This window comes from Oncorhynchus kisutch, linkage group LG2 (genome assembly GCF_002021735.2).
Source record: "Oncorhynchus kisutch isolate 150728-3 linkage group LG2, Okis_V2, whole genome shotgun sequence".
Classification (NCBI taxonomy): Eukaryota; Metazoa; Chordata; class Actinopteri; order Salmoniformes; family Salmonidae; genus Oncorhynchus; species Oncorhynchus kisutch.
In genome coordinates this window covers 47,931,872-48,053,767 of record NC_034175.2, presented here as the reverse complement: position 1 = coordinate 48,053,767, position 121,896 = coordinate 47,931,872, and the positions used below count along the sequence as shown (strand labels likewise).

Below are 121,896 nucleotides of genomic sequence, written 5' to 3'. Positions count from 1 at the left end.
AATGAACTAAGAAGACCAGACCCAGTTGCTAATGCATTGGTGCATATGGGAGAGCCACCCCTTAAGCAGACCGGATCTGTTAACAATTGTTCATTTACCCACTATCTTTGTCCATCAAGACATGTAGGTAGAGGGAAAGGGGCGTTGCTACCCCATATAGCCAACATTCGCCTCTTCCTCTCTATTTCTTTTATCGCCTGTAAACTAATTAAAATGAGCCTACTAATAAATAATAAAAAAAAATGCGCACTAAGCTACACATTAAAACAGAATCGTGAAGTTCACACTCCAGAAAGAATGGTGGCGATGATGCACTATCAGTTGGTTTGGCTGTGTCAAAAAAAGCTATCGAAGAAAAACTATTGTGGTTGCCGCGCATGCGTCCGTTCGGTCCTTGGTGTGCTGTGTGAAAGCTGGAGAGCTATGGCGGCGTGCCGGGGATCCTCTTCAAAATGGTTTTTCACCCGGGAGCAAATCGAAGCCACGCCGTCCCGCCGTTCGGGAGTGGATCCGGACAAGGAGCTATCTTACCGACAGCAGGCGGCTAACCTCATTCAAGATATGGGCCAGAGACTCAACGTGTATCCTTTATAAACAAGCTTGTAGTCATCAGATGTCGAAGGAAGGAGGATTTACATAGCGCTCTTTGTAGGCCCGGGTCTGGGGCACGCGCTAGAGGCAGGTTATGTTCGGCATTATTTTGTCATAGAACATTTCAAATGTGCCAGTGTGGTGTAGGTTATTATCCATCCAAGTTTAACTAGCAATCATCACCCAACATGAAGGGCATCTGTCTGGCGATAGTTAACAAACTAGCCATGCGAGCAGCTAACTAGGGCATCTCTCTGGCGATAGTTAGCAAACTAGCAGCTAACTAGCCCACTACTTGTTAGTTACCATAACTGAAATGTTACTTAGCTAACGCTGATGTTCAATGATGAATCATAGTTCCTTCGCTTAGACAAGTGATAACTGCCCAGCATGCCAACACTAGTCAGCTAGCATTGAACGGTCCTGTCAAGCTAGCTTGTTCGTTGTGATTAAGTTGCTTAGCTAGTTAGCTCGAGCAAGTTCACTCAGGTAAAGCAGGACGTGCATTGTTGAATTTCAATTTAATTTGCTCGGTTGCCATGTTAGTACGTTGCTTACTGGATCAAATTTATCTAGCTACTGTACCTTAATTAATAGTTCGCTAGTATCTATCCGGCATTGGCAACAACGTGGATGAAATGATTAGAAGTTGCCACATCTCATTGACTTGATTTAATTAAGTAACTAATGGCTTACTCCGTGGATAACAATGGCTGCGTTTATACAGGCAACCCAATTGTGATTGGTCAAAAGATAAATCAGTGGGGGAAAATGATCACGTCAGATTTTAAAGCTTATCTGATTGGTCAAAGGACCAATTGGTGAAAAAAAAAGATCACAATTGGACTGATTGTAAACGCAACTGTGATCTGTGGACTAAAATACATAATTTTAGTTAGTTGATGAAACATCGTAAGTTAATATATATTTGAATTCCTTAACCCATTTTCTCCAGCTCACAACTTACAATAAATACAGCAATTGTTTACATGCATAGATTTTATATGTTCCACTCTTTCACCAAATTCCACAGAAATGTAAGTATTTTCTTTTCTTCATTATGTATAGTCAGCCTGACTGTCTGTTTTCTACAGACAATTTGCAACATGTTTACTTACTAATATATTCAAATCCATTTATTTTGTTACAGATAATTTCTCCAACCACCTTATTCCTAGCTGCGAAAGTTGAAGAGCAACCTCGGAAACTTGAGCATGTTATTAAAGTTGCCCATGCTTGTCTAAACCCTCAAGAGACCCCGCTTGATACAAAGAGTAATGTAAGTATGGGTATTGTAGGTTTTATTTTCCCTTCCCACCTCCCTGCTTGTCCCATTTTGTCAATGGCTTGAACACTTTCTTTTGTGTGATTGTATTGAGGTTTGAGTGTAAAGGTTTATACAAAGTGTTAGTATACACTGAGTATTCAAAACATTAAGAATATCTGCTCTTTCCGTGAGACTGACTGACCAAGTGAATCCAGGTGAAAGCTATGGTCCCTTATTGATGTCAGCTCAATATTAGGTAGGTGTTCCTAATGTTGGGTATACTCAGTGTATATTCTCCTTTGTCACCAGAGGGCGAGTCTAGATTGACAATATTCAGGCTTTGTCAGACTGATGTCTCAGTCCAGTCTCAGCAAGATCTTCGTGCTCATATTATTCCTAGTAGCGAGACTGAGTTTAAATCACTGACACTAAGAAAACAATACTGTTATAGTTTGGAATTGGGCTTTGAAATAGAGGTATGGATAGACACATTACAAATGTCATGTAATGATTGTCTATTGAACTTCAGGCATACCTCCAGCAAGCTCAAGAGCTGGTGATACTTGAAACCATAGTGCTGCAGACTTTAGGTAAGTGAAGTCTGACTGAGTGAGCATTTAGTGAGAGCTTGATCTTGTCTACAAAGTGTTTGAATATTATGTTTGACTATTTTGTTGGTCCATTGCTGCCAGGCATTGGTGAATTTCCATTTTTCAGACTGTTTAAATTGTTTGTCATGGTAACATGTTGATCATTCCTCAATGCCATAATTCTATTGTAGGTCAAAATGTTCTTCTGTTATGATGAATTTCAGATCTTGGCAAACAGCAGTCCCAAGCATGTTCCAATCTGTGGTCTCTATGACTACGATATACTCTGTGTCCACCATCTGTGGCCATTTTGATTATACAACACCAATATACTCACTCTTATTTGGATGGAAAGAAATGAGAACTCCCTTTCATAGTCCACATGTTATCCTAACTGTGCTCTTGTGATAAAGAATAGAGGGGAAGAACTATAGAACATTACTTTAATACATTTCATCTACAAACTGTTACTGTTGAAACTCACCTGTCATGTATTTTGTTCCAGGATTTGAAATAACTATTGAACATCCACACACTGATGTGGTGAAATGTTCCCAGCTAGTGAGAGGTAGAGGCTTCTTTCTTTGCTTTTTCATGCCCTCTAGTCCACCCAACCTCTAACGTGGGTGGGAGGGAAGATAATGCTGACATAATGATTGTGCAACAAGTCATTGTTGACCTTAGAGTTCACAAAACATGATGTACAATTTGTGAACTTCTAATGATAACCCTTACCGGAGCTTACTGGTTGGCAAAGACTTACCCTCTTTTTCTTTCACTTGCAGCAAGCAAGGATCTGGCACAGACTTCCTATTTCATGGCTACCAACAGGTTGTTATCCTGACCCTCCTTTGTTGCACTGTGACTACTGCACACTATAGCTTCCTTTAATGCAGGGTACCCTTTCAGTGTCCAACGGCCCTCTATGCGCCGGTGGCTACTGGGACGCCAGCCCCCTCCTTGCCCCCCCCCCGGGTTGGGGGCATTTGGCGGTACCGGCCCCGGTTGCAGTGCGGTGTATTGTACAAGGGACCAGAGTTGGCACAGTGGGGTTGAATGCACAATGTGAAGTGTAGTGGTGCGCTAGAACCTCACGTTTGCTCGGTTACAAAAGTGCATATGTCTAAAAAGACACTTTGGTAGCCTGAATAGCAGCTAAAGATTACACAGATGTAAACATAACGTAGAAGTCATCCCGGTAAGTACCAATACCCTATTTTCTTTTTATTTGTATTTTTCCAATTTCACAAAATAGTTTAAAAGTATTTTCTTAAGTTTACATTTTTTAAGTCAGTTAACCAAATACTTTTTCGTGGAATGATATCATATACAGTGCATTCGGAATGTATGAAGACCCCTTGACTTTTCCCACATTTTGTTACGTTACAGCCTTATTCTAAAGTGGATGAAAAAAAAATGTCCTCATCAATCTACACAATACTCTATAATGATAAAAGCTATAAAAAAAAAGTTATTTAGACATGTTTGCAAACGTGTATATATATTTTTTTATCACATTTACGTAAGTAATCAGACCCTTTACTCAGGACTTTGTTGAAGCACCTTTGGCAGCGATTACAGCCGAGTCTTGGGTATGATACTACAAGCTTGGCACACCTGTATTTGGGGAGTTTCTCCAATTGTTCTCCGCAGATCCTCCCAAGCTATGTCTGGTTGGATGGGGAGCGTCGCTGCACATCTATTTTCATGTCTCCAGAGATGTTTGATCAGGTTCAAGTCTGGGCTATGGCTGGGCCACTCAAGGACATTCAGAGATTTTTCCCGAAGCCATGCCTGCGTTGTCTTGGCTGTGTGCTTAGGGTTGTTGTCCTGTTGGAAGGTGAACCTTCGCCCCCAGTCTGAATTCCTGAGCGCTCTGACGCAGGTTTTCAACAAGAATCTCTCTGTACTCCATTAATCTTTCCCTCGATCCTGACTAGTCTCCCTGCCGCTGAAAAACACCCCCACATCATGATGCTGCCCCCACCGTGCTTCACTGTAGGAATGGTGCCAGGTTCCCTCCAGATGTGACGCTTGGCGTTCAGGCCTTTTACTTGGTGGGGTGCTGCAGAGATGGTTGTCCTTCTGGAAGGTTCTCCCATCACCACAGAGGAACTCTGTAGCTCTGTCAGAGTGACCATCGGGTTGTTGGTCACCACCTTGACCAAGGCCCTTCTTCCCCAATTGCTCTGTTTGGCTGGGCGGCCAGCTCTCGGACGAGTCTTGGTGGTTCCATACTAATTCAATTTTTTAAGAATGATTGAGGCCACTTTGTTCTTGGGGACCTTCAATGATGCAGTAATTGTTTTGGAAACCCTTTCCCAGATCTGTGCCTCGGCACAATCCGATCTCTGAGCTCTTCGGACAATTCCTTCAACCTCATGGCTTGGTTTTTTCTCAGACATGCACTGTCAGCTGTGGGACCTTTTATATAGACAGGTGTGTGCCTTTATTATGTCCAATCAAATCAAATCAAATGTATTTATATAGCCCTTCGTACATCAGCTGATATCTCAAAGTGCTGTACAGAAACCCAGCCTAAAACCCCAAACAGCAAGCAATGCAGGTGTAGAAGCACGGTGGCTAGGAAAAACTCCCTAGAAAGGCCAATACCTAGGAAGAAACCTAGAGAGGAACCAGGCTATGTGGGGTGGCCAGTCCTCTTCTGGCTGTGCCGGGTGGAGATTATAACAGAACATGGCCAAGATGTTCAAATGTTCATAAATGACCAGCATGGTCGAATAATAATAATAAGGCAGAACAGTTGAAACTGGAGCAGCAGCACAGTCAGGTGGAAGTTGAAACTGGAACAGCAGCATGGCCAGGTGGACTGGGGACAGCAAGGAGTCATCATGTCAGGTAGTCATGGGGCATGGTCCTAGGGCTCAGGTCAGTTGAAACTGGAACAGCAGCATGGCCAGGTGGACTGGGGACAGCAAGGAGTCATCATGTCAGGTAGTCCTGGGGCATGGTCCTAGGGCTCAGGTCCTCCGAGAGAGAGAAATAAAGAGAGAAGGAGAGAATTAGAGAACGCACACTTAGATTCACACAGGACACCGAATAGGACAGGAGAAGTACTCCAGATATAACAAACTGACCCCAGCCCCCCGACACATAAACTACTGCAGCATAAATACTGGAGGCTGAGACAGGAGGGGTCAGGAGACACTGTGGCCCCATCCGAGGACACCCCCGGACAGGGCCAAACAGGAAGGATATAACCCCACCCACTTTGCCAAAGCACAGTCCCCACACCACTAGAGGGATATCTTCAACCACCAACTTACCATCCTGAGACAAGGCTGAGTATAGCCCACAAAGATCTCCGCCACGGCACAACCCAAGGGGGGGGCGCCAACCCAGACAGGATGACCACAACAGTGAATCAACCCACTCAGGTGACGCACCCCCTCCAGGGACGGCATGAGAGAGCCCCAGCAAGCCAGTGACTCAGCCCCTGTAATAGGGTTAGAGGCAGAGAATCCCAGTGGAAAGAGGGGAACCGGCCAGGCAGAGACAGCAAGGGCGGTTCGTTGCTCCAGAGCCTTTCCGTTCACCTTCCCACTCCTGGGCCAGACTACACTCAATCATATGACCCACTGAAGAGATGAGTCTTCAGTAAAGACTTAAAGGTTGAGACCGAGTTTGCGTCTCTGACATGGGTAGGCAGACCGTTCCATAAAAATGGAGCTCTATAGGAGAAAGCCCTGCCTCCAGCTGTTTGCTTAGAAATTCTAGGGACAATTAGGAGGCCTGCGTCTTGTGACCGTAGCGTACGTGTAGGTATGTACGGCAGGACCAAATCAGAGAGATAGGTAGGAGCAAGCCCATGTAATGCTTTGTAGGTTAGCAGTAAAACCTTGAAATCAGCCCTTGCTTTGACAGGAAGCCAGTGTAGAGAGGCTAGCACTGGAGTAATATGATCAAATTTTTGGGTTCTAGTCAGGATTCTAGCAGCCGTATTTAGCACTAACTGAAGTTTATTTAGTGCTTTATCCGGGTAGCCGGAAAATAGAGCATTGCAGTAGTCTAACCTAGAAGTGACAAAAGCATGGATTAATTTTTCTGCTTCATTTTTGGACAGAACGTTTCTGATTTTTGCAATGTTACGTAGATGGAAAAAAGCTGTCCTCGAAATGGTCTTGATATGTTCTTCAAAAGAGAGATCAGGGTCCAGAGTAACGCCGAGGTCCTTCACAGTTTTATTTGAGACGACTGTACAACCATTAAGATTAATTGTCAGATTCAACAGAAGATCTCTTTGTTTCTTGGGACCTAGAACAAGCATCTCTGTTTTGTCCGAGTTTAATAGTAGAAAGTTTGCAGCCATCCACTTCCTTATGTCTGAAACACATGCTTCTAGCGAGGGCAATTTTGGGGCTTCACCATGTTTCATTGAAATGTACAGCTGTGTGTCATCCGCATAGCAGTGAAAGTTTACATTGTGTTTTCGAATAACATCCCCAAGAGGTAAAATATATAGTGAAAACAATAGTGGTCCTAAAACGGAACCTTGAGGAACACCGAAATTTACAATTCAATTTAATCAATTGAATTGACCCCGGGTGGTATCCAATCAAGTTGTAGAAACATCTCAAGGATGATCAATGGAAACAGGATGCACCTGAGCTCAATTTCACGTCTCAGGGTCTGAATACTTATGTAAATGAGGTATTTCTGTTTTAAATGAATGAATTTGCATTCATTTCTAAACCCATTTTCACTTTGTCTTTGTGATATTGTGTGTAGATAGACGGAAAACAACATGATTTAATCCATTTTAGGAAAAGTCTAACTTAACAATGTGGAAAGGGTCAAGTGGTCTGAATTCTTCCCGAATGCGCTGTTTTGTATATAAAACGGAAATGGAAGTGCCAATTTTACATTTCTGATGTTAACCCATTAAGGACCTGCTCAAATGGCAAGTTTTTATTTGCTTTGAAGAGAAGAATTCATGTTTTCATGCACCACTGCATTGTAAAATACTGATTTGGTGCCACATCTGCCCATTAACATACGTATTATTCTTGGTTTCTGGCTTTCCGCGTACAAACAACCTTTCACAGTTCATGGTCTGCAAATTCTCGTAGAACTAGGTCCTTAAAGGGTTACTTTTAACATGACATGTTGGGTTGGGATTTAAATATAGCCTTTTTGTTTCCAACTGTTGAATGCCCTCAAAACAAACTACAGTGTCTGGATGCAGATTTTGATAGTCACTTTTCTGTAAAGTGCTGTAATTCAGCAATCGTATGGATATATGTTTTTTTTATAGAAACAAATATCAAAGAACCAGAGACAACATTGTGTTCCAAAATTAGCCTGTTCAGGCTGGGTTTTAGACGTTTGAACTGGAGAGGCTTATAGACAGTGAACAAGGAGAATAAGAGGTTGCCGCTGTGCCTGAGACATCACTCTAATTCGAGGATAAATGGCTTCTTAATGGCTTAACCGAATCCAATGACCAGCCACAGCAAGTAGGAGCATAGAAATATAATTGACTTGAATGGGAATGTCTGTTTCAGAATCCAAACCATGGAAATACTAGTCACCATGGTGAATTCTGGAACTTCTGATCTGTGTGTTTTTCAGGATTGTATGCGCACTAGTCTCAGGCTGCGCGGTCATACAGGAGATGGATATTTAAAAAAAAAAAAAAATCCATAATATGCGTTATGTCTAGCGTCCAGACATTGTACTTGTTGTGACACAAGGTTACCATCCAGCTTTTACCACGGTCTTTCAAATGGTAGGATATCTAGCTCTCTGTGCTAGAAAATATTGTAAGGTTCAGTATTGTAGCTCGATCTAGTTCTCTATTACTCTGGTTCTTTTAGAACTCAAACCAACTTGGACTAGAGTTGACCAGAAGAAGGCATTTCTATGCATGTCTCACCATAACCAGTTAGTCATGAGTGATGAATGCAGAATGAATGTCTGTTTGAATTAACTTGAGTTTACTTTGCCATAAAATGTTCACCTTGTGTGTTATTTATTGGTGGTTGATGTTTCAATAAAGGGTGAAATTCGGTCACTTTCCCCACACAAAAAACCATAACCATATTAAGTTATTGCTGTATCTGCAGCTCCTTGTGGTAAACACTAGGATGGTAGCCACAATGTGAAACTGACTCATGATCTATTCTGCATGTCAGTTGTTGTTTATTTTGGTAAGTGTGCAACTGTGTCAATCTGGGTCTAACATTTCTGTTATAATGATTCTTATTCTTCTCTAATATGTTTTACCTCAGCCCTAAGCACCTGTTACTAACGTTGAGTTCCCCCCCTCCCCTCTTTGTTTTTTTCTTCCCTCTCGTCCATGTGACCCGTTGTGCTCCGGCCTCTCTTCACGCAGCCTCCACCTCACAACCTTCTGCCTGCAACACAAGCCCACAGTAATCGCCTGCGTCTGCATCCACCTGGCCTGTAAATGGTCCAACTGGGAGATCCCTGTCTCCACTGACGGGAAACACTGGTGGGAGTACGTGGACAACTCTGTCACACTGGAGCTTCTCGATGGTGAGGCTTTGATTTGATTTTGGTTTATGCTCATAGTCGAAAAGCCACAGTTACAATGTGGTTTAGTTTAGAAGAATAGTTTGTTTTCGTCAATGAGAAATGTTTGCGATATGTCACTGCTATGAATTAGGTGTTGGTTTTAACCAAGTGTGATCTTTCCTTGCCTTCAGAACTGACGCACGAGTTCCTTCAGATTCTGGAGAAGACACCGAGCAGGTTGAAGAGGATACGAAATTGGAGGGTAAGCTTCTGTTTTTCACCAGTGAATCATTAAGACCTCTTACTCACGTTAAACACTGTAGAGCGTCTTCTCTGCTGATTTTAATTCAGTGTAGTTTTATTGCTGTACAGTTTTATATAATGCCCTTTGCAAAATCGCCTCCTCACGCCATCTTTCTCTCTTCTCCCACTCGCCAGACCACGCAAGCTGCCAAGAAGACCAAGGGGGATGGCTCTCAGGCAAACGACCCCTACCCAGGACCCTCCCTGATCCACGAACATTCCCTGGGAGATGCCATCCCTGGGGTCTCCAACTCAGCCTTCTCCAAAGCCGCTTCATCGTTCCCTGTCCCTCTGCCAGGGCACGCCAGTGGGCCCCTCTCCCTGGACTCTATCGCGTCCATGCAGGGCAGCTCCTACACCTTCACAGCCCCCAGTGACTGGCCCCAGGATACAGGGGGTCGCTTGGAGGGAGGAAGCTATTCCCTCAAAACAGATGCACTTGGCCTACAGCAGGGTGCTCCAATGAACCCGAACAGACCCGATAAGACAGGAGAGTTCAACCCTACTAAACATGAACACAAGGTCGGGTCAGGGGGGGGTGTGGGGAAGCAACAGCAGCCAATTTTCCCTCCACCGCCCCCGCCGGCTCAGAAAATGTCCCTGGACAAGTATAGAGAGAAGCACGCTGCTGAGCTGGCGGTGCAGCATAAACGCAGGGCAGAGCAGCAGAGTTTCGAGCCTGAGGGCAGGGACTCATATATACCCTCTGTCCAATCAGACCACAGGAAACACATGCAGCTCCACCCTAACCCTGGGAGCAGTAGCACCACTGCCTCCCCTCTTAAAATGAAGCTCGCCACGCCAGGCCAGGACAAGGTCCCCTCTGACAAACGGGACAAGGGGGGCTCACTCAAACTCCGCCTTCCAGTTCCTTCTCAGGGGGGCTTGGCCAGCAAAGAGGAGCTGAAGATGAAAATCAAGGTGTCCTCGGAGCGCCACAGCTCTTCTGATGAGGGCGGGGCCAAGAGCAAACATTCCAGCCCGCTAGTGAGCAAGGAGAAGCACCGAGAACACTCAACCCACCGCCACCACCACAAGCAGCACGGCCACTCTCACCTTCATGCAGCACAGCACAGTGGCAACGGCCGAGGGGTCCCCGAGGGGCCAACGGGGGCCGGGCCAGCCGTCCTCCGGAGACCCCTAGGGCTGGGGGGTGTTGAGGGGGTGGCGGGCATGGCCCCTAGCTCTGGTTCCAGCTCATCCCGCAAGAGGGGGCACCCACACGTCGCAAGCCACAACCACCACTCCTCCAAAACGAGCAAAAGCTCCAAGGGCGGCGCAGGTAGTTCCTCCTCCTCTCATTGTTCCTCTGTTCAGCTGCAGTCACAGTGTGTGTCGTCTCAGTCACAGCTCTGGTTTTAACCTCTCTCCCCCCCCCCCCCCCCCCCCCTCCTCCCCCTGTCACATACCAGGTGGGCTACGAACATCTCAACGCCCAAGTGAAACTGGACAAGAAGCCAGTGGAGAGCCGCAGTCTTGAGGGAGCCGGCCGGGCGTTTGCTACCAACGGGCAGACTACAAACACTTCTGACATGCTCGATTCTCTCAAGTGCCCAAGGAATTAACTCATGAACCCTTTGTAGCAAAGCATAGGAAGGTAAAGTAAACAATATAACGGAAAGTGTAGGACATCTCAACGTTTGAGGCAAAAAGAGAGAAATGAATGCTTCCTGATCATCTGATCTTTTGGCAGTGCTGGTATAGTCCTGCCCCTTTCAATGTGTAATTGCTGCTTTGTCCTCTATATTCTCAGGATGGGTCATGGAATGCGGACGTGTGTGAGTGTTAGGGGTCATCCGAGTTTAAATCTCCATGTTCGGAGGGGGAAAAAGTATAAATACTGAAAAGGCACGAAAGGTGCAATTTCTAACAGTCTCTTTTAAATAATAATTTAAACAGCATTGCCATAGCTGTTATCCATTCTGGTGAGAAAACATGTCAAGTAGCCCTCCGTTGTGGCAGGAGGGGGCTTAGCTCAGACAGAAGTAAAGGCAGGCCAAACATGGCTGCCAATGGAAGTTGGATTTTTAGTTGTTTATTTCTCTTGAATGATTTTTTCCTTTTTATGCTGAATACTGTATGTAGGATCTGCATGCAATCATCAAAGGGATAATGCAGAAAGCTGACCGCTGTTTACAGAAAGTAAAGATAAATGTACATACATTTTTGTATGTTTAAAAAGCTATACCATAAATACTCAGGTTTGGAGCTGCTTGTAACTATAACAAGATATATATATTGGGAAAAAATACTATTGTAACTTGATGTAGGAGTCCTATCATCGGTGATTCTGACTGACGCATTCCTGTGTTGTGCTTAGAGCCTGTACTACACATGGCTGGCTGCCAGGAGATGGCACTTGAACTTCGACCTTTCCAACTCAGCCAATCCAGACCCTACAAACAGTAACAACCACCTGGCATGTTGTCAGAGGCCATGCAATTTGTACACTTCTTCTTTTTTTTTTGACTTCCAAGATTACCTTAAGCTGGATGCCAAAGGCTTTGCCTCACACAAACAAACTAAAGACAAACATGAGAAGAGGACAATAATAATAGTGCTATAACGTTTACATGCCTAACCTTTGCTGTGAAGAGCATTTACACAAAATTGTTACTTGGCTTGACGCTGTAGCCCATAGATACAAAGCTGTAGGTAAGTAATGTAGTATTGTTTATGTCTGGTGAAAGAAAACAACAGCATAAAAGTAGCCTGGGTGCCAGTCTTTCTGCTCTCTTGCCAACTCCTTATGTAATTGATATGGCTTGACAATGGAGTAGGCAAGAGCACCAACTGATCTGGGACCAGGCTAGCAGTTAAGGCTTTCAGTGTTGATACAGTACGGTGGCTTGTATGCTGTTCTCCAACGGGTCAGTTTCCTAATATATATGGAGTATATCGTTCTCAATTCTGGACACACAATAGTAACTGTTCTTTGACTGGTTAGTCCTTTATTTCAGTGTGCAGAGAGTTTGTATTGAGGCCAAGATGGTATATTTCCCCAGTACTGATAGTGATTATACTCTTGGGCACAGACATTATTACAGTGGTTTGGTCTCAACAAGAAGGCAAATGCAAACCTTGACATCCATTTTTGGGTTTTTTTGTTCTACAAATAAATCTTACGGTTACCACTACCTTAAAACATTACCTATGTTGTATGATTGGTATTTGCTGTATGCTATATGAAAAGTATGGATGCAATATGTTTGACAAATGCTCGTTGTATCAAAGGTGCCCCAAATATTCAAGGAATTATTTGTGTAATAGCCTAGGGAAAGTATCTAAGTTTTAAGCAATACATCTGAAAGGGCATTTAAAAATACAATTTGGACATGTTATATAAATGATTGATAGGTGTTCCTGATTGGCACATCTGCCGTTATTTCCTAACAGCTTTGAGCGTAGGTCCTAAACTAAGATCACATTGTTAGGAATGAAAGGGTGGTCCAATAGTTGTTCTGCAGACGGGCGCTGTTTCTGGTCACTGCAAAGAGGACAGATTAATATGTTATTCAACTTGGATGCCCTTTTATTATCATAATTTACTGACTGTTGGTGAGTTGTCACATTTATCTTTGATTTAGTAATTGGTAATCTAATTAAGTTACTGAAATGTTAATCCACACTGTTTTACTTTAGTCTTCGTAGCATTCTATATAAACCCAGAGTAGATCCCAATCCTCATATTCGGAGACCAGGTTCAAGGTAAGGAAACATCCAGTCATTTAGTTGAACTATGCCTTTAAAAATATTATATGTAGGACATAATTGTAAATCAACTCACTTGGTCAGACAGACGTGAACAAAATCCCTGGCGTCCTCTGAGAACCTGTCAGGCAGCGCGGGCATTAGGCCTCGCCTCGCCCCAATGTAGAACAGCGCTGCCATCTTGTCCATGTGTGACAGCGGTGGCTTCCCCGTGGCCATTTCAAACACTGTGCACCCCACACTCCAGATGTCCGACTTCCTGCCGTGACCCGTCTCGTTGATTACCTCTGGCGCCATCCAATAGGGCGTGCCGTGCACCGATTTCAGGAGGTCACTATGACTGTATGTGTGAGTGAGGCATCTCAAACGGCGGGCGCAGCCGAAGTCTATCAACTTGACTACTCCCGTAGGCATCAACATCACATTGTTCCCCTTCAGGTCCCTGTGGATGACCCTGTTGAGGTGCAGGTAGGACACCCCCTCCAGGATCTGGCGGGTGTACAGGGCCAGGACGCGCTCTGGAAGGGGACCAAAGCGGTGGAGCACGCTGGCGATGGAGCCTCCGGGGACATACTCCATGAAGATGCTGACCATGTGGTCCCGCAGAGAGGTGCCCAGAAATCCCACAATGTTTCCGTGATGGAGGTTCTTTAAGAGGTCTACTTCCTCCTGTAGACGGTTGTACTCCTTGTCTGCGGTTTCGAGGTCTGAGGCGTCCAGGGCCACCTGTTTTACGGCTATCAGCTGGCCTTGGTTGGTCAGTCCACAGAACACCTAAAAACAGCGTAAATATTAAGTTTTAAAATTCCTATTACAGACAGGCTCAGGTGCTAATTTGAGACCCTAGAGATTAGCTTGCCTGTTTCAGGTGAATATCTATATAATGAAGGTAGCCTTGTTTTGATATGGGATTATACAACTATAGCAAGGTTTGGGTGTTGGCATGATTGGTTCTCTTTACTGTGATGTGACTTTTCCTTTTCTACGAGGCAATTGAGAAGCAAACATATATTCACAGTTCCATAAGCTCCTCTGCCCAGCACTTCTCCTTTCCTCCAGGTGATGGCATCATCTACTACCAAGCCAGATCCACTGAACACTTCTCCAGGTGTGGTAAAATCCTAATGGACAACCGCACAGGGTGGGAAGTTACACACACAACCACACGTATGTGTGTGTATATATGATTAGCTGTAATTGGTGTAGGTAGTCCTCTAGTGCCAACTTACCCCCAGTAATGACTTCTCACATCTCAGCTCAGAATTGTTTCTGAATTCCCTCTGGTCTGAGTCACAGTTGTTTTCTGGACATACACCATCTCTCTCATCCAGTGATATCAGCTCTTCTGCCAGACAACGGAGCAGGTCATCGGTCAGTGGTCCCTCCCCCACATCATCCATAAACTTCTGGAACACAGGGGACACTGTCCTGCTGTCACAGCTACCTGAGGTCCAGGTGTTGATCTTAGGCTGCACAGGGCAATCGGATGGGGTGAATGAATGGTCTAAATGATTTGCCTTGTTTTTCTCATTTTCTGACATGTTGTTCCCCATGGGTCCCCTATTGTGCAGCACATGGAGGTGATCATCATCTGGGTCAGAATGAGATGTGAGTTTAGTCTTTGTCTGACTGGGGGAGGTTTCGTCTCTCGGCCGGTGGTGAGAGATTAGTGGGTTTGGCGCATGGCTGGACATAGACAGCACTTCTTCGATCACTGACATTGACAACATATGGTCCCCCTCCTGAACCTCTGGTGTGCTGGGAGAGACTGTCTCTTCTCCATCTTTACCGAGGACCAGCTCAGTCTTAGTCTGGATGTGGATTTGCCAGTCAAGCCCAGAAATAACCACCACGTGGTCTTTGTCATGCGTGCTGGCGATAGGCGTCAGATGCGACTTTCCCCTGGATATAGGCCTAATAGCCCTGTTCTTCCTCCGCTTGGCCTTGTCCACAGGGCTTCGCCTCACTCTTCTGCTCTCCAGTGGTTTAGGGCATTTGCGTTTGGTCTTGTGAGTTTGGGTCTTCCTAGACGGGGCAGACAGGACCTGCCTCGTCCTCTCACATGAACTGGAAACTCTTATGTTGTCAAACACCGGGCCGGCAAACATCTCATAGATGACTGGTCCCTCCTCATCCCCGGTGTTGATTTCCTGGAAGATATCACTATACGTGATGTAGTCCACGGCTGACTTGGCCCTCAGGGTCCCCAGTTGTGACCCAGTCTTGGCTTCTCTGGCACTTTTTGGTTCCCTCTGCTGAATATGTTTCTGACCAGGTACTTTTATTTTAAGTGCCTTTTTGTCGGTGTTCAGCTTTTTGCAGCTTGGATGTACGGGCTCTGTAACCCTCGTTCTGACAGGGGTTGAGTCTGTGCTTTTCTGACCAGTCTTTGTAGAGATTATCCCATTGACGATGAGATCAGGAGGTTTTCTGACTTTGCCTTTGACTTGTGAAGGAATGGGTGAAGTCCTCAGGTTGCTTTTGGACTTGCTGTTCCCCCGAATGTGATCTTTGTGTGCCAAGACGTTGAAAGACTGATTGGTTTGGACGCTAGTGCTGCCTCTACTCTCTTTGTTCTTGGCAGGCTTGATAGGTTTGATCTTTTTCTCTGTAGGAGGGTTTAATTCAGGTAGTGTGACATTCACAGTAGAAGAAATACATTGATACTTGATGTCATCCACAACACTAGTCTTTGTATTGTCATCAACTTGAATCTCTTTGTTTCCATTTCTTTTAGATGCAAAGGGACATGTGGCAGTTGGCTCAGTACTTGTAGTCTCTTTTGAGAGACCCCCTGAGCACATCACCTTCGTCCATTCCACTGCCACAACCTCACCCTCACAGTCCCTCTCAAAGCATGAAGTGCTGTTAACATCTTTGAAATTCGTCAAATCGGGGTTAAGTTGGTGACTCAACTCAATTATTGCTTTGTACCCTCTCCCTCCAGGGTCAGATTTGATAGATACTCCTTCCTTGTTATCCCTAGGAAAGGCACCCTGATGTCTTGTCGACTCCCTATTCCTATGGTCTGCATTATCCTGACTGTAGTCTCCAACATTAAACTTTCCAGATGAGTCTAGATCCAACTGCAACCTTCCCTCAAAAGTCTCTCCAGCGTGTTGTTTTGCTGTAGTCTCTCTTAGGTCTCTTAAGTCTCTCTTATTGTCATCCACCTCTACCTCCAAGTCGATGGAGGATTGGCTACTGAAGCTGCTCTCCTCGCTGCCCCCTCTGGTGCCTGGGGACCCTCTGGGGCTCACCCTGGTCCTGGCCAGCCTCTCCCTCCTCAGCCTGGAGGTTATGGAGGACATGGAGGTCAGGGGCATCAGGGGCACAAGGCTGATGGGCTTTAGGGGAGAAGGGTGCTTCAGGCCGGGCAGCACTCCTCCGTTTCTATGCCTCCCCTCCAGAGGGGCTAACAGCTTGGGGGTCCTGATGGGGCCTGGAAGTAGGGTAGGGAAGGAGCCCTGGACAGAGATGATTGGAAAAGGCAACGGTGAATAAATAGCAGATTACAGGTGGTTTCTACAAACTAAGGAAGCTGTATGAAAATGTGATGTACGAATAAAACACGATTTATTTGCGTTGACCTACCTTTCGACCACTGCTTTTTTTCTCCGTTTCACCACATCCAAGCCCTGCAAGACAAGAACATGCCAAGCTTTACAAACACAAAATTATGCAACTTTTTCCTCAACAAAGAGTACTTCTCTAAACACATTCATGAGCGTGACCTTTACCTAAACAAATGAATCAACAACATGCTGACCTTTATACTGTCCTCTAAGCCTTTAGCAGATAGTAACTATTATATTACTAACTGTTCTGGATGTGAACTCGGGCCTGGACCAGAGAGTCCAGGAGAGGCTCCAATAGACCGGGGGCAGATTGGCTCAGCTGGGCTGGGTGAGGGGCCACCGGGCTGGGGGCCACAGCCTCACATCTGAGCCTGAGGGGAACAGGCAGGCAGGATGAGCTTCCTGTGGTCTTCCATAGCCCCGGTGTAGGATCCAGTTTGTCTAAGTGTTTGGCTCTGGACCACAGACTGGGTAGGGATGAACCTTGACTGGAGAGAGAACAAAGTAGATTTGAGAATAAATCCTTTGCACCTCACAATGCTCTTCACAGATAATCTTGGTAAAATAATTTGGTTCATTAAAATCATCTATAATTCACAAAACCTGGAGCTGAAACGTAGGTTAATCTTATATAATTTCCTAATAATGAACACAGTGCAATTGAAAGGGATGGACATTCTCTGTTCTGTGTGGATGCAGGACAGAGGGCACAGCAGAAGGACGCTGGCCAGGGGCTGATGCTGTAAAGTGAGAACTTTTCAAAGGGGTTTATTCTCCCAGGATCCCTTTGGACCTCTTTCAGCAGTAAGAGCCCTACAGACAATGATCTGTTTCAGAAAGCAAAGTAGACTCTCCCTCTGTTTCTCCCTCCCTCCTTCTGTTTCTCTCGGTCTCCCTCTGTTCTCTGTTTGGGAAGATTGGCATGCCCTTGACATGATGACTGCAGGCCTGACTGTGTAACTGGACACTTCTTATTCTGTATTTATGTAAGTGAGGGAGGTGTGGGGGTGAAGTACACACAAGGAGGAGGGACTAGCATACGGTGGATTTGTTTGTGTGTGAGAGTGCTTGTTAATAGCAAGGATGTGTGCATAAGTGTTTGTGTGTGTCTGTATGAACAGGTGTTGGTGTTTGGGTGTGTTCCTGACTCAATTTGCCCTGTGGTTACTGTATTGTTGTATTAATTTATAGTCGTTCTAATTAACATGGAGCGTGTGTGCGTGCCCACCTGCTACCCTTCCCCAGATCTTGGTAGGCTTGCCTCATGTCCATCAGCGTATCCATGGCGCTCTGGAAGGAGAGGGAGAGCCCCTTATCTACAGGACCCAACACAGCCTGAGGTCAGTAGGGGTTGATGTACCTTTCACACACAGCAGGGACATTACTGCTACTGTGTGTCAACAGCAAAAGTCCCAAGCCAACAGTGAATGGTTCCTCTGTTACACGTAGGATAGCATTCGGTATCAAAACAGTCCACTGACAAATCCGGTTATTTTTTCTCTCCAGTTAACCTTTATTTAACTAGGCAAGTCAGTTCAGAACAAATTCTTATTTACAATGACGGCCAAACGGGGACGACGCTGGGCCAATTGTGCTCCGCCCTATGGGACTCCCAATCACAGCCGGATGTGATACAGCCTGGATTTGAACCAGGGACTGTAGTGACGCCTCTTGCACTGAGATGCAGTGCATTAGACCGCTGCGCCACTCGGGAGTCCAGATGCTCCACCATGACACTGTTTATGTTCAGTAGAATTTCACCAAGATCCAACTGAACCAATAATAGAATTTATTATCACTGCATAATACCAAACATTTTACACTAATTACATGTTGTTTTTACACACAACTATTTCTATACACAGCCTATGTGCAGAAAACTACAAATGACATTTAGCATTTACAGTACTTTCCAAACAAAGTGGTTGGAGAACAACATAAGAAACAATAGACATTACCTGTTTCAGAGCCAGTTAGTCCAATCTACCCTCATCTCAACCTACTCAGATTATATGACAGAATGAGATTGAGAGGGGCTGTACACCTCTCGTTCGCTCGCTCTCGTTTTCGCTCTCTGAGCAACTCTGTTCTGTTGTGTGTGTGTCTGACAGGAGTCAGGAAGGTTTCCAGCTGGGAGTCTGTATTGTGTCTCCTTGAGGGGAGTGATTTAGCACACTGACCCAATCAGCTTGGGCCATGGCAGGGCTGGCCTTTGTGGCTGTCTCTTTGTGGGATAGGCCCAGTGTGTGAAGAGAGGGGAAGGGTGTGTTTGGGAGGAGGGGGTGGTCTTGTGTAGAGCCAACAGGGCACACAGACCAGGGACACAAGGAGTCAATGTCCAAGACCCTACCTACTGTAGGTGACAGTACACAATAAGGAAATACAGCTTACCTTGATTGATGGCTTTATGATGGTCGGATAAAGGAACACACTCTGGAGACTCCAGCAAATCCTACAATGGGAAAATAAGAATGGTCATAAGTAGCCTTAAACCCTGTGGCATTTGTCATGAATCCACAAAAATATCTATGATATCACTGTCCTAAGTGCAGTTAGGAGACGATGGTGACTGTTGTTGTAGCTAGTGGTTGTTATGTTCAACTGACATTTATTTCAGAGCCTATAACGAATTAGATTGGTAAACATCTGATTAACAACTCCACCCCATTTAATTTCCCTGGGGGGGCCCTAAAATATTATATAGCTTCACGTTAGTGCCCAGTCTGCTATGTTTGTGTGCCCCTGGGATAGCCTCTTTCAACCATCTGCCCTTCCGCTATTCAATAAGTGGGCTGGGTCATTAGACACCAGACAGTAGCCAGCTGCGCTCCCTGGCCTTGTCTCACCTGTTAAGGCCACTTCAAAGCAAAGTCAGGATAAACCTAAGAGTCATCTAGTCAGAACACAAACTCCCCACCAGCCAATTACACTGATGTAACTCAGGTCTCTGGTGAATTGGGCCCCATTGCTTTAGGGGAAGAGCCACTAAGGATTAAGCCTTTTAATTTATTAAGGATATTTGGGCAAGTAATAAATAATGCATTTGAGACAGAAGCTATGTTGTAGTACATTTATTTTGATGCAATACAACTAACTTGTCTTGTAATATATTTGATGATCTTAAAATGTGTTAACACATAGTGAACAAAATCACATTATGAAGTAGGTCTCCACAAAATTACAGACTTGTACACTTCTTACATAACTGTACAACCGGAGGATCACTTACCTCTGTGCTGGCAGCAGTCTGAATGAGGACATTTTGGGTCAGATAGGGAGAGGAGCTTGGGGAGTTTGTTGCTCTCAGCTCATCGGTTAGAGAGGGAGAGGGGCTGGGGGAGTTTACTCTCAGCTCATCAGGGTGGAAGCACTGCAGGTCCAGGGGCGTGGGCGCTGTTTGTTGACCAGGGCAGAATGAGACGGAGGTGTGGAGTTAGTGGAGTCAGTGAGCACAAGAGGAAACAAGGCCCTCTCACACACTCAGCCCCTCAGGAATTCACCAGGATTTCCCATATGAGTGCTGGCTTTGACCCCTCCTCCAAGCTCAGGAAAACATTTGATTACGCAAGTACACACTGCACGGATCGACTAAATCAATACTACTCACCACAGGAGGTTTGTGGCACCTTAATTGGGCAGAAGGGGCTCATGATAATGGCTGGAGCGGAATACGTGGGATGGTATCAGAGACATGGTTTCCATGTGTTTAATGGCATTCCATTTGTGCTGTTTCTGCCATTATTATGAGCAGTTCTCCCCTCAGCAGCCTCCTGTGCTATACACTAAGCTAATAGATAAGTAAAATCTGTATTGCATTTCTGTCAGGATCGATTTGAAAACTTTAAAGGCATCATGTTGTACATGACCTGAGTGCTGTGATGTCATATGAACGAAATGCCACAAACAAGCAGATTTGGTGTGGTACTAGTATGTGTATAACCAACAGATCACATGGTTTGTACTTGGATAGAGAAGTATTTCACCTGGAATATCCTCAAAAGTAAACAGAATATATCAAACCATACCAAACATCTGAGTTGTGTTATGTTGGATTTGTCTGAACATCATGGTTGAAAGTCATGTCACGTAATTACACAGCAATAACTGTAGTAACAACATTGTCTGACCATCTTGGTTGGAAGTCATGTTATACCTGGCTGTCTGAGGGACTCAACCATCATGTGGATGAGTTCGTCTTTCAGGGGGCTCTCTATCTGTGCAGCATAGTGAAGAGCAGAACAGCCGTTGACATCACACACCCCCAGGTCACTGTTTGAAAGAGGGAGAATAATTAACATAATTTATAGAGCGGAAGGCGGCGTATAGACCAATGAAAATGCAGGGGCATTGTGAAAAAGTATTTGTGAGTGCTGTTATGGAACAAGGAAGTTGTTAGCTTGGGAGGTGGAATATATTATTATGTTGTAAGATTGTAATAAAATTGTATTGCAGTAATAATAAGGTCATTTTGCAATAAGGTTCTGTAATAATGTAATGTTTTAGGCTGTTGTAATAACAAAACCAAAGTGATATTGTCATTGCTGCAGGTTTCCTTACGCTGAGAGAGCCAGCAGTTCCCTGACCACCTCCACAGGTCTGTATTCCCATGGCAACCGGACGTCCAGCTCCTCAAACAAGTCGACGTCCCTCACAGCCAGCATTAGAGGGGTCAGCCCGTCGCGGTTCTGAGTGTTCACGTCTACTAGGTCAGTCTGGGCCTGCAACACAGACATAGAGATATAGGCTCAGCACTGGTGCCTGAGAGTTACACATTACGAACAAAGAAAGGTCAAATGAGAAATGTCCTGGAGATGATTACAGATGGAATGCTCATAGCTGCTTCGGCTGCATCCATACAATGCTGTCCTTTGTGCTAATCTAAACTCTAGCCTACCCTGTTGTTAGACAAGCACCTGATGCTGTGTGTCACATTTCCAGTTACACAATGTAAAGGGCGTTGGGAGTGATATCGGTGGCAGTGACTGTGTGCGCGATTGGTGTGTGCTTGTGCGCGTGTGTGTGTGGTCTATGGTGGGGCGTTGTAAAGGAGTTTTGGGGGGAGGCGGACTTACCAGAAGGTGCTGCAGGGAGTGGAGGTCTCCCTGCCAAGCAGCCTGGAGGAGCTGGGTCTGGTGGGGCAGAGCCCTGAACATGGCTGATAACAGCACCCCCTGGAGGACTGGAAGACTCACATGCAGTGGTGTCTGGTTGCTATGGTTGCACAGAGTCACATCGGCTCCTCTTTTCAGAAGGAAGTGTACAACCTGACAACAAAATTTACATTAAAATACCCCCCCCCCTCCTCCTATGTTTTATTGGTAGGGTAGGGTTAATGACATGCTTTGGTCCCCTATTTCAAAATGGCAAAGGTCAAGTAAATGACAGCCAGCATAATAGTATGGGGTTTATTGCATGTTTTCTCAGTGTACATAGTACGATGCCATGTTTTGCTTTGGCAACAGTGAAATCTGTTAAATCATACAGAGTCAAAACAAAAGCCAGAAAGACCCAACTCCTGGGACACATGCAAACAATTGTTTCCCTGTGGCCTTAGACACACTACTAACAAATTAATGTGGTTGTTTTGATAGTGTATCTCCAGAGAATGATCATGGGTCTTCACCCCCCCCCCCCCCCCCCCCCCCTCAATGTCACATGACACCATGTTATTGTTATTGGGAAGAAAAATAAATAGTCTCTAATTTTTCAGCGGTCAACACCTGTGTTTAAATGGATTGTTCACATCCTCACAGTATGTTAAACTGTTTTTGATTTAAATATTCCTTCATTCACATAGTGATGCTTTTGTTGAATATAGATTACAATGTGCAAGACTAATAGACATGCAACCACATAAACAGAACAAAGTCTGTATAAAGCATATCAGCCATGCTGTGTTTCCATTCAAATATATAGGCTTATTCACTAACAATAAGAATACTAATCACATCAGTTCAGTCAAAGGGTCACTGAAGCAGACTAACATACCAGACAGACCTCCCCCTAAACCAAATTCCCCTCCCCCAATGGTGCTTACCTCAGTCAAGCCCCTCTGGCAGGCAGTGATAAGGGGAGTACAGCCCCCCTCCATGCGGGGAACATCCACCTCCTCCCAGGGACAATCTCCCAGCTCCTCCAGCCCCAGGCCTACCACCTCCAGCTCTCCCCTCAGCACCTCAATACCAGCCCCCAGAACCCTTCTCTCACTACTCTCCATCACCCACAAGGGTCCTATTGACAAGTTGGCGAGAATAGAAGCCAGAAGGATGAATGTAAGAGATAACAGTGAAGGTTGTTTTGTTGCTCTGTAGCTTGCTGCCTTTCAGCTTGGTTTGTTTGCTGTGGACACTTGATTCATGGTTACTCTCCTCTTTCAAGATCTGGTCCCTCCACGTATGGTGTGGGGCTTCAGCATGTTTGTGTTGACTGTTGATGCAAGCCTCTAGGGCTCTCCATCCCTGTTCCTTCAGAGCTACCGTTCAGTAGGTTTTCACTCCAACCCTAATCTAGCGCACCTGCTTAAAATAATTACTATAATAACATAAGCTCCAGTAGGAGAGGTGGAGTGGAGGACATTTCCTCTCGTTACTGTATCATGTGTATCAGAGAATGACTGCCTCTCACATGGTATCCTATATCCCCTATACTAGCGGTATTAAACGCTTACCCTACAAGGTCTAGAGCCTCCTGGTTTTCTGTTCTACCTGATAATTAATTGCACACACCTAGAAACCCCTCTAAATTAGAGGGGAACAATGGAGAAAAAGCAGTGGAACTGGCTTTGATGTCCAGAGTTGTGTTTGAGGGCCCTATACAGTGTAATGCTTTTGATGCAGGGCCCCTGGTCAAAAGTAATGCACTACGGTGCCTACACATAATACCCCATAGTGTTGAATTATGTTGTTAGACATGTTTACAAAAAAATGAAAAGCTGAAATGTCTATCTGCCTCACAAAGAAGGGCACCTATTGATAAAAAAAATAAAAAGCAATAATTGAATATCCATCTGAGCATGGTGAAGTTATTAATTACACTTTGGATGGTGTATCAATACACCCAGTCACTACATAAATACAGGCGTCTGTCTTAACAGTTGCCAGAGAGGAAGGAAACTTCTCAGGGATTTCACCATGAGGCCAATGGTGACTTTAAAACAGTTACAGAGTTGAATGGCTGTGATTGGAGAAAACTGAGGATGGATCAACATTTTTGTTACTCCATAATACTAACCTAAATGACAGAGTAAAAATAAAGAAGTCTGTACAGAATACAAATATTCCAAAACAGGCATTGTTTGCAATAAACCACTGAAGTAAAAATGCAATAAATGTGGCAAAGAAATGTACTTTATGTCCTGAATACAAAGTGTTATGTTTGGGTCAAATCCAAAACAACACATTACTGAATACCACTCTACATATGTTCAAGAGGTGGCTGCATCATGTTACGGGTATGCTTGTAATCGTTAAGGACTGGGGAGTTTTTCACAATAAAAATGTTTACGGAATAGAGCTAAGCACAGGCAAAATCCCAGAGAAAAACCTGGTTGTCTGCTTTCCACCAGACACTGGGAGATTAATTCATCTTTTAGCAGGACAATAACTTAAAACACAAGGCCAAATATACACTGGAGTCGCTTACAAAGAGGACAGTGCATGTTCCTGAGTGGCTGAGTTACAGTTTTGACTTAAATCTGCATGAAAATCTTAGGCAAGACCTGAAAATGGTCTTTCAATGATCAACAACCAATTTGACAGAGATTAAAGAATTTTGAAAAGAATAATGAGCAAATGTTGCCCAATCCAGATGTGCAACGCTCTTGCCTTGTTCACACTACAGGCCTTAATGCTCAAATCAGTTCTGTTTTTCAAATCCGTTTTGGAATAATTACTGTCCAAACAGCAAGTTACAAGCAACCAAATTGGATTTGTGTGTGTTCAGAGTTCAGACAATAGTAATTTGGTGACATGGCTCAAATTTGACTTGTGTCACTTCAACCTGCTAATGTGAATAAGGCTTTAGAAACTTTCCCAGAAAGACTGACAGCTGTAATTGTTGGCAAAGGTGATTCTAACATGTATTTACTCAGGGGTGTGAATACTTATGTAAATAAGATATTTCTGTATTTCATTTCCAATAAATGTTCTAACATTTCTAAAATCATGTTTTAACATTCATTATTTGGAATAGTGGGTTGATGGTTGGGAAAAAAACATTGGAATTCAGGCTATAACACAACAAAATGTGGAATAAGTCAAGGGGTATGAATACTGTCTGAAGGCACTATATATAGTACCCTCAACAGTACACATTTTGTTGTATCCCCAGACAAGCACACCTGATTCAACTTGTCAACTAATCATCAAGCCATGAATGAGTTGAATTGGGTGAGTTTGTCCGGGGCAACAACAAAAATGTGTACTGTTGAGAATACTGGAGGACTGGAGTTGAGAAACACAGATGTAGGGGATAGGGTGCCATTAGGGACACAAACACCGACTCATGATGTGACTTAGACAATGACAACGAGTTAATGAGAGCTAATACAAACCACAGGCCTGACTGGCATCATAATAACAACAACTACTCATCCCTGGAACATTAACCAGCATCCTAGTAGATTCATGATTGACTAGTCATTTAAACCATTTTGGGAGTTCTTTACAGATTAGCATTCTAGAACCAATTAATGGAATAGTACTAAAAGTGTCAGTCAGAATGGACATAGTTAAAGCAAGAAGTCTTGAAAAAGAAAAGCAGTAGTTGAGTGAAATGAACAACTTTACTCACCTTCAGTATTCTTGGTCTCAAACTTTGAAATATCTTACTCAATCCTTTGCCCAATTTTCATGCTTCACATTTACTCCAATGTTCTTTGACAAACAAATATAGTGTTCTGCATTTTAATAGCAGCTGTTTTATAAGTAAACTTCCTCCTAGTTTAAATAGCTTCTTCAGTGTATGTCTGCTCTCGTTCCCTGTGCAGTGTGCATGCCTCCCCTCCTAAGTAGCTTGAATGTTTACATTCTGTTACCAAGGAGATAGTCAGCCAGGCAGGCCAACAGTAGATTAATTGCCAGTCTGAATGGGCCTCTCAAACAAATAAAGGCAACACTGAGTGCATGTCTACAATTAGAAGTGAGATCTGTCAAATGTTCCTTTTTCCTGTATGAATTAGCAGTTGTGGAAAAGTACCCATTAGTCATACTTGAGTAAAAGTAAAGATATCTTAAAATAAAATGACTCAAGTAAAAGTGGAAGTTACCTAGTAAAATAATACTTGAGTAAAAATATTTGGCTTTAAATGTACTTACGTATCAAAAGTAAATGTAATCGCTAAAATATACTTAAGTATCAAAAGTGAAAGTATAAATCATTTGAAATTCCTTATTCTGGTTATAGCAAACCAGATGGCACTATTATCTTGATTTTTTTTAAATTAATGGATAGCCAGGGGTACACTTCAACACTCAGACGTCATTTACAAATTAAACGTTTGTGTTTAGTGAGTGCCAAATCAGAAGCAGTAGGGATGACCGGGATTTTCTCTTGATAAGTGTGTGAATTAGATAATTTTCCTGTCCTGCTAAGAATTCAAAATGTAACTCGTACTTTTGGGTGTCAGGGAAAATGTAAGGAGTAAAAAGTACATTATTTTGTTTAGGAACATAGTGGAGTAAAAGTAGTCAAATATAAATAGTAAAGTAAAGTAGATACCCCCCCAAAAACTACTTAAGTAGTACTTTAAAGTATTTTTTACTTAAGTACTTTATACCACTGTGAATTAGTAATCATAAATTACACCAAAAATATGTTGATTCAGTCACAACAAGCTGTTCTGACACTCAGCTCTGTAGTTAATCAGTATTACGCTCATATTTCACGTGACATGCATGGGGTATAGCTTTGTCTTCAAAATAAAGCCTGTTACGCAGACCACCCCATGTACATGCTTTGGTCCATATGCCTGTCAGCATTTAAGTACCCTTTAATCTATTTCTTTACGTTCCCCTTAAACTAGAGGTTAGAGCGTTGGATTTGTAACCCAAAGGTTGCAAGTTCAAATCACTGAGCTGACAAGGTACAAATCTGTCGTTCTGCCCCTGAACAGGCAGTTAACCCACTGTTCCTAGGACATCATTGTAAATAAGAATTTGTTCTTAACTGACTTGCCTAGTTAAATAAAGGTAAAATAAATTAAAAAACGTAAGAGAGCTGAGGCCTTATACAAATCATGTTTATTGTTTACAAAAACACATAACAGCAAAGGAACTTTGAGTTTCCCCCATGGTTGTTTGAAAACTGGTTTTACACATTTTATTTTGCAATATAGAATCATCTGTATTGGAAAATACAGTCCATTGTACAAAATATACAGTACCTTCAAGCTTACATGGAAACACAAACCTGTTTTATTTATGAATATAGAGTCAGTGTATAACTAACAAACTGCAGAAAGCTCCTATATGGAGGTATGCAGTTTATAGTTGACCTATTACCTACCATAGCCATAGTCCATATTTTGTGAAAAATGCCATCACATTATGTATAATGACTTAACACTTTTCTAGACCACTCAGTCATAACCCCAACACAGTCATAATAGTATTATGAAGACTTTAGAAACGGAAGGTTCATGCCTAATCCAATGTTTTCTGTGATGATTAGTAGACAGTTTAAGAAACATCCTAGTTCATCTTGTTGAAGGCCATGTTGTCAGGTCAGAGGTCACAGAGCTTGGATGTGATGTCACAACGTCCTCCTATCCTATCTGAGAAGTCACCGGTAAAACCTGAAGATTGTGGGGAATATCTTCTTATGAAGGTATTGTACCCGTTCCTCTTGTGTTCTTAATTTCTCAAATTCAAAGTAAGGGATCTGGTGGGGAACATACAGACAAAGACCAATGTCAGATAGGTCTTCATGAGAAAAGAAATACGCCTAGACAAATGTAACTCAGTCACAGAACGACACAGAAAATTACACATTACATTGATTATAGAGATGAATTCAAAGCACAGAGTACTAACACACATTCCCCACACCTCACATTGTGTGTCTATTCTAGCCTGTAACCAGGAGCGGAGTTCCCCTACCTGAACCACTTCGTAGCCCATTCTGCAGAGGTGGCGTCTCTTTGTGGCCTCCTTTCCCAGAAGGTGATGGGTGTTGCTGCAGAAGCGGTCCTGAGCATCCAGGCACAAGGCAATCCTACATAGAGGAAAACAATTAACCTGTTATCTGACTGGCCATTTTATTCAATGGGTGATAAGTCGTGAAATGCAATAAGTATCATTCTCTGTGTCCGAGGATCTGCCTGAACAAGGTGCTGTGAAGATTTGCTCATTGGAATAAATTGTTGTATTTCAATTGAATTTAATCTTTGGAAGTAAGGACCACTTATTGGGCACTTTGGAAAACAGGGTGATTGGTAGATCAGGGAATGAGTCTGTGCAGCGCCCTGTCAGACTGATCCTCTAACAAAGTTCCAATGGCTCTAACCTCCTATGAGTGTGGTCCCACTGTGAGAGAGGCAGGACAAACCCATCCTCATCCAGACAGATCTCCACGTCTATGGTGTATCCAGGCTGCGTGAAGACCCTGGTAGAGTAGTAGGTCTTTCCCTCTAGCAGCTTGTTAAGAGGGCCCTTCACCTGGTTGTACAGGTAGCTCTCTACAGGGCTCTCAAAGGAGTGGTCCATGGAGGAAAACTTCTTCACATGGAGATGGTAAGGTAATCTCGGGCCCTGTACGGAACACAGTATAATATACAGTATATACATCAGAATGAACTTAGTGTTCAATCCAACTACTTCAAAATAATATTTTTCATTCAGTGTGACACGTGAAGGCCCATTGTAAGAGTCAGAGGACTTTAATTTGACAGACAATTTTGATTAATTATTGTATGATTTATTTGTATATTTACAATGTTATTAGGGAGGTACTCACCCGGTAGTAGCGGCACTCTAGTGAGATAGAGAGGTTGAGTTGGGTTAGCTGGCCTAAGGCATGCTTGTCCAGGGGCTCCCCTTGTGCTGGGAAAGAATAGCAGCCTTCATCAGACGCATACATAACATGACTCTGGCTAATCTCAGCGGTGGACAGTGACAGAACTGTGCTGCTAGTATGATGTAACTTAAACCATAGAGTATTTCTGACCATCATCTGGAGGAATTTAATTTGCAACTGAATGGAAAGGACAAAACTGACCCTGTTACATAGACATATACACACCTGACATGAAATTGTGCACACATACTCACATGTAGCCTGTTTACTTTTGCTCTCACTTTTCTTTTACACACACACACACACACACACACACACACACACACACTGACTAGCCTACCTTGCAACCTCTGTAGGAAGTAGGGGCTGAAGACTTTGGACACAAAGTTGAGTGGAAACCTCTCCAGGTGAATACAGGAGTGGAGCACCTCAATCAGAGCCCTGGGCTGGAACTGGGAGAAGCGAGAGGACAGCACACTCTCCAGCTTCTTAAACATCTGACTGGAGCACTGGGGCAGGTAGCTCAGTCTCCCCATGGCAATGATCTGCCGGGCTATCTGGGGTGTGGTATACTTCTCTGAGTTGCAAATAAAGCTCTCAGCCACAGCTTCGAATATGGGCTCTGAGCGACACCTCATCTGAAGGCAAAACTCCATCACCACGCTTGTGAGTTCGGGGTCTGCGTCTACTATTTTCACTGGCAGGTGCTTTTCCATGGCTGTTATGAAGTCTTCATCATGCTGACCGAAATGCATTAAGGCACCTAGAACTTTGATGAGCTCTTCATCTTGGAACGATCTGAATACCCTAGAGGCCCGTCTGCTCAGCTTCACAATCAGTGCAATGGCCTGCCTCTGTTGTAATGCCACCAGGGAGTGGAAGATGTCACTGATGTTGATGGCTTGTAGTCTGTGTATCAATTTCTCTGTGTGTCTGTGTAGTCTTGACATGAGATCTTGGCAATGGTGTGGGTCCTCGAGTAGTGCAAGGAAGGAGTACACACGAGCGGTTTCATTTTGGGTGAGAGCATCAATGCTGATGCTCACGGAGTCGAGAACCTGCTCAACAATCTCTGACCTCTTCCCCTCCAGATTATAGGCTACTTCTCCAAGATGGCACAGGTGAATGACCCCAATGTCTGTTTTGGAGAGGTGTGTCCTCCACTCCTCTTTCAATCTAGAGACAATTGAACTTTGATAGTCCACACCAAACTCAACACATACTCCCAGTAAGGTTGCCAGACCCTCAGTTTTCTCATTGCTGGGAGCTTCTTTCAAACGTGTTAACAACTCAGGTAAAACCTCAACCTCGAAAAGGGATTTGACAGAAAGTGTCTCCACTTTTACGTGCCCTAGTTTTGTTGGTGAAGCACTGGTTCCTAATTGGGTGTCAATGGAAGGCTGTCCAGCTGTTTTGGGCAAAAGGTGTTTCTCCGGGTGAACCCTTAATTCGTAGTCTTTCTCTTCTGCAAATGGGAGGTTACTTAACTGTTGCGCCACCGCCCCCATCTCACGTGTGTTATGGAAGCAGCCTAAACTACTTTTTACACATGGTTGTGCCATTCTGGCTTTAAAAGAAACGTCCGATTTCAATATTCTTCCAGATGAATCTGAGTGACGAATTAATCCCCGACTACAAGTCATGAAATAGTTGGGAGAGTACTGACACACAGCCCTAACTGAGGAAGAAATGCTGACAACTGACTTCATGATTGAAATGATGTAATCCTCCCCTGAATTACAGTGGAACCTAGAATAATAAGAACATGAAATTGTGTTATTATGCATGCAGAAACATTATTATACTTAATTAATGGCATTGCAGTCCAGTTTGTTTAGCAGCAAATTCCATGCACCAAAAACACAGCACTCTTTCACTTTTGGTAAAATGCCGAATGAAAATTCCAGTAAAAGACATTGCCTACTTTACATCAGCATTAGCTTTGGAGCACCGTTAATATTTTTTTCTTTAAGTGTGTAGATTGCTTACCTCCTCGGTTCGAATAAATTGGAAGAACTGACGAGTCACGGGCACTTACGGAACTGGCATTGTGTGTTCGGTAAATACCTTGTGTAATGTCACATGTGTCACTATTTGCTGCCCTCTGCTGGCAACATGTGTCCATGAAGGCATTTCATGTCTCCAATATGGCTTATTATATGAAGGCATTTCACGTCTCCAATAAGGCTTACTATTATGCCATCACATCACCTTTAATAACAAATATATTACAATATGTATCAAAGCAATAATTGTATCTGCAAAAACTGGTTAAGTAACTGCATTGTTGGTTAAGGGCTTGTAAGTAAGCATTTCTCTGTAAGGGCTACACTTGTTGTATTCTGCGCATGTGATAAATAACATTTGATTTTATCTGATTTGAGTGTTTGACAATATGCATACTGATATTAATTCCAAGACTAAGTTGTAAAAGTAAGATGTATTTTCTACTACTCTTACTACTAGATGAACAAATGAAACTGCATTAAATAAAGGAATTTAAAACAAAGTATTCGAATGAAGGTAAATTGTCCATTTTCATTACGAGTGGTTCAAAGCACGAGCCTTGTGTCAAAAGTTTTGTTCGGTGTAAAATGTGTCAAATTCGGTGACGTCATTGCTTAATTGCGGAAGAGACTCCATCGACAAGAATCCCATAATGCAACGGACAGCAAAATTCATAAACAGGAATTCATGATGGCGGCTGACAGTGACGTGAGTACAGTACTGGTGTACAGTTTATAAAGTAAACATTGCATCATATTTAAAATGTTTAGAAAATATTGGATGTTAACGTTATTTCCTTTACAGCCGGAGTCGGAGGTCTTCGAGATCACGGATTTTACCACCGCGTCTGAGTGGGAGAGGTAGGTGGATACTGGAGATCTCTGGCTAGCTAAATTAGCTTTAGCTAATAACAACAACAACAGTAACGTTAGTTGTGAATCATCATCAGACTAGATAGAATAATTGGATTAGAAGCTATTCATGGCTGGCCAAATATAGTTCGCCTGTTCCATATAGCTAGCATAATATGCTGAGTATATGACAGACAACGTTCTCGTCTCCTGTCTTGTGCTGTCAATCACATTGCTCAATCAGCTAGCTATGCTGGTTTGCATTGCATTCCTTCACGAATAAATATTGCAGTACAACTGCAGTTACAGTGCAGCTATTCTGCAATTACTGCGTACAAAATACAACAGTCGACTGCAGTTACTTCACTTTTACTGCAGTTTCAAAACGGCAATCTTTTTTTGATAGTGGTTTACCCATAGGTTAGCTAACTGTCCTGTCACATCAGAATTGCAAAAGAAAGCAACTGTTCTTACAGCTCAGCAGAGCCCTACATACACTACATGGCCAAAGGTGTGTGGACACACTTGAAATTAGTGGATTCTGTTATTTCAGCCACACCCTTTGCTGACAGGTGTATAACATTGAGCCCTACACCATGCAATCTCCAGAGACAAACATTGGCAGTAGAATGGCCCATACTGAAGAGCTCAGGAACTTTCCATTATAGGATGCCACCTTTCCAACAAGTCAGTTCATCAAATTTCTGCCCTGCTAGAGCTGTCCCGGTCAACTGTAAGTGTTGTTATTGTGAAGTGGAAATGTCTACAATTGTTCAGCCACAAAGTGGTAGGCCACACCATCTCACAGAACGGGAACGCTGAAGCGCGTAGCTCGTAAAAATCGGATATCCTCGGTTGCAACACTAAACTGCCTCTGGAAGCAACGTCAGCACAAGAACTGTTAGTCGGGAGCTTCCTGAATTGAGTTTCCATGGCCAAGCAACCGCACACAAGCCTAAGATCACCATCCTCAATGCCAAGCGTTGGCTGAAGTGGTGTAAAGCTCGCTACCATTGGACTCTGGAGCAGTGGAAACCTGTTCTCAGGAGTGATGAATCACACTTCACCATCTGTCGGTCCGACGGATGTATCTAGGTTTGGCGGATACCAGGAGAATGCTACCTGCTCCAATGCGTAGTGCCAACTGTGAAGTTTGGTGGAGGGGGAATAATGGTCTGGGGCTGTTTTTCATGATTCGGGCTAGGCCCCTTCCAGTGAATGGAAACATTAATGCTACAGCATACAATGACATTCTAAATGGTTCTGTGCTTCCAACTTTGTGGCAACAGTTTGGGGAAGGCACTTTCCTGTTTCAGCATGACAATGCCCCTGTGCATAAAACGAGGTCCATACAGAAATGGGTTGTCGAGATCGGTGTGGAAGAACTTGACTGGCAGATTCCTGACCTCAACCCATTGAACACCTTTGGGATTAATTGGAACGCTGACTGCGAGCCAGGCCTAATTGCCCAACATCAGTGCCTGACCTCACTAATGCTCTTGTGGCTGAATGGAAGCAAGTTCCTGCAGTAATGTTCCAACATAAAGTTGGAAAGCCTTCATAGAATAGTGGAGGCTGTTATAGCAGCAAAGTGGGACCAACTCCATATTAATGCCCATTATTTTGGAATGAGATGGGCAGGTGTCCACATACTTTTGACATTGTAGTGTAGCTTGTCCTTCCTTATCAACAGTATTTCCCAGAGCCATTTATTTCGAGATTGTGTGCGTGTGTGTGCGTGCACGCCTGCTTGTGTGATCACTGCTCTCTGACTTCTGCTGGTATATGTTATGATCACCATGTTGTTTGCTAGGTTTGTGTCCAGAGTAGAAGAGGTTCTGAATGACTGGAAGTTGATTGGGAACAATTCAAGCAAACCACCAGAGAAGGTAACAATAAACCCTCATTCAATCAGACCTTAATGTTATGTAAGAAGCACCACGCATTAATAAGCAGCGATCTGGTAAGCTTGTTGAATTTATTCATGGATGCCCTGATTGTCGTCTTGATCCAGGGTGAATACACCAGTGGTACCTGGGAGGAGAAGACCCAGGATATCAATTTTGCTGATTTTAAATTCTCCGTAACGCACCACTGCCTGAAGCAGGAGTCTGAGGAGGGCGAGGGAAAGGAGGAACCTGAGGAGGGTACATTGCTGCTGCGGCTTTTATTTATAATCCCTGTTATCATATCTGTCTCATAGGAATTGTCACTCAGTGTTTCCCCTAGGATTTATTTCAGCAGTGGTAGCGAACTTAGTGTAGTGGGTGTGACCAATGAGGTCTCCAACCCAAAATTTTAGAGGTCCCTTTCTTGGCTGCAGATAATTTCACTTTTAAAAGTAATTATTCTGTAAACTCATACCCAAATAATGATGGTGACTTGTCCTATACATGTATTTATGGCCAAATCATAAACTGGACAAAAACACTTCAAAAACCCCACCTCAAATTTGTATCTCAAACAGACCATTTAAAAATTCTTGCTATTTCCTCAGAGTATGGTATTCCCACACCATTCTGTTAGGGTATTCCCACACCATTCTGTTAGGGTATTCCCACACCATTCGGTTAGGGTATTCCCACACCATTCGGTTAGGGTATTCCCACACCATTCGGTTAGGGTATTCCCACACCATTCGGTTAGGGTATTCCCACACCATTCCAACACAGAAACTATATGATGAGACTATATGGATGAACTCCACAGTTTTTTCTGGACCACTGCTCTGCTCTCCAGCAACAGAGAATCGTAGTGGATGTTAAAATATAAATGAAGATTCCCACTCTGCTCTCTCTCCAGATGCCTTCCCCACAGCCATGCAGGACCTGCTCTGCATGAACAATGACTTCCCTCCCAGGGCCCACTGCCTCGTCAGATGGTGAGTACAGTACTCCAGGTCTCCTAACCTCCGACCTCTAACCTTTACCTCTTACATTTATTTTAAGATGGGAATTAAAATGACTGAAGATAGACATTCACAACTGCTATTGATATTTGTTAACACTAAATCCAGCTGATGTCTGATCTTTTTGAGAAATATATTACAGAGTTTGGTTTGAATGAGACTTGATGGATAGATAGATGGTAGCTGTCTGCTCTCTTTAAAGTATTCCGTCTGTGTTTGCAGGTATGGCATGCGTGAGTTTGTGGTCATCTCCCCCGGGGCCAACTGTGAGGCAGTCATCAGTGAGTCCAAGTGCAACCTGCTACTTAGCTCCATCTCCATCTCTCTGGCCAACACAGGCTGGTAGGTGACAGTAACTCAGAGCAACAGTGAATAATATATTAACTAATACTCTTTGGGAACAGTATAATTGTTATAATTCAGTTACATTAGTATGCCACAACATCACTTTATGTTCTTATGGAAAATCAAGTTAATATTGGTAACAGAATTTGCTTTGACAAAGAAAAGGGCTGATACTGCCAATGTATTCTATTCATATTCATGAATCTACGCTAAGGGAAAACAGTGTTAGTTCTTACACATTCACACATCTAGTGGCAACCTGCCCTTTGTGTGTGTTTCTGTTTGATGACACAAGCATGTTTTAAAATAGCAACACTGTGGGTGGTGAGTACAGCTCTCTATGGCATCGTATTGCGGTAGATCAGCTGGTATCCATGGCAACACCGGGCTAAATGGGAGATGGTACCATTGTAGATGCTCCGAGTGCTGTGGCTCTGCTCTGTGGTAGCAGCAAGGTCACCTGGCCTCCCACGGTGTCTCTGGGAGTTTACTGTGAGGCAGAGTGACACTAATAACGCGGTTATAAGAGAAGGAAGCATGTAGCAGACCATCAGAACATACAGTACCTTCAGAAACTATTCAGACCCCTTGACTTTTTCCACATTTTGTTACGTTACAGCCTTATTCTAAAATTGATTCAATTGTATTTTTTCAATCTACATACAATAACCCATAATGACAAAGCAAAAACAGGTATTTAGAAATGTTTGCTAATTTATTAAAAATTAAAAACGAAAATATCACTTAAATAAGTATTCAGACCCTTTACTCAATACTTTGTTGAAGCAACTTTGGCAGCGATTACAGCCTCAAGTCTTATTGTGTATGACGCTAGAAGCTTGGCACACCTGTATTAGGGGAATTTCTCCCATTCTTTTCTGCAGATCCCCTCAAGCTCTGTCAGGTCTTTTCAGGTCTTTCCAGAGATGTTCGATCGGGTTCAAGCCTGGGCTCTGGCTGGGCCACTCAAGGACAATCAGAGACAAGTCTCGAAGCCACTGCTGCATTGTCTTGGCTCTATGCTTAGGGTCCTTGTCCTGTTGGAAGGTGAACCTTCGCCCCAGTCTGAGGTCCTGAGAGCTCTGGAGCAGGTTTTCATCAAGGATCTCTCTGTCTTTGCTCCGTACATCTTTGCCTCGATCCTGATTAGTCTCCCAGTAACTGAAGCTGAAAAACACCCCACAGCATGATGCTGCCACCACCATGCTTCACCAAAGGGATGGTGCCAGGTTTCTTCCAGATGTGACTGTTGGCATTCAGGCCAAAGAATTCAGTCTTGGTTTCATCACACCAGAGGATCTTGTGTCTTGTGGTCTGAGAGTCTTTAGGTGCCTTTTGGCAAACTCCAAGCGGGCTGGCACGTGCCTTTTACTGAGGAGTTGCTTCTGTCTGGCCACTCTACCATTAAGGCCTGATTGGTGGAGTGCTGCGGAGATAGTAATCCTTCTGGAAGAATCTCCCATCTCCACAGAGGAACTTTAGACAATTCCTTCGACCTCATGGCTTGGTTTTTGCTCAGACATGCACTGTCAACTGTGGGATCTTATAAGACAGGTGTGTGCCTTTTCAAATCACGTCCAATTTTTATTTTATTTAATCAAATTTTAGAATAGGGCTGTAACGTAACAAAATGTGGAAAAAGGGGTCTGAATACTTTCCGAAGGCACTGTATAGCTTCAAGTTATTTTCTTGCACGAGCACTTGTTCTATTACTAATGCATAGAGCATTTACTGCATTTTGTTTTGTGACTGGAAAAAAAAATGAAAAGAAAAAAAAATGAATCCATAGATATAACAAGGCTTATTATTTCAATTCCATACTTGTTCAATCCACTAGGTGGTGTATGTTTTGATTGTAATTTCTCTATTGTGCACCAGGTGCTGCTGTGTAGCTGTGGTATATCAGGGATGCTGAGGTAGTTACAGGATTTCAGTGTGTGCTTGCTCTTCCACATTGATACCAGAGATGCCTTGCATGTCTCTCAAAATCAAAGTTTTTCAAACATCACAATTTGTCTGTTGTGCAGCTCCAACTGAATGCCTCGATCCCAAACGAATGGGAAAGATGAGCAACATCTAAAATGATTCGACTAGATGGTGTTTATATTTCTCATTAATTTGGTGAATGATGCGCATAGATATGTCTTCACAACTGATGGCATAGGACATTACCCCATCTTGACACAAGAACAGGTGTAGTTAGAGTAGCAACAGGATTTCAATGTGTGGCTACCTTCCCACAAAACATCTGAATGAATTTGAAGTGACCTATCCCCATTAACGTCCTCTATCCCTGTGGATGCCATGCAGCCAGGTACCCATGTTTGTGCAGATCCAGCAGAAGTGGAGGAGGATGTACCATGGGGAGTGCCAGGGCCTGGGGGTGCGTACCGACTTTGAGATGGTCCACCTTCGCAAAGTGCCCAGCCAATACAACCATCTCTCAGGCCTACTGGACATCTTCAAGTCCAAAATAGTGAGTATGGAAGGACCAGGGCTTACTTATTGCCTTACATGGGCTTTTATGAGTAGTGCCTTTCACATGGGTCACCCATAAGTAATTGTAAGACTGGTTTCCCAGTTTCCCAGGAATGAGAGTAAGCATAGTGGACTAGGATGTACTTTCAATGGTGAATCTCCATTGAGCATGCTTGTTCATCCATGACTAGGGTTAATCTGGGTCCGGGCACTCAGTCCCTACAATTAAATTCTATGATACAGTTGAACTCTAAAGTTTACATACACTTAGGTTGGAGTCATTAAAATTCATTTTTCAACCACTCCACCAATTTCTTGTTAACAAACTATAGTTTTGGCAAGTCGGTTAGGACATCTACTTTGTGCATGACACAAGTAATTATTCCAACAATTGTTTACAGACAGATTATTTCACTAATAATTCACTGTATCACAATTCCAGAGGGCCAGAAGTTTACATGCACTAAGTTGACTGTGCCATTAAACAGCTTTGAAACTTCCAGAAAATTATGCAATGGCTTTAGAAGCTTCTGATAGGCTAATTGACATCATTTGAGTCAATTGGAGGTGTACCTGTGGATGTATTTTCAAGGCCTTTCAAGGTTCATCCTTGGGAGCAATTTACAAGCGCCTGAAGGTACCACGTTCATCTGTAAAAACAATAGTACGTAAGTATAAAAACCACGCAGCCGTCATACCGCTCAGGAAGGAGACACTTTCTGTCATCTAGAGATGAACGTACTTTGGTGTGAAAAGTGCAAATCAATCCCAGAACAACAGCAAAGGACCTTGTGAAGATGCTGGAGGAAACAGGTACAAAAGTATCTATATCCACAGTAAAACGAGTCCTATATTGCCATAACCTGAAAGGCCGCTCAGCAAGGAAGAAGCCACTGCTCCAAAAACGTCATAAAAAAGCCAGACTACGGTTTGCAACTGCACATGGGGACAAAGATCATACTTTTTGGAGAAATGTCCTCTGGTCTGATGAAACAAAAATAGAACTGTTTGGCCAAAATGACCATCGTTACGTTTGGAGGAAAAAGGGGGAGGCTTGCAAGCTAAGGAACACCATCCCAACCGTGAAGCACAGGGTTGGCAGCATCATGTTGTGGGGGTGCTTTGCTGCAGGAGGGACTGGTGCATTTCATAAAATTGATGGCATCACGAGGAAGGAAAATTATGTGGATATATTCAAGCAACATCTCAAGACATCAGTCAGGAAGTTAAAAGCTTGGTTGCAAATTGTTCTTTCAAATGGACAATTTATTTTACCTTTTATTTAACTAGGCAAGTCAGTTAAGAACAAATTCTTCTTTTCAATGACTGCCTAGGAACGGTATTAGTTAATATATTATTAACTGCCTTGTTCAGGGGCAGAACAACAGATTTGTACCTTGTCAACTCGGGGATTCGATCTTCCAACCTTGCGGTTACTAGTCCAACGCTCTAACCACTAGGCTACGCTGCCACCCCAAATAACCCCTAGTTTACTTCCAAAGTTGTGGCAAAATGGCTTAAGGACAACAAAGTCAAGGTATTGGAGTGGCCATCACAATGTGTGGACAGAACTGAAAAGGAATCGGCCATAATTCACCCAACTTATTGTGGGAAGCTTGTGGAAGGCTGCCAAATACCAAATGCAATGCTACCAAATACTAATTGAGTGTATGTAAACTTCTGACCCACTGGAAATGTGATGAAAGAAATAAATCTGAAATAGATCATTCTCTCTACTATTATTCTGACATTTCACATTCTTAAATGTACATATGATGGATGGACCAAGATAATACATAATCTTGACTCTTTCTGTTTCTGCCCTTTTCCCTTTTTCTCTTCTCTGTCTTGTGTTGTTCTCCAGGGTTGTCCCCTGACTCCTCTTCCTCCCATCAACATCGCTATCCGCTTCACGTATGTCCTGCAAGACTGGCAGCAGTACTCCTGGCCTCAGCAGCCCCCTGGTCAGTACCACCAACAACACAACCACACAGCCTACTAAACTGGAAGAAATGTATCTGGTTATTATGACCCCTTGACTTTTCCCACATTTTGTTACGTTACAGCCTTATTTGAAAATGGATTAAATAAATAAATATGTCCTCGGCAATCTACACACTACCCCACGATGACAAAGCGAAAACAGTTCATTTGTAATTTTTTGCAAATGTATTAAAAATAAACTGATACCTTATTTAACTAAGTTTTCAGACCTTTTCCTATGAGACTTGAAATTGAGTTCAGGTGCTTGACTTGGAGTCCAACTGTGGTATATTCAATTGATTGGACGTGATTTGGAAAGGCACACGCCTGTCTATATAAGGTCCCACAGTTGACAGTGCCTGTCCGAGCAAAAACCAAGCCATGAGGTTGAAGGAATTTTCCGTAGAGCTCAAAGACTGAATTGTGTCGAGGCATTGTGGATTGTGTCGATCTGGGGAAGGGCACCCAAAAATGTCTGCAGCATTGAAGGTCCACAAGAACACAGTGGCTTTAATCAGTCTTAAATGGAAGAAGTTTAGAACCACCAATACTCTTCCTAGACCTGGCAGCCTGGCCAAGCTGAGCAATCGGGGGAGAAGGGTCTTGGTCAGGGAGGTGACCAGGAACCCGATGGTCACTCTGACAGAGCTATAGAGTTCCTCTGTGGCGATGGGAGAACCTTCCTGAACGACAACCATCTCTGTAGCACTCCACCGATCGGGCCTTTATGGCCGAATGACCAGACGGAAGCCACTCCTCAGTAAAAGGCACATGACAACCTGCTTGGAGTTTGCCCAACGGCACCTAAAGACTCTCAGACAATGAGAGGCAAGATTCTCTGGTCTGATGAAACCAAGATGGAACTTTTTGGCTTGAATGCCAAGTGTCACATCTGGAGTAAACCTGGCACCATCCCTACTGTGAAGCATGGTGGTGGCAGCATCATCCTGTGGGATGTTTTTCAGCGGCAGGAACTGGGAGACCAGTCAGGATTGAGGGAAAGATGAACGGAGCGAAGTCCAGAGAGATCCTTGATGAAAACCTGCTCAGGACTTCAGACTGGGGCGATGCTTCACCTTCCAACAGGACAATGACCCTAAGCATACAGCCAAGACAACGCAGGAGTGACTTTGGGACAAGTCTCTGAATGTCCTTGAGTGGCCCAGCCAGAGCCCCGACTTAAACCCGATCAGACATCTCTGGAGAGACCTGAAAATAAATGTGCAGCAACGCTCCCCATCAAACCTGACAGAGCTTGAGGGGATCTGCAGAAAAGAATGGGAGACAATCCTCAAATACAGGTGTGCCAAGCTTGAAGTGTCATACCCAAGAGGACTCGAGGCTGTAATCGTTGCCAAATGTTCTTCAACAAAGTACTGAGTAAAGGGTCTGAATACTTACATACTTATTTAAATGTAATATTTCAGTTTATAATAAATTTGCAATTTTTTTTTAAATGTTTTTGCCATTATGGGTAATTGTGTGTAGATTGATGAGGGGGAGAAAAACAACAGAATTTAGAATACGGCATTAACCTAACAAAATGTGGAAAAAAGTCAAGGGGTCGGCATACTTTCCGGAAGGCACCGTGTATTCCAGAGTCGATATGGGTTCGAATTCAGCCCACTGCCGTTCTAACTTGCACAGTCGCACTTCTCCTACCTTACCTGGCTGATCTTATAAAACCACATCCTATCCGTTCAGTAAAACCACAAAATATGAAACGGGAAGGAGCTACAGTGTCTTCAAAGTATTCACACCCCTTGATTTTTTCTAAATGTTGTGTTACAAGGTGAGATTAAAATTGATTTAATTGTTTTTTTGTTTGTTGATGATATACATGAGACACTCAGTCCCTAAGAGCATTGCACACCTGGATGGTACAATATCTGCACATTATTCTTTAAGAAATTCTTCAAGGTTTGTCAAGGTGGTTGTTGACCTTTGCTAGACAGCCATTTTCAAGTCTTGCCATAGAGTTTCAAGACAATTTAAGTCAAAACTGTAACTAGGTTACGAAGGGGAACATTCAATGTCATCTTGGTAAGCAACTCCAGTGTGTATGTGGCCTTGTGCTTTAGGTTCTTGTCCTGCTGAAGGGTGACTTCGTCACCCAGTGTCTGTTAGAAAGCAGGCTGAACCAGGTCTTCCTCTAGGATTTTGCCTGTACTTAGTTCTATTCCGTTTATTTTTACCTCCCAAAAAAACCTTGCTGATTACGAGCATACCTATAATATGATGCAGCCACCACCATGATTTATAATATGAAGAGTGGAACTCTGTGATCTGTTGTTGGATTTTCCTCAAACATTTTTCCTCAGCATTTTCTATTCAGGACATAAAGTTAGTTTCTTAGCCAAATGTTTTGTTGTTTTATTTAGACCCTTATTGCAAACAGGTTGCATGTTTTGGAATATGTTTTGTCTGTACAGTCTTCCTTCTTTTCACTGTGTCCTTTAGGTTAGTATTGTGGAGTAACTACAATGTTGTTGATCCATCCTCAGAGTTTAATGGCTATGATAGGAGAAACCTAACTGTTTTAAAGCCACCATTGGCCTCATGTTGAAATCGCTGAGCGGTTTCCTTCCAACTGAGTTAGGGAGGACGCCTGTGTCTTTTGGAGTGAGTGAGTGTACCACCCAAAGTGTAATGAATAACTTCACCATGCTCAAAGGGATATTCAAAGTCAGCCTTTTATTTATTTATACCCATCTACCAATAGGTTCTCTTCTTTGCGAGGCATTGGAAAACCTCCCTGGTCTTTGTGGTTGAATCTGTTGGAAATCACTGCCCGACTGAAGAACCTTACAGATGATAATTGTATGTGTGGGGTACAGAGATGAGTTAGTCATTCAAAAATCATATTCAACACTATTATTGAACACAGTGAGTCCATGAAATGTATGTGACTTATTATATTTTTACTCCTGAACTTGGTGCTAGGCCTATGTAGGTTAGCCCATAGTGTATTGGAACCGGTCTTTCAACGCCTCCACATGCATTGCCAACTTTTTTTAGGAAACTGATATAATCCACTCGATCTCTATGCTCCAAATTCAATAGTGGATTATTCTTCCCACGGTCATGTTAAGTGCTGCTCTCCGGGGTACATTTTAGTGCTGCAAAGAGATGCTCAACTCTTTGAGTGGTGCAGGGAAGGCGATAAAAGGTAAGAGCTCTGAGAGATTTTTAAACGGCTTACAAACAGTCACTATTTCTGCTCCTCTTGAATGGGGCTAGTGAGCTCTAGTTTGAGAGACCAGAGTATATTTGGACCTTTAGTTTTTATGGGATGAATTTGCCTGCCTTCAAGGCATTGAAGATGATAAAGTGTTTACAGTTTGGGTTCTTCTTGCTACTTCTAAGTGGAAGTATTGTGTGCTGAATCAAAGTCATGTTTGAACAATGAAGGTAAGTGTTTTTTTGGTGTGTTTTTTTTTTGCTGCCTCCAGACTTCGACGCTCTCCTCGGCGGTGAGGTGGGAGGGGTGGAGTTCGGGAAGCTACCATTTGGAGCGTGTGAGGATCCAATCAGGTAGGATCGATGGTACTGTAGCCATGACGATAAAACAATTCATGCTTAATTTAGCAATTTACATCATTGGTCATGTGTATTATTTGTGTCTTTTAATAAGAGCCTTTAATTAATAGTTTTATGTCATTAATTAATCTCATAATGTGAAGTTGATTATGCGAAACAAACATCTGTATTTAATTGTTGTTTAGTGAGCTTCACCTAGCGACCACCTGGCCCCACCTGACAGAAGGCATCGTGGTGGATAACGATGTGTACTCGTATGTATCCACCACCACCCCCCCTCTCTCTTCTGCCCTGCTGGTTGACACACACTGAAAAAACATCTCAACAACCTGAGCTATGATCTATCAGCAACATTGTTTGTCCCCCCACAGAATGACAGGTATTTAGACAGGGAAGATGGAGGTGTCGTCTTCAATAAATAGAATCAGTAGCCAGCTTAAACTCATCAAGTAAGTGAGCATTGAGATAGAGAGGGAACCTCCAGGTAGGTGATGCCAACAATGAAAGAAGTTCTCTTTGAAACATTGGGAAAGGTTGTTGCCCATAATAATTTCCTGTGTGCCAGACAGTGTAGGTGTTGAGGATGGATCTGGAGGAGTTGTGTGGGAGTTGATATAACAAGTACTTCAGCCCTAGCATCACCACTCGCTTGTTCAACTGCATTAAAGCTGAATGACTTTACGCTTTTCAGTTTAGTGATAAAGTGGTGCTCAGTGAGCCAGCGCATCTTATTAACAGTGTTTGTGTTTTTCTTCGAGGCCCTTCATCCTAAATGTTTATGACATTCACTGTATAAAGACATCGAGACTAATCTCAGCCCTCTGAAGAGAATCGAAGACCGAGATTAGCCCAGCCTAAGATGGTCCTCCTCCAAATATGTTTTGGGTTTTATTTTGATGGTTGTATTTATTGTTGAATCCCCTTAGGGCATTCTGGGATAGAAATGTTAAACATGGTGTTTTGGCGTTTAAAAAAAAAAAAAGATATGAGTTGAAATGTAAATTCTACCTTCCCTGCCTGACTGAATGGGTAATATACCTGGGTAAGAACCCCTTTTTTCCCTCAGAACTGGCTCAATTTGTCAGGGCATGGACTCTTAAGGTGTTCCACGGGGATTCTGGCCCATGTTGACTCCAATGAGTCCCACAGTTGTATCTAGATGGCTGGATGTCCTTTGGGTGGAGGACCAGTCTTGATACACACAGTAAACTGTTGTGTGTGAAAAACCCAGCAGCGTTGCAGTTCTAGACACAAACCGGTGAGCCTGGCATGTACTCCCATACCCCGTTCAAGGACACTTAAATATTTATTTTGCCCATTCACCCTCTGAATGGCACACATACACAATCCATGTCTCAAGGCTTAAAAATCCTTTAACCTGTTTCCTCCCCTTCATCTACACTGATTTGAAGTGGATTTATCAAGTGACATCATAGCTTTCACCTGGTCACTCTGTGTCATGGAAAGAGCAGGTGTTCTTAATGTTTTGTACACTCAGTGTAGATTATATGGCAAGTGATGTTTATTGGTCCTTATTTCAAGGATCTCAAATTAACCAAAAGGTCAATAGATGATTATCATGTAATTACTCTTTCCACTATATAATCCCTATACTAACACCAGGACGTTCCAGGCTGTAAAATAAACCACACTAACAAGGAACCTTTCCTCCTTTCAGAGCACCATGTTTTAATAGCCATTGTTTAGTCCTAACCTTGACTATAATGGTAAATGTGAACCACTGCAACGATCCAGGGCCAGTTTACCTTCCTCCCCTGTGTTGTCTGACTGTGTTCTCTGTGTGACCTTACAGTGATCTGGACCCGCTCCAGGCCCCTCATTGGTCAGTCCGAGTCAGGAAAGCAGACAGCCCCACCTGTTTGCTCGGTAAGACCTTCACAAAAAGACTTACTGACCTTAAAGAAACATTATAAAATCCCATGTAGAGCAGTGTGCATTTCCGTTGTCCTTCAGCTACCAGATATGTGTATAGTGGGGGTTTTGGGAACTACATGCAAAACACGTCTTTTGTAAGATTTGTTGGACAATAAAGTAGGGTTAGGTCGATGGTGACTAAATCATGTGACAGATGATGGTTTTAGCCTATTTGAAAAAAGACTGAGTGTCACAGGGCAGCACACAGGTGACATTCTGAGTAATTTGCCTATTCCTATTTGTTATGGCCTATTTTATATCGGACACTGATTTAACTATCTTGTGTCGAGCTGTTTAAAAAAAAATTGTCCTATATTCCTTTCTCTCTCCATTCAATAGGCTATGAATATGATTGGCTTGTCTCCGATCAAGCAATGGACGTAACAGAGTTCCTTCTCAAAGTTATTTGAATAGTCTAAAAACTTAAGGTAGCCAGAGTATTAATAATTAGAGAGAACAAACAATATCAATAGGAAAATAGAATGTCAAGTTAAATCAAGTTTAAGCTTTTAAGAAAGAAATGACTCGTGCTGGCCGGGAAAATCCTTCCATGCGAGGTTGAAAACCAAATGGCCAATAACTGATCCTCCTACTAGGCCTATCATAAAAGCTTTAAGACTAGTTTAAAGTTATGAACCGTAGCTTATTTCCCAAATATAGTAGCCTACGAAGGTGTTGCTCTAAAGTTGTTGTGGCTTTCAAAAATAACCAGAATGGAAGTCTATGGTCTAGGCATAGGCTATTCTCAGTCACAGCTTTATGAGAAAAATAAATAATATTGTTTGTTATATGATTTTATGATGCAAATACCGCTATTATTGGCCAGTTTTGAAGATTCTATCCAGCCCGTGATGTAGGCCTATAACCTAGTTCACTACAGGAAGAAAGCCCGTTCCTCATCAGACAATTACTGCTCCAACATGTACGTTCCACACACACAGACAAACACACACACACACACACACACACACAAACCAGTTCTGCTCCTCCACCGGAATGTAAAATGAGAAAATATTTGCCATTGCCGGCACTTTGCCTCTTCCCAGGCTTTCAACAACATTTATCTTTTGTCATGGTTCTTCCAGTTGCATTCAATTTCGCACTATAGCGCAACTGTTTTAGCTCATTAAATGTTTTGGTGGCCAATAGAGAGAGCATCGTATATCACAATGTTTTATGGGTACCTAAGCACGATACGACAAATGTTGCCATTGCCCAACCCTACAATAAAGCTTTTTGACTTTGAATTGATTGTAATAAAACCTCATGTTGCCCATCCCAGGTGATTTCCTGACGGAGTTCTTCAAGCTGTGCTCTAAGAAAGAGTCAACAGAGGAGATCCTGGGACGGGGTCCAGTTGAGGACGAAGGCAAAGGTAATAGGGCTCCCTCTATTAGTGTGTGCTATGGCTACTGGGGTGTGTCTCAATAGTCTAACATCACTCACTCCCTCTCATTTTCCAATATGTTGTATGCCCAAAGGGGATTTGTGCAGAGCTCAGTGCTGATGGAGAAAAGGAAGAGTAGAAAATGAAGCCACTTTGGACTATTGAGATGCACCCTTGGCTTGTGTCTTTCCATTTTTGTTTGTTTGCTGGTGCATGTGAAGGGAGCATATGCTCTCTCTGTCAGAGCCCACCCTCATTCCCTCCCTGTGTATAATTTCTCTCCCTCCCCTGTCGTTACAGATGACATCAGCCATGCCCTGTCTAAGTTGACAGAGCCCACGGCCGTGCCCATCCCCAAGCTGTCTGTCTCTAACATGGTGCACAGCGCCCGCAAACGCATCCGCCGCCACCGCCGCGTCGACGAATCACCGCTCAGCAACGATGTGCTCAACTCCATACTGCTGGTGAGAGGGGCAATAGACACACACACACAGTGAAACCCCATGTAAACAATGCATCAGCTCTGATGGGTACACTAGGCCATGTGTTTGGCATGCTCGGATGTCTACTGCAGCCCTCTGAAGGATTTATGGGGATTTAGTCTTTCTGACATAGTACACAAGTGGCTCTGCCTCAGTGGCTGTGAGAGTGAGAGAGCTCCAGACATTCACTGAGAGGAGAGAAAGGGAGCTGAGTCTGCAGCCAGGCTCCACTGGCATTGCTGTGTGGAACAGTTTCTTAATCAGCCGTGAAGACACTTGGAGTCTCAATTGGCAAGCCCCTAAGGGCCTTTATGGGTCCTGGTCAAAAGTATTGGACTGAATAGTGAATAGGGTGCCATTTTGGGATACACACACTGCATTGGCCTAGAGGCTCAGTGGTGAGTCTGTGAGGTGAATAAAACATTTAAACCAGACTCTGTTAGTAGCAGAATTGTTCCTTGAGGGGTTTTTTTTTGTCCAAAGGGTGAAATGGAATGGGTGTTCCCTATGTAAGAGAATGGTTAAGCTCATATTTGTGTGTGTGTGTGTGTGTGTGTCAGTATCTCTTCCCAGACGCCGCCATAGACAAGTCATCATCAGAGAACAGCGAGAGCAAGGCTTCTCAATTGAATACTGATGGGAAACCAGAAGAGAAGGAGTCTGACGACTATGTATGTCTGTCCTCTATCTCACTATTGTTCTCACAGACAGACATTGTACATCAGGGGTGTGTTCAGTAGGCATGACATTCCAAAAAAACATTTAAATACCTGAACTTGTCTGATAAAAGCACTCGTCTTTTTTCAGTGTGAATGAGATTGTTCCTTACTGAACGAAACTCACAAATACAATTTTCAATTGTCAAACTTACACATTCAGAAAATCCATGATTGATTAGTGTAATTTTCTGTAGTACCGCATCCTGATTGCATTCTCTTTGTCAACTGTCTCCATCCAGAACCTGTACAACCAGCTGAAGTCTGCGCCTAGTGACAGTCTGACATACCGCCTGGCTCTGTGTGTGTGTCTGGTTAACTTCTACCATGGAGGGGTCAGGGCGGTGGCTCACCTCTGGCAGGAGTTTGTCCTGGAGATGAGATACCGCTGGGAGAACAACTACCTCGTCTACGGGTGAGACCATTATCGTATTTATTACGCAACAAACTAAACTGCAAAAAAAGAAACGTCCTCACTGTCAACTGTTTATTTCCAGCAAACACGTGTATATATTTGTATAAACATAAGATTCATCAACTGAGACATAAACTGAACAAGTTCCACAGACATGTGACAAACAAAAATGGAATAATGTGTCCCTGAACAAAGGTGGGGTCAAAATCAAAAGTAACAGTCAGTATTTGCCATGGCCACCAGCTGCATTAAGTACTGCAGTGCATCTCCGCCTCATGGACTGCACCAGATTTGCCGGTTCTTGCTGTGAGATGTTACCCCACTCTTCCACCAAGGCACCTGCAAGTTCCAGGACATTTCTTGGGGGAATGGCCCTAGCCCTCACCCTCCGATCCAACAGGTCCCAGACGTGCTCAATGGGATTGAGATCCGGGCTCTTCGCTGGCCATGGCAGAACACTGACATTCTTGTCTTGCAGGAAATCACCCACAGAACGAGCAGTATGGCTGGTGGCATTGTCATGCTGGAGGGTCACTGATGGTATTGTGCGTTCCTGATGGTATTGTGCGTTCCTGGTGTAACTCGGGCAGTTGTTGTTGCCATCCTGTACCTGTCCCGCAGGTGTGATGTTCGGATGTACCGATCCTGTGCAGGTGTTGTTACACGTGGTCTGCTACTGCGAGGACGATCAGCTATCCGTCCTGTCTCCCTGTAGCGCTGTCGTAGGCGTCTCACAGTACGGACATTGCAATTTATTGCCCTGGCCACATCTGCAGTCCTCATGCTTCCTTGCAGCATGCCTAAGGCATGTTCACGCAGCTGAGCAGGGACCCTGGGCATCTTTCTTTTGGTGTTTTTCAGAATCAGTAGAAAGGCTTCTTTAGTGTCCTAAGTTTTTATAGCTGTGACCTTAGTTGCCTACCGTCTGTAAGCATCTTAACGACCGTTCCACAGGTGCATGTTCATTAATTGTTTATGGTTCATTGAACAAGCCTGGGAAACAGTGAAGATCTTTGAAGTTATTTGGATTTTTACGAATTATCTTTGAAAAACAGGGTCCTGAAAAGGGATGTTTCTTTTTTGCTGAGTCTATATATTAATTTAGCAGCAGTGTGCTTTTACATTTTTTTTTAAGGGATAGTTTGACATTTTGGCAACTAAGGCATTTCTTTACTTATCCAGAGTCAGATGAACTCATGGATACCATTTTTATGTCTCTGCGTGCAGTTTGAAGGAAGTTGCTAACTATCATACGCACAATGACTGCATGTCTATGGGAACATCTAGCATGCTAGCTGTGCCTGTAGACTACCAACGTGCTAGCTGTTCCCCTAGCCTTCAAGTCATTGCCCTAGTTAGAAATGGCTTGTGAAACTACCTTCAATTTTGTTCAAACTGCACGCAGAGACATAAAATGGTGATTCCCAAAATCTCACACTATCCCTATAAGATCAGAGAAACAAGTTACATCATATATTTGTAGCGAGCAGAGCGAGCAGTGGCGCGATTCAGAACCATAAGCGCACAGCCACCGCTTGCTCATATCCCTACAGTGCACTGGCTCCCATCAGTTATATTTAATATGGTGTCAACATCATTTAATTTTCATGCATTTTGGTGTCAAATGTTGTTGTTTTTTGTCAACTTCTCAAAGTCGTTCTACAAGAAAATCTCCTGGGGGCATGCGCCCGGACCCCTGCAGCAAAGACCCCCACCCCCCCACCCCTCCCACTACCTTTCCCACCGCTGTTGAAAAAAATCCTAGGGGAAACACTGCACTTGATTACAGAGGAAATAGAAATTGGATTGAACCCTCATCAAATTGGATTGAACCCAAACCGGAATCTCATCAATAATGATGTTGAGGGTATACACCGGGACTGTATACTGAATTATCCCCTTCCCTGTCTTTGATTTCAGACTGGCCAGTGGTTCTCCAGACCTTCGCTGCTGTCTCCTGCACCAGAAACTCCAGGTGACCAGCCCAGTCTATCAACTGTATACATACAGACCTCACTCTGATTATTACTAAGACTGTTTACTCAGTCCTAATTTTAAAATAAAAAAAAAGCTTTGTCAGAGTTTTTCCCTCTTTAAGGCCTGCAACAACAACAAATCTCTCTGTAATGTCTTTGATAAAAACCACTGTAAGCCCCACACACCAACTTAAACAATAGCTACATGAAAGCATTAATCCAGCACAAAGCAAACTATCTGCAGAAATGAATTGTTTAGGAATGATGGATTAAGATGGTGGTAGCAGCAACTTCTACACCAGGATCTCTATCTTTCTGTGTGTTTTGGTTTTGCATATTAGTCTGGTAGCGATAGCATGTAAAAACATTTTTACTGGAAGTACAAAAGGGGTACATCTCTCCTCCGAGTGTTCACTCAATTGAGTCTAAATTTATCCTGGAGAGAGAGCGAGCCGACAGGTAGGAGAGAGAGCGAGCCGACAGGTAGGAGAGAGAGCGAGCCGACAGGTAGGAGAGAGAGCGAGCGAGCCGACAGGTAGGAGAGAGAGAGAGCGAGCCGACAGGTAGGAGAGAGAGAGAGCGAGCCGACAGGTAGGAGAGAGAGAGAGCGAGCCGACAGGTAGGAGAGAGAGAGAGCGAGCCGACAGGTAGGAGAGAGAGAGAGCGAGCCGACAGGTAGGAGAGAGAGAGAGCGAGCCGACAGGTAGGAGAGAGAGAGAGCGAGCCGACAGGTAGGAGAGAGAGAGAGAGAGCGAGCCGACAGGTAGGAGAGAGAGAGAGAGAGCGAGCCGACAGGTAGGAGAGAGAGAGAGAGAGCGAGCCGACAGGTAGGAGAGAGAGAGAGAGAGCGAGCCGACAGGTAGGAGAGAGAGAGAGAGAGCGAGCCGACAGGTAGGAGAGAGAGAGAGAGAGCGAGCCGACAGGTAGGAGAGAGAGAGAGAGAGCGAGCCGACAGGTAGGAGAGAGAGAGAGAGCGAGCCGACAGGTAGGAGAGAGAGAGAGCGAGCCGACAGGTAGGAGAGAGAGAGAGCGAGCCGACAGGTAGGAGAGAGAGAGAGCGAGCCGACAGGTAGGAGAGAGAGAGAGCGAGCCGACAGGTAGGAGAGAGAGAGAGCGAGCCGACAGGTAGGAGAGAGAGAGAGCGAGCCGACAGGTAGGAGAGAGAGAGAGCGAGCCGACAGGTAGGAGAGAGAGAGAGCGAGCCGACAGGTAGGAGAGAGAGAGAGCGAGCCGACAGGTAGGAGAGAGAGAGAGCGAGCCGACAGGTAGGAGAGAGAGAGAGCGAGCCGACAGGTAGGAGAGAGAGAGAGCGAGCCGACAGGTAGGAGAGAGAGAGAGCGAGCCGACAGGTAGGAGAGAGAGAGCGAGCCGACAGGTAGGAGAGAGAGAGAGAGCGAGCCGACAGGTAGGAGAGAGAGAGAGAGCGAGCCGACAGGTAGGAGAGAGAGAGAGAGCGAGCCGACAGGTAGGAGAGAGAGAGAGCGAGCCGACAGGTAGGAGAGAGAGAGAGAGAGAGCGAGCCGACAGGTAGGAGAGAGAGAGAGAGAGAGCGAGCCGACAGGTAGGAGAGAGAGAGAGAGAGCGAGCCGACAGGTAGGAGAGAGAGAGAGAGCGAGCCGACAGGTAGGAGAGAGAGAGAGAGAGCGAGCCGACAGGTAGGAGAGAGAGAGAGAGAGAGCGAGCCGACAGGTAGGAGAGAGAGAGAGAGCGAGCCGACAGGTAGGAGAGAGAGAGAGCGAGCCGACAGGTAGGAGAGAGAGAGAGCGAGCCGACAGGTAGGAGAGAGAGAGAGCGAGCCGACAGGTAGGAGAGAGAGAGAGCGAGCCGACAGGTAGGAGAGAGAGAGAGCGAGCCGACAGGTAGGAGAGAGAGAGAGCGAGCCGACAGGTAGGAGAGAGAGAGAGAGAGAGCGAGTCGGCAGGTAGGTGAGAGCGACACCTAGCCAACCAGCCAGTCGACAGGTAGGAGAGAGAGACAGCGACAGCTAGCCAACCAGCCAGTCGACAGGTAGGAGAGAGAGACAGCGACAGCTAGCCAACCAGCCAGTCGACAGGTAGGAGAGAGAGACAGCTAGCCAGTCAGCCAGTCGACAAGTAGGAGAGAGAGACAGCTAGCCAGTCAGCCAGTCGACAAGTAGGAGAGCGAGAGCGTGTCGACAGTAGGAGAGAGCGAGTCGACAGGTAGGAGAGACAGCTAGCCAGTCAGACAGTCGACAGGTAGGAGAGACAGCTAGCTAACCAGCCAGTCGACAGGTAGGAGAGAGCGAGAGCGAGTCGACAGGTAGGAGAGAGACAGCTAGCCAGTCGACAAGTAGGAGAGAGACAGCTAGCGAGTCGACAGGTAGGCGAGAGCGAGTCGACAGGTAGGCGAGAGCTAGCCAGTCAGACAGTCGACAAGTAGGAGAGAGACAGCTAGCGAGTCGACAGGTAGGCGAGAGCGAGTCGACGGGTAGGCGAGAGCGAGTCGACGGGTAGGCGAGAGCGGGTAGGCGAGAGCGAGTCGACGGGTAGGCGAGAGCGAGTCGACGGGTAGGCGAGAGCGAGTCGACGGGTAGGGGCGAGAGCGAGTCGACGGGTAGGGGCGAGAGCGAGTCGACGGGTAGGAGCGAGTCGACGGGTAGGAGCGAGTCGACGGGTAGGAGCGAGTCGACGGGAAGGAGCGAGTCGACGGGTAGGAGCGAGAAGGAGCGAGTCGACGGGTAGGGGCGAGAAGGAGCGAGTCGACGGGTAGGGGCGAGAAGGAGCGAGTCGACGGGTAGGGGCGAGAAGGAGCGAGTCGACGGGTAGGGGCGAGTCGACGGGTAGGGGCGAGAGCGAGCCGACGGGTAGGCGAGAGCGGGTAGGCGAGAGCGAGCCGACGGGTAGGCGAGAGCGGGTAGGCGAGAGCGAGTCGACGGGTAGGCGAGAAGGAGCAAGAGCGAGTCGACGGGTAGGCGAGAAGGAGCAAGAGCGAGCCGACGGGTAGGCGAGAAGGAGAGAGAGCGGGTAGGCGAGAGCGAGTCGACGGGTAGGCGAGAAGGAGCGAGAGCGAGTCGACTGGAAGGAGAGAGAGCGAGCTGACGGGTAGGCGAGAAGGAGAGAGAGCGAGTCGACGGGTAGGAGAGAGCGGGTAGGCGAGAGCGAGTCGACGGGTAGGCGAGAAGGAGCTAGAGCGAGTCGACGGGAAGGAGAGAGAGCGAGCCGACGGGTAGGCGAGAAGGAGAGAGAGCAGGTCGACGGGTAGGCGAGAAGGAGCGAGTCGACGGGTAGGCGAGAAGGAGCGAGTCGACGGGTAGGCGAGAAGGAGCGAGTCGACGGGTATGCGAGAAGGAGCGAGTCGACGGGTAGGCGAGAAGGAGCGAGTCGACGGGTAGGCGAGAAGGAGCGAGTCGACGGGTAGGCGAGAAGGAGCGAGTCGACGGGTAGGCGAGAAGGAGCGAGTCGACGGGTAGGCGAGAAGGAGCGAGTCGACGGGTAGGCGAGAAGGAGCGAGTCGACGGGTAGGCGAGAAGGAGCGAGTCGACGGGTAGGCGAGAAGGAGCGACAGCCAGCCAGTCGACAGGTAGAGGAGAGACAGCTAGCCAGCCAGCCAGTCGACAGGTAGGAAAGAGGGACAGCTAGCCAGTCGACACGTAGGCGAGAAGGAGCGAGTCGACGGGTAGGCGAGAAGGAGCGAGAGCGAGTCGACGGGTAGGCGAGAAGGAGAGAGCGACAGCCGACGGGTAGGCGAGAAGGAGCGAGTCGACGGGTAGGCGAGAAGGAGCGAGAGCGACAGCCAGCCAGTCGACAGGTAGAGGAGAGACAGCTAGCCAGCCAGCCAGTCGACAGGTAGGAAAGAGGGACAGCTAGCCAGTCGACACGTAGGCGAGAAGGAGCGAGTCGACGGGTAGGCGAGAAGGAGCGAGAGCGAGTCGACGGGTAGGCGAGAAGGAGAGAGCGACAGCCGACGGGTAGGCGAGAAGGAGAGAGCGACAGCCAGCCAGTCGACAGGTAGAGGAGAGACAGCTAGCCAGCCAGCCAGTCGACAGGTAGGAAAGAGGGACAGCTAGCCAGTCGAAAAGTAGGCGAGAGCGAGTCGGCAGGTAGGCGAGAGCGAGTCGGCAGGTAGCGAGTCGGCAGGTAGGCGAGAGCGAGTCGGCGGGTAGGCGAGAGCGAGTCGGCGGGTAGGCGAGGGCGGGTAGGCGAGAGCGAGTTGGCGGGTAGGCGAGAGCGGGTAGGCGAGAGCGAGTCGGCGGGTAGGCGAGAGCGAGTCGGCGGGTTGGCGAGAGCGAGTCGGCGGGTTGGCGAGAGCGAGTCGGCAGGTTGGCGAGAGCGAGTCGGCAGGTAGGCGAGAGCGAAGTCGGCAGGTAGGCGAGAGCGAAGTCGGCAGGTAGGAGTGTCTCCCCCCTAGGGCTGTGATGGTCATGGCATTTTGGATGACAGTAATTGGCCTGCCAAATGACCGCGGTCACCGTAATAACCGTTTGAATATGTAGTAACCAAAAAAGTGTTCCAACAAATCAAAATATATTTCATATTTGTGATTCTTCAAAGCAGCCACCCTTTGCCTTGATGACAGCTTTGCACACGCTTGGCATTCTCTCAACCAGCTTCACCTGGAATGCTTTTCCAACAGTCTACGGTCCAACTCATCCCAAACCATCTCAATTGGGTTGAGGTTGGGTGATTGTGGAGGCCAGGTCATCTGATGCAGCACTCATCACTCTCCTTACACAGCCTTGAGGTTTATTTTCAGTCATTGTCCTGTTGAAAAACTCATTATAGTCCCACTAAGCACAAACCAAATGGGATTGCGTATTGCTGCAGAATGCTGTGGTAGCCATGCCGGTTAACTTCTTGACGCACACATCCCTTTAGCTGGATCATTTTCAACAACACCCGCTGAATTGCAGCGCTTCAAATTAAATTACTAAAAATATTAAATTTTCATGAAATTACAAGTGCAATATAGCAAAACACAGTTTAACTTGTTAGTCCACTTGGCGTGTCAGATTTCAATACAGCTTTTCGGCAAAAGCATAACAAGCGTTTATATAAGAACATCTCTGTCAGTAGACAAAATATTACAAACACTAGCAGCCAAGTAGATTGCTCACGAGATTATTTTTATATCCAAAATACCTCCATTTGTTTGGCACGTTATGTTCAGAAATCCACAGGCTCGAGCGGTCACGACATCGCAGACAAATTCCAAATAGTATCCGTAATGTCCACAGAAACATGTCAAACGTTTTTTATAATCAATCCTCAGGTTGTTTTTAAAATACATAATCGATAATATATCAACCGGGACTGTCCCTTTTTCAATAGGAGAGGGAGAGACAATGGCTACCCCACTCTGTTGCTCAAGCAAAACTCTGCTAACACCCAGCTATCCACTGACGCAAGGTGATCATTCTCGCTCATTTTCAAAATAAAAGCCTGAAACTATGTCTAAAGACCGTTGACACCTTGAGGAAGCCATAGGAAAAGGAATCTGGTTGATATCCAGATCGAGGCATCCAATGGAACAGAGAGCTTTCAGGAAAAACAGCACTTCCTGGTTTGATTTTCCTCAGGTTTTCGCCTGCAATATCAGTTCTGTTATACTAGTTCTAGTTCTAGTTTCTGGGCCTGAGAAATATGCAGTTTCAAAAGGGTACATTTTTTTGCCCAAAAATGTCAATCCTGCCCCCTACACTCAAGAAGTTAAGTGTGCCTTGAATTCTAATTAAATCACTGACAGTGTCACCAGCAAAGAACCATCACACCACCTCCTCCATGCTTCACGGTGGGAACTACACATGCAGAAATCATCCGTTCACCTACTCTGCGTCTCACAAAGACATGGCGGTTGGAACCAAAAATCTCCAATTTGGACTCGTCAGACCAAAAGACAGATTTCCACTGGTCTATAATGTCCATTGCTCGTGTTTCTTGGCCCAAGCAAGTCTCTTCTTCTTATTGGTGTCCTTTAGTAGTGGTTTCTTTGCAGCAATTCGACCATGAAGGCCTGACTCACACAGCAGTCTCCTCTGAACAGGTGACGTTGAGCTGTGTCTGTTACTTGAACTTTGTGAAGCTTTTATTTGGGCTGCAATCTGAGGTGCAGTTAACTTTAACTCTCTCTTATCCTCTGCAGCAGAGGTCTTCCTTTCCTGTGGTGGTCCTCGTGAGAGCCAGTTTCATCATAGCCCTTGATGGTTTTTCAACTGCTCTTGAAGAAAATGGCAAAGTTCTTGAAATGTTCTTAATGTCTTAAAGGAATGATGGATTGATTGGCTCAAACGCATTAATTAGGAAAGAAATTCCACAAACTGAACTTTTAACAAGGCACACCTGTTAATTGAAATGCATTCCAGGTGACCTACCTCATGAAGCTGGTTGAGAGAATGCCAAGAGTGTACAAAGTTGTCATCAAGGCAAAGGGTAGCTACATTTTTTGGTTGCTACATTATTCCATATTTGTTAATTCATAGTTTTGATGTCTTTGCTATTGTTTTACAATATAGAAAATAGTAAAAATAAAGAAAAACCCTGGAATTGAGTAGGTGTGTCAACTTTTGACTGGTATTGTATATTATAATTGTTGGGGATGCTCTTGACACATTTTCTCCTCTCCTCCGCTCCTGACTGCATGTGCTGCCATTGAAATAGAATGAATAGAACACCCCCCCCCCCCCCCCCCTCCCAAAAGAAAATATCAGTTAACATCATTTGAATGAACATTCTACATTACTTTCGAAATCGTTTCAATACCAGGCAGTGGTTCCAGGCCTGTTCTATTAATTATTTTTCTATGTGTCCTGCTGCTGCATTGTGGTCATCCAGTCAACTTTTGTGCCAGCCCTACTCCCCACGGCCCAGCCAGATGTCTGCAGAGGCCCCAGACAGAACCAGACCCATAAACAGTGTTGTTATTCAGCTGCCCACGCCTCACCTGGGGGAGGGAGGGATTGAGGAGAGTGAGAGGAAGAGATAAAAGGAAGTAGGGAGAGGTGGTAATAAAGATGTCCGGAGAGAGTGTGAGCGAGGATGAGAGGGAAGGAAGGAGAGGTAATATCTTTCTGGAAAGGCGGAGTGAGCCACTTTATCTGCAATCACTTTAATAAGAGGAAGAGGTGCCCAGGCTGCACTGGGCAGAGAGCTCCTGACTCATAAGCTGAGTCTGTCTCTGTATCGCTCTCTCCCTCTGCCTACCTACCTCTCTGCTCTCTTTCCCCTTTCTCTCTCTTTGTTCTCTATTTCTCACACACACACACACACACACCACTGGCCAGGCTGGGCATGCATCAGTATTAGAGCAGGAAGTGACTCTATTCATAGTAATAAAGGGCTGCAGCCTGCACTAGGTAGACGTTTGGAGCTCAGTGTAGGAGGAAGAGACTTTAGTGTGGGCACACAGGGACATGATGATGAGAAATGGCTCGATAAGGGGCAAAGGGATGGGGTTATACCGGATAGAATTACATACACACACACACACACACGCCACCCAAAAGCTTGCCATCTGCTGCTGTTTCCCTGACTCCCTGCACTCATCACTCTTTGTCCGTCTCTGCCCCCCAGATGCTCAACTGCTGCATTGAGAGGAAGAGAGCGAGGGATGATGGAAGGAAGACTGCTGAGGGAGGGAAGGAGAGGGAGAGAGGGAGGGAGAGGAAGGTTTCAGGGGCAACCGGGACTGAGAATGGGCGCCTGGGTCCGGAGAGTGCGGAGATGGGCAGAGAGGTGTCTCCTGGGAAGTCGTGGGACTCGTGGAGTGACAGCGAGGGCGAGGACGAGTTCTTTGAGTGCCTGAGCGACACGGAGGAGATGAAGGAGGCTGGGTCCACAGACGGAGAGAAGGGCGGGGCCAAAGTGGCCAAGCCAGACGGTCGGCTCCACCCCCACGGGAAGTTGACCCTGCTCAACTCCCAGGAACCCCTGTACATCCCTGTTACTCAGGTCAGACACACAAGCACACACAGCCATTTCAATCTTCATGGTGGCTTCAAGCACCCTTTAATTGTTTAATGTTTGGTGTACAGTGCATATCATTGTAAAATGATTCCTAGGACCAATATGTCCACATACTGACCATGTCATTAACAATGCCACAGGTCAGACAGATAGACAGCCATGGCAGATGTACTGTACAATATGCACCCCTAACTCATTTAACTATTCATTACTACATTGTAGTGATACTGTGACTCATTGAACTATTCATTACTACATTGTAGTGATACTGTGACTCATTGAACTATTCATTACTACATTGTAGTGATACTGTGACTCATTGAACTATTCATTACTACGTTGTAGTGATACTGTGACTCATTGTTACTATGATACCATAAATCACTATAACACAGTTGCCCTGACCAATACACACTGCACACAGTGCCTAATTCATTATCACAGACTTTTAAGAAATGGTTGTAACGTAAATACAATAATTGGCTTTAAATGTCTGTGGGTTCATCTTAATAAGTATGGTAAAAGCCAAGAGCAGCATGATGTGGAACTTAGCCTGACAGACTCAACTCAGCAAAGGTTGTGCTCAGCCTCTTATTGTAGAATGTATTTGGGTGCAGGTACAAAACATCTTGTTATAATTGGCTATATCCTCTTCCATTTGGTGATCAGCCTCTATGCCAGGGGTGTGAAACTCATTCCATGGGGGGCCTAGTGTCTGCTGGTTTATGTTTTTTCCTTTCAATTAAGCCCTAGTCAACCAGGTAAGAGACACTCCTTATTAATTAGTGCCCTTAATTCCTCAATAAAGTACAAGGGACGAGCGAAGACCCGCAGACCGGTGGCCCTCCGTGGAACGAGTTTGGCACATGTGCTCTATGCTATGAGTCTCTCTGATAGTGCTACCTCCCTCCCTCTCCATTCCCTGCTATGTGTGTGAGCCCAGAGCTAGCCTGGAGAGATGTGTAGCTCCTTTACCCCTCATCAATTATAGACTGGGATGAATAGTAGAGTTAATTAATGCACAGGGCTGAGGCTGACACTGTTCAATGATTAACACTAGGAGGTGAGACGCAGGAAGGGAGATGGTGGCCCGGGCTGTCTGAAGCTGCTATCTATCCACAAATGTATAACACGCACACAAAGATGACACACACACACGGACATATACACGGTACACTCACACAAAGAAGACACACAGACCCAGTACACGGACACACACACACACAGCACACGCTGCAGCTGGTGGGCGAGGACGGACGCCTTTCCGTGTTAAGAGAGCGGATTTGACTGTGTGCTGCGTGGAGGAGAGATGGATGGAGTGTGTGAGTGTAAAATAAACTAGTGTCAGCACTTCTAGATGGGCCCAACGTTTTCACACAGCTTGTGTCTGCTAACACACACACACACACACACACACACACACACACAGTCTCAGGCCGTGTCTACAATTGACACTTACATTTGACTTCTGCTATCAGAATACGAAGATCAGGTCTAGACGCGCTGAAGTGTCATTGTGGTCTGATTGTGTTCAGATCTGGCTGACCACCTTATCGAGCCATTATCCTTCAGGAAGTTTGTAATAATATTTGGGTATGGAACTTTCCTTGTTGGACATAAAAGATTGTAAAAGTCTCCAGGAAATCAGCTCTAAGGGATTTTAATTGATGAAATCTGTTCCCTAGTATTCCCACGCATAATAGAGACAAGATGTGATCGTATACAAATGCAAGCAAGGTTTGAAATGATTGTTTTAGTTAAACATATCTGTTTGGGCTGCTTGCGGTCAATTTGCAATTATTTGTATTCATGTTCTGGCCCCCCGACCATCCGCTCAAGAAAGAATTGTCCCCCGGCTGAATCTCAATGATGATCCGTGGTGTATACAGAGTCCAGAACACTTTGGTTTTGGGAAAGAGCGGCACCTTTTCATTATAACATTTGCGGAAATACATTCCTAGCGTGTGAGGAACGTGTTTGCTGGCCTCATGAATTCTAGCCAGCTAACAACTATTTCTAGAGTTATTCTAACCCGTTTGCAATCCCTTTAGCTTTGCTTGCTGGCTAGCCACAGAGGTTACCTGGCTTGTTAGCTACAGTAGTTAGCTACTACTATGAAGTTGTTGTGTTATAATATTTATCCTATTCCGCTGTTTGCAGACTACATACTGGCATTTGAATGTAGTGTGGAAAATCCTGACAAAATGTGGACTAATTTGCCTTGCACCCCCACCCCCCGTGCTTGATTGGGGAAAGTCGCAAAATGCTAATCAAATCAGAGAAATCCTCGCTGTCGAAACTCCCCGAAAGCAGCCTGAAAAGTCGCTGAATTTGACACTATCCACTTTTACCAATAAAGTCACCGGAGGGGGCCTGAAAACTTGCTAAATATATCACAAAGTCGCTAAATTGGCAACACTGACTGTGGACATGGTGGATACATTTAAATGTAGCTGTAGACGCATGATGTGTCCTTAAAGAATACAAAAACTGCATTCATTAACTGTCAAGTCTTAGACACGGCCTCAGTCTCCGGCTGTCTCGGTGTATCATGCGGGGATTTTTGCACTTGTCTTTTCTCTGTCTGCCTTTTTCCATCTCTCTCCCTCTTTATCCACACACCATTCTCCAAACTTTTGTGTCTCTGTCTCTCATATATCACTCCCACTACCCCTCGGTCCTTTTCCATTTCCTCTCTCTTTTCTCTTTCTCTCGCTGTCTGTCCTCTCAATGACATGTTCTCTCTTTCTCTTCCTACATCCATCGATTATCTGTACGTCTGTTTGCTCTTCTGTGCTGCTCTGTCTCTGTCTGGATCTGTTGTCTCCATCTCTACTCGCCTGTCTGTTTTTTCTTTTCTTTCTATTACCTTTCAACCATTTCCTCTCTGACACCCCTGTCAATCTCTCTCTCGCTATCTGGCGCTCTCTTTCTCTCTCTTTCTCTCCCGCACTCCCTCTTTTCTCTTTCTCCCTCTCTGTCGAACTTTTTAAACAGCGGGGGCAGGGTAGAAGGGGGGGACAGGCAGGGGTAGGCAGAGATGGGTGTTTTAGATTCATGGCATTGCCACTATTTGTAATGAGGTGGATGCCTCTGCTCCACTACTACTCATGCTCTGCTCGGCATTCTCACCTTCCTTCCCTAGTTTTAATTAGTCTGGGTAAAGTGTTTTTTGATCGCCGCTCCTGTCTGCCCTGTTTGTATTCTTCACACTCTGGCTGCGACTTAAATAGCATACTATACTGTATATGGTGCACTACTTTTGACAAGGGGCAAGGCCCGTAGGGCTCTGCTCAAAAGTAGTGCACTATATATGGGAATGGGGTGCAATTTAGGACGCGGGTCTCTCAAGAGCCGCAGCTAATGGTCCCCTCTGACTCAGGTCTTTCTTTATTTCATTAGAAACTTGCTCAGGAGGGGACAGGCTTTTAGTCTTTTCTTTCTCCCAGACCCGACTGTGCATTAGTCAGTCTGAGCCCACTGGGTAGAATGCATTAGAGGCTGTGATGGTAAAGAAAGAAAGGCACAGTTGGATTCTGCCCCCCCCCCCCTCTGTTTTCCATTCATGATTGCATGGTGTGGCCTTTTGCATTTAGAGGTATGCGGTCGTTGTTTAAAAAGGTAGGTACAGCAGCCTTACATTGGGCTACTTCCGCTCAGAAATCCTTTGGGTGTCGTATGGAGCCCATTGTTATATAAGCCTGCTTTGTGCTGGAAAACAGTTGCATAATGGCAGCAATGAAAAAGGCAGGAATGGCCAATTAAAGCAGGTTATAGAATGTGTAAGTAATGGCTATTAGGGAGTTATTACAAGCCAGGGAGCAGAATCAGGATTCTATGAAATTAGGGACTTTTCTTTAGCAGCTTTATCTGAACAATAGTGATTTATTTTGTACATCACAAACCTACTGGGTAATCTATGTGAATCAAGACAATGTTAGTCCTCTGAGCTAAAGCCTTGGCTAACTCAAGTTCCAGTGTCTCAAGCAAGGTTACTCATCAAGCAAGCAGAGTTTGGCCAACCACCACCTACCTCTACATGTCATCAGTCTTTCTTGTTCATTCAAATAGGTGCATAACCATTTTCGTTATGCACCAGATTGGCCGGTGATCATAACTGACTTTGCCAGTGGTGGAACCGAGTCCGACCTTAGCGAACATTATGCAGTGTTCAGTTGCCCTTCAGCAACTTGGACACTAGACAGAACTGTGCACATTGCTCTACAAGACAGAACCAGTGTTCATTAGCTGGAGCTGATGGGAGATTGGCAGGGCGTTGTGGGTGTTTTGGTATGGGGTTGTAGGTGCCCCAAGTGTTCCATTGTTCCACAGGTTGCTAATGAACATGACGAGCGGTCTCCTCTGTAGTGCTCAGAGTGAATGACCGGGCCAATCCTTGTCACTGCAGCATGTCTCTCACACACTAATAAGTACTGTAACATACAGACCTTATGGATCAGCTTTAGGGGTCAGTTTCTGGCTTCCTTGTGTGTCGGAAACCAACCACCACACACACACTTCATGCACACACCAAAACCCCTAAAACACACAAACCCTGAGTGTCCTCCTCCTCACTCCCCAGGAGCCAGCGCCCATGACAGAAGACCTTCTAGAGGAGCAGTCGGAGGTATTGGCCAAACTGGGCACGTCAGCCGAGGGTGCCCACCTCCGCGCCCGCATGCAGAGTGCCTGTCTGCTCTCAGACATGGAGTCTTTTAAGGTGAGGACACACACCCCACCCTGACATATCTATTTTACACACACACACACCCTGAAATGAATGCTGGCACACACACAAACACAGAGAAACACACACAGAGAGAGGCACACTCACTCTCACTGACACCCAGACTGGGTGAGTGGCACAGGAGCCTATTAGTGTTCTCCGTCCTCTCAGTCAGTCAATGTGTCAGACTGGGGGGCGTTTGATTTGATTCTCAGTCTCTCTCCCTCCCTCGTCTCACACGGTGGCATAGTGGAGGGCATGCTAATTGTGTTATTAAGATCAATGAAAGGCTTCTTTCTTATTAGAAGGCGTGAGGGGTGTGGATTTGGACATGTGAAGAGGTCTTTGAGAGCTGATTTTCTGTATAGATTTCTGTTTTAGTGCTTCAAATAATTTCCATTTAGAAAATAAGCCTCTGTCGTGTTGAATTATTGAATAATAGTCGTTGATGTTGTGCCTGTAAAGGTATTCGTTGATAGAAGGTTGAACACACAAATGCTTTTAATGATTCATGTAGATTTCCTTCATCATGCAGACAAATCTACAAAGCTGCTCTTTTTTAATAGTTGTCTCTTTAAAAAAAGAATGGACTCAGGCTAAAGAAAGCTTCATTAATCTCTATGGTCACCTTATTGTGCAATGAATACAGTGAAACGTACCCCATTTTTCTGCTGAGTAGAATGCAGCCACACCTGCCAACTCCAAGCTGTTGGATTCAAGAGGTTCAGAACTTCAGGTCATTATCTTTAAACTTCTCTGATGGGACTTCAGGCTAAACCCCTTTGTTGCCAACAGTAACAAACGTTGACAAATAGTGTTCTTTCAGGGGGCACAGTTGCAACTTTCTGTTACATTACCCCGGTCTGTTTTTAGCTGGCCCACTAAATGCTCTACTTTGGAGTTAGTTGTATGTTCTCGACCTCTTCTTCTTCTGTTCTTTCTGAGCTACGACAACAGCTGACGTGAGGAGGAGGGAGATGGGTTATAAACTAGAGGAAGAAGAATGTTGTGTATTCAACCAGAGCGGTAAATGGGGCCCTTAGTTGAGTTAGAATGGCCTCAAAATGTTTCATGGCCAGGGCCGACCTGCTCTGTATGTAATTGTGCTTAGCCAAGCATAATCTGGCATTTTAGCTTTAATTATCCCGGTCCTTGCGGGCGCAATGCCAAGGATGGACCACTGATGAATGGTGGGGACTTAGGAATATGACAGCCAAGCACTACGTAACCAGCCCCCGCCTCAACTGAATATGTCACACGCACGAATTCCGGTATGCGCACACAAATTTCACACACACGCAAATACACATTTCACACACACACACACCTTCTTTAGGGGGACCGCAGTAGAGAAGCCTCCTGGCCTGGCCTGGACCCCCAGGCTACGGAGGAGCTCCTGTCTCAGTTATTCACGCTTTATCCTCTTTCTCATCAATCCATCTACTGCCGCTGCAGTGAAATGGAGCTGTCTCCTCGCTACCAAACTTACCACGGAAAAATATTAAGGAAATGAAGTAAGGCAGGCTTCTAATTTAATTATGGAGTGTGAATGAAGGAGAGAAATTACTGTGTTGAATCTCACTAACGCACATCAGTGAAAGGTCACACAAAAGTTCTTCTTGTTCAATTGGTCAGTCGGTTGGTTTCCAGAGGAAGCAGGGAAACAGTGAGACATTGATTTATTTCACAGCAGCAGGTACTCTGATTCAGACTCAGTCCCTCTGAGGGCCATTAACAGACTGATGCTGTCTGCTACACCTGAATCATCACCTGTCTTTGAGTCATGAGCTCACAGACAGTGAGCACTGCTCTGGAGGGGAGCTGAAGCACTAGAGGTGGTGATGACATCAGCCAGATGTATGTGTGTTTTCTGCTACTATCGCCAGGGTTTTTTAGAAGACTTTTGACTTCTCTTGACTGTGTATATATGCTTTGGAAGATTAGAATATATTGGAAAACATCTGTGGGGTTTGAGAACATGACTTTGCTGTGACATTGACAAGCCTGTGTCTGTCCGTGTCCATATTAGGCAGCGAACCCTGGCTGTACCCTGGAGGACTTTGTGAGGTGGTACTCGCCCAGGGACTACGTTGAGGAGGAGGTGGTGGACGAGAACGGAGACACAGTGGTCAGGGGTGACTTGAGTGCCAGGATGAAGATCCCGGGAAACATGTGGATGGAGGCGTGGGCCACAGCCAAGACTACCCCCGCTCGCAGACAGAGACGCCTGTTTGACGACACCAAGGAGGCTGAGAAGGTACTGAGCTTTAAGAATTGTATTGTGCATTGCAGGGCCGCCATCATTTTTTCCTTCTTTTTTTTTTGTCTGGTCAACTGTAGAATCCTAACAACAGCTGCATACAATCTAATTCACCCTATCCCTCTGGCCAGGGTAAACGAAGAGGTAACATTGTGTTTTTATAGCTAGCTCATTTTTTGGGTTTTGAAAATATGTGAATGGTATTCGATTTAGTTTATATTCAAACTTTGGGTGACTAGGCAACCTAGACTTTTTCAATCCAACTTTATTAACTGGAATGAATCAATGAACTCAATATCTGACATAGACTTTGAGGTCTTATTTTGTATTAAGCCTATAGTTGCGTAGTGCAGGCCTACACGATGCAGACCTGCGTAAAGCAGACCTCAGCCCCGTGAGTTCTATCGTCCAATAATGTTGGTGTCTCTGTGTATGTGTTGATGAAAACCCCCCTTTTAGTCTAGCTTTAAAATATAAAGGTTGCTGCAGTTTGACATGGTTTTCATCCTCCCAAAGGCCAGGAGTTTTTCCAGGAGTTTTTAAAACCATGTGACCTGATTTTTTTTAGAAAAACTCTGGTCCCATCAGAGCCCTTATTAAACCTTTTTACAACTGATAAATCACATCATACCGTGTTAGTTCCAGAGTCTTTGGTTACCAGACCAGGAATTACTAAAAGGGGGGAGAAGCTCAGTTTGGGGTTTTCCCCTCAAGTTAGGATTTGGGGAGGATAAGTTGTGCCTAAGAACAACTTTTACCCAGCCATTTTGCATTGTGATTCACTGACTGATTTAATATAGCAAGCAGTTCAACCCCCCCCCCCCCCCCCCCCCTTGAACTGCTAGACTGAGACTCAGTGAATGACACCTCTACCTGTTTTGCAGCTCATTGCTGCCAGCCCAGAGATCGAAACACTGCCAGGTTCACTACACACTCTGCCTCTCTCTGTTTGTCCCTGTTTCAGCCAATCACCATGCAGCGCTGCTAGAAATAGGAAGTAGGTCAGAACACAAGGTGTCCCTGCTATGACACACACACACACACACACACACACACACACACACACACACACACACACACACACACACACACACACACACACACAATGTGTACCTCCCCTCCCTGCCATGGGTCCCCTCCCTGAGAGTTTAAACTGAGTTCAGGGGAACCTTGCCGGGCCTTGAAGGTCGGTCATCTAGCCTATAGCACGGCGTCCTTCATCCGTATGGCTGCTGCCAGCCAGCCGGCTCTTTTGGGGAAATTCCAGGTGCACAATTTAGTTTGGAATTAATTTACTGCTGATTTATATATTTTTTTAAAATTTTTCTTCCTGCTCCAGTAAGTTGTCCTCTTAAGTAGGTAGATGACAGGTGTGCTTCTATAATCCACAGTCCTCTGTTTGCAGTCGAGACCATCGCCACAAGGTCACTCTGCGACAACTTAAGAGCGCTGTACTGTGCCTTTCCTTCTATCCCTGTGCTCTCCCTGTGCACGAGAGCCTGAAGGGTTGTGTGTTATTAAAGGATACCAAATCAGATTGAGCTTCTGGAATCTCATCACTGACTCACTCAACATAACGAATGACCCTGTGTTGTATAAAGAGGGGGGTCATTAAAATGCAGCGCTGCCTCTCGCCAACACAATTGCGTTTATGCGGCAGACAGCCTCCATAAGTCAAAAGAAGCCGATGAACCAGTTTTGTAAAAGAACAATGTCTTTGGAAATGTCAAGTACCTTGCCGGGTCCCTGACAACCTCTGGAATCAGAATTGCTGTAAGAGAGAGAGATGGAGAGAGAGAATTTGCTTTTGATATTCTTCTCCTCCCCCAGGTGCTGCACTACTTGGCGGTACAGAAGCCAGCAGACCTGACCCGCCATCTCCTGCCCTGCATCCTCCATGCTGCCATCCTCAAGGAGAAGGAGGAGGGTTAGTGACCGCAGGGTCCTGTTGCTCGGTCTCTGTCTCTTTATCTATCCCTCTCTCATATCTCACCAACTTCCTCTCTTCTCTCCCATACAGAGTCAGTAGAGGACATCCTATCTGTTAGAAAGGCCATCCAGCAGGCCACCTCTCATGCCAGCAAGCTGCTGCGCCACCCCAGCCCAGACTACAAGAAACTAGAGGTGATTGGAAACAACTTTTTTTTCATCTAGCCTTTATCTTACCATGATAAATCCTGTTTTTCAAGGGAGACCTGGCAAGATTTGACGATCTCTACCCAACAGTCTCTAATCCCTAACCTCTACCTCTAACCCATTGGTTGGACTGCAAGGTAGCCACAGTATACTTTTTTTCTACCCCCAATTCATCCACCCTAGTACTGTGTCTATGTGTCTGTCTCCTCCAACAGGACGTGATTACCCAGCTGATAGCGGTGGAGACGGTCATTGCCCGCTCCCGCTCTCTGAAGGCCAAGTTTGGCATCGGGAAGGCAGAGCAGGGCGACAACGCAGAGGATCTGGAGAGGTACAGTAGGACAAAAGCAGCACGCCCTGAAATAATAAGAATATATTCCATTCAGCAGACACTTTTATCCAAAGCGTATTAGGCATGCATACATTCCTGGCATTGCAAGCACTGTGCGCTAAACAAAGTAATTTAATGTTAACCAGTAGGGCCAGATAGATCTGCGGAGATACAAAAATACCTATGGAGTTAAATGAAATCAATCCAACTGCTTCAAACCTATCTATTTCTATGCAGGTCTATTTCTATTGAGATAAAATCTCTTTTGCAAGTGAGACCAATCGAAACCATGAATAGCTTAAGTGTTATCGATTTGGTTTTCAGACAGTGCTCTTAACTTCCCTGTAGATTCTCTCCAGCCCTACTCCTGATGAAACCAGCAGGCACATTTTAACCAACCCTCCATGCCACTACTCCTCCTTCCCCACTGTTGTTCTTTTGTCCTCTCAAATCAAATAACATTTTATTCATCACCTGCTTCGTAAACAACAGACGTAGGCCAACAGTGAAATGCTTCCTGACGGGCCCTTCCCAACTGCTGAGAGAAAGAAAATAATAGACAAGTAATAACACGATTGAGGCAGAGGTTGTTGTCCTCGCACCACCCTGCCAGGTCTCTGACGACCTCCTTATAGGGCAGGGGTTCCCAAACTCTCACGACCCCAACCATAGGCTATTAATGACAATTTTCTTTCACATGGTTGGGGTCGCGAGAATTTTCAGATATCAAAATGGGGTCATGGGCTAAACAAGTTTGAGAGCCCCTGGCCTATAAGGAGGTCGTTAGACCTGGCAGGGTAGTGCGAGGACAACAACCTCTCCCTCACCATCAGCTAGACAAAGGAAATGGAAAACTATAGGAAATGGAGGGCCGGGCACACCCACATTCACATCGACAGGGCAGTAGTGGAGCGGGTCGAGAGCTTCAAGTTCCTTGTATCCACATCACTAAGGATCTATCATGGCCCACACACATCAACACAGTCATGAAGAGGGCACGATAACGCCTCTTCCCCCTCAAGAGGCTGAAAAGTTTGGGCATGGCCCCTTAGATCCTCAACGTTCTTACAGCTGCGCTATTGAGAGCATCATGACTGGCTACATCACCGCTTGGTATGACAACTGCTTGGCATCTGACCGCAAGACGCTGCAGAGGTTAGCGCGTACGGACCAGTACATCACTGGGGCCGAGCTCCCTGCCATCCAGGACCTCTATACCAGGCGGTGTCTGAGGGAGTCCCTAAAAATTGTCATTAACAGCCTATGTTAACTTTTTATTTTTATTTGGGGCTATTGCAGTCAATTGAAAAACATTTCTAACATTCTGATTGTCTTAACTCACCATCACATACTTTGAATGTGGGGCTATGACAGTCAATTGCAAATTAGACTGACATAATGTCTTATCTCACCACCACTAATGAGAAGGGTATGCTTGATGCATGTCGCGTCGAAGCTTCTCAAAGTCAGGAACATTTTTGGTTTTAATGCAAACGAGAGCACTCAATCCAGCTTCACACAGATTTGAGCTGGCAAAGGGTACTAGGAGTTTTATGGTGCTTTCAAGATAACTGGGAACTCTGAAAAATTAGAGGTCAAATCATGACGTCAGTGATCTTCAGGTCAGAATGTTGGAGCTCTAGAAAGAGGCCCGAGTTGGATGACCTTTCAAAAGGATTTTTCCCAGTCAGAGCTCGTTTTTTTCCCTAGTTCCCAGTTATCCTTAATGCACTGAAGTCAGAAGTCTGAGATTGCTTAGTTCCCAGTTCACTTACTGATGCTGTTTTCTGTTAGAAACATGCTCAGCGTTGGGAAGGGGGCATGGTTCGCTTTTGTAAGACTCTCCAATAAGTAAGACTTTTGTTAGACTCTCCAATAACAATTCTTTCCTCTGAATCCACTGATGTGGTTACGCATCTGTAGAATGTTTTTTTATTTCCCCAGCATGCTTGAGTTCAGTTTCCCAAAGATGTCTATTGCATAGGCAAGGAGACATTTTCTTTTACTTTACACAGAAAGTTCTTTAAAAAAAATGTTTTTTTTTACATCCTTTGTGAATGACAGAAGTTCCTCTGTCAATGTGAACATCTTTTCAACCCTCCCCCTTGCTAACCACCAATCCTCAGTGTGAAATAGAACATTGTCATGCTCTGATCACATATCACATAGTTTTGTGAACAGGCCTGCGTGCAGTGGATATGGTTTGATGTAGTTTACCATTGAAGTTACCTGCTGCAGTATATTTCAGTCCTGTGCTCAGCTCTTTTGCTGCCAGTTCCTCTCGGTGTATCATACAATTCTTCCATATGGCAGAGGGAGACGCAATCATAACTAGAGTGCCGAGGCCTGCCTGCCTGCCGTCCCACCCTAGATGGAGCCCCATCTGTGCAAGATCCCACCATTCGATCCCATGGAATCTGTTTTTCGTCAATATAGCCACGTAGCATACTGAACATCCTCTGTGCCGTTTCATGCTCGGGAATCGTGAGACGGAACAATATGTCCTCGTGAATAGCATCCCCTGACGTACAAACGTCAACTCATGGGCATCTCGGCCCTCACGGCTAATGTACATTTGGAGAGCATAAGCTGGGGAGTTTGAGTCATTCAGTCACAGTTTTCTCTTGATTACTAGCAATAGCATAATTTCTTCATTTAGCAGTGTTATCTGACAAAGGTATTGATGCGAGAGTCTGTACATCTCCCACCCCACACGTTGTTTTCACCATATCAATTGCGGCCAGTAATATCAGAGTCTCTGTAATAGTGTGTGGTCTCATAGCATAGCGGGCCTAGCCATTCACCGTGGGAATGATTCAAGTGCAACAGTCAAGTGCATCCTTTTCAAATGATCTAAGGGCACTCTGGTAGAGTTGTATCTTTTTAGATTTGAAAAATGTAGACGAAGGTTAACCACATTGCAATGATTTTGAGATACAAAGACGATATTATGATCATTTTGGGAGGGTATATACAGTTGAAGTCGGAAGTTTACATACACTTAGGTTGGAGTCATTAACTTGTTTTTCAAGCACTCCACACATTTCTTGTTAAACTATAGTTTTGACAAGTCATGACACAAGTCATTTTTCCAACAATTGTTTACAGACATTATTTCACTTATTTCACATAATTCACTATATCACAATTCCAGTGGGTCAGAAGTTTACATACACTAAGTTGATTGTGCCTTTAAACAGCTTGGAAAATTCCAGAAAATTATGTCATTGCTTTAGAAGCTTCTGATAGGCTAATTGACATAATTTGAGTCAATTGGAGGTGTACCTGTGGATGTATATCAAGGCCTACCTTCAAACTCTGCTCCTCTTTGCTTGACATCATGGGAAAATCAAAAGACATCAGCCAGGACCTCAGTAAAAAATTGTAGACCTCCACAAGTCTGGTTCATCCTTGGGAGCAATTTCCAAACGTCTGAAGGTACCACGTTCATCTGTACAAACAGTAGTACGCAAGTATAAACACCATGGACCCACGCAGCCATCATACTGCTCAGGAAGGAGACACGTTCTGTCTCCTTGAGATGAACGTACTTTGGTGCGAAAAGTGCAAATCAATCCCAGAACAACAGCAAAGGACCCTGTGAAGATGCTGGAGGAAACGGGCACAAAAGTATCTATATCCACAGTAAAACGAGTCCTATATCGACATAACCTGAAAGGCCACTCAGCAAGGAAGAAGGCACTGCCCCAAAACCGCCATAAAAAAGCCAGACTACAGTTTGCAACTGCACATGGGGACAAAGATCGTACTTTTTGGAGAAATGTCCTCCGGTCTGATCAAACAAAAATAGAACTGTTTGGTCATAATGCCATCATTATGTTTGGAGGAAAAATGGGGAGGCTTACAAGCAGAAGAACAATATCCCAACCGTGTAGCATGGGGGTGGCAGCATCCTGTTGTGGGGGTGCTTTGCTGTAGGAGGGACTGGTGCACCTCACAAAATAGATGGCTTCGTGAGGGAAGAAAATTATGTGGATATATTGAAGCAACATCTTGAGACATCAGTCAGGAAGTTAAAGCTTGGTCGTAAATGGGTCTTCCAAATAGACAATGACCCCAAGCATACTTCCAAAGTTATGGGTTAAGGACAACAAAGTCAAGGTATTGGAGTGGCCATCACAAAGCCCTGACTTCAATCCTGTAGAACATTTGTGGGCAGAACTGAAAAAGCATGTGCGAGCAAGGAGGCCTACAAACCTGACTCAGTTATACCAGCTCTGTCAGGAGGAATGGGCCAAAATGCACCCAAGCTTGTGGAAGGCTACCCAAAACGTTTGAACCAAGTTAAACAATTTAAAGGCAATGCTACCAAATACTAATTGAGTGTATGTCAACTTCTGAACCACTGGAAATGTGATGAAAGAAATAAAAGGTGAAATAAGTAATTCTCTCTGCTATTATTCTGACATTTCACATTCTTAAAAATAATGTGGTGATCCTAACTGACCAAAGACAGGGAATTTTTACTTTGATTAAATGGCAGGAATTTTGAAAAACTGAGTTTAAATGTATTTGGCTAAGGTGTATGTAAACTTCCGACTTCAACTGTATATATTTCTCTCAGGATTTTGGAAATTATCCACGACCCGTTTTCATATCAGGTGACCCCACATGGGGTCACGATCCCTAGTTTGGGAACCGCTGCTATAGGCTGCCTCATTGTGGTCGGTGATCAGGCCTACCACCGTCGTGTTGTCAGCAAACGTAATAATTGTGTTTGAGTCCACGCAGTTGTGTGTGAACAGGGAGTACAGGAGGGGACTGAGCATGCACCCCTGATGGGGACCCTGTGTTGAGTTTGGATATTTGGTAACAATTAGTCTGGGGAAAATGTTAGCTGTTGAGGTGAGTGCTAATGATCATATTTATTTTTAAGTTTGCTCATATATTCACTCGTGATACAAGTCAGTATTCAACGTCCATCCATGTCTGGAGATGAAGTGGAAACCTGCCACTAGGATCAACAGTGAGTGCTGATACCTTTTTCAAGTTTGTTTGGTTTCGATTCTTCAAGTGCGTTAGGGACGGCGGATGAGTTTAAGCATCTGCCTCTGATTCCAAAGGTTGCATGTAATTTTTGGGGGGCCAATCCCATTTTGGGGGGGCCAATCCCAAATGCCAATCCCGACATTTGGAATAATTTCCAAATTTGATGTTTGACAAACATGGATGAACGTCTAATTCTGACATGAGACCTATGAGAGCTGGTAGCATACAGTGCATTCGGAAAGTATTCAGCCCTCTTGACTTTTTCCACATTTTGTTACGTTTCAGCCTTATTCTAAAATTGATTAAATTCATTTGTTTCCTTATAAATCTACCCACAATACCCCACAGTGACAAAGCGAAAACAGTTCTGGGAACATTTTTGCAGAATCATAAAAAAGAAAAACAGAAATACCTTATTTACATAAGTATTCAGGCTCCAATTATCATCTTTGATGTTTCTACAACTTGATTGGAGTCCTCCTGTGGTAAATTGAATTGATTGGACATGATTTGGTTGAAAAGGCACACGCCTGTCTATATACAGTGGGGCAAAAAAGTATTTAGTCAGCCACCAATTGTGCAAGTTCTCCCACTTAAAAAGATGAGAGGCCTGTAATTTTCATTATAGGTACACTTCAACTATGACAGACAAAATGAGAAAAAAAATCCAGAAAATCACATTGTAGGATTTTTAATGAATTTATTTTTAAATTATGTTGGAAATTAAGTATTTGGTCAATAACAAAAGTTTATCTCAATACTTTGTTATATACCCTTTGTTGGCAATGACAGAGGTCAAACGTTTTCTGTAAGTCTTCACAAGGTTTTCACACACTGTTGCTGGTATTTTGGCCCATTCCTCCATGCAGATCTCCTCTAGAGCAGTGATGTTTTGGGGCTGTTGCTGGGCAACACGGACTTTCAACTCCCTCCAAATATTTTCTATGGGGTTGAGATCTGGAGACTGGCTAGGCCACTCCAGGACCTTGAAATGCTTCTTACGAAGCCACTCCTTCGTTGCCCGGGCGGTGTGTTTGGGATCATTGTCATGCTGAAAGACCCAGCCACGTTTCATCTTCAATGCTCTTGCTGATGGAAGGAGGTTTTCACTCAAAATCTCACGATACATGGCCCCATTCATTCTTTCCTTTACACGGATCAGTCGTCCTGGTCCCTTTGCAGAAAAACAGCCCCAAAGCATGATGTTTCCACCCCCATTGCTTCACAGTAGGTATGGTGTTCTTTGGATGCAACTCAGCATTCTTTGTCCTCCAAACACGACGAGTTTTTACCAAAAAGTTCTATTTTGTTTTCATCTGACCATATGACATTCTCCCAATCTTCTTCTGGATCATCCAAATGCTCTCTAGCAAACTTCAGACGGGCCTGGACATGTACTGGCTTAAGCAGGGGGGCACGTCTAGCACTGCAGGATTTGAGTCCCTGGCGGTGTAGTGTGTTACTGATGGTAGGCTTTGTTACTTTGGTCCCAGCTCTCTGCAGGTCATTCACTAGGTCCCCCCGTGTGGTTCTGGGATTTTTGCTCACCATTCTTGTGATCATTTTGAACCCACGGGGTGAGATCTTGCGTGGAGCCCCAGATCGAGGGAGATTATCAGTGGTCTTGTATGTCTTCCATTTCCTAATAATTGCTCCCACAGTCTGCTTACCTATTGCAGATTCAGTCTTCCCAGCCTGGTGCAGGTCTACAATTTTGTTTCTGGTGTCCTTTGACAGCTCTTTGGTCTTGGCCATAGTGGAGTTTGGGGTGTGACTATTTGAGGTTGTGGACAGGTGTCTTTTATACCGATAACAAGTTCAAACAGGTGCCATTAATACAGGTAATGAGTGGAGGACAGAGGACCCTCTTAAAGAAGAAGTTACAGGTCTGTGAGAGCCAGAAATCTTGCTCGTTTGTAGGTGACCAAATACTTATTTTCCACCTTAATTTGCAAACAAATTCATTAAAAATCCTACAATGTGATTTTCTGGATTATTTTTCTCATTTTGTCTGTCATAGTTGAAGTGTACGTATGATGAAAATGACAGGCCTCTCTCATCTTTTTAAGTGGGAGAACTTGCACAATTGGTGGCTGACTAAATACTTTTTTGCCCCACTGTATATATATTCTGGCATCCTCCAAGTTACCAACTAGTGAATAAATGATGGCTGGGAAGGTAAAGAACTTGAAAGGAACTTTGTTTCATGGGGAAGCTATTTGAAAGTTCCTCTGTGGTTGCTGAAATTGTAGGAAATGGTTTTAGGCAAGTGCAGACTCTAACGCTACACTTAAAGTGGAAATGTAAGATTTTGCCACTGTTACCGTAAACAATCCATATGAATTCTGTGTGATTTGAATAGTATGCACATTCAATTCAGTTTGAAAGATGTAAATTGTGTGATGTCACCTGTACTAGGGATTGAGACAATCTCACCAGGGATGTCAATCGGCCTATGGATAAACATTCAGAACATTAAAACTTTGCTCACCAGAACCGGTATTATTCTGTTGCAGTGTGTAGCCTTGTAGAGAACTTTCTCATTTTGTCTGTCATAGTTGAAGTGTACCTATGATGAAAATTACAGGCCTCTCTCATATTTTTAAGTGGGAGAACTTGCACAATTGGTGGCTGACTAAATACTTTATTGCCCCACTATAAGGTCCCACAGTTGACAGTGCATGTCAGAGCAAAAACCAAGCCATGATGTCAAAGGAAAATCTGAATTGTGTTGAGGCACATATCTGGGGAATGGTAACAAAAAATGTCTGCAACATTGAAGGTCCCCAAGAACACAGTGGCCTCCATCATTCTTAAAAGGAAGAAGTTTGGAAACACCAAGACTCTTCCTAGTGCTGGCTGCCCAGCCAAACTGAGTAATCGGAGGAGAAGGGCCTTGGTTAGGGAGGTGACCAAGATCCTGATGGTCACTCTGACAGAGCTCCAGAGATCCTCTGTGGTGATGGGAGAACCTTCCAGAAGGACAACCATCTCTGCAGCACTACACCAGCCAGGCCTTTATGGTAGAGTGGCCAGACGGAAGTCACTCCTTTGTAAATTCACGTGATAGACCGCTTGGAGTTTGCCAAAAGGCACATAAAGGACTCTCAGACCATGAGAAGCAAGATTCTCTGGTCTTATGAAACCAAAATTGAATGCCAAGTGTCTCTTTGGCCTGAATGCCAAGTGTCACGTCTGGAAGAAACCTGGCACCATCTCTACTGTGAAGCATGGTGGTGGCAGCATCATGCTTTTGTGATCTTTTTCAGCGGCAAGGACTGGGAGACTAGTCAGGGTCGAGGGAAAGATGAATGGAGAGCGCTCATGACCTCAGACTGGGGCGATGGTTCACCTTCCAACAGGACAATGATCCTAAGCACACAACCAAAAAAAACAGGAGTGACTTAGGGACACGTCTCGGAATGTCCTTGAGTGGCCAGCCAGAGCGCTGACTTGAACAGGATCAAACGTTTTAAGAGAGAGACTTTAAAATAGCTGTGCAGCAACGCTCCCCATCCAACCTGACAGAGCTTGAGAGGATCTGCAAAGAAGTATGGGAGAAACTCCCCAAATACAGGTGTGCCAAGCTTGTAGGGTCATATCCAATAAGACTCGAAGCTGTAATCACTGCCGAAAGGCCTTCAACAACGTACTGAGTAAAGGGTCTGAATACTGATGTAAAAGTGATTATTTCAGTTTTTTGCAAAAATGCCTAAATCAACTGTAGCCTATTATTTATCTTTTGACTCGCGTCGTAGCCTTATATAGAGCCCAGGTTATTTTTCTATTGTCCCAATCCCACGGAAACCCAAAATCCTGACTCCTGTCTCGCTTGAAAATTAATTCCTAACCTTATTCTGGAATCTATAGGTTGCATTATCAAAGCATGTCTCGCCTATGCATGTCAAAATACCGCTATAATATATCTGCTCTGTCTTGTATTGCTGCCCATATGAGAGCTTCGGTAGAGAATGTCACCATCAAACGGTATGAGAGTAGATATGGATTTTGTTTTTTATAAATAGAGTTGGTCCCCGTTAAGATGCCTTGCTATTTAAACAGTTCCCTCTCATCATCTCCCCGTTATTCATGAGCTGATCTGCTGTCTGTATAATCATCAACTTGACTTTGCCAAATAGGAGAGATTCTGTCATTCGTTGGAGGTTATCTAGCAAGCTTTGAACTTTGGTCATTTTACTTTTGTTTGACTGCCGTTACAAAGTTTGTATGATCCGACAACGCTATAGCCTACTCGGGGTCCGCTGTGTGTCAAGATACTGTAGCCTGGACCAACTGCTGAAATTCGCTGAATAAATTGAGGAACATGATAACACTCGGAATTTATGAACGGCCTGTTTCTCAATTCACAACCATTTTAATTGCCAATCAAATGTACTCTATCATTACGAAATATCAGTTTCACTTTCTGTGAAATCTTTACATAGTGGCGCTGACAAGGTGGCGCAGCACCTCTCTTATTTGCGGAGAATCTTTACATAGTCACTATATCTTGGTTTTGAACACTTTAAATGGGCCCATTTTTGCTGTATTTCCCCGGACTCTCTGGTTAGATGAATTATTCCCGGGTATTGAAACTGTCAATTTTTATCTACTCTCACCACCTGGGTGGCGGACCATCAGGATGTCCAGGATCCAGTTGCAGAGGGATGTGTTCAGTCCCAGAGTCCTTAGCGTAGTGATGAGCTTGGAGGGCGCTATGGTGTTGTAGTAGCTGTAGTCGATGAACAGCGTTCTCACATAGGTGTTCCTCTTGTCCAGATGGGAGAGGGCGGTGTGGAGTGCAGATTGTGTCATCTGTGGCTCTGAGGCGGGATGTGAATTGTAGTGGGTACCTCTTGTGTGTCTTCCATCCCATCGTTCTCGCTTTATTAATATCACAAGCCGGCTCTTATTTCATCATACACCCTGCTCGGGGGGGGGAGGGGGAGGGGGGGGGGCAGGAATGCTAATAAATGTTGGGCAAACACACGTACTGTGTTGTGTACTATATTAAAACTCCACCACCCTCTCCCCAGGCACACACTCTGCTCAGATTGTAATAAGGGAGCATAGTATAGTGGGTGTGCGTGTGCCTATCTTGGGAGTGAATAAGTGAGTGTGTGTCTGGATGTCTAGGTATTCACTTACAGTGTCAGAGGTTCAGGTACATTGAGAGAGAGAGAAACATAGATATACAGACAGATGGGGTTATATTAGGGAGGCCCCCAGTGTTCATTTGTCCCAGGGGCCTCTGATTGCCCAGCCATTCAGGCAGTAGAACCAGGCAGAGACAGACTAATTTTGAGGACACTCAGAGCTGGCCTGGAACCATGCAGCCATTTACCTGTCCCTTTTCTCTCCAACAATGAAACGGCCAGTCCTGCCTTGTATCCGAGATGCTGTGTCAGGGGAGAGGGATGCGTTCCGAAAAGGCTGTAGTTTTCACATGTTGTGTACTGTACTGTAGCTAGTTTTTAGAACCCCTTCTCGTTATTCTGTTGGTAAAAGTATAATTGCATGTCTTTTAAATAGAATATACCTGCATGTGTTTTCTGACTATGCTCACATAAAATGAACCTCTTCCCCCATCTCCTCTTCTTCTCACTCTCAGGTTCGTGAGCTCTCTGCTGGAGGAGCCTGAGGTGTCTGTGATCGGAGCAGGGCGCGGCCCAGCCGGCAGCATCATCCATAAGCTGTTTGTCAGCGCTCAGAGGGTAAAGCACACCGTCTCACACTGCCACCACCATCCAGAACACACACGCACACACTTGTACAAATATACACACCGTCTCCCACTGGGGCCTTTCCTAACTCCTGGCGTCACAGGATATCCCGCCACCACTATCGGCTCACGTGCTGTTTGTCCAACGGCCCAGGCAGGAGATGTTATGTTCCCCCTGACTGATTCCCCTCCTACAACCCCACCCTTTTTCCAGGCCCTGAGGGGCTCCTGGGCATGCTGCCTGAGTAACAAAAAGCATGCTGCTGCTGGACTGTGTTCAAATGTGTTCACTTATCACTACTTTCTTCTTGCCGCTTTATTAAGCCGTTTTACTTGCTTAAGTTAAGTCTTCTTGCATATCACATAATGCAACTCATACCAAGTATGATAAAAACGTCTGTCAAAAAATGGCTTTGTGCAATCTGACAGACAAACATCTAGGCTCTGTAGTTCCCTCTGTTATGATTAGCAGAAGGACAATTAAACACGTCTTGTTTTATTCAGTTTGATATGATTTGACAAGCAAGGAGAGAGACACCTGGACCAAATGACTGTCTATTCTGTGCTGCATGTCTTTGAGTATACTCCGACTGAATAGTCTGAGATGATCAGTTAAAAGGCACTTGCAATGATAGATTACCTCTCGCATTGTACTGTACAGTCGCACCTGTATTGGTTATGAAAGTAAGTGTATGCTTGGCTGTAACACATTGAAATACAATGCCTGGTTTGGTCTTGGCACATCCAATGATGCATACATTTGTTTGTTCAATGTGAAAGTTAGTTCAAGCCAATAAATGTGTCTTCTTCCGGAGTTCATCAACAGATGCAGTCCCTGGTCCCAGATCTGTTCCTTAGAATAATTGCTAGTAAAATGCAAACAGGGAATGAATGCTTGTCTTGGCTCTCTCCCCTGTGCCTTGTGTTGGAGGATGAAACGGTGTGAAAAAATAGTTAGATTTCAGCAAACTCTCACTCCCTCAATCACTTTTTTTTTTTTTTACCCAGCAAGATGTCGGAGTGTTAAATTACAGCCTGTGTTTTGCCAAGCTCTCAAAAGAAAGCTTGTAATTATCCCAAGCACATGTAAATCAGATGAAATCATCAGCCAATCAAATGAGGTGAGTTTCTTGGGAACGAGGGAAAGAGAGACAGAGAAGAATAGAAGAGAGGAGAGATGTCCTGCCCCTCATCTTACCCATGTTACCAGTACAAGACTAGAGTACTAGTTTGATTGTTGTCTGATTGCAATGCCGCTTGCTCTGGCTTGAGTGCGTATGCTATGCATGGGATGCATTCGGTGGGATGAATGTCATGTCTTCTCAACCAGAACCTAATCCTCTTCTTAATCACCTGACTTTGTGTCGGTTGTGTTGTTGTTTGTTCTTCTGTTTGTTATTTTATGTTTTTTCGTTCTCTCCATCGTATCATGTGTATTTTTTGTCTCCTAACGCTGCTTGCCTCTCACCCATGTCAAGCTCGCTGACTACAGCAGTGATGAGGTAACCACTAGCAACCCTCCCTATCCCCCCTTTACACCCCTAGTTCACCCCCCCACCCTAGCTGCCCCCCCCAGTCCATCCATCCACTCCCCATGCCCCTCTCCACGATGACTTCTCCCTCTTTCTACCTGCAAAGCAGTGCTGCAACTGAGGTTCTGGCCAGCTGAGGGAGGGATACAGACAAAGATTACAGTTATTTCTCTGGTAATGGTTTGGAAGAGTGAACCGCTGCAATTTCCAGACCTCCATAACACAATGGAGAAGCACAGGGTTCCTAAAGCGATGCCACTTACCGTGTTTTTAACCTCCCACTGACCTTTTTACCTAACCACCTAGCCCCTCTTCTTCTCCTCCCTTCCATCTTTTCTTCTAACCACCTATCTGTTAGTGTAGCTCTAATCAATTATTTTTGTTGTATGTCCATTTGCTCTCATTCTCTGTTGATGGGTCTGCGTTGATAAACAAGTGTTTTCTGGTGGATGTGGAGGTTGGTTTATAGTAGACTTGTTTTAGCTGGTTTAGTATATATACTAAGGATTGGTATGTCGCTATACACCGAGTGCATAAAACCATTAGGAACACCTGCTCTTTCCATGACAGACTGACCAAGTGAATCCAGCTCAAAGCTATGATCCCTTACTGATGTCACTTGTTAAATCCACTTCAATCAGTGTAGATGAAGGGGAGGAGACAGGTTAAAGAAGGCTTTTTAAGCCTTGAGACAATTGAGACATGGATTGTGTACGTGTGCCATTCAGAGGGTGAATGGGCAAGACAAAAGATTGAAGTGCCTTTTGAATGGGCTTTGATAGTAGGTGCCAAGCGCACCGATTTGTCAAGAACTACAACGCTGCTAGGTTTTTCATGCTCAACAGTTTCCCATGTATATCAAGAATTCTACCTATTCTTCAGATATACTACATATTCTATCCACATAATGTCTAAACATGCCATCACATACATATATAATTATACTCCGGACTCCGACATTGCTTGTCCTAATATTTCTATATTTCTTAATTCCATTCTTTTACTTTTAGATTTGTGTGTGTTGTTAGATATTAGTGTACTGTTGGAGCTAGTAACACAAGCATTTCGCTACACCCACAATAAACATCTACTGAATATGTGGATGCGACCAATAAGATTTGATTATGAATGGTCCACCACCTAAAGGACATCCAGCCAATTTGACACAACTGGGGGAAGCGTTGCCGTCAACAAGGGCCAGCATCCCTTTGGAACGCCTTCGACACCTTGTAGAGTCCATGCCCCGATGAATTCAGGCTGTTCTGAGGGCAAAATTGGGTGCAACTCAATATTAGGAATTTGTTCCTAATGTTTTGTACACTCAGTGTATACATTACAGTAGGTTATCCTGCGGTAAACAGCGGTATCCTGCTGTTTAGTATGTACACTCAGGAGTGGTAGGTTGCTCTTTTCTGTCTGGTTAGTTATATACTAGTTTTAGCCTGCTAGTTTACTATGTAAGTATTGGAGGTTGCTGTGGTGTGTTTGATCCCTTTTGGCTTTAGATCTTAGCGTCACGTAGCTTTCTTGTGTTGCCATCCCTCTAGGGCTATGCTGTGCCCCACTGAAAACAAATGCATACATTGATCTGGAAGCACACACCGAATCGCTCCAATCCATTAAATGTGTTCTCCTTTCCTCGCCTTAGACAATAGTTTGGGAGATGTGGGAAGGCATTTGTTAATTTGTAATCAGCTTTCTAATTTATGTAATTTGTTCCTGCTCAGTAAAAATAGATTGTGTTAACATGCTGCTGTCGTTTCCCAGTCCAGACGCTTTCACTTGCGCCAGGTCTGATCACTGTCGAGGTTGTTTCATTCCCCCAACCACTTAGAATGAGTTGTATGTATGTTTTTCTCAGTCTCGCGTGTCACACTCTGTTATACTCACATTGTAAAAGTGTAGTATGTGTTAAGGTTCTGCTTAGACTGCCTAAAAATATATTGTGTTCTCGTTTCCACATTTTATTGGGCTTTTATAGAAAGTCTACTGTGTGTTGGGCCCTGCATTCTCCATTTTGTGCCAGCCTGAATGTTAGCCACTCAATTATGTGTCAACCTAAATTTTTGCCACTTTGGTTGCGTTTTTAGACAGGCAGCCTAATTCTGGTCTTTTTTCCACTAATTGGTCTTTTGACCAATCCCATCAGATAATTTTCCGAGCTGATCGGATTGGTCAAAATACCAATTAGTGTTATTAGAATTGGGCTGTCTGTTTAAACACATCTGTTGACTCCTCCCATCTGTCTGCCTCGCCCCACACAGGCTGCCCTTTTGGCTCCATTGGATGAAGACACAGGACGTGGGGGTGGAGCTGATGACAAAAAGCCAATGGGTGGTGCCAGTGTGCCAGACTTCCCTCCCCCTGCAGGGCGTGAGATCCTGCTGCGTACGTGTGTCCCGCGGCCCGCGCCCTACTCCAAGGCTCTCCCCCAACGTCTCTTCTGTGTCCTGATGAGAGAAGACTTCAGGCTGGCTGGGGCCTTCTCATCCGACACCTCCTTCTTCTGAGAGCGGGAGAGTGAGAGCGAGAGAGAGAAGGAAATGGAGAGCGAGAGAGGGGCTAGTCTGGAAGATGAACCAGGGAGTGTTTGTGGGAGGTCAGGAGGGCATTTGGGATCTCTGGTCAGTGACTCAATCAAGGCTGTATGCATCTCATCATGAGTGGAGTTATGGGCGAGTCTATGGTTTGTTCCAAAGCCACATGACGGAACGCTCCACCCATCTCGGGGCTGGCACCATCTTCAGTGTCTCGTGGGAGGATCGGAGAAACAGAACGGTGGGCTGGCAGGCAGCGCTTTCTTATGAAATCATCGCACTGTGCAACGACTCATATCAGACTGTTCGTTGGTTCCCGGAGGGATACCAACGACTATTTGTTGATTTAGACTATTCAGTTATTTGGGGTTTAAATGCAAAATAGACTGTACTCAATTGGGAACTGAGCTTACTATGACTGTTGTAGTCTTATTTGACTACAACAGTCATAGTAAGCTCAGTTCCCAATTGAGTACAGTCTATCTCATGCTTTTTTGTTGTGTAGCTCTGACAAAAAATAACCTAGGGAAAAATAAAAGTACCCTTGTGTGAAAATAATTTGTTTTTGGGGGGGAAATAAGAATATTCCCCTTGACCTATCTCCCTGAATGGTAATATATTAGGACGCTAAATAGCATATCATGTATTTTTCCCTGCCACTTGATTGTGATCGTTTGTGGCTCTCCAGTTGCCCAATCAATCATTGGTTGAAGACCATCATCTCTTAGACGCTCACAATGCTCTGTCTGTTCTGTAGCCCCAGACACTCTCATGCTGCCCATCGCGCTTGTACTGTATGCAGCAATTAGTTACCACTTAAAGCATTTCTCACTATAATAATGCTTATTGATATACATGCAATCACCGTAGGTTTTCCCTAGTCACCTAAATGTATTGAATCCTAGCTAAAAGTGCAATTACATATTCTATATTGTAAAGACGTAGCCTTACATATAGCAGCAGAAAGAAAGCTGTCCTAGTTAATGTTGTTAGTGCTGTTTCTATGAAGAAGGATGTTAAGTGCTGTTAATTGTTAAGTTGCTGAGTAATTTTACTTAAGTCAATGCAGACAACTTTTCTACTTTGTCAGTAATTGACTGAGGGGATGGATTCAAACTGTGGAGCTAGACAAAGTCTGTACATGTCAAGTGAGTCTTGGTTGTAAATGTCTCCTAGTTTAGTCCTGTTACATTGGTAAAAAAAAATAAACATTTTAATTCAACACTAAAATGTATAATATTGGTATCTGTTATTGGTATAACTAGTTAACATTTTGTGCACTTATTTTCTTAATTGCGATTAATCATATTGTCTGAAAGCGTTCAAAATAACACTGAAAACATCTCAAATACATAATCTACTGTATACAGCTAAAAACAACAATGCGATGTCAAAACAGGTTGACATTGAGGTAAAAGAAATGTTACTTTGGGCAAAATCAAGGCGTCAATATTCTTGTAATGCTTTTTGTATCAATCTTAAAGGGTAGGTAGCATAAACGTAACATACTGTATGGATTTGCATTAGTGTACACAACAAAAGTCCCAATGCAAAGTTACACATCACTTTTTATCACATAAAACCGATCAGCAATCCGAATGTCATGTCAGAAAATGTTTTTCCGGGTTGTGGTGTAAGTAATATGGAGGACCCGGCAAGCCAGCCTATTCCCTATAATGTAAACTCCAACAGAGTTGCTAACGTTACGTTAGCACTGAATAAGTCAGCCAGTTGCTATCAACACCTACCTTATAGCTACATTAAAGTAAACCAACGTTTTGGAAATACATAACGCCATCTAACCAGTTCTAAAATAATGTTAGATATATGCAGTTATCTTAGCCAGCCAGCTAATGTTCGCTTTTAAGCCAACTTAAACTAATAGCCTAGCCAACCACCAAGGTTATGGTCGGCAAGCTAGAGCCCCAACTACTGGAGACCAGCAAGAACACAACTAACACAACTAAAACATAACCACAAATAAAAGCAAAGGGCAAGCAGAGACTTACAGATTGATGACCGGGGCCCATCCGATGGTAGAGTGCAGGCCCATCCTTTTAAAAAGAGTACAAGCTGAGAGCTACCAAAGTGAGGGGAGGCGGGCGCTTCACCGGACTGAGGAAGAGTCAGGGAAATCCAATAGCTATATAGCAAGAAAAATCCGAAATAGATAGATTCCAGATGTCAGTCAGCTAGGTGGAAGGTGGAAAAAGTTGGAGAAGTCCCGTAGCCAATTTCACAGCGAACATGAAAAAAGTTGACAAAACAAAAAGCCAAACAGACGAGGTACTACACAATTAGAGCAGGCAGGTAGGATTTTCTCTTTCATTTTGAGCTCACGACAAGAAGGCACCAGAACCTGCCATGCTAACGGGTTCCAATAAGGTTAACACAGCTACAAAGTCTGTGAAGAGCTTGTGCTAGCTACAGAGCTAGCATACAAACTTGGTAGCACGGAGTAGATCCTTCATATGACGTTGAGAAATAGCACATTGTGGGTAGTTTAGAAGATATCTGAATAAGTTAATAAATATGTAATAACCCAAAACATAACTGTTTATTGTAGTCACGATCTGGCTACTTCAAAGTAAAGTCTTTGACCACACTGTGTTGTTACATTGGTGAGTAAATACTCATATTTCCTACCCTTCAAATTACAGCTAAATAAGTGCAAATTCGGAATTTGCAATTAATCACAGCAAATCTTTTGGCAGTTCTAGTTCCCTTTCAGTTAGTACTCTCAGTTCATCACATCACTATGGGAAGCTGAACTGAAGAACTTAGAATCCCGCCTGACAAGGCCAATGAAAACCATGCCTTGCTGTAAACCCCGCCTTTCACAGCTTATAACACTAAGGGTCAGATTCATCACTTTAATTCTTCCGCTCTTCATCTCGAGCTGAGCAGAACCGAACGATTCATGCGACCATCTTAAAGGTCCCGAAAAGTCCCATGTAAAATCGGCTTTTGAGTGACAAAAATATTGCGATAATATTTTCTGTGGGATAGAAATGCAAACAAATTTGAGAAAGTACTTTTTCTCTCATGGCTAACTACTAGAAGTTTGAAAAGACAGGCTGAGTTGGTGGGGAGCTTATATTCATAAAACACCTATTTCTAGAAACTTGGATGCAGTGTTGTAGCAAATTTGGTGATAAACAAAGCAACTCAAACAACATTGAAATTGCAGGTATGATGTACTTTTTCTGTTAGTTACCATAGAATTATTATTATTTTACTTGGCTGACCTGCAAATGTGGTTTCTACGGACAATTGAGATGTACAAACTATGGCATAAGGTGACGACAAGCTGATAAGAGGCAATCCGTTATTTCGATTGACATTAATGAGCAAGCTAGGACGGACGTAGTCAAAATAACTATTTGTTCAGCACTTTTGAAATGTACAGCAACAGAATTCAGAACATGGGCCATTCGTACAGTGTTCTCCCTGTATACCAAGTCTGAACTGTAAGATAAATAAAGGGGGCCTAATAGCAGACAATGAAAGCTCTTAGAATATTTGATGATTATATTTCTCAAAAACAGGTTAAAGGCTACATGTCAGAACAGTAGGCAAAATTAGGAGGTGAAAATAGACAAAATTATTAGGGTGCGGCACATGGGCTACTAACAGCTTACTACACAACATATACTTAGTATTACTTTCTTAGCTACAGTATACATATCTCCTTGGTATATTACATAATTTATTAAGCAGTATACAATACATTTTCGGACTCTCCTTGTTGTGCTGTGCTCACTTGAACAGGAAGGTGGCGCGGCAGCCCTTCGTTGGCAAATTTTATCATCAAACTTTGTCATCAAAGTGTGGCATTATCTAGATAGATGTATGCTTTCAAGACAACTGGGAACTCAATGAAAACAAAGTTGAATCATGATGACATCAGTGATCTTCAGGTCATAGCTCTAGAAAGAGGTCTGAGTTCCGAATTTACATTTCTGAGTTGGATGAATGTTCAAAACGTTTTTCCCAAGTTTCCAGTTGTCTTGAACTCACTAAAGTCCGATTTTGCTGTTCCAAGTTGAGTTGTTTTGAGCACGGCACAAATCATGCTTCATTGACAGCATGGCCAATGTTGAATGATTATCATTTTAAACTAGGAAAAGAGACCCTTCATCTTAGACTTGGGACCACACAGCCACTCCACTGAAAAGAAGGCTAATGATTGCTTTGCAATGCTTGCAGTTAGCCATACTGACTCCTTCAGAACCACTCATTGTTGAATTTGTGATTTTCTACTTGTTGTGTAATGTTTATATCCAATGGCCGATGAGCACCGATACATTGTATCTATAAATTCTCATTATTTGTCTTCATATGACAAGGATTTAAAAGGATTTGCAAGTAGATTGTCGACTTGATTCATGATGACTGCTAGCTAAGATTTTGAAAGTATGATGTTGACATGATCAGTCCAATCAAGGCTACTGTAGATATCATGTGATTTGATGTAATTTTATCTGTGGCCAATGACCTTGAGCCTACTTGGATGGGAACTTCTAATTTAGCTCTATGACAGCACCCAAGGCACTTGAATTTACTAGCTCTACCCTTAGACATGGCGGTGATGTTGAGTCCCCATGAGTAACAGAACACTGAGCCAATCACGGAGCAACGCTCCGTATTTTCTGCTGGCTTGCCCCACCACCACAGAAAGCACTGAGCTAGGCTGAAACACCTGCATATTGGAGCTGCCTTACTCAAGAAAACAAAAAGAGATCATGTTTGTATGCGGCTTTATTAACTCAATGATATATATATATATTTATATGCCAAAATAACATGCAAAACAGAAATGCTCCAAATAAAAACATGCCAACTGGTCGCCACTGGTCTGAATACTTTCCCAATGCACCGTATTTTACCAAGCTACCAATTACTTCACACTGGAAGAAGTTAAGCTAAAGTTATCCTTAAGAAAAATATAGCTTTTAACTAAAGCTACTTTAAAAAAGTAGTTCACTACATCCAAACTACTTAGTGAAAAATTATCATATTTGAAATTTCATTGACTTTTATTTTATTTTTTATTTCACCTTTATTTAACCAGGTAGGCTAGTTGAGAACAAGTTCTCATTTGCAACTGCGACCTGGCCAAGATAAAGCATAGCAGTGTGAGCAGACAACAAAGAGTTACACATGGAGTAAACAATTAACAAGTCAATAACACAGTAGAAACCAAAGGGGGAGTCTATATACAATGTGTGCAAAAGGCATGAGGAGGTAGGCAAATAATTACAATTTTGCAGATTAACACTGGAGTGATGAATGATCAGATGGTCATGTACAGGTAGAGATATTGGTGTGCAAAAGAGCAGAAAAGTAAATAAATAAAAACAGTATGGGGATGAGGTAGGTGAGAAAGGGTGGGCTATTTACCAATAGACTATGTACAGCTGCAGCGATCGGTTAGCCGCTCAGATAGCTGATGTTTGAAGTTGGTGAGGGAGATAAAAGTCTCCAACTTCAGCGATTTTTTTCAATTCGTTCCAGTCACAGGCAGCAGAGTACTGGAACGAAAGGCGGCCAAATGAGGTGTTGGCTTTAGGGATGATCAGTGAGATACACCTGCTGGAGCGCGTGCTACGGATGGGTGTTGCCATCGTGACCAGTGAGCTGAGATAAGGCGGAGCTTTACCTAGCATGGACTTGTAGATGACCTGGAGCCAGTGGGTCTGGCGACGAATATGTAGCGAGGGCCAGCCGACTAGAGCATACAAGTCGCAGTGGTGGGTGGTATAAGGTGCTTTAGTGACGAAACGGATGGCACTGTGATAGACTGCATCCAGTTTGCTGAGTAGAGTGTTGGAAGCCATTTTGTAGATGACATCGCCGAAGTCGAGGATCGGTAGGATAGTCAGTTTTACTAGGGTAAGCTTGGCGGCGTGAGTGAAGGAGGCTTTGTTGCGGAATAGAAAGCCGACTCTTGATTTGATTTTCGATTGGAGATGTTTGATATGAGTCTGGAAGGAGAGTTTGCAGTCTAGCCAGACACCTAGGTACTTATAGACGTCCACATATTCTAGGTCGGAACCATCCAGGGTGGTGATGCTAGTCGGGCATGCGGGTGCAGGCAGCGACCGGTTGAAAAGCATGCATTTGGTTTTACTAGCGTTTAAGAGCAGTTGGAGGCCACGGAAGGAGTGTTGTATGGCATTGAAGCTTGTTTGGAGGTTAGATAGCACAGTGTCCAAAGACGGGCCGAAGGTATATAGAATGGTGTCGTCTGCGTAGAGGTGGATCAGGGAATCGCCCGCAGCAAGAGCAACATCATTGATATACACAGAGAAAAGAGTCGGCCCGAGAATTGAACCCTGTGGCACCCCCATAGAGACTGCCAGAGGACCAGACAGCATGCCCTCCGATTTGACGCACTGAACTCTGTCTGCAAAGTAATTGGTGAACCAGGCAAGGCAGTCATCCGAAAAACCGAGGCTCCTGAGTCTGCCGATAAGAATATGGTGATTGACAGAGTCGAAAGCCTTGGCAAGGTCGATGAAGACGGCTGCACAGTACTGTCTTTTATCGATGGCGGTTATGATATCGTTGAGTACCTTGAGTGTGGCTGAGGTGCACCCATGACCGGCTCGGAAACCAGATTGCACAGCGGAGAAGGTGCGGTGGGATTCGAGATAGTCAGTGACCTGTTTGTTGACTTGGCTTTCGAAGACCTTAGATAGGCAGGGCAGGATGGATATAGGTCTGTAACAGTTTGGGTCCAGGGTGTCTCCCCCTTTGAAGAGGGGGATGACTGCGGCAGCTTTCCAATCCTTGGGGATCTCAGACGATATGAAAGAGAGGTTGAACAGGCTGGTAATAGGGGTTGCGACAATGGTGGCAGATAGTTTCAGAAATAGAGGGTCCAGATTGTCAAGCCCAGCTGATTTGTACGGGTCCAGGTTTTGCAGCTCTTTCAGAACATCTGCTATCTGGATTTGGTTAAAGGAGAACCTGGAGAGGCTTGGGCGAGGAGCTGCGGGGGGGGCGGAGCTGTTGGCCGAGGTTGAAGTAGCCAGGCGGAAGGCATGGCCAGCCGTTGAGAAATGCTTATTGAAGTTTTCGATAATCATGGATTTATCAGTGGTGACCGTGTTACCTAGCCTCAGTGCAGTGGGCAGCTGGGAGGAGGTGCTCTTGTTCTCCATGGACTTCACGGTGTCCCAGAACTTTTTGGAGTTGGAGCTACAGGATGCAAACTTCTGCCTGAAGAAGCTGGCCTTAGCTTTCCTGACTGACTGCGTGTATTGGTTCCGGACTTCCCTGAACAGTTGCATATCACGGGGACTATTCGATGCTATTGCAGTCCGCCACAGGATGTTTTTGTGCTGGTCGAGGGCAGTCAGGTCTGGGGTGAACCAAGGGCTGTATCTGTTCTTAGTTCTGCATTTTTTGAACGGAGCATGCTTATCTAAAATGGTGAGGAAGTTACTTTTAAAGAATGACCAGGCATCCTCAACTGACGGGATGAGGTCGATGTCCTTCCAGGATACCCGGGCCAGGTCGATTAGAAAGGCCTGCTCACAGAAGTGTTTTAGGGAGCGTTTGACAGTGATGAGGGGTGGTCGTTTGACTGCGGCTCCGTAGCGGATACAGGCAATGAGGCAGTGATCGCTGAGATCCTGGTTGAAGACAGCGGAGGTGTATTTGGAGGGCCAGTTGGTCAGGATGACGTCTATGAGGGCGGCCCTTGTTTACAGAGTTAGGGTTGTACCTGGTGGGTTCCTTGATGATTTGTGTGAGATTGAGGGCATCTAGCTTAGATTGTAGGACTGGCGAGGTGTTAAGCATATCCCAGTTTAGGTCACCTAACAGAACAAACTCTGAAGCTAGATGGGGGGCGATCAATTCACAAATGGTGTCCAGGGCACAGCTGGGAGCTGAGGGGGGTCGGTAGCAGGCGGCAACCGTGAGAGACTTATTTCTGGAGAGAGTAATTTTCAAAATTAGTAGTTCGAACTGTTTGGGTATGGACCTGGAAAGTATGACATTACTTTGCAGGCTATCTCTGCAGTAAACTGCAACTCCGCCCCCTTTGGCAGTTCTATCTTGACGGAAGATGTTATAGTTGGGTATGGAAATCTCTGAATTTTTGGTGGCCTTCCTGAGCCAGGATTCAGACACAGCAAGGACATCAGGGTTAGCAGAGTGTGCTAAAGCAGTGAGTAAAACAAACTTAGGGAGGAGGCTTCTGATGTTGACATGCATGAAACCAAGGCTTTTTCGATCACAGAAGTCAACAAATGAGGGTGCCTGGGGACATGCAGGGCCTGGGTTTACCTCCACATCACCCGCGGAACAGAGAAGGAGTAGTATGAGGGTGCGGCTAAAGGCTATCAAAACTGGTCGCCTAGAGCGTTGGGGACAGAGAATAAGAGGAGCAGGTTGCATGAACAGAACACTCTGAGTCAGATGTTAACAGAATGTGAATTTTAGCCTATTAAACACAAAAACAAGGTTTTATCCGACTGGATAAATAAAGATAGAAATGTACCTCCGACTTCTTAAACCTAAATTGCACCCCTGGCAAAATGTGCTGTAGTTGAATTACTAGTTGAACTACATGTAGTTCACTACTCCCCTACATTGCAGCCAAGTTTCAGCCCCCTGTCAATCAGGTTTTTGGCTACAATGTCCTGGTACTGGGTAAAGTTCACGATGCCGTTGACCTTAACAAGGGCCCGGGCCAGTGGAAGCTAAATAGTCCATCACACAGCGCAGACATTCGGCGTCGCCGGCCTTCTAGCTGCTGCCGAACCTGCTATTGGCAAACGCCCTTCGCTCATCAACCCCGGACTTGTCTCGTCATCATTACACACACCTGGTTCCAATCCCCACTCCATCACTGTATATATATTCCCTCTGTCATTTGTCTTTGTCGGTCATTGTAAATGTTGCTTGTTTTCCTGAGAGGAATCTTTATTACTTAAGTACTTTATTATTTTCCACTTTGAGTTTCGTCCCACTTTTATATACACTTCCTCTAGTCCTTTTACAACCCCCTATCCCAGTCCATGCCCTAAACAACTGTCCCCTAGGAACAGGACTGGTGAGCCAGACCACGATTTCCATTTTCCTCAGTTGCTCACAACCACCATTAACACATCACTGTCCTCATCTTAGACTCTCCTGCACACCCCATAGTTTTAGGTTTTCTCTGGTTACAGTTCTATAACCCCAGGATATTGTGGACAGAGAGGAGGTTGTTGGGTTGTTTCGAAGGAGTGTCAGAGGAAATGTCTCTCTGTGTCTATCAGTGCCACCTCCTTGGAAAGTCCAGACCAGGCCACCCACGTCCCTATCCCGGAGGAGTACTGGAACCTACAGGTGGCTTTTTCAAAGATTCGTGCCACGTACCTGCCCATCATCGCCCATGGGACAGCACTATCGACCTACTGCCTGGTTCTACCCTCCCAGGGGGCACATCTACCCTCTCTCGCATGCAGAAACCGAAGTCTACTTCCAGGAGGCGCTTGCCCTTGCCCACCTCTCCGGCCTCCTCCAGCTTCTTTTTCATAAAGAAAAAGGACAGAGGTCTCCGCGCCTGTATCGATTACCAGACACTGAATAAGGAAACTGTTAAATTCAATTATCCCCTGCCTCTCATACCCACTGTGATCGAACAGATGCACGGTGCTCAGTACTTTACCAAATAGGATTTACGCAGTACCTACAACCTGGTACGCATCAGAGAGGGGGATGAATGGAAGACCGCCTTCAGCACCAGCACTGGGCACTACAAATACAACGCAATGCCCTACGGCCTGAAAAATTCACCCTCTGTGTTTCAAGCCTTCATTAATGAAGTGTTTAGAGACATGTTGGGTCACTGTGTAGTGGTGTACATTGACAACATCTTAGTGTACTCCACTACACGTGAGCGACATGTCTCTAATGGCAGTTCCGTTTTGGAGAGGCTGATAGGGCATCACCTGTATGCCAAGGCGGAGAAGTGCCTTTTCTTTCTTTCTCCTTCCTGGGCTATCGGATATCCACCGCAGGAGTGGAGATGGAAGAGCAGAGGGTCAGTGCAGTACGGTCTGTTCCATCCAACATAAAGGCGGTGCAACGCTTCCTAGGTTTTGCCAACTACTTCAGGCACTTCATTAGGGGGTTCAGCACAGTGGTGGCCCCTCTCACCTTCCTCCTGAAGGGAGGTCCTAGACAGCTGCGCTGGACTGAGGAGACCAACGAATTCTTCCTTTGCACTCAAGGAACGTTTTACGAACGCACCTGTTCTGACCCCTCTTTGCCCTTCATTGTGGATGTGGACGCCTCCGAAGTTGGAGTAGGGTCTGTTCTCTCCCAACGCACTGGATCACACTCACGTCATTAGCCATGAAGATCTTTGAAAGGCTGGTCATGGCTCACATCAACAGTATCCTCCCAGATACCCTAGACCCACTCCAATTTGCATACCGCCCCAACAGATCCACAGATGACGCAATCTCAATTGCACTCCACACTGCCCTTTCCCACATGGACAAAATGAACACCTATGTGAGAATGCTGTTCATTGACTACAGCTCAGCGTTCAACACCATAGTTCCCACGAAGCTCATCACTAAGTTAAGGACTCACCACCATTACGTTTGCTGATGACACAAAGGTAATAGATCTGATCACCAACAATGATGAGACAGCCTATATGTAGGAGGTCAGAGAACTGACAGTGTGGTGCCAGGACAACAAACTCTCCCTCAATGTGAGCAAGACAAAGGAGCTGATCGTGGACTACAGGAAAAGGCAGGCCGAACAGGCCCCCATTAACATCAACAGGGCTGTAGTGGAGCGGGTCGAGAGTTTCAAGTTCTTTGGTGTCCACATCACCAACAATCTATCATGGTCCAAACACACAAGACAGTTGCGAAGAGGGCATGACAAAACCTTTCCCCCTCAGGAGACTGAAAAGATTTGGCATGGGTCCCCAGATCCTCAAAAAGTTATACAGCTGCACCATCGAGAGCATCCTGACCGGTTGCATCACTGCCTGGTATGGCCACCGTAAGGCGCTACAGAGGGTAGTGCGTACGGCCCAGTACATTTATGGGGCCAATTTATGGGACTCCAGTCACCCAAGTCATAGACAGTTTTCTCTGCTACCGCATGGCAAGCAGTACCAGAGCATCAAGTCTTGGACCAAAAGGCTCCTTAACAGCTTCTACCTCCAAGCCATAAGACCGCTGAACAACTAATCAAGTGGCCACCGGACTATTACATTGACCCCCCTCCATTTGTTTTGTACACTGCTGCTACTCACTGTTTATTATCTATGCATAGTCACTTCACCCCTACCTTCATGTACAAATTACCTCCAACCTGTACCACCGCACACTGACTCGGTACCGGTACCCCCTGTATATAGCCTCGTCATTGTTGTGTTATTGTGTTCATTTTTATTATTTTTACTTTATTTTCTTTGGTAAATATTTTCTTAACTCTTCTTGAACTGCATTGTTGGTTAATGAATCTCAAAGAAACCAACTGTATTTATTAAGTAACAATTTTGCCATGCGGTTTCTAAGTACACCAAGTAAATAGCATACTGTATGTAAAAATGTTAGATAGAACATCATTATCACATCAAAGCACTGCTAGTGCCACATTCAGTTTAGTTACTCTAGCCCCTCTGTAATGGCTTCCGTTCTGTCTCTTTAGTATGCCTAATGTCCTTTATCCAGCTAAAGTGTTTCCCTATTAATATGTTATTATTCCAGGCAACATGACTTCCTCTACATTAATGACAGTCCATGCTCTATTTGTAGCTGTTACACTGAAAAAATTGATTTTACTTTGAAGAAATTCTAGGCTATGAAGAAAAAATATGAAGGATTCTTTATTGTGGAATTGCGATTCATTGAATAACTTGAATAGATCAATGTCCTCGCCCCTGCGGAAATTGAATTAACATAATACAAAAGTCCCCATAAAAATCTGTTAGTTTAAACTAGAGAAATCTGTTTTTTTCTTTGGATGCATCTCAATCCACCTCATCCACCTATGTCGCACTTCCGCATCTGCGGTGAAAGGTGACAGAGCTAGAGCGGTGTTTGTCAGACCATAAGACATCCCAAAAGTCAGTCTTCTCACAAAATCGTCTGTAGCTCGTCTGTAGTGTCCGAACGGTTTGGCCTACAAACTATTATGACCCCTTTATGGAGAGATGAAACTCTCACAAAAATGTATAGTACAGTGTTGGTTGTTTTGCTCTAGGACACCCAAAGGCTTCACAAGACTCATCTGAAGGTCCCCCGGTACCAGTTCAATGGAAGTATACAGTGCCTGCGGAAAGTATTCAGACCCCTTGACTTTTTTCCACATTTTGTTATGTTACAGCCTTAATCTAAAAATTGATTTTTTTTAATGACCCTCAGCAATCTACACACAATATCCCATAATGCAAACATTTCAAAAAAACTGTTTTGCCAAGCTATGAGGTCAAAGGAATTGTCCATAGAGCTCTGAGACAGGATTGTGTCAAAGTACAAAGATCTGGGTACCAACAAATGTCTGCAGCATTGAAGGTCCCCAAGAACACAGTGGCCTCCATCATTCTTAGACTGAAAAAGTTTGGAACCACCAAAAATCTTCCTAGAGCTGGCCCCCAGTCCAAACGGATTAATCGGGGGAGAAAGGACCTTGGTCAGAGAGGTGACCAAGAACCTGATGGTCACTCACCAAGAACCTGATGGTCACTCTGACAGAGCTCTAGAGTTCAACCATCTCTGCAGCACCCCACCAATCAGGACTTTATGGTAGAGCGGCCAGACAGAAGCCCCTCCTCAGTAAAAGGCACATGACAGCCTGCTTGGAGTTTGCCAAAAAGCACCTAAAGACTCTTAGACCATCAGAAACAAAATTCTCTGGTCTGATGAAACCAACATTAAACTCTTTGGCCTGAATGCTAAGCGTCACGTCTGGAGGAAACCGGGCACCATTCCTACGGTGAAGCATGATGGTGGCAGCATCATACTGTGGGGATGTTTTTCAGCGGCAAGGACTGTGAGACTAGTCAGGATCGAGGCAATGATTGAACGGAGCAAAAACAGAGAGATCCTTGATGAAAACCTGCTCCAGAGCTCTCAGTACCTCAGACTGGGGCAAATGTTCACCTTCCAGCAGGACAATGACCCTAAGCACAGAGCCAAGACAATGCAGGGGTGGCTTCGGGACAAGTCTCTGATTGTCCTTGAGTGGCCCAGCCAGAGCCCAGACTTAAATCTAATCTAACATCTCTGGAGAGATTGTAAAATAGCTGTGCAGCAACGCTCCCCATCCAACCTGACAGCTTGAGAGGATCTGCAGAGAAGAATTGGAGAAACTTCCCAAATACAGGTGTGCCAAGCTTGTAGCATCATATAAGACTCGAGGCTATAATCGCTGCAAAAGGTGCTTCAACAAAGTACTGAGTAGAGGGTCTGAATACTTATGTAAATGTAATATATATATATACACTGCTCAAAAAGGGAGGGAGTCTGTGGTGCAACGTGACGTTGGTGGATGGAGCGAGACATGATGTCCCAGATGTGCTCAATTGGATTCAGGTCTTGGGAACGGGCGGGCCAGTCCATAGCATCAATGCCTTCCTCTTGCAGGAACTGCTGACACACTCCAGCCACATGAGGTCTAGCATTGTCTTGCATTAGGAGAAACCCAGGGCCAACCGCACCAGCATATGGTCTCACAAGGGGTCTGAGGATCTCATCTCGGTACCTAATGGCAGTCAGGCTACCTCTGGCGAGCACATGGAGGGCTGTGCGGCCCCCCAAAGAAATGCCACCCCACACCATGACTGACCCACCGCCAAACCGGTCATGCTGGAGGATGTTGCAGGCAGTTGCAGGCAGCAGAACGTTCTCCACGGTGAGAACGTTCATCTGTGAAGAGCACAGGGCGCCAGTGGCGAATTTGCCAATCTTGGTGTTCTCTGGCAAATGCCAAACGTCCTGCACGGTGTTGGGCTGTAAGCACAACCCCCACCTCTGGACGTCGGGCCCTCATACCACCCTCATGGAGTCTGTTTCTGACCGTTTGAGCAGACACATGCACATTTGTGGCCTGCTGGAGGTCATTTTGCAGGGCTCTGACAGTGCTCCTCCTGCTCCTCCTTGCACAAAGGCGGAGGTAGCGGTCCTGCTGCTGGGTTGTTGCCCTCCTACGGCCTCCTCCACATCTCCTGATGTACTGGCCTGTCTCCTGGTAGCGCCTCCATGCTCTGGACACTACGCTGACAGACACAGCAAACCTTCTTGCCACAGCTCGCATTGATGTGCCATCCTGGATGAGCTGCACTACCTGAGCCACTTGTGTGGGTTGTAGACTCCGTCTCATGCTACCACTAGAGTGAAAGCACCGCCAGCATTCAAAAGTGACCAAAACATCAGCCAGAAAGCATAGGAACTGAGAAGTGGTCTGTGGTTATCACCTGCAGAACCACTCCTTTATTGAGGGTGTCTTGCTAATTGCCTATAATTTCCACCTGTTGTCTATTCCATTTGTACAACAGCATGTGAAATGTATTGTCAATCAGTGTTGCTTCCTAAGTGGACAGTTTGATTTCACAGAAGTGTGATTGACTTGGAGTTACATTGTGTTGTTTAAGTGTTCCCTTTATTTTTTTTGAGCAGTGTATATTGTATATATTAGAAAACATTTCTAAATAACTGTTTTTGCTTTTTCATTATGGGGTTTTGTTTGTAGATTGATGAGGAATTTAAAAAACATTTTTTTAGAGTAACCCTGTGACCTAACGAAATGTGGAAAAAGTCAAGAGATTTGAATACTTTCCTAAGGCACTGTATATGGAGACTGTTTAGTGCCAGAAATAAGGGGTTAAGCACATGTAATAAAACTTTTAAAAAAAAATCTTATATCTCTCAGATATAGGACATACACTTCAGAACAAACTTCCTTTTGTAACGATCATCGTATGAAAGAGTGGACCAAAACGCAGCGTGGTAAGTGTTCATGATAAATTTAATACTCAAAACACTCGAACAAAACAACAAAGAGGGGAAACCGAAACAGTCCTGTCAGGTGCAGACACTAGACAGAAAACAACTACCCACAAAACCCAAAAGAAAAAGGACAACGATAGACAGCTGCCTCTGATTGGGAACCACACCAACATAGAAATAAAGAAACTAGAATGCCCACACTAGTCACACCCTGTCCTAACCAAAATAGAGAATAAAAACCTCTCTATGGCCAGGGCGTGACACCTTTAGATTTTTTTTGTGGGATTATCTGTTGTTCCATGTAGTGAATCTGTTATTCAATGTGTTTGTATGGGCTAATAAAAGGTCAAATATTTTTTTTTTAATCAAAGATTTTTACATTTTGGGATACTTCAAGGGGTCTTGAAATTCTAATAAAATAGCTAAATTATCCTTGGTATGACCCTCTTAAAACAATTCCATATAGCTTAGTAGAACCCCCCCCCCCCTCTCCAGCTTAGACAGGGTTTAGACTCTATGCCATATAATGGTATGCCGTTGATAACTGTTTCAAATCAAATCAAATCAAATTTATTTATATAGCCCTTCGTACATCAGCTGATATCTCAAAGTGCTGTACAGAAACCCAGCCTAAAACCCCAAACAGCAAGCAATGCAGGTGTAGAAGCACGGTGGCTAGGAAAAACTCCCTAGAAAGGCCAATACCTAGGAAGAAACCTAGAGAGGAACCAGGCTATGTGGGGTGGCCAGTCCTCTTCTGGCTGTGCCGGGTGGAGATTATAACAGAACATGGCCAAGATGTTCAAATGTTCATAAATGACCAGCATGGTCGAATAATAATAAGGCCGAACAGTTGAAACTGGAGCAGCAGGGAGTTTCAGGGAGTTCCATTTTTCTTCACCTATTCAGGATAATGACATCTCCTTTCTGTGAACTTTTAGCTTGTCAATTGTTCAATAGCCTCATCACTGACTGACTGAAATAAAAGCCACACAACTTTCTTTCTCAGCAGTTTATCAATCAAGTTTATTGTCTCATTATTGCTAGGCCAAATGTGTGAGCATGTGAGACAGATTGAGATATGGTTCTCCTGGCACAATGTGATCAGTTCAGTGGTAGAGCTGTTCACAGCTTGATCAATGGCTCCTAGCTGGTCCCGTAGCGTTTCCATAAACAGAAATATGGCTGTAAAGAGCTTTAACACACTAAGTGCGGCTTATCGCTCAGCCTCTGTTTCCATGGCGACGCGCAGCACTTTTGTTCCAGCCCCTCCGCCCCCAACTTCGCCTTACTCCTCTTGTATTACAGCCACAAACATAGAAGTACGGTTGGATGGGTTGTTATGTGGGCAGCGATACACAAACACACACACGCACAGGGACGCATGCGTACACACACCACACACACTTATGTCTCTTCGAGAACTTAACAACATGTTTTACGAAGGCCGGAGAATTCCGATGCTCCTTTGTTGTTTTTCAATGGCAGCTCGATGAAGCACATACCCCTGGTATGAATACTGTATGTTGTGTTGTGAAGTTCAGAAGCTCAATTAGCACTGATAAAAGAGTCGGCTGGAGCGCAGAAAAGAAGACAAGGAACTTTTGGGTGTGTTAAAAGCGAGGGCTGCTTCCCTTTCCTTCCTTCCCTTTCCTTCCCTTCACACAAATGTGACAAAACCTAACAGACATGATGTTAGGAGAACTTTGTGAAACTTGAAAACACACTGGAATATGCAGCGAAAAGGCATCGCAAATGCCATTTTTCATGAAGTTTTGCACCACTTAAAAATAGCTGTGACACTTTTAACCGTACCCTCCTTTCCCAACTGTCTCATTCCCCTCCTTCCCTCGCTCTTCCCTCTTAACCCCCCCCCCCTTGAGCCAGATAAGCTTGTCATAAATCAAACCTGACATGAATCCGCTGCATAGGATACAGTACTGGGAGAACTTAAATACATGGCAGATAACTGTAGATTACTCCAGTCCTCGCCCATGATGCAGTACTTTTGGGGAACTTGCTTCTCTTTCTTGATATTACCTCTCTATGGTGGAGGGCATGTAGCTAGAACTGGTATACTGTATTTACAGCTGCCTAGCGCCTTTGTTTAGATCAACTGTGTTTAAGAGACTGCAGCTTGACTGCCGGTCGCGGTGAAAAGCAGACAGCCAGATTAGTGTCTCTGTGCTGTGTGGCTGGCTGATCAGGATTAAAGTGATTCCTGAATGGGTAGAGATAGGACAGAGTGGGTGGTGGATGCTCCTTCTGCACAGGGAAAGCAAGCAATGCTATGGATTTTGCTACAACACCTCCAGCAAAATAGGATTGTGTCGAACTGAGGAGCAAAATGCTTCGTTATACAACTGCTGTTAAAATGAAACTATTATACAACCCCTCTATGAGAGGATGGTGTGTTGGGCTCCTCAAACACGGGTTATTTTTGTCTTGCCAAAGTTTGCTGATCAATCCATCAAAACAGTTTCTACGTAAAGAAAATCGTAACGTGTGATGAAATATGTTCCCTTGTTTGTTCATCATAAGGACACTTTAATAGAATCTGATTGTATTTCTCTGTGAAGCTTGCTTGAAATTCTGTGTCAAGCCAATGGAAACATGGATAGTGTTTCTTCATGGACTCACTCAGCCCACATGATTCTTGATGCCACTCATCTTTGACAAGGGCTGCCCATCCTCTAATGTGTTAACTACTTCTGACAGTCTTGCTATTAATATGCTGTCCACCTATCAGAGAGACTATTGTCTTCAGTCGTGAGGATAAGGCCTCAGACCAGTAATCTCTGTTATTTCAGAGAACAAATCAATGCAAGGAGCTTTTCAAATCAAACTGTATTTGTCACGTGCGCTGAATACAACAGGTGTAGACCTTATAGTGAAATGCTTACTTTACAAGCCCTTAACCAACAATGCTTTAAGAAGTTAAGAAGAAAAGTGTTTATGAAAAGTGTTAGTGCTTTGATGAGCTGTTCAGGAGACTTGGGAGTAGAAGCCTTTTGGACCTCAACTTTTGACTCTGTCTGTGCGTACACAACATTTTTGTGTCCTTAGCTAATCTGTCTTCCTTCTCTCTGTTTAGGGGGACATTCTATTCCGACATTCTAGTCCAACATTCTATTTCAGAGCTGTAGGAGATCTGTCTAAGGGCTAACCCATTCGTGATGACTGACTTGATTGTTTATGATACATTGCAGATGTTGTGTGGTCTGAAGTGAAAACCTACTTTCTTTCTTTCTGAAGGGCAGTGTTGACTTGGCTAAACAAATAATGTCCCCAGCACACTAATAATGAATTCAATAAAATGCCATTTAAAATGTCAGTGAGGGAGGGTACAAAATGGAACCGCAGTTGCATATTAGAGAGAGAGAGAGGCCCAAATCACAGACTTTACCTTGAGGGCTCTTTAGGCAGAGACACCCACAGGAGGAGTCCGGCCCCAGAAATCGATCCCCATTTCAGAGTGTGTAATAAGCTTGATCTGGGCTGAGCAGCACAATAGAACCACCAGAGGACCTTAAAGGAGCACTTAGTGGGAGTGACAAACCACCTGAAAACATACATGCACAATCTCACTCAAACACACACTTGCACGTAGGACATGCACGTGCGCACACACTCACACACCCTCCTCCAAAACACAGACCAATACTACCACATCTGGGCATTCCCCTTCCTGTACACTCCTCTATAGGGAGAAGAGGTCTGAACCTCCACTGTATTGGACTAATCATGTTCACTGCTGATAGTATTTATTGTCCTGACTATTTCCTCTCTGACATGGCGGAGGTCTAGCCAGCCAAAAAGGCTACCATTGATTTTTGAGAAGCAGTCTTTGGGGGCTCTTGTGGGAAAATGGCAAACAGTATCAGAGGGCCGTTGGGCTGGGGACCGGTGAGCTGAGCTGAGCTGCAGGGAGAAATCAATGCCTTTTCCACCGGACCCCGGATTCTATTTCCTGTAAGCGTCTCACAGGCCCACAGGCATCTGCACATCCCTTAAACACCTACCCCTCCCTCACCACCCCTCTCCTCCAACCTCATCTCATCCTCTCTACTTCCCCCCATCTCCTTCCTTCCCTCAAACTCTCTCCCTCGCTCCCCCACCACCATCCCTCCGTCGGCATCTTGGCATTGTTGCTCTCTTCCAGGGGGAGGGCATCCCACGCAGCTCCAAATCGTTTATCTTCTCCCGGCACAAAGCCGCAGATCATAGGGGAAGAAAGAGAGAGAGAATGTGTTGGTGTTTCATCCCCCTTTCCTTCTCTCCCTCTCTCTCTCGCCCCCCCCCCCCCCCCCCCCCCCCGCCTCCCCATGGCACTGTTTGACAGCTTCAGAGACGCCTCTCTCTTTTTCCCGGAGCTTTATGAGGTAGCGGAGCCATGGACAGAGAAGCTACAGGAGAAATGGGGTGTTGGAACATGTTCTTACCCTTTCACCCCAGTTCTTGTAAGGTATTGTAAAGGCTTTCGTGGAATGGTAGAAAAGTGCTGTAGCTTTATGTAGTTCACTCTGAAATATTTATCCCTAGTAGTCCACAATGATTCACACTAGCTGTTCCATAACGTCCACAGTCTTGGACCGATATACTGTCCTGTATGAATATACAGTATTTTACTCCAGTTATTGGATTGGTTTGCGTAATACTTATGTTTCATCGGTTGTACAACAGATTTTTTTTTTTGTACACTACTTCAGGAGCTCATATATGACTTCTCGTATGTTTTGTCAGGCAGAAGTTTGGATAGTGTTAGAGATTTCTAGTAATTTATAACATATGTACATATATGCAATTTAACAGCTTTTATCCAAAGCAACTTACAGTCATGCATGCATTTACTGGGATCTATTAATAACACAACAGCTAAGTAATTCAATACTGTGACTAAACTTGATCAATAATAATTAGCAAAATCATCATCATTAAAAGCTAAATATGGTTTTTCAATGATCTTGTGAGCATTTCTAACATCTTGTTTCAATAGAATCATGTTTTCGTCATTATCCAGTCAAATGGATCTAAAAAGAGGCTTTAAGCTTTGTAAGCAGATCATTGGGACACAGAGACAGAGAGGAGAGCAGTGTGTTTCTATCTGAGCGCTACCCCAGGGTTCATGTTCTGTCTGAAGGTTATCCTCTCCTCCACCTCTTTCAAAACACACACTAACTCCATGCTCCTCCAGCCTAACAGACCTCATCAAAACTACACAGAGTTCAGATGTTGACGTTGAAGCCGACATAATGTAGCTTTATCTGCATGGCTCTCTCTGCTTTATTTCTCTGTGGAGGGGTGAACATATCCCATGGTGCACCAGTGAGAGCCTGTTGATCCGTGCCTCGCCCGCTGAGGGTTCCTGCTCTACCCAGAAGCCCCAGCCTTCACAGAGACCTTCTTTGCTCGACATAAAGCCCACCGCTGTTCCCAAGGCAACGTCCACACCAACCAGCCAATGGGGTTCCAGCTCCACCTGCCTCAGGTCTTAGACAATGGATTAAGTTCCCCGCATAGCCAAACATTCACTCGTTCCTCTTCCAGGAGCCGCCCAACGTTGTTTTTGTAGACGCCGCAGGGCTCAGCAGAGCAAACAGTCTGTGGGCGATATCTCATCCTCTGCTTTCAGTCCTAACCTCATATCGAGCCCCATCTGAACAGGCCCCTGAGAGAGGGAGCCAGGGGGAGAGGAGGGGGGAATCGCTTCAGCAAACACTGTGATATTGGAGGAGGGAGCGTTGGTTTCACATTTCATTATTATTACAATATATCTATTCTCTGGTGGTGATATTGGAGGGGGTTGATTTTGTTTTGATTTGACACCAGAGCCACTCTATGTGTGCAGATCCCAGATGGGGTCATCACTCTCTCTTCATCAGGTCTATTCTTAGTTCTCTGCATATTGGTGCCATCTGACCACTACTTCTGTCTCCATCACCACCAGTGTTTACCTTCCATTATTAGAGAGTACCTTGTACGCCACAGGATACAAATGTGGGCTCTGGTATGGTAGGACCTTGGTTTGTGTTCTTCAATGATTGTTCTCTGTAAAGATACTATATGTTATTTGACTTCTGTTAATCCGTCGTAGTTCATGTTCTGTCGAGAATACGGTTAACATATATTCTGCGTTAATATCTCAAAAGGTTAGATACTCTCTGTGCTCCGCCTCAGTAATAGCTTGGTTAAACCGTGGCTAAACCCATTCCACCCCCCCCCCCCTCCCCCATAACCAAGAAAATGAACAAAAGAGAAAAAAAAGACAAAGACAAAGGAAAACAGAAAACAACAATGCAAATAACAAAAGACATCCAGGACAACAAAAATCAGAACAGCCAACTGAATATGTTTGAGTGCATGTATAACAGCAAGGCCAACTGAATATGTTTGAGTGCATGTATAACAGCAAGGCCAACTGAATATGTTTGAGTGCATGTATAACAGCAAGGCCAACTGAATATGTTTGAGTGCATGTATAACAGCAAGGCCAACTGAATATGTTTGAGTGCATGTATAACAGCAAGGCCAACTGAATATGTTTGAGTGCATGTATAACAGCAAGGCCAACTGAATATGTTTGAGTGCATGTATAACAGCAAGGCCAACTGAATATGTTTGAGTGCATGTATAACAACAAGGCCAACTGAATATGTTTGAGTGCATGTATAACAGCAAGGCCAACTGAATATGTTTGAGTGCATGTATAACAGCAAGGCCAACTGAATATGTTTGAGTGCATGTATAACAGCAAGGCCAACTGAATATGTTTGAGTGCATGTATAACAGCAAGGCCAACTGAATATGTTTGAGTGCATGTATAACAGCAAGGCCAACTGAATATGTTTGAGTGCATGTATAACAGCAAGGCCAACTGAATATGTTTGAGTGCATGTATAACAGCAAGGCCAACTGAATATGTTTGAGTGCATGTATAACAGCAAGGCCAACTGAATATGTTTGAGTGCATGTATAACAGCAAGGCCAACTGAATATGTTTGAGTGCATGTATAACAGCAAGGCCAACTGAATATGTTTGAGTGCATGTATAACAGCAAGGCCAACTGAATATGTTTGAGTGCATGTATAACAGCAAGGCCAACTGAATATGTTTGAGTGCATGTATAACAACAAGGCCAACTGAATATGTTTGAGTGCATGTATAACAGCAAGGCCAACTGAATATGTTTGAGTGCATGTATAACAACAAGGCCAACTGAATATGTTTGAGTGCATGTATAACAGCAAGGCCAACTGAATATGTTTGAGTGCATGTATGGCACTATTTATATGTGTGTGTGTCCGTGTATGTGCACATGTGTGCATTTGAATGAGAGTGTGTGTATATGTATGTGTACAAACACCTGCATGGCATCAGCCTCAGGCAAACCGGCATTAGCTGTAAAAACACTGCCCCTCAGTGTCATTCAAACAGACTTTTTATTATGTTTTATTTTGACTTTATTTTTTATACTTTTATCTTTGACCGTCATTCTATCCCCTCCCACTTGTCTCCATTTCCACATCCCAACCCTCAGCTTCCCTCAGCCCATCCCACGTATCTCTCCTGACCACCTTCTTCGGTTAGATATTATCTGTGCTCCGCCTCAGTAATAGCTTGGTTAAACCATGGCTAAACCCTTCACTCTGGTTGTTTCACTTCAGTCTTGTTTAACCAGGCTACCTCAGTGATGCCACGTTAAGATCTGTGATGAAATTTGATGCCAAACACAGATAAATCCCAGTTACGTTGTTGACTTCAGTGAAATCAAAGCTCACCGTAGACAGACATGCGACACACCTCTCCTTTACTTGATGACAACAGTTAACTTCAGCGTACGTTACAGCCCAAGTGATTTCTATTTTTGATCTTCCCGTGCCGCAGTGACACTAACACGTCAACCCCATCTCCACGTCACGTCACCCCTGTTTAGAGAGTCAATACTTTGATTAACTCCTCTGAGACGTGGATCTTGAAGCAAGTGGGTTGATTTTGGACATTGGGTGGATTTTACTTAGCAGTGAAGCAGCTCCATTATTCCTCCCTTTCAGTCCTATCCCAGCTAGCACATTTGGTTCCTTGGATGTTGTGGGAATGTATGTTTTTGGTTTCACATTGGCTGTGGGAACAAAGCCATACATTTCCTGACCGGTAAAACTGAACTTTAAATGTTCCAAGGACACAAGTGAAAGGTTCTGAGAATGTTTTATTATTTTCTCCAGGAAAGTTTTCCTGGAAGATTGTATTATCTGAGAAGTGTGTGTGCGTGTGTGCGTGTGTGCGTGTGCGTGTGCGTGCGTGTGCGTGTGCGTGTGTGCGTGGCAAATAGCAGCGGAGAGCAGTAGAAATTAGGGATGGAGGCGTGGAGGGGGGAATGAAAAGGACCACATGAAAGGTGCATCCCATCCTGACAGGGTTCAGATCAGGTCATAGGAGTAGGTGTGCTTGCGCTTGGGCGCGTGTGTCTGTGCCCTGGGACAGTAGAGGGCTGAGGGGTGATCTCACTGGAGGTTTGTATATGGAACTGGTTCCTCCATAGGATTCTCACCTTTTAATTGTCATGTTTTCTCCCTCAATGCTGCCGCTAATGGAGTGAAGAAACACTGGTGCCTCCTTTTATTGTCTTCTACCTAGAAGGAGTTACAGTACTGTACCTAACAGAAATAGTGTGAAACCAATCATAGGGTTGTCCCAGTTGACACATAATGTTCTGAGAACCATATGTTTCTTAGAGCTTGGTGTGAGTGTTGTGGTCCTATGGTTATTTTGCATACAACCTTCCCACAAAGTTCTGGTGCAGGATAGTTGCTTGGCTTTGGAACAAAATTAAGACAAAAATTAACAATAAAGAGAATATATACAAGGACTACCGTTACTGAGTCAATAATCTAAGAATGTTATTGAAAAACATATGCATTTTGTTCTCAGCGTAATTATATATATTTTTGTTATCCTTTATCTTGTTAAATGTGTTCAGGTGTGTTGGCCGCACCCATTAATTGGCCACACCTGATCTATCCTTTGTAATGGGTTCTGTTTGAATAGACAAAACAGCTTTGTATGAGTAAAAAAGAATGCTATGCTAGCTTCATCCTGGTGGCTCGGTGGACTAAAACCATGCATATTGATCCAAAGATCCAAGGTTCTAATCTCACTGAAGCCATGCCACAATACATTTTTTTGGTGTGTTTTGATGATTAATGCCTAACCAAATCCATTTCCATGTGTCCTATCTGTGCTTGGAATTCGAAACAGTTAACCTCAGCTAGCATTTTTATTAAAACAACTCTCCTTCCGTGGCCTCCAATTGCTCTTAAATACAAGTAAAACTAAATGCATGCTCTTCAACCGATCGCTACCTGCACCTACCCGCCTGTCCAACATCACTACTCTGGACGGCTCTGACTTAGAATACGTGGACAACTACAAATACTTAGGTGTCTGGTTAGACTGCAAACTCTCCTTCCAGACCCATATCAAACATCTCCAATCCAAAGTTAAATCTAGAATTGGCTTCCTATTTCGCAACAAAGCATCCTTCACTCATGCTGCCAAACATACCCTTGTAAAACTGACCATCCTACCAATCCTCGACTTTGGCGATGTCATTTACAAAATAGCCTCCAATACCCTACTCAACAAATTGGATGCAGTCTATCACAGTGCAATCCGTTTTATCACCAAAGCCCCATATACTACCCACCATTGCGACCTGTACGCTCTCGTTGGCTGGCCCTCGCTTCATACTCGTCGCCAAACCCACTGGCTCCATGTCATCTACAAGACCCTGCTAGGTAAAGTCCCCCCTTATCTCAGCTCGCTGGTCACCATAGCATCTCCCACCTGTAGCACACGCTCCAGCAGGTATATCTCTCTAGTCACCCCCAAAACCAATTCTTTCTTTGGCCGCCTCTCCTTCCAGTTCTCTGCTGCCAATGACTGGAACGAACTACAAAAATCTCTGAAACTGGAAACACTTATCTCCCTCACTAGCTTTAAGCACCAACTGTCAGAGCAGCTCACAGATTACTGCACCTGTACATAGCCCACCTATAATTTAGCCCAAACAACTACCTCTTTCCCAACTGTATTTAATTTTAATTAATTAATTTATTTTGCTCCTTTGCACCCCATTATTTTTTTTATTTCTACTTTGCACATTCTTCCATTGCAAAACTACCATTCCAGTATTTTACTTGCTATATTGTATTTACTTTGCCATCATGGCCTTTTTTTCCTTTACCTCCCTTCTCACCTCATTTGCTCACATTGTATATAGACTTGTTTATACTGCATTATTGACTGTATGTTTGTTTTTACTCCATGTGTAACTCTGTGTCGTTTTATCTGTCGAACTGCTTTGCTTTATCTTGGCCAGGTCGCAATTGTAAATGAGAACTTGTTCTCAACTTGCCTACCTGGTTAAATAAAGGTAAAATAAATCAAATAAATAAATAAAAAGTCCTACTGGACTGGTAACAGGCATCAGTGTTGGTAAACATGAATAGAAACTACATTTATTTGCAGATTACAGCAATCCTTTAAGTGCACCACAAAAAATATTAGATACTTACTAAGTGACAAAAAAAACCAAATATATAAAGATAACTAATCCATTGCTCAACAATGTGAAAGCAGAACTAATTAAATGGAACAGTATTATCATAAATCTTACCGGTAGAATAAAACTCTTTAGAATGGCTTAGCTCCCAAAGTTTTGGGATTTATTTTCGGTAATACCAATTACACCACCGAAGACATTCTTTTAAAAAGTATACTTGGCATAACAGACTTTATATGGGCAAATAAAATGAATAGAATAAAAAGTCTGAGAATGGTTTTAACCTTCCAGACTTGGAATTGTATCAACTCGCTACCCATACTGTATAGTTAAATGCACTAACAAGGAACAATGGGTACATATTGAAGATGCTCATCCCCAGAATATTTCTACGTGTCTGTTTTCAAAGGATAAACCTAAGAACATTAACAACTTCATAGTTTAAGAACACTATAACAACATGGAAGAAGATGAAACATATTCTACAAGAACCAATATCACTCCCTAAAAACACAACCCTATGGAACAATCCTTGGATAGCTTTTCAGAATTCACCAATAAATTGGTCCAAATGGAAGACGAACTTGGTAACAGGAAGTACATTTATTGGGGTGGGAGTAAAGACAGCTAAAGTCACTCAACTCTGCTGAACTGCTTAAGAGCGTATTTAAAATACATAAATATCACGTACTGTAAATGTTACCTTTGAGTCTCCTAAAGCAAATGAAAAGAGTGTAAACTTCAGAGGTCTTTCTAACAGTCTTCACTCATTTATTGTAAGGTTCCCCGTTGTTTCCTGCAGTTGTTTTTGTGTTAAAAGCCAAAGCTGAAAGAGGTGCAGTGTGGAAACTGGAGCCATTGTGTTGCATAACACTGTACAGCCTTGGGTGTAACTGTGACCTCTGTCCTCCTCGTGTAAGTTGTGAGCGCACTCTCTTGCAGCCCAAGCTTTACACACACACACACACACACACAAATCACACACACAACACGCAAACACACAAACACACAAACACACGCACACATTGCATCACTATGAACTCTCATTCTCCACTTCATGTGCATGTCGGACTTCTCTCTCTCTGTGTGCTTCAAACACCACAGTGCTTGCCGTCTTGTTCACAGCAGCCTGGTTCCTCTCTCTTTTTTCTCTCTTCCTTTATGCACTCCATCTTCTCTCCATCCTCCCACCATGCATCTACCGGCTCATCCATAGGGATGAAAGCTCTGCTCAGACGCTCCGCTCTCCCCTTCAGCGTGTGGGCGGGCGAGGAGAAAGAGTGAGCCCTCTAATGACACACACACTCCCACACAGAAGCCAAAACCAATTCCATCCTGACAGGAATAAAAGCTATTCTCCATTCTATCACTTACAAATGGCCAATCGATGGATGGATGTCACTGACTCACTGGGGTTATCCACCCACCAGGTTTTTACGCTTTTTAAAAATCTTAACTCAAGTCAGTTGAAACTGAAAGAAACAGAGAGAGCAGGAGCAGGCATTTTGACTAGAGACAGGAATCAGGATGAGAACGCATGGCGGCTTGTTGGCGATCGATACAGCCAAGTGACGGCAGTTGACATGATTGACTGGGGGAAGAGGACAGACATTGATACACTTCTCTCTCTCTCTTCTCCTTCGCCAGACCCCATCCCGGCATAATCTTCCTTTCCATTCAGCAGCCCTAATCTCATTACAGATTTAAACAGATCCCCTCAGAAAACATAAACCCTGACTGAGAGGGGGCTTGAACAATACCCCCGGGTTTAAAATAATCTGACACAGTGTAAATCAGGTCTCCTCTCTTCTGAGTTGAGCTGAGTGGCTTGTTTCAGTTTCAGCTATAGCTATGTGCTTTAGCTAGACGACCATGTCCCCTCTCTTCCTCTCCTCTATCTGCAGGGCGTCAGGTAAGGACAGACACAGAATCAAATGAAGTTGATTGGATGCAAGAGATTGTAAATAACTCTTCTTACTGCATCTTTCCGTCTTTTCAACAACGCACTTGATGATGGTTTTGTGTAGGCGTGTGTTGAGAGTACGCAACGTGTTTATGTCAGCACCTGCATGTGTGTGTGTAGGCTCACTGCATGTGTGTGTAGGTAAACTGGTGATTGCAATGGGTGAGTGTTTGTTCATGCCTGTGTGTGTCAGCTCACACACACACACACACACACACACACACACACACACACACACACACACACACACACACACACACACACACACACACACACACACACACACACACACACACACACACACACACACACAGAGAGAGAGACCCTATCCACCATCTCGTTCGTCACCACCTTGCTATTCTGAAGACAGATCCTGTCAGGTTTTCTGCTGGCATAAGAGCCTGTGGCGAATGAGGGAAGGAAGGGTGGCATCAGCAGAATCGCACCAATACCCGCCACCCGTCTCCCGCCACCCGCTCCCTGTCAACGCGGCAGAGGAAAGTAGTGCTGATGGAATGGGGGTGGTGTTCATTAATGTCTGTCACAGAGCCTCAAAATAATAACTCCAGGAGCTGTGAGAGAAAAGGCCAGCAGGTGACAGCGAAAGCTGTAAAGATCACTCTCTTTCTCTCTACTGTAGTTTGGTCATGTTGCTGCGTCCTTCACCCACCGCCACTGCTGTCTGTCTATAGCGCCTATTAACTTTCAACAATCAATGTCCATGAGACCGTACTGAGTGAATGTGATTATAACCTGGTTATACAACCCATTGACTCCTGAATAATAGAACGGAGACGTTTTTGAATGCGGGAAGAAATGTCATGGTTCGTTTTCTAAATTGCATCCTATTCCTTATATAGAGTGCATTAGTTTGACCTAAGCCCTATAGGCCCTGGTCCAAAAGCAGTGCCCTACATAGGAAATAGGCATTGGAAGGAACAGACACAACGGGCGAGGAAGCTTTAGGATCAATCAGCACCTTGAGAAAGCATCCAGCAAGCTGCCATGCCACGTTGGCGTTGCTAGGTTGCTAAAAAAGGAAGACGTGTTGCTAATGCTCCTTTTTTCATGGAGAGAGTTTTTTGTGTCCCTGGTCGAATGAGTGAACAAGCAAGCGTTTCGCTTGGTGCTGAGCATCAGATCCATGCAGGTCCAACCTAACTGACCCACCACTGTGCCCCGAAATGTAACCCCCTGACATGCCACCGCTGGCGAGCAAAGACTCAGCCAATGAGAACGTAGCATTGGTACTGACAATCTATGAGAATGAAGCACTGGTACAAGAGAGCAGAGGTAGCCTATAGGAACACAGCACTGCCTCAGTAATCACACAGCCCCATTAATAGCCATTAAGAGCTGCTCTCTGGGGTCATGGCAACGTCTTTCTCCAGGGAGACGGAGTGGAGGCGGGCGGAAAAATGAAAGAAATAAACAAGCCTTTGCCATTTCAATGATCTCTGTTTGATTGTTGGCAGTTTTTTGTATCCTTTCAAGGATCTAAAACATCCAGAAATAAGTCCTTGGACAGGTTTCAGAGGGCATCCAGAGGAAGAGGGGTTGAGGGGGTGTTGATTGGTGTGTTATACTGCCTCTCTCTCTCTCTTTCTCTCTCTCTCTCTCTCTCTCTCTCTCTCTCTCTGCTTCCAAGATGGACGCCCCTTGTTCTCAACGTAATCTACCCATGTTTGCATTCGCCATTTCGTGGCCCGTCTTCTGCTTTACAGAGTGGATAACGCCGCACTAGGACTCAGTGCGCACTGGAGCAAGCAGCAATGACATCATCACGTCATCCAGAAATATGGCAGACATCGGATGAATATTATACGTTAATATATTTAGCTGTGAGTCATGGAAAAGAATGGACATTTTTGGTGCTAAAGTGATATAGAAAGTGTCTTGGAATTGGAATTCTCAATGGAGCCATCTATATTGTCCTTTTGGGCTCGGTTTTAGCTAAACTGAAGTATCGAATGTGCCTTCTGAAGACCGTGAAAAGGGTGCTTCTAGACCGGAACCCTGGTCCCCTGGTTGACACTGGGTCTTTGATGGTGGTTGGTGTATGTATGAGGCTGACTTGATGGTTCACTGCCAACTCATTTTCCTCAACCTTCCCTGACCTCGAGCTGCTGTGATGTAGCGAGCAGCATATGGTTCCCATCCCCTCAGCACAGTATGTATGAAGAGACTCTGGAGTATCTATTTTTTGCATCCAATTTTACTTACCATGTAGATGTGGAGTAAATTACTAATGCACCATCATTTATTTTGTACTGTATTGTTTACTGTGTTCATTTAGAAATGGGATTATGGTATTGATTAGTAGTTTGATGGATATTTTGGTACCATTTTTAATATATGTACAAATTAATGGAGAATCAAGATTCTCCCTCCTCAAATGGAAAATAAGCAGGTGTAATAAATGGTGTCATTTGTGGCCTGTTGCTCCACAGGGAGCAGTAGTAGGGATCAGTGATTAAGGCGTGAAATATGCCTCAGAAGGTGTGATTGTGAATTAAACACTAGCCTGGCCATAGCTCGTAGGCCAATCCATAAACCCATCAGGACACCTCTCTGGTCAATGGCATCAAATGATAAAATAAAACAGCTGACGTCATGGTTCCAGACCAGTCAGGCGTTGTGTCCTAAATGGCACCCTATTCCCTATATCGTGCACTACTTTTGACCAGGGCTCTGGTCAAAAGTAATGCACTGTGTAAGGAATAGGGTAACATTTGGGACACAAGACATGAACTGACTGCATGGAAGGAATGCATAAAAATAGATGTATGCTCTGAACATTCTAGATATCCCATTTTATTAGCAAGTAGTGATTAAACCCTGCAGTAACCTTCAGATGAAATGAAAGAGAAGGGGTGGAATACTCAGGCTACAGATGTAGGATCTTAATTTGAGCCAGTTTGCTACAGCAGAAAAATAATCCTACAGCAACAGGAAATGTGAATTATTATGTGGTTTGTAGTTAATGGACATTTTTTTGTAGGGGTTGATATATTTTGCATTAGGGCAAATCAAGTCTGACATTTTAAAGTGGAAATTACAAACTTTAGAAGCCTTTTTAAAAGTTTTACAATTCTCAGCAACAAAATAAATTAAATTAATATCCTACATCTGTAAATAAGAGAAGGAGCCCGCGGAAATCCATATTGGAAGATATCTGTACTTTTTGGGTCTGCAGGGAGAGCGAGATGAGGAATCGGCGATATCCTTCGGAAGATAAAGATCCAGAATGTAATGGAATATTGACGGTTATCCTCATTGAGGAGTGACAGCAATGTTAAAATTCACCATGGATGGATAAAACATTCCCACAACATAGGTCTTTACACAGTCGTGCAAATTCGAGCTTTATGTAACATATACAGGAAGACAAACAGACAGTAGAGTTGGCTGTCATAGACCTTTTCACTACATGGAGGATTGAGATAATGACATAAACCAGGTTTAAAAAAAAGGAAGTTAAATGCTTTATGTGCAAATGTGTGTGTATATATATATATATATATAAAATATACAGCTTTCATGATTTTACAATATGGGCCTTAAGTGGGGACTTCTCATGGTAGGTGTTCCTAGAAAAGCAGGCCTGCGTGACCGACAACGACCCATGTAATGTGCTACATGCTTTAACCGCTGCCAGTACCCCTTTTAAGTGGCTGTAGACACCTTCCCCCACAGGTCGATGTGAAAACAAAAGACGCATGCCGTGCCTTTTTCCTCTGCTGCGCCTCAGAAAGGCTGCTAATTGTTTTTTCCACCCCGAGAAGCTGTTTCTTGGCATCTCTCAAAGGCCAGGGACTCTTATTGATTTTATGAAATGTCATCTGAGTTTTGGGTCCCACCCCCACTAAATTCCCCTCCATTCCCTAGTGCCAGCCAAAACCTCCAAAGACATGCCTTTTAACAACACATTGAAATCTAAGCTTTGTATTCTTGAGACAACACTTCATTACTTATTCATGCAGTATATCAAATGGTTCTATTTTCAACACTAATACTTCTCATATCTGTGGATGTATAGGTACTAGCTGTATGATTGCTAATGCCTGGGATGTGTAGTACTAATCTATTGTCTATTGTTGTGAGAAACTGGAGACACGTAGCCTGTGACTCTACTAATTAATTCAAGGCAGGTGGAAATCTAGGAGATAGTAAGAATGTCTTGATTGATGATTAGTGATGAATCTAAACACCACCTTTTGTGAACAATACCATGTCCTCTTGCACCTATGAAAATAAGCATATCATTTGGTTAACACCTGATTATTTACACAAAGTGATGATGCCTACCTCTATGAGCCACCTGGCGTCTTTCGTTTCTCTCTATCGTCGTGCCAACGCACATCAGACCTGTGAATCATGAGTGATATGTGTTTTGTGATCACGTTGAGCTGGGGTGTACAGTAGGCCTAAGTGTGTGTCCCAAATGGCACCCTATTGCATATTTAGTGCACTACTTTTGACCAGGGTGCATAGGGCTCTGGTCAAAAGTAGTGCACTATATAAGGAATAGGGTGCCATTTGAGACGTGACACCCTCTCAGCCCCCTGACCCACACACACGGTGTAGTTGAGAAGAGCATTGCCGTTGAGAGCTGTGTCTGTGGAGTGTAACAGCTGGCTGCCAGCTCTGCTGTACTGCTGTGTCTTCTTCTTCAGCGACATGAAGGCAGCTTCCCATCCTAGCGTTACATCTGCTGGCGCTTGCTGCCGCGGCAACACCGACATGTGTTGAGAGTGTGTGAATGGATGCTTGTCCTCAGAACCAATCTAGCATGAAACACATTCTGATGGAGTGTTGGGAAGAAACAGAGTAAATTAGAATGTGTTCTCAGTCTTACCTGGTAAAATAAAGATAAAATGAAGAAAAAAAAACATGTTTTAGTTATGAACAGTACAATAATATGATGACTGCACCTGTTTATCAGTACACTATTTGGAGATAATTTGCTCTAATTTCAATGTTTAAAAAAAATCATTGGCAGCAATCTGTTTACTTAACTGTAAATGTCTGAAGCAATCAGAATCTCCCTCATTGTAGCTTAACTCATTGTGGAAGCAGCATATTTGTGAAACTTAAGCCACCAGTTATCAATGAATTATTCATTTGGAAATGTATTCATATAATAAGAAACAATACAATATGTATCCCTATTGTCACTATTGCTCATGTAAATTACATCAGTGTAAATGATGTATTAATCTTTTCTGTGTTTTATTGATTAGAATAATTAAAACAATTCCCTTAGTTATACTTTTGTTCTATGCTTAGGCCTGTGGGCCTAACATTCCATTAGAATTCAGAAACTTTAACCTCTGTAATGGCTTTTTGACATTGCCATTAAGTGACCAGTTTAGTTTGTAGATCCATTTTAAAATATTTTTGAAGCTTTTTATAGAGCTTAAAAAGACAGACCAGCTGACGGCAGTATCAATTCTAATCTATTCTGTTCTGTTGTATTATATTCTAGTCTATTTTATTATGTTCAATTCTGTTCTATTCTATTCTACATATGTACCATCCATACTTGAAAACCTTGCGTTCCCCAGTCTACTATAGTCTAATGAGATAGATAGCCAGCCGCATTTCACAGATATCAGAACATGGAGATATATATGTAGTACTTGTATTAACACCACAGATAGGTGTTCACCGAATGTTAATAAGATATGTAAGTTCACGTAGGGGATAGCCTTGTGTGAGATCCTGTTTCAGATGGAAGCACCCAGGAGGTCTGTCTTTAAACTGGAGACATCCTCCCCATGTTCAGCCTCACACATAGTCTGCTCCCCAAATGGCTCTCTATTCCCAGATAGTGCACTACATTTGACCAGAGCCACCGCTAAACAGGGAACAGGGAACAGGGTGCCATTTCATACGCACCCGCAGATAACATTTTAACTGGGCCAGGCCCGCTTTCCATTCCATTATTCATTCGCCTAAGCCAAGGTGACTTACATTTTCTTCATTTTAGAACTAGTATAGCCCTCTCTTACAGCTGTTTGAGTAAGCTTCTGGGAGGGAGACATGTATGGCATCGCCCCTCACTCACTTTATACAGTGTCTAAATTCGTCTTGTCATTTTCTGTTGGCCGACATGCCTTGGGGCCTTTCCAAGCTGGGTTGTATTAAAGGTGGGAGAATAGTTCAGCACAGGGATGTCTTGAAGTGGAAGTTCAATTGAAACTTTTCGCTACATTGGGCCTCACTGTCATGTTGTAGTATATGTGTCAAGGGGTAGTGGTGGCTTCGATTTATTTTTGTCAGGTCACATTGCATGGAAAAACTTCAGGTCCAATCATAAGGGTTGACTTTAGGTGTTGGTCTCACTTCTGTACCCTTGTGTCAGAGAGGAGAAGGGAAGCCTTCACCAGTGGCAGACAGTAAAGTGTTGCTCATTAGGGTGTGTCATGACAGGGCTGCTGGTGTGACAGAGAGACAATGTTAGAACCTCATCACACCTCTACAGGGGAACATTTGGGAATGACACACACTTGGGTTCCTTCTCGTTGTCTGAACACCGCGCAGGTAGGGAAAAATATACCACAGCTGCAGTGTCGCCACAGCGATAAGGACTGTCCAATCAGATGTCTCTCAGCTGCCAGGTTGTGAAGGAACAGTTGAAGAAAAACTTTAAGGACTTTATAACATCACTGTGAATGTAACTCTTTAGGGAGAAAGTATGCTTTATGTCTCCCCATTCCAACATGGTCTCATTAGAATATGTCAAAATTGTGACATTTAACCATTGTAGTTATATGTCCCTTTGGCCGACATATTAGTTATATCGCCAATATGAAAATGAGATACGGTATGTCTGCACTCCAACATGTAAAAAATGGCTTAGTTCTCAAAATTCTAACACTGTAGTGATTATATATCCTAGCTCAAATTGAGAAAGTTTCCCAATGGTGGAACCAGCTTCCGCCTGAAGCCTGGACAGTAGAGTCCCTGCCTATCTTCTGAATACGTCTGAAACCCTACCTCTTCTCAAAGAGTATATTCAATTAATCAGGGAAAAATTGTTTCTTTCTACTAGCACTGACGTTGCTGATAACTACTTTATTGAGGGAAAATGTACTTGATTTGACTGTGATATGTGGATTTCTGACCCATCTATCTTAAGATGAATGCACACATTTTAAGTGACTCTGGATAAGTGTGTCTGCTAAATTACTAAAATGTAAATGTAGAAAGTATAACGTTTCTGACTCTAATATTTCCTGCTAAAACATTTCTGATTCTGACAATAAACCAACCAGGAAAGTCGACGTATTAAATCATCATGTTGGTGTAGCCCATTTTTGTCTCGGTGAACACAAGCAGGAAGTAGGACATTGAATGCATCTGTTAGAGCCAATCCAACAGCATATGTTTCAGAGGAGGAACAATGGGAAATCACACACTAGGAGAGCCAGCAACGCAAATACCATCGCTAATGGGCCTCTTTTAGTAATGTACTCCCTTTATATAAGTTATGAAACAAAACGCCTGCTGCATCGGTTCAATCACAAAACCATAATTGAAAAGGGAGAGACACAACAGACACTCGTGTGTGTTCTCTTTGTTTTCAGTGTGGCGGTCGGTAGATTCATTAAGACAAGGGTAGCGAGGTCAACACATCTTTCCAGCTACTCAGCTCTGCCAGAGCTGAATTAATGTCATTCCCTCCCGTTAGTTAACGTGTTCTAGTCAATCTCCTCTCCTCTTTCCTCTCTACACTCCACATTCATCACGCCATATGGTGGTGGAGAGATAGAATAGAATGGCGGAGGTGCTATTCTGAGCAGCACAGGTGACGGAGGTCCTTAATGTGAGGGGAAAGTGATGGAACTGACCTTTCCTCTGTTTAATCTAATCTTCCAACTGAGAGGCTGACTTACCGTGCTCCTCTCCTGGGAGGAGGGGTACAAAGAGGTGCCTGACCATAAATACTGACAAACTGAAAATGTCTCTGTATCAGGAGTCATGGCACTGGCAGGGTCAATCCACCAAGCAAAAACAGGAGGCTTTTAAATAGCCCTTCATAAAGAATGTCCTTTCACTTACTGTTTACACTTTCTATATTTTTATGCTTTTCTGTTATGGTGTTGTCATTGTACGATTAATTCTTATACCAAAATAAGAGATGCTGTTATAATGGGATAATATTGATCAAAAATTATAGTGTGATTCAAGACTGATATGAATATAAGTGACAACCAGATGGCTGGTGGGCATAATTTTTGTCTGACTTTCAAATTGTTATCTTACTTTTACTGAGCACCAGAAAAATATAGCAATATGAAGCCTGAGATTAGGACATAACTTGGTAGACAGCTAGACATATTCAATTTGATAGCTCTTTTATTAGAGATAAAACAAAACAGCTAGCTTGTGTTAATTGCATTGAGGATGAGAGAGCGAGAGAGAGCAAGAAATGGGCCTATTAACATCTGTGTACTCAGATATCAAACAGGAGATGACATAGAATGTCAGAATCTGCATTTTTTAACATTATAGCCAGTGTGCTGTCTCCAATGGTAAATCAGAAAGGTATCTGATGGCGGAAAAATCAGCTTTCTCTTCTAATGATCATTCTCTGCCTACACAATAATTCCTACTGATAGTTAACATTTTCACCCCGCCATACCGTTTGTCTGAAAATAAGGGGATGAAAGGTAGATGAAAGCAGCATGATTTTCATGATAGCAATAAAGTGAGATCTAGCAGAATGCACCCTGTACCCTGAAATAACACAGAGATATTTGGAAACACCGCCAATTAAGAAGATACACCAATGGAATGGAATCGTTAAATCTGTGGAGCCTGGCTCCTGCTGTTGCTAGGTTTCCGGAGGATTTGTGGGTATGCTGTGATTGATGAAACGTATGGCGGGCAGCAGGTTTCTGTTGTATGTTGTTGTGAGCACTTAAATTCTTTGTTCAAAGAGTGACTTGGGGTCAAATATAACAACTTGAGGACGTAGAAAGAAACCAACAATAAAACAAATCTGAATGCACCAAAAAAAATCTTGCTTTTAACAATTTGATTAAAACAGGTTGGGCAAGATGATAAGGGTTTTCTTAACCTTATAAATCATCGTAAAGTTCATTTCTAACCTGTTTAATTTATACCCCTTTTCTTTCTCTCTGTTGTTTTTTGGGAGCTCACCCACCGGGCTATGTTACATACGTGGTGGGGCATTCTCTGTTGTGCACTGTGTGGTCGTGTGTGTGTGCGCATGTGTTTGTGTGTGTTTGGTGTGTACCCTATGTGTTATTCTGTGTGGAGAGACTGGCAAGGCAGACAGATGTCCTCTCACCAGTGGCACGGGGGTCTAACTGAGATCACCTGCCTCCTCATCCGCTTCACCCGGCTGGGGTGCTGGCAGGGTCACTGGGGTGAGGGACGAGTGGCCGAGGACAAGGTGCGTGTGTGTCATCTTCTGACATAGTTCACACACACTCACACAAGCAAAAACAAGCACACACAGCTCAGTGACGTACATGCCTTAGAAGTGAGATGTCATTACTGTACACAGCATACCACCCAAAACGGTGGAAAGAACCACATTGAGTTGATTGATTTAATATAACAGAAGGTCAAATTTAGCACTTTGACACAAGAAAGACTTGTCCGTTTTGCAACAGCATGTCTTCCATAATAGTGGTACTACATCACTATGAGAATGCAGCAGTCCAAAAAAGTTCTCATCTCATATCAACCACAAAAAGTGTATTTTGAGCTCTTTTATTACATACAATAGAATACATAATACCCCTTGTGCCCATTCTCTACATAACCTAATTTACACAATTGTATCTGTTTTCAATCACCCCCCTCATCCCACTACCCCAACCCCATCTCCATGTTATACCAATCCCTCTGAGGGCCAACCTGGATTTGTCACCTTGAGGGGGGCTGCTGTGGGGATATGAGGGGGAAGGAGAAGGACGTCCTCTCCTCCTGGCTCTCCTCTCTTGTCATTGGCCAGTTAACGTTTCGGTGGAGAGAGAGTTGCAGAGGCCCCTTCTCCTGTACTCTGGGGCCTCTGAGTGTGAGTCCATCTCTTAATTACTGACACACTCCCACTGTTGGGATGGGACTGGGAGAGATGGGGGGACTGGGAGAGATAGGGGGGGATGGGGGGAATGGGAGAGATGGGGGGGATGGGAGAGATGGAGGGAATGGGGAAGATTGAAAGGGGAGAAATGTGGGGAACAGGAGAAATGGGGGGGGACTGGGAGAAATTAGAGAGTTTGGTGGGGAGAAGTGGGGGGATGACGGATTTGGCCTCAAACCAATAGAAGAACGTGATTGGGACTTGCTACTTGTAAGTGGTAAGAAAATGAGGTTGCTCACTGGGCTAGGACTATAGGCCTGGAGGATGGTGTTTTTAGATTGAGCTGTATGACCCCCAGTCGTGGGCCAGAGAGGTTGGTTCAGGACTTTATTACTAGAACCATTACGGAATATTGGCCCCTTTCGTCTGCCATAATGATGATATGTCACAAGGCCTGCAGCAGATTTTTGCAGTGGATTCGCCACGGCCAGTGGAGGCAGGACAGGACAGAACGCTTCCATCTTCATGGATTAACCCCTGTTCCATAGACAACAACAGGGCCCAGGGGGGTGTAGCCAACTAGCTGTGTAGCTGTGCATGTCTTAGGATGCTCCATCCCTATCCTGAGGCAAGAGTCCAATGAGATGGCTCACTAGCTTTCGAATTGACCTTTACTCTGAGGGCTTGCATGCAGACACTGAGCCGCAGACACTGAACTCTTAAGGCATTAGCATGCTCCAAACTCGGCTAGGCAAACTGAGCGAGTGTGCTCGCATACTCTCTTAAAATACCTTCGCTTGAAAAATGAGAAAGTGGCAGTAGTACTGTTCGTACATCTTGAGACACCGTAGCCAGTATACACTTCCTCAAAATAGTCAGAATTAATATAAGTTAACTCAAGAAATCGGTCATTCATTTTGAGTTTTTTTGTATCAGTATTACTCAAGTGAAAAGATTTGCATGTAAACAAGTCATCACTTGTTGAATTACAACAATCACTTCATTAAAGAATCCTTACTATTGACCAGTCACCAACAAAGGGGTGTAAACTTCGGCTGACGACTTCGACTTGCCTCGAGGAACATTTTTATGTGCACGAACAGCCGGAAAAAAACTGCCGAAGACCAAAACTAACAAAAAAGTCACAAAATGTCATCATAATATATGCACAAACTGCTAAGAACTGTTTTGGATATGAAGCATGCGGAAACCTTTATACATAGATGAAACAGTAAAGCGATTTCAGTCGAAGGCCATTCCTTTTGTGATAAGATAAATAGGGATGTCTTACTGGGCTACTATTGTATTGTCTTATCATGTCATACCGGTCTATTCAAGTGCTACATTCCATTCACAGTGTGATACATTGTCGTCATTAGGAAAATGCATCATTAGGAAAAGAGCCTGATTGAAAAGGGACAATAATACCACCCACTGTATGGCGGACAGACACTGCCACGCATAGCACTCAACCCATGCCATACCCTAAGCCAGATTGTCAACAGCACAATAGTTAATCATTTCCTTCGTTCTACAATTCTAGAACACAAAGTTCTCCAAAGCCCTCTTTGATTGTCTCCCACCGAGAGCTGCTGATGAGATTGGTGGAAGGCACTGCTGGCCACACCACAGGGCGCCAGTCATCCAGCAACCCAGCTATTCAGCTAACTAACTTTACCTCCTTCTCACCAGGGCTTCATTCCGTCAGCTAACTGTAATCAAGTTCATTTGAGATGTGTCCCAAACGGCAACCTTCTCCCTACATAGTTCACTACTTTTGAACAGGGCCCATCGGACTCTGGTCAAAACTCTTGCACCATATAGGCAATAGGGTGCCATTTGTGATACAGATTTGCTCTTGGGGTCTCTTACCAACCATGTGTTGTGATCAGATTGAGTGTCTTCTGGGAGATCTAAATTCAGCCTCCATTTCCTTGCTTATTGGAGGTGAGGAATCTGAACGTGTGAAAATGTTCGCATGGGGAGGTGAAATTGCGTACTTTACGGTAGACGTTTTGTTTCCTGCTGTCGTCTTCTCCTCTCGTCTTCTCCTTTTTCTTTTTCACACCTTTTCCTGGCGTGCTATTGAGAGCGTGTGGAGAAGATTAGTTTCCTGAGTTGCGGAGAGCGCTCTCTCAGAGGAGCACAGCGCAACACAACAGCAATAAAACATCTAATTTTCTTCCTTATTTTAAGACTAGCTTTTCACAGTCCCCTGACAACACAGAGACATTCAGGCCAAAGTTCATAATAGCCGAGCTGAAAGTAAAGTAAGAAATCAAAACAACATTCCTTAAACTGAAGCGTGTTTAAGAGATGTACTACTCTTGTTTAATGGTAATTGCTGTCTATTGTTCCCAGGCAACGGGCAGAAATACAAAGGTGCTATGTAGTAATAGCATGCTTTAACATATGCTTTTCCTATGCTCTAGTTGGTCATAAAATTATAATACCCTGTATTACCTTACAATGCTAACTTCATCCAACTGCACAGGTCATCCAACTGCATAACAGAGCACTGATAGAAACTTTCTCAACAAAGCAGGGAAAGTATAGACGCTTTCCATGGTGCTGAAACTCTCAA

General features: G+C 44.2%; 4 protein-coding genes across 5 annotated transcripts; 2 read left to right on the top strand and 2 right to left on the bottom strand.

Moving 5' to 3' along the window:
- The first annotated feature begins 293 nt into the window (after positions 1–293).
- On the top strand, positions 294–12,399 carry LOC109867522 (cyclin-T2). 2 transcript variants are annotated; one of them, XR_002251820.2, is made up of 10 exons: positions 294–581; positions 1,547–1,628; positions 1,742–1,870; positions 2,388–2,448; positions 2,954–3,016; positions 3,234–3,646; positions 8,804–8,967; positions 9,138–9,208; positions 9,385–10,531; positions 10,662–12,399. XR_002251820.2 is itself a non-coding variant. In XM_020456717.2 (10 exons), exons 1-10 carry the CDS (start codon positions 424–426, stop codon positions 10,727–10,729), a joined length of 1,989 nt encoding a protein of 662 aa, XP_020312306.1. In that variant the 5' UTR covers positions 314–423; the 3' UTR covers positions 10,730–12,399. The 2 variants fall into 2 exon arrangements, 1 of the variants encoding a protein (XP_020312306.1); XM_020456717.2 differs by having other exon boundaries at positions 314–581; positions 3,234–3,279.
- map3k19 (mitogen-activated protein kinase kinase kinase 19) lies at positions 12,177–25,521 on the bottom strand. The gene is made up of 14 exons (XM_020456699.2): positions 25,329–25,521; positions 22,576–22,769; positions 21,611–21,802; positions 21,096–21,256; positions 20,692–20,807; positions 19,768–19,931; positions 18,930–18,990; positions 17,767–17,854; positions 16,782–17,026; positions 16,555–16,598; positions 14,190–16,427; positions 13,977–14,081; positions 13,037–13,734; positions 12,177–12,736 (listed from the first exon to the last, which is right to left on the bottom strand). The coding sequence occupies exons 2-14, from the start codon at positions 22,753–22,755 to the stop codon at positions 12,661–12,663; spliced, it is 4,368 nt and encodes a 1,455-aa protein (XP_020312288.1). The 5' UTR covers positions 22,756–22,769; positions 25,329–25,521; the 3' UTR covers positions 12,177–12,660.
- A 1,238-nt stretch (positions 25,522–26,759) lies between these two features.
- Positions 26,760–30,674, bottom strand: LOC109867496 (FAST kinase domain-containing protein 3, mitochondrial). The gene is made up of 6 exons (XM_020456689.2): positions 30,540–30,674; positions 28,891–30,299; positions 28,491–28,576; positions 28,041–28,285; positions 27,635–27,749; positions 26,760–27,416 (listed from the first exon to the last, which is right to left on the bottom strand). The coding sequence occupies exons 2-6, from the start codon at positions 30,257–30,259 to the stop codon at positions 27,318–27,320; spliced, it is 1,914 nt and encodes a 637-aa protein (XP_020312278.1). The 5' UTR covers positions 30,260–30,299; positions 30,540–30,674; the 3' UTR covers positions 26,760–27,317.
- Positions 30,675–31,192: 518 nt separating this feature from the next.
- rab3gap1 (RAB3 GTPase activating protein subunit 1) lies at positions 31,193–82,976 on the top strand. The gene is made up of 24 exons (XM_020456677.2): positions 31,193–31,265; positions 31,362–31,417; positions 33,222–33,297; positions 33,423–33,555; positions 34,211–34,289; positions 34,539–34,658; positions 36,972–37,137; positions 39,004–39,103; positions 42,575–42,656; positions 42,848–42,916; positions 44,476–44,549; positions 45,880–45,972; positions 46,285–46,448; positions 47,027–47,137; positions 47,425–47,597; positions 49,518–49,572; positions 57,100–57,477; positions 62,075–62,212; positions 64,248–64,475; positions 66,309–66,405; positions 66,499–66,602; positions 66,830–66,945; positions 77,567–77,669; positions 81,474–82,976. Exons 1-24 carry the CDS (start codon positions 31,245–31,247, stop codon positions 81,717–81,719), a joined length of 2,982 nt encoding a protein of 993 aa, XP_020312266.1. The 5' UTR covers positions 31,193–31,244; the 3' UTR covers positions 81,720–82,976.
- Positions 82,977–121,896: the final 38,920 nt, after the last annotated feature.

Coding starts and splice junctions, on each gene's coding strand:
- map3k19 (XM_020456699.2), bottom strand. CDS start 22,755: ATGGAGAGTAGTGAGAGAAGGGTTCTGGGGGCTGGTATTGAGGTGCTG. Junction 20,808..21,095: donor GAACTGCTGGCTCTCTCAGC/GTAAGGAAACCT, acceptor TCTTTCAAACAG/TGACCTGGGGGTGTGTGATG. Junction 14,082..14,189: donor GTGAGAAGTCATTACTGGGG/GTAAGTTGGCAC, acceptor GTTGTCCATTAG/GATTTTACCACACCTGGAGA.
- LOC109867522 (XM_020456717.2), top strand. CDS start 424: ATGGCGGCGTGCCGGGGATCCTCTTCAAAATGGTTTTTCACCCGGGAG. Junction 2,449..2,953: donor CATAGTGCTGCAGACTTTAG/GTAAGTGAAGTC, acceptor ATTTTGTTCCAG/GATTTGAAATAACTATTGAA. Junction 3,017..3,233: donor ATGTTCCCAGCTAGTGAGAG/GTAGAGGCTTCT, acceptor TTTCACTTGCAG/CAAGCAAGGATCTGGCACAG.
- LOC109867496 (XM_020456689.2), bottom strand. CDS start 30,259: ATGAAGTCAGTTGTCAGCATTTCTTCCTCAGTTAGGGCTGTGTGTCAG. Junction 27,750..28,040: donor TGGGACCACACTCATAGGAG/GTTAGAGCCATT, acceptor TCCTCTATGTAG/GATTGCCTTGTGCCTGGATG. Junction 27,417..27,634: donor TGGGCTACGAAGTGGTTCAG/GTAGGGGAACTC, acceptor GTTCCCCACCAG/ATCCCTTACTTTGAATTTGA.
- rab3gap1 (XM_020456677.2), top strand. CDS start 31,245: ATGATGGCGGCTGACAGTGAC. Junction 42,917..44,475: donor GTGGATAACGATGTGTACTC/GTATGTATCCAC, acceptor GTGACCTTACAG/TGATCTGGACCCGCTCCAGG. Junction 47,138..47,424: donor AGAAGGAGTCTGACGACTAT/GTATGTCTGTCC, acceptor GTCTCCATCCAG/AACCTGTACAACCAGCTGAA.